This window comes from Magnolia sinica, chromosome 6, assembly GCF_029962835.1.
Source record: "Magnolia sinica isolate HGM2019 chromosome 6, MsV1, whole genome shotgun sequence".
NCBI lineage: Eukaryota > Viridiplantae > Streptophyta > Magnoliopsida > Magnoliales > Magnoliaceae > Magnolia > Magnolia sinica.
Genome location: NC_080578.1, coordinates 46,145,474 through 46,289,652, shown reverse-complemented (window position 1 = coordinate 46,289,652; position 144,179 = coordinate 46,145,474). Strand labels below are relative to the sequence as shown.

The window sequence follows — 144,179 nt, the reverse complement described above, 5'->3', positions numbered from 1 at the left end:
GGGTGGAATGCTATAAGCCTTACAAAGGGCTACTTGAGTAAAACTAGGACACAGAGATGTGGAGTGTGGGAGAGAGAGTTGTGATGTGTTTCAAACTCTCTCTCCACAGACTCTATATATGAGACTGATGGGTCCCCGATCCTACACTACAACAGAAGACGAATTCTCATCTGATATTCTGTATAAGGGTGTGAAGGAAAGGAAGACTACAGCATTGGTATTCTGATATTCTTATCTGGTATACTTGGCTTCTCAATTAGGTAAGCCATCTAAACCCTTGATCCCTATGTCCTATGCACAGATAGATCCGTGGGCCTATTCTGCATATAGGTTAAGTCTCACACAAAAATCATGGTATTGTGAAACTCAGGTGGACCATACCACATGAATGTAGATTTTTTAACCACATTTTACACTATGATTAGGCCCACCTAAGTTTTGGATCAGCATGATATTTAGGATCAAGGCCTAACCTCATGTGGTGCACTTGATGGACAAGCCACATGAAGCCATCCAGTCATGTTAGCACGCAGTAATGCCGGTTACCGCAAAATAAAATCCTAGTTTAATAAAAAGGTATTTTGTTCTTTTAGGCCCTTTTAGATGACACTAGACAAGTAACCATTTAACTAAGATTTTTTTTTTTCTTTTCGTGTGTTTTTTTACTTAAGTTAATTTGGTAAGCACAATTATTAAAGTAACTCACATTATGGAAGTTATCCATGTAAGATTATTATTATTATTTTCATTTTACTTTTAACTTTCTTACTTTCCCCTCTTCCTCTCTCTTATCTTTGCATGTGATGGATGGTCTATGTCAAAGGAGACCTAATATGTTGGACAGTACATATTAAAGGTGGGGTCCACACAATGGGTGGTCTACATCAAAGGTGGGCCCCACATGATGGATGACTCATATTAATTTGGGCCAATGTAATGAATGGTCCACATCAAAGGTTGGCCTCTAATAATAAATGGCCCACATCCGAAGTGGGCACCTTATGATGGATGATCCATTTCAAAGGTGAGCTCCATATGATGGGTAGCGGATATTGAAGATAGGCCCCACATAATGAACAATTAAAATTAATAGGCGGTCCACATCGATTGTTAGGCCTAATGATGAATGGCCCACATCCAATGGGAGGCTTGCATGATGGACGTGGAATTCGACCTTCTGCAAGAGGTCATGGAGTTTGGCCTTCACATCTTGCAGATTGCTAGAAGGAGAGGGAGACTTGGCCATAATTGCTTCTCTGGCAAAGGCTCTCTTAAACGAAGAGATGATATCGTCTATGAAAGGGAGATCACCTTCATTATTGAAAACAGGAGCACCATCTGTGAATGCAAGTTCTGGAATTGGCGGCAGATGGGAGCTTGGCTTGGTAGTCTTGACCACAGTAGTCTCAACTGTTTCGGTTGGGGTCATCTCTACAACTTCAACCATGGCGGTGTCTTCGGCCTCGATCATGGTTTCTTCGGCCTCGACCGCTGCTTTAGCCATTACTGTGTTAACTATAGCAACCTCAGGCTCAGTTGAAGTAGGGATCTCCTCGATCATTATGGAAGTTTGTCCTATAGGGATAAGCATTAGTAGGAACGGGGGATTCCCGATCAATAGCTGAGGGCGAGGTGTAGCACTCATGCCTTGATTGACCAGTGTGGAAGGACTGCAAGGGATTTGAATCATATACTTCGAATCAATAGGAAGTTTACTGACTTTGGTTTGACTGCTAGTAGGGAGGCGTTTAGCACTGACCGTTGTCTTTGAATCAATGGTCATGATCTCAGTGATTATGAGATTAGGGACCCCTGATGTTTGTTGTTGTTGTTGTGGATGGACCACAACTATTTATTTGTCAATGGCCGTCAATTCTCAAGTAACTACAAAAGGAGTAGAAAGGAAAGAGTTAATTGATGTAAAAGTAGGAAGTTTAATATAGGCAAATATATGAACGATCGATCTCAACCTAAGTCAGATTGGACAGCGTATATGATGGGCCAATTTCTAACGACTTTAGAATTTTTTATTACTATCGCCATCAATCGAGTAGAGGTGGGGAATGGTGGCATATTAGGACAATAAGGGCTGAGATACCTCTCATCGAATGGGAGATCAGGATTATTTAATATCTCAATATCCCACCACCATTTATTCCAACACTTATTAAAATGAGCCTCTTGGTGATGTTTTAAGCCTTCCTCGATTTTTGTGGAGTAGTCAGCAAAAGAGAGACTGGGCCAATACTTGGTTTTGAAGTATGTTTCAAAGGATGATAAGGCCTTGGCCAAAGAAGTACATGACAATCGTCGAGGCTCAATGGATGCTTGTAGCAGTCGATCCTCTATTATTGGAGAAGGTTTAAGAGGATTGGTGCACCGGAAGGAAAGGACTGGCACCTTAGGAGGTGGATTGGGCAAAGCTCCTAAATCTGATATCTTCTTTGGGGGTGGCGAAGGTTGAGGAGCGAATGCAGGAACTTCAGGATTTTCTATTACGACCTCTTAGCTTGCTAGGGTAGCGGCCTCGATCGTTGGAGTTTGAGAAGGAGAAGAAGTGGCAATCGTGTCTTTAGCTTGCTTGTCTTCTTTGGGGTAGGTGCGGCGGTTGGGGGAGCAGCCTCTCTCTTCTTACTCTTCGCCTCTAACTGTGAGGTGAATTGTTTGGCGAGCTCAGTAGTATCTCAGCTACCCAACAACCTGTTGTAATGACACTCCCACCATTCGACAAAGCTATCCATCACCTAAGAAAGGTTAGGATAGCTCGAGGGCTTTCGCCCATTTGTGGAATGAAGAGTGGAGGTATGAGTAGAGGCTCGTGTTGGTCACCATGTGGCGACCGTATGTTGGTTAATTATAAGTTTTGTAAGTGAGAGAGCAAGGGATACACTGGATGAGGCTAAATTGCCAAGCAAACAGTGAATGATAATATTGCTCGAAGCCGGCCTTGGCATTTTTACCTTGTTCGACCGTTCCCCCATACGAAATGTCATGGCCAATAAGGTAACTACCCCATGCTTGGTGCGTCCAACTGGACAATTCTTCATCATCTGGCACAAACCGGCCGATGAGCTAGCCTGGCCCATATTTCTCTACCTCTGAGAAGTGTATGAAAGTCTTGCTTTTCTTGGTTTTATCTATGGAAAGGAGGGTAGTGATGTAGAGCTCGCACAGAAGACTCTCATGGAGGGAATGGAGAATCTGATCACCGAAGGAAGAATAGGGCTTCCCTTAATACATAACATGGCGGAGTAGAGTGGGGCTGAAGTAGGCATAGAACCACATCTGCAGGAGCCACAGTGGTCCTCCTACAAAGTATAGGCCCTTGTCGATTGTCTCATAGATACCCTGGTACAAGTGGCCGAGCACGTGAGGTGCTAGAGCGATCCGGTAGCCCTAGGAAAGTTTCTCGGCCAAGGCAATGTACTCCGTGGTGTCCTGCTAGGCATTCATGCACAGGAGGGAGGCAGATCCAAAGAAGCATGAATGTCACGTGCTCATCTTCGTCAATTGGACTGGTAAGCTTACGATGGGCCTTCGTGAAGTTGATGTAGGCATTGGTGGTCTTGCCGGGGAAGTCTTTACGTTGCTGGGAAACAAAGCTCGGATAAACCGCGATGTCGAAGGGTGGTAACTTAGTCAGAAGCAAGATGTCCATGATGGTTGGGCTCATCAGACCGCAATCGAAGAAAAACAAGTTCGTTAACATGCTCCAAAACACCGACAGGGCAAGAAGAAGAGCCGGATTTGCTTAATACTGTCAGATGGAGAGTTTGATGCATTCATAGATGCCAGACCTTCTTCAGGTTTCCCTATACTGTGATGACACATGAAAGAATCAAGATTCTCAATCTTGAAGAGGTTTCAATCATGTCTTGGGGGTCTTCAATGTATTTGTGGGATCAAGGATGGTTCCAGATCGAATCAGCATAGTTTTCCTAGGGCAAATAGGGAAGAACGGATCCAGTGGCCTAACCTCTTCAGTTGTTATCTCAGTGGAGAATGTTGGGCCCATGCATAGATACTCGTTGCCTAGAGGGCATCCAAATACCGTGTTCTCGACGCACTTGTCACCGAGAATGTCCATCACAACCATGATATCCATCCGATCGAAGGAGGAAGCAGATGAGGAGGAAGCAATCATTATAAATCGGAGGAAGAAGAAGCTTTTCAGAGATGAAAATTGAGATTATGAAAGGAAATGAGGGCGTAAGAATGAGAAGTTTCAAAGCGACGCTTATATCGGTCGATGAGTGACAGCATTTATTAAGCCATCATTACAGTTTTGATAGGACCGTTGGAAAATGCACGTGTCGACATCAGGTTCTTCTGACACCTCGATTAAATGCGACCGACGCTGACACATTGTGAGGAGTCGGTCGAAGGCAGTTATCGCTCAAGCGACACATGTACGCGTTTAATGCGACATTAATGAGGGGTCTTACATCGTTGTCTCCTCCTTGTCAGAGGTATAGTGACGTGGGGGGCATTGTTCGTCTCCACTATGGTCGTACCCTGCAACGACCAATCAGAGGGCTTTATGTGTAATATGTACAGATGCACGTGGTGTGCTCAGAGATCTGCAGAGTACGGAGCAGATTTCTTGATAAGTGGAGCTAGGATGTATCAGGCGGTATTGTGCATCACTAGAACGGTCGAGATGGAAGCAATCGAGCTCAATCGGTTACAGGACAGGTGGCAAAAGGAGAAGTGAAAGAAGCGGAACATGGGAAGCATCCAAAAGCTAAGAAGTAGAGAGCGATTATAGTAACCGTCGAAACATCGAAAGGATCCAAAATAATTGGATCAAAGTTATAAATAGAAGAAAAATGCAACAATGAAAATCGTCTCACACCAACCCAAACTAACCAAATCAATTATCTTTCAAATATTTTGTTGATTTGCATTCCTTAGTGTAATCGTTTACTTTCCACGTTAAGCAAATTACATTCCTTAGCATAATCTTTACTTTCCAAGCTTATTAATTTACATTCCTTAATGTAATCCATAGCATTAACCAAGTAGTTGGTAATTTTAGTTGTGATTTGAGTCTACGCTTGCATGTTAGACTCAAATCATCCATCGAGGAGACATTCTTCAGCCGCTCTTTGTGACCGACTGTAAAAATTTATTTTTCTTTTCATTTAATCTATATTGAAAAGTCCTTTTGTACTGAAGGCAAAGGAGTAACCTATCATCATAGGACAGACTCCACCCTCTAAATATCGCCTGATCCAATTTGTGTCTACCTACCTCAACGGTCGGTGTCATTGTGGTTCATTCAAATTGGAGCTGCAATTACAATTTTGTCACACCTGCATACCCAATGCAGAAAACAACGCTGAACACCAACCACATTGCCACTACGGTGGTCTCATCAATATAACCACGTTGTTGCTGTGGTGTTCAATTCATCACATGGAGATGTTACACAAAATGCCATGATAATCTACAAGCACACCATGCAACATAATCGCATTCAATTAATGCTATGTATGTTAGCCGTGTATGCATTAGGCATCCCTGATGCCAACTTGGCTCCTCTCATAATCACATCCAACCTCAATATACGATTATCATGAGCTGAATATACGTGCAACATCCGCACAACATTGAGCACCAATACCAACAGTCCCTTGGACCAAATATCATCCAAATAGATATACCGTGTACATGCACCGACATACTCCTCTTATGCATATGATTCCACATGATCTTGCAATGCACACCACTCACTTATCATATATGATATATGTATATGAATGTGTGCGTGTAAATACAACATCTATATACATCCTAGGCTGACCAGAAACTACTGTGGCGCCAAATAAGTAAGACAGTGATCCAGTGTGCACTCTCTAAAGGTGGTCAAGGAGGTTATACAAAGTGTTCACACGTTCCATATCACAAGCGTGTGCAATCCACACGTAGTATCAAGCTAACGCTTAGCATAATCACATAGCTATAATTACATATGGAATAATCATAACGGTCGTGCCACCAACACATTAATTAGACTATGAGGATTCAGTGGTCTGCCTCATTGGTCCCATAGTGAGTTAGTGCCATGCCACCAAATAGTGCTAATTATGCTTTCGATAATTTGAGGCACATGAGGGGGCCCTGCGTTGTCCTTAAGTCCACATACATATAGGCATTCACATGTATCCTCATAGTATCCTACCACATTCATGCAACATTATCTCCGTCTATCATCATCACATACATGTACTGTACTACTATAGCAATCGTCGCAAATCCACAAGTGAACCATATCCATATATTGTCGAACGCGACTATGATCACCTGTCCAATACTCCACTTGAATGGGCTGATTAATGGGTCACTACAACCTATACTTTGGCTTATAAGGTGGCCCACTGATCGCTATAATCAGTCCATTCAAGGGCCCATTCATTATCATTTGACAAGTCCTAAGCATTGGCCTCAACAGGACTACCACTAATGGGCTCACAAGGCATGCACTCAAGGTAGACCTAAGGCTAGTGAGCCCACCACTCAATTTCCCTTGTGAACACTTTAGTGGGGTCCACAAGTAGGCCCAATATGGCCCACAAGGTGGGTCCACAATGGCCTCGTGAATGGACAGATTTGGATGGAAATCAAATATTACAGCAGCCGACAGGGTTTTCAACCGTGGCCATTCAAATAAGGCTATTTTATGCGGCATGGGCGAGTCGAGGTTTGAATCTGTCTCATTGATGTGAGACCTATTAGAGATTGTGACCCACCTGATCCGTCTAAATGAATGAACGGGGAAGATACAGAGTGCGTACATCAAGTTGGGCCACAGCAGCGTGGGCATCAACTGTCTCCGGACTGCGTGCTTCAGCACACTGCTTGGGACGGCTAATCCCACCTACAGGCGTCCTTGCCCCTTTTCTGTAATGATTTTTTTATATTTATTTATTATTTCTATAAGTATTTTTTTAGTGCACACGTAGGAATAGATGTGTGCATGAGGTTGTGGGTCCATACATACCACTAAGGTCCATGATTTGTTTGTTTGTTTTTGTTTTTGTTTTTTTTAATAAACATCAAGGTGGGTCCCCACGGCTCCAATGGTGATGCCACTGTCGCCACCGTTTCTAAAAGTGCCACTGTTTCTGAAAGTGTGGTCCACCTGAGCCTTGGACCAGCCTGGTTTGCATTGTTCTCCATCTAAAATGATCTAGGAAAATGGATAGACGGCTTAGATCTAACACATACATCATGGTTTGGCCATGATGGCCCCAAAATTCCTTGGCTAAAAAGAGTGTCTGGGTTGTCCTTCTCTGGACGCACGGTGTCCATGGAGGACACCTTTCCATTATTTATTTATTTTTGTAGTGTGTGAGAGTGTGCGTGAGTTTGACCAACCCAGTTGACCATACTTGGACGGTTTAGATCTGTTCCTAGACATTACAGTGGACCTTGGTCCTGAATAAAGCTGGTATTTATGTTTTCTCTCCATCCAGGTCCTTGTGGCCGTATACTCATGTGTGATGTTTAGTAAACATCATGTTAGGGCCACGGTTAGTGGGTCCACACAAGCTTTAGATCAAACCAACATTTGTGTTTTTCTTCACCCACATGTGTGAACCCATGTGAATGGATTAGATGGCATATATCATCACAATGGGGCCCACTATTATTGGGCCCATCATCATCTATCAATCTAGAGAAAACATACAAGTGAGGGCATGGGGTACTCACCTAGATCTCCTAGATGGATGGTTGGGATGGCAGAAATTGGTGGCAGCCCACCAAGATCACTACTATCTCTCTATCTCTCTTAGTGTAGAAATTATGAAAAAATGCCAGGAGACGGGGAATTTGTAGGGAATTAACTAGGGTAGAGGGTTCGGTTGAGTTAAAGCTAGAACTTTAACCATAGTTAGGTTTTAGGATAGTATTAAGGAACTTAATTGGTAGCTAGGACTTAATCGTGATTAAGAAAGGCATGGGATGTCATGACTTGATAAGGTCATAGATAAGGGGAGGTATGGAGAAGTGAAAGAAGAGTCAACTTTGTTCATACATGAGAGAGAGGTGGTATGGGGTGGTGATGTCACATGGCATGGTAGAGATTTCCTCACACATGTAAGGTAGTGTACATGTGTGAGAAGTAGGTGTGGATTACATGTGTGGACATGAAACATGCGGTGCCATGCGCACATTAAACACAAAGGATTCTTCGCGGTGTATCTCGCCAACTGAGTGCTGCACGAACGTGAAGGTGGTACCTTTGCGGCAGCGGCAACGGGGCGGTTGATATGGATGGGGTGTCGGGGTCTCGAGGTTCGGGTCAATTAAGCACGTACTATGCGGTCGGCCAAGGGCATCAAACATCATTCACACATGTGCAGAAGGGTACAGAAGGGACGAGGTCTTACATGGGCCAAGTATTGTGCTAACAATACTATAGTGAGCAACGGTCCACATTCTTAAAATTTCCTCATGAGATGTGGCTAGGGTCTTCAATCTTGGAAATTTTAGGGGCATGGTCCATCCTTCGTGGGAGGCAATCAATGAATGGTCTAGATCATCGAATCATGGCCCGACTGGCTAGAATTGAATAGCCGCGCATACCCTGCTAAGATGCAAGCCACGGACCATAAAAGATGTGGTAGTATCTGATCTGATTTCTTCCAAAGCAGATTGTGGCACCCGCCACTGGGAGATCCTTACAGCACGACGTGGCTCAAGCTTTGTGGGGCCACCATGATGTATGTGTTTTATCTTGTTGGCGCTCTTTTCTCCAACTTGCTTTCTATCACGGGTGTGAATGCGTAGGCATGTAGAATTGATAAAGCGGCTCGATCTAAACCGTATCAACTTTCAACCCAAGTGTCGAAATAAGCAAATATGCCCAATATAAATGTATATTACCAGATCGGTCATTTACTCAGCTATGCGTAAAAATTTGTAATGATCATGTGATAGTTAGAGGTTGGGATTCTTCCTCCAAAGATAGGTTTCTTTGTGCATTTGGTTTTTTTTTTTTTTTTTTAAAAAAAAAAAACTTTTTTAGAAAACTAGTGTAATCAAATAAAAGGCAAAACTCACAATCGATGACTAGGAACAATTATAAGTAGAAAGGCCATTGGCAAGGGGTACCTCTATATGGACCTTCTAGACTTATTTTGAGGGGATCTGGTTTGACTAGGTGAGTCCACTGGGTTGAGTCAACTGGGCTTGACTAGGCAAGTCGACTAGGTTTGATTATGTGAGTTGATTGGGTTTTGAGTTTTTAAGGTTTAAGGGTGTGGAGTATAGGGTTTTAGGGCTAGGGTTAAGGTGAGCAAGGCAAGTTGGCTAGATTTGATAGGGTTAAGTGGGTTTGACTAAGTCCATCCTGATCAACTTGTCGACCTGGGGTGGGGTGTCTACAAATGCCCCTCTTTGGCAGAGGTTTTGCGCAACCGAATGCTAAAGTGAGTGGACATCCCATGTAACGCCCTGAAATTCGGGGGTCGAGCATAACTCAGCTCCCGAGTTCCAAAACATCACTTATGCAACATATTTAATGATGGATGTATGTTGACTGTATTAGTGCATAAGACATGGAATAGATTAAGCCAAAACACAGATATGATTCAGGGATAAGTGAATAAAGCAAGCGGAAGACTTATCGTAAAATATGTGTACAAGTGTAAACCCCTGAATTACATATACCAGCCAGATCGTATGAAAGTGTTATTTAACAAAGTTATAAGTATCAATTACATTGTTTCAGTTCCCAAAAATAATCCCAGAAATCCCGCACATCAGACCGAGGCTCTCTAGAACCCGTCTGAAAACTGCATATAGGAGAAGGCAGCCTCGTCATCATCCAGCTCCCGCTCTGCCTCAGAAGTCGCATCCACATCTGCAACATCAGACCCTAAGACAGAGTCTGGTGGGTGTTTAACACCGCCCCAGAAACGTGGGAGTGAGTGATCAACTCAGTGGAACAATAAGGCACTGGTTAACATGTTATCAGTTCAATCAAACAGTAATGATAAAGCAAGATAATTAAATAAATCCTAAGTACTCTTGTTAATGCAAGGATGCATGCAATATGATGCGTGCCCTCACGCGTACACCCTCAGCGTCTTCATCTTACGTTACGCATGACATCGCCTCAAAGTGCGCCACATCTACAAAGCACATGCAAATGCGGTGCATGGATATGATTACCAAGTTGTTATTAGTCCATTTCACACAGCAGGATTGGGATGCTAAGATACCTTCCTCATATCACCATCCAAACAGTGATCCATACTAGGGTCGTCAATCCTAGACGTCTCATACGATCATATGTTTGAGGTCGTAGCAAAGGGCTCGTCACCAATCAATGCACGCCTTTCATGCCCTTACTACCACAATTCGGCTCGTCACCTCCCTGCGGTATCCAGGTATGCTCGAGGTCACTACAAAGGGCTCGTCACCAATCAATGTAGGCCGACAGCACGAATATAGTGTCCCATACCACCATAATCGGCTCACGAGTTTAGTTGCTCATTGGTCACTACGGGGAGGCTCATCACCCCAGCGTAGGCCGACAGCTCGACCACGATGTTCCATACCACCATGTCCGGCTCATGAGTCTTAGCGGATCAAGTACCATAGTTAATAGGATGTCACTGGTAAGTTCGGTACCCTAGATTCAAGCAGTAGCGTCCATACATGGTGAACAAACATCGGACAATCGGGTTACTTGACGAACTCAACTAGCACGAGCGCACGTTGAATTGAACGACATAGAGTGCACAAACACTCCGCGTGGCCAAACCACTGCCGCCAACTCTAATACGGCTCGAGTTCGTCTAATACGTCCTACGTGGCGAAAGCACTCTCAACCACGAATATAGGGTCAATTACCGATTTCCTGGACTAAGGCATAGTCCCAAACATCTTACACTACTACAGGTACTCATGTGGAATGTAAAACAGTAATGGAACAACAACTCAAATCATGGTACATACTCATCTGAAGAATATCAACTTAACATAAATGTAAGCATAGGAGATGCTTGAATTTAAATAACTTGGAAAGTAGCTTGCATAAAGGAAATCATGCGCATCAGTAGGAGTATTGAGAATCACTTCTCAACGCCCACAATAAGTGTAAGAAGTTACACTTTAGATCATTCATGCATTTCTACAAACACTTGGCATACATGGAAACAACATACATGACGTATGTTGGAATACATGCATTTAGACAATTCCTTTTACTAAGGAGTCGTCATACATGCATCTAGCATACATACATGACAAATAATCATGGCAAACACAAGTGCGTATTTTATACGTATACGGTACTTTATAAATACACATAGAATACACAAATCTCAATATAGCACATGCATATCAGGAAAGCAACGTAAACACAACATTTGACATGTGAAATCTCATCAATAACAAGAATAAATCACTAACTGGGATTGAAAGCCTTGAAAACCATAACCTATACACTTAAAGTCCGCACCTTAAGCCAAAAAAGAAACACCGACTGATTTAGATGAGTTGTCTTCGTCAACGGCGATAGAATACCCTAAAATAAGGATAGAAATGAGATATAACAACATCAAAAGTAATCTAAGCTCTAACACAGGTTAGGGTTAGGTTAAATTACCCCAAAAGAACTCAGAATCGTCAGAAGAACGATTCAAAGTGAAGGTTCAAAGATGAAGAAGAACAAAGAAGAATCCAAGATGATTCACCAACTTATCTCTCTCACTTTCTCTCTCTCTTCCACTCTCTTTCCAAGCTAGGGTTAGAGAAAATCGTATGGAAAAGAGAGTTAGGGTTTAAGGACTATATATAGGCCTTAGAATGATGGAAATAACCCCAGGGTCAAGGTATACTTAGGTTACAACCAAAGTAAGCCTTTCTCGATCCAACGAAGCACTTCTGGTGGGCCTATAACCACGAAAGGTCGGACTTAAGCTCCTTGACCATGGATCTAGGTCAAGCTGAGTTTTCATACCGACCGGCTCTTCAGATCAGCTGTGGCGGACCACACTCAATTCAACGGTCACGGAATCTCGATCAGGTCCACAAGCACTAGGATATGCCTGGGCCAACCATCCTGATCAGAGGGTGGAATTGGGTCAGAATCCAACGGTCAGATAGCTTAAAATCGTCGCGCAAGCAACACGACTCAAATTTCATAAAAAGCTTAATAAATTCCAACCGTTCTCACACTCTTCACTCCGAGCTCAAGAAAATCGACCCAGAACATCAAATGGACTTGATTTTCGAGGAGATGGTCAAGCCCAACTCGGTGACCGCAACAGCCTAAGATCATCGCCATCGGACTTTCGACGCGCGGTCCAGGTTCGATCCAGATCTTCCAAAAATTCCCCAGAACAACTGGATTTAGCGATGGATCCCAGATTTCAGAGTAACGTAGCGCTCACTAATCTACACGTTTAGAGCCATGCAGATACAATTTAAAGTGATTGATGCGGATTTCACAAGCAATCGAGTAAAGCGCTAATTACCCCAAAAACAACTACTTAAGGAAAGATTAGCACAGAAAAATCCAAGGTCGTTACATCCCACCTTCCCTAATTAGAATTAAGGTGGTCTTAGATTCATTGCTTGCCTTAGTGTATGTGTCAATTGATTGTTCGGAAATGGATAACTTATATATATCACGAGGATTTGGGAAAACATTATAATTGTCCCTGCACTTTTGCGGCATTATGAGCAACCAATCACAACCCTGTTGCACCTGATCGGTACTGGCATCTAAAAGTATACCTGATTGGTACTGGCATCGAAAAGTATCCGGAAAGTAATGCCCTTACACTTTTTGCGGCCTTACAGGGATCTGCCTACTAACTAGATTGAGAATGTCAATTGATTTCCTGATCACCCTAGGAGTACTTACTTTGCTTGATCATCAAAGTGGTTAGCTGCCCTACACTTTTTGTGGCCTTACGGAAACTCACTACACTGACTTAGACTCAATCAGGTTCCCCAAGTATTCCACGACTAGGTATGTGTGGGTGATGCTCTTCCGTGCAATCTAGTTTCAACACTTGGGTTAAAATTTGTCTTTTCCATTTTTTAAAATGGTTTCTTCTAACTAGTACTTAGCATATTATCTGTTCCTGCATTGAGCATTTCGTATGACCGTTTGACACTATAGTTCAGACCGATCATACTTCGTAGGCATACGGATTCGATGGTTCTGGAGAAATCGCGAATCATTGGATCTTTTTTTGACATTGTGTTGGTGCCCACCCAGAGGTATGGAAAACCCCCTACCATCTTGGATGCTTGACGCCTTATTTTGAGACTATTTTTTGATTTTTTGTAGAAGTCACCCAAACCAACTCTTAACACGATTCACATCCTAGATGTGAACACATAACATGTCTAGTATCTTGTATAGGTTGATTCACACACTCACACTCCTTGACATGATCAAATTTGCTTGAATTTGTCACTTGCCTTGTATGATCTACATGGACATGTATTTGTAACATGCTTTAGTATGACTCACATGTGTGCATGCTCCAAAGGTTATATTCATGAAATGTGAAAAATTAGAATCCTTCTTGAAGTTTGTGGAACCGTGAGAAGTTGTGAATGGAATCCGAATGTTCGGATTGCCTGATTTATGGATGCGTGGTTTGTATGAATGACACACCTATATGGGTTGTACCTTGAACTATTGGCCACCTTGAAATGGATTAAATGGAATTGGTTTATAGGATTACTATCTTTGTAAATTATTAGGCCCTTGTTGGCTGCCTTATTGGCTTTTTTTTGGGTGGAACGCCACTTATACTTTGTTGGCTTGCCTTGCTGGCTTTTTTTGGGAGGAACCCGTTTGTAGGATTTATATATTTGTGCTAGTAAGGCCTACTTGTTGCATTAAATTTGGCTACTAGTTATAAAGGTTTATTAAATGAGTTGTTTGTGAATTGGATTAATTAAAGGTTGGAACTAATCATACATTTATGGCACATGGGTTTTATTGGGTGCTTGGTCATTATTGATGCATGTACCTAAAGGTATTTTCGCTAGCGACTAGTGCATTGTATGAACGACCCTTTATTTACTATGAGATTGGTCAACTGTTTGGAATGACCCTATTTCGAACAAGAAACAAATGCATTCAATTTGGGAGATTATCTGATTCAAGCATAACATAGAAAGAGTTCATTAAGAACAATCATCATATTATTAATACTGAGTTCATTTACATCCTCGAGTATCCCTTGATTCCAAGATAGATTATTTAGAAAACACAGAAATTAACAAAGTTCAAATGTCCAAGCCAGATGTCGAATCCGGCAACACTTCGACTCTTGACTTGATCATCTCTTTCAAGAGGAAAGAGGAACATAATACAAATCTGATCAACTGATTTCTCTTCTTGGAGCTTGGATAGAAGAAAACCCGAAGACTTGGTCATTTCAGCAACATGTTAGCTCATTAGCATCATAGACTGCAGGGCAGTTTGGTTGCATGGACCCGCGCAACCGATATGGGTTGTGCGGACCCGCACTAACCACCGACGCTTCTTCACTCCTACCTTCAGTCTTCTTTCTTGCTCTGCTTCTTCTCCAAAATCTTCGATCCGTCCAAATGAAGGGGGAGGGGGTATTTATAGGCCTCCACATGTGCAAAGCCTCGTTTTTGGTGCCATGGGGCCCACCCTTCATTGCTTCAGACCTTTTACAGAGAATAAACCCTGGAAGTCAGTTGAGCGAACCCACGCAACTGATATTTTGGTTGCGCAGTCCTACGCAATCAATATCTCTTGCGCGGACCCGCGCAAATCACCTTAAAAGATACCTTGTTCTTCTTCTTCTTCTAATTTCTTCATACTTTTCAATCTTCTTTTGCTTCAATCCTTTCTTCTCATTTTTATACCTCAACAGATGCCCCCTTGATCCTTTCTTTATTTCCCCAAAAATTAAAGAAAATGATCAATTTTGCCCTTTTAGCAGGGTTTGCGCGGGTCCACGCAACCGGCACCTGTGTACGATTCTCAGCCATGTATAGTATAAATACCCCAAACTCTTCTCATTCTGCACTTTACTTCAACCTGTGGCGAACCTCTGTTCCGCTGTCAGATTTTCCCATGCAACCTATTTTTGTTTGCGCGAACCTTCGCAACAGTCCTCCTGTTCACGCAAGTCTTTTGGCCTTTGCGTTTCTCCGCGCAAATGACTTTGGTTGAGTGAGTCCATGCAACCAGGACTTAGGAAAAGTTTTCTCATCTTTTGAACTTCTTCTTCAAGTACCTTCAAGTCCTTAACCCTTTTTTCATCATGGCCCATTCTCAAGCTTCCTCTTTTAGAAGAAAGAACCGTCCATCCTCTTCTAGACTGAAACAACCTCTTCGTTATTCTTGGAAATATGTGGAGATAAGTGAAGAAACTTTGGATCTCCATAACCCTTTCACTAGTAATCAAACCATTATCCCTATCAATTTACCACATCACTAGTTGATTTTACACAGCGAACCCTTTGACCGACAAAATATCTTTGTCTCAGTGAACGACTGGGTCATGAGAGAGCCAAGAATTCTGACAGGATATTTGGGAGAAAACGAGCTTTGTCAAAGAGCGGGTAGAATTCACAAGATGAGATTTTTATGTCCGCACTATGATACTCAGCAACCTTCCCATTTCCACTACTTCGAAACAGCTCAGCAACTTTTCTTTCTTGAGAAATTGCCCTAGATTACAAGGAGATTCACAGTCACAGGCCTACTATCTATCTGTGATTTTTACAATGCCTGGGCTCGCACTATCATTCGGAGACATAACTGCCATACTGGAGCAGATTACGCTTTCTGACTCAATTATAGCCACATCAGAACACTTTCACGCGGATGCTACTATCCGTAGATGCTTTCTTAATCATTGGTCTCCAACCACCAATTCGTTTCATCTTCCTCTAGGTGAAATGAGCGTCACTTTATGGGATCTATTTTGTATAGCAGGTCTTCCCATCATGGGTGATATCTTTGACGCATATATACACTCCAATGAAGATCTTGCCCTTGTATATGTGGGAGGAGGTATATCCAAAATCTATAGAACTACCCTTGAACTTTTCAGTGCACTGGCCGCCTTCCCTCATCCTAATTACGTCACTTCTCTTGAATGGTTGGCTTACTTTTCTCAAAAATTACGGTATACTCCTTTCCTCTTAACTTCTATTTTCGTAATCCCATTCTTAAACAATTTTGCTGAAGTATTACATCTACATCTTGACAGCTTTGCAGGTCACAACCATTCAGAACTCGAAGACATCCGCAAGAAGATGGAACATTCTACGAAATACAGTCCTTCTTGCGAACTAGCCGCCTTTCTTGCTTACTGGTTAAGCCTAGTGATATTTTCGGATTCTGATCATGCAGACACTATTAGGCCCTCATTTTTTGTGGTCTCAGGAGCAATGGTGGAAGGCCAGAAATATTCGCTAGCTCCTTTAGTTCTGTGTTCTCTCTATCGCGCCTTTGGAGATGTTATTTTTGGTTTGAAAGATCCTGTCCTTGAAGCCTTTCCTGTATGTGCTCCTTGGCATTTCTTTGTAGGCTGGTTAGGAGTATACTTTCCTTAGACATTTGCTAACTCTGGAAGGGCATACTCGAACCCTGATCAACTTCCACTTCAGCATTTTCAATTGAGAGATATGATTAAGGAATTAAGTGGATGGATTTCTAGAAGAATAAAAAGCAATGGTCCCATTGATTTTCACCAATTTCCATTGTTTAGCTATCCCGAAGATGTAGACGCTATTGATGATGATTCTATCTCATTCAGTGAGCGTTCCTTCCTTGTTTCTATCAGATCCAGTACTCTTCTATGGAGAGAAGGTAGCATATTCTGGCACGAACCGTACTACCCTAGTAGGTTTGCTCGCCAGTTTGGCTTTGATCAAGTCGTACTTGAGACTCGTGATATTGTCACAAGAGTGATGAGAAGTTATGGCATTGGGCCGTATAATTGGGCCCTGATATGGAAGCAGCTCTTGATCGTTCAGACTGGATCACATTTCATCATTCCTGGCCATAATTATCCAGTTAGTGCTTCTTACTGCTGGATGCGATGGTGGGTTCACCAATATTACTTGGTAGACAATTATCTTCCAGCAGATCATGCCATATGGATTCCTCCTCCTTGCCTTAGGGATTATCAAAAAGACCAGGGCATCGGCTACTTTGAAGAAACGAACCCTCCCCCCTTTCCAGATCAACTTTGTATGAAGATCTCTTTAGAAAATGCTAATATGAAGTAAAGCTTGCTGATGCCCTTGAAGGATGGATAGCTTTCAGCACTCCTCTGACGAATACTCATGAATTTTCTGCAAAGAATGACGATTCCTTACAGTTTTATCCTCCTCCGCCTTTACAGATATTACAAGATAATCCTCCTTCATCGTCAGAAAGGCAAGACATGGCAGGACATCGTCATCCACCTCAGAAGGACAAACATATTATCATTGAAGACTTGTCCTCTTTAGAAGAATAGATATATTTTAAAACATTTAACTTTAGAGTAAAAGATATCAAACATTGGATATTTTGATCCGACTTGATATAATTGTGATTTTATTTACTTTAGAAGAAACGCATTCGGCATATGGAACTTTGTGATTCATGTCATTATATCAAACAATTGACATATTTTGGCATATTTTAGATGAATATATGACCATACATTCTTACATCATTTCAGTATTTCGTGTTCTTACATATATGTTTATTTACATGTAGCTTCTTTTGATTCCCAATTTATATCATTGCAAATATTGAGGTATTCTATTTTGAGTTAGTTTGCCTCTTCAAAAATTTCCAAATCATGATTCATTTCAAGCATATTCATCTGTGCAATTATTTTGACATGATATTGAATGAAGAATTAAAAAAGCATTAACCTACTACAAATGTCAGTATGGGATTCCCTATATGATTCTCATTTTGATAGGCGGTGCTAAGTTTCAGTTTAGTGAGATGATCACACACAAGTTAAGCTCTTGAGTAGTGGAGCCCATGCAGTTTTTTAGACTCTTGAGTAGTGGAGTCGGGTCTCACGTGATGGTCTCTGTAACTCTTAGGAGTTCACTAGACTTCTCACAGCCTGGTGAGTTCACAGACCACAATCCATCAGAGGGGCCTAGTGAAGCTACCAGGGCCGTGAACTCGGTTGGAATTACGCATAAGGGTGGCCACAGTAACTCTTTAGAGTTCACGGGGCTCGCAAGGTGACCTTTGGGGTACCAAATCTAGGTCCGCCAGTCCATCAATGAGTAGGTTTAAGCCCTTCCTCATGAATTAATACTGAAATTAAGCAAGAGATCTGGGGGGTCTTACACATGGTTGGCCTATCTATGGACATGGCTAAAGAGCTCACACTACAGCCTGTGTTTTCTTCGTCTGTAAGGTCAAACCCATTCACGGGAGGGCATTTTCCTCCGTTCCCCGTAACACTGTCTGAAAGCTATACAGACAGCATTGGTCTCATGCATGGCTGGCCGTTGAGGACTTTTTGGCCTTTTAGGGTTTTAGTCGCTGGCTCCATCAGCTGCCCACATGGGTATGCATATGATGGCCTTTACAGGCTTTTTGGGGCCACTGACATCTCACTGCTGCTCGAATGGCGAAAATGATAGGCCTTATGCACAGCTGGCCCCTTTTTAGGGCTTAGCTAAGTTGCCTTAAAAGATGATAATAGGTGGCCATCGTTGTTAAGATGATAGTAGGTGGCCATCATTGTTAAGATGATGATAGACATCTCTGACTGAGATTGATACATCACCACTTCCACTAATATCTTCGATAGTATTCATATGTGTGGTTTATAATATATCATCTTGGTGACGATACCAATTTCAATAGAATTTTGAAAAGCTCGCTTGATGATGACGATGGTCACTTTCTTTTCGCAACACTTGTTGGTACACAGTCCTGATGTGCTCACAAATTTATTCTTTATTCATTCATCTGACAGTACATAGTCGTGGTCTTGTTTATTTTGGCCCCCTTTTGATACAGAATCGTTATTCTGATAATATTCTGGATCAAAATCAGTAATATCTTTAGGGACGATATCTTTTGATGAAGCGAGCATTGACCGGTATACTGATACCTTGTCCTTCTTGATCCACGACTCTATATGCTCCATTGGAATACACTTCTTTTATTATATACGGCCCATCTCATTTAGGCTCGAATTTGTCCCCTATTCGATGGGTGACCACTATAGGTCTTTTCAGCATTAGTACCATATCCCCTTTCTTGAAAGAGTGATATTTAACTCATTTATCGAAGGAGGCTTATATCCTTGCTTAATATGATTGCAATCGTTATTGGGCTGCTGGACGTTTCTCATCAAGTAAAACCAGTTCTTTCAGCCTTATTGTTACATTTTCATCATCCGTAATGGACTGATGTACTACCACTCTGAGTGACGCTACTTGTATTTCAATCGGGATTACTGCTTCTACACCATAGACCACTGAGTACGGTGTTGCTTTTGTTGCTGTCTGGTGGGTAGTTCTGTATGCCCATAATGCTTCTTGTAACTTTTCATCCCAATCACGCTTATTCCTTGTCATTGTTTTCTTTAGTATCTTGACCTTCATTTTATTAAACGCCTCTTCTAATCCATCGGTCGGTGGATAGTAAGGTATTGAAAACGAATGACGAATGTCGAATTTCTGACATAGCTTTTCCATGCCTCTGTTTTTCAAGGGAGTGTCATTATCGTAACAATTTTTTTAGGAATACCATGGCGGTATATTATTGCGTGTCGGATGAAATTAACCACATCTTTCTCCTTAACACTGCATAATGCAACTGCTTCTGTCCACTTGGAGAAGTAATCTATCGCTACCAAGATATACTACTTTCCTTTAGACAAAGGTGGATTTATAAGACCAATGACATCAAGTCCCCAGGCCGAGAAGGGCCAAGAGGCGACTGACTAATGCAGGTCTTCTGGAGGAATGTGTATAACATCTTCGTGAATTTGACATTTGTGACACCGTTTCGCATAATCTATCGTGTCTTTAAACATGGTAGGCCAATAATACCCCATTCGATGTATTCTATGGAATAAATTTTTGCTAGCTTGATGTGCTCCACATTCTCTGGAGTGTGCTTCTTACAACATCTGGCTTGCTTCTTGTTCGTCTACGCAACGTAGTAGCATTCCATTGTAAGATTTTCTATATAACACCTCGCTGCATATGACGAATTTGTTTGACCATTGCTTAATTTGCTATCTCTGCACTGGATTTTCTGGCAGGATATCATATTTGAGATAATCTATGAAAGGTTGATGCCAATCTTCTGTCGTTACCTCTAAACATGAAATAGGAAGTGTCTCAACAACTTCATCGATAACCTCTGAAGATGGCAAAAATCTTCTTTCTTCTATAGTTACTTGAAGAGGGCTTCGATTTGGGCAGGACAGAGCTACTGGTAAGCTGGCCAAAGCGTCTGCTCTTATATTGTCAGACCGTGGTATGTGTTTGATTTTGACATGACAGAACTGTCTAGCAACTGCTGTGCTTTTCGACAGTATGGCAAAAGCTCGTGCTTTCTTATCTCGAATTCAGTCGTCAATTGATTTATGACCAATTTAGAATCCCCGAAGATATACAGCGTTTGTATCTTCATTTCCTAAGCAATTTTCATTTTGATGATGAGAACTTTATATTCGGCTTCATTATTTGTACATGCAATTGCTAATGTGAAGGAATAAGGTAACAAGTCACCCTGAGGTGTGATGAAAATAACTCCTGCCCCAGCTCCTGATGCTCTAGAAGCGTCGTCAAAATACATCTGCCATGGGTTTTGCGACTTGGCCAACATAACCTGTTCATCTGGAAAATCATCACTGATGGTTTCACACTCTACTACGGGGTGTGCTGCAAGGAAGTCCGCCACTGCTTGCCCTTTTACCGCTTTTGTCGGCTTATACGTAATAGTATATTCTGAAAGTAACAACATCTATTTGGCCAATCTCCCGGACAACATCAGTCTTGTCATCAAAAACTTTATCGGATCTAGTCTTGAAATCAAAGTTATGTCATGGGAGAGACAATAGTGTCTCAATTTCTATACTGCAAATATCAGCGTTAGACATTCTTTCTCGATTGGAGAGTAGTTGCATTCTGCACCCATCAGAGTTCTGCTTAAATAATAAAGAGCAGTCTCTTTCTCAGATTCATTCATTTATGCTAACAAAGCTCTTAAAGAATTCTTGACTGTAGATATATACAAAATTAGTGGCTTCCCTTTTATCGAAGCTGTCAGTACCGGTGGCTGTTTCAGCAATTCCTTTATTGAGTCAAACGCATTCTAACAGGCTTGGTCCCATACAAACTCTGTACCTTTTTTCATCAAATGGGAAAATGGCTGACATCTCCCTGCCAGATTTGAAATGAAATGACGAATGTACGCCAACTTTTCTTGCAAACTTTTCAATTCTTTTAATGTCTTCGATGGCGGTATATTTTGAATGGCTCTGACTTTCCCTGGATCTATCTTAATGCTCCTATGTCGGATGACAAAATTGAGAAATTTACCTGAGGATACCTCGAATGCACATTTAGCTGGATTCATCTTTAGCTGTTTCTTTCTGAGTCGATGGAAAATCGATGTAAGTGTTCGCGATGTTCCTGATAATTGCCTGACCTGACTACTAAGTCATCAACATAACACTCAACATGCTTGTGCATCATGTCTTAGAAGATATTTTGCATTGCCCTTTGATATGTTGCTTCGGCATTTTTGAGACCGAACGACATAACTTTATAACAATAAATTTCCAGCGACGTTCTGAATGTTGTTGCTTCTTCATCTTTAGGTGTCATTCTAATCTAGTTATATCCTGCATAGCCATCCATGAAGGACATGATAGCATACTGAGTCGTACTGTCAATGAGTAATTCAGTTATCGGGAGAGGAAAATCATCTTTTGGATAGGCTTCGTTCAGATCTCTGAAGTCAACGCACACCCTGACTTGTCCGTTTTTCTTCTTCACGGGGACAATATTCGATATCCACTTGGGATATTTGACCTCTCTGATAAACCTAACTTTTATCAACTTATTGACTTCTTCTTTTATCATGGGAACCAAGTCTGGATGAAATCGCCTTTGCGTTTGTTTAACTGGTCTTTTCTCTTTAGAGATATTTAATAGGTGCATTGCTACGGAAGGCTCTAAACCCGACACTCTGCATATGTCCAAGCAAAGGCGTCTTTATTTTCTTTAAAAAGTTGAACGTATTCCTCAGACTCTTATTTACAAAGACTGGCACTGACAAATGTGTTTCTTGGCTCTTCCTCTGTACCCAGGTTTATCTCTCGCAAACTGTCTATTGTCGGCTGCCCCCCGTCTTCCATTTGCTTTGGGGCCATTTTAGGATGTTCAATTATTTTAGGATCCTCTTCTGATAACTGCTTAGTTGTAACCATGTTTACTGATGACTCTGCCCCTAGTCCTTGAAATTTTCTTCACTTTTTCTTATCGATCCCAATAGGAATTTGAATTCCTCTTCCGTGATTCAAGCCGGTGGGTTCTTCGTAATCAAAGCCCATGTTTCTCATGATTTTCTTGCTTGCCGGACTATATTTTTTGAGATCCGTGTCAACCTACTGCAGTACACATTATTCTTGGTCCCTTCTCCTGCTTTTGCTTCTATTGAGGTGTGAAATTCTATTTATTCTGGGTATTTTGTGTTAGCTTTGACCTGAAATCTTTCTGGAGCGGCCTAGAAGGGCTTATTTCTTTCAACATACAGTAGTGGCACTGTATAATTGGATTGTAAAATTTTCAACTGCTCAGATGATAACAGAGTTAGTGGTGGTTACCCCGGCTGTCTCAGATGTTTTGGCACAAAATAGAATTTCTTTTATTCTTCTGCAGTCCCAGATGATTATGTCGTTTCTGTTTCTTCTTTCATCACTTTTACTTGAATGTCCTTTAGGACTTTGCTTTCATCATCCTTTCTTTCTTCTTTAGCAAACCCTTTATAATAACCGGCATCTGTAAAGAAGGATTCGGCCTCTGTATAGGGCTTTGCATCGTCCATTACTTTATATTGTATCCCACCTTTACAGTATTTGAAGCACTGATGCAGAGTGGAGGATACAATGTTGTACTAATGTATCCATGGCCTTCCTAGGAGAAGATTGTATGTCGTCACTGTGTTTATAATGTGGCATACAACATCAGTAGTCAGCTCTCTTATCTCCAGCGTCACTGTAATTTTACCAAGTGCATGTTGCCCATCTTGATTGAAGCCCTGTATCATCATCCCACTAGAGCGTAGATCAGAACGACGATAGCCTAGCTTACTCAACATCGAGAGTGGTAAGAGTTCACTGTAGACCCGTTATCTATCATAATCTACTTAACCTTCTTCCCACGGATATGGCCTTCTATCATTAGTGGTCTGTAATGCTCTGCCTCGTAGATCAAATCATCGTCGGAGAAGGAAATGACTAGTAGGCATTTTTCTTGCTCATTGTGTTCTTCGTGTTCCATCTCTGCCAGTAGGGTTTCCCTGACATCATGATTGGACAATGCTTGGGCCAAGCTCTGTCGAAATTCCTCTGACAACTTAAGGGCATCATAGACGTTCAATCGAGCCGGTATGCCCTTCAAATGACTTACTACATCATAAGTCACTTTCATTGTCTCACTCTTCTTTTCTTTCTCATCATCATCACTCTGCCTTTCAACGACTTCTTTTCTTATAATCCCTGCTTTCTGCTTCACAGGGCTTGTTATCTTCTTTCCCGATCGCAACATAATCACTGCTACTTTCTTTGTCATCTTACAGATCTCTTTCTCTCATTTCTCGGGCCTTTTCTCAGATCGTGAGCATATTCACCGTCACCATTGTACCCCTTTCTTTTTCTTTTCCAATTACTATTTCACCTCTGTCTATCATTCGTTGTATTATACATTTCAATGTATAATAATTTTAGGTCGGATGTACCACTAGGCGATGATAGTGGCAAAAATCTCTCTCTAGTTCTCGTCGCATCTTCAGGACATTTGGGTTCTGGTAATTCTATCGTACTGGCTTTTAGTAGTTGGTTCATCATAGGAATAACATCTTCTTTATCGAACGCGAACCCCTCGTGAGAATTGAGCATCCTAGGCCTTTTTCCACTGTATCTGTTTCTTGGTTGATTTGATTCTTCTTTCCGTTCTGGCCTCTTATCCCTTCAGTCTCTTGTGTATCTTTGCTTCTCTTTTCACGATCAACAGTATTTACGGCCATCCTACTGGGCGCCCTTCTAGTTGTATCATAGTGAAATGCTGGCATCTTTCAAGTCATCAATTCTAAAGCATGGGCCTTAGTGGGCAGGTCGCGAAAAGTTCTGATATCGGCGCTGGTGAGTCCAAACACGATTCCCGTTTCCATAGAATTCAGACACATCTTGACCTGTTTGTTTTCTTCCGGTTGCTGCCTATACGAGGCTCCCAATGTCTTCCATCTGTCTATAAACTTTTCTAGTAGTTCGCTTTCTCTTTGCCGTACGAAAACCAATTCTATAATACTAACATCTCGTTCTGAAGAGAAGAAATTTGACATAAAGGTGTCCTGCATCTGTTCCCAAGTACGTATCAACCCCGGGGCTAAGCTAGAATACCATCGGAATGCTTTGTTCGTTAGGGATGACCTAAACAATCGCAAACAATATTACGGTATCGTAAAAAAATTCCCCATGCTAGTAATGAAGTGCATTAAGTATTCCTCTAGTGATCCTTCTCCATTAAACTTTTGGAAATCTGGATGTTTGAAGTTGGCTGGAAACGGGATATCTTCTACCTCTCTCGGATATGGCGTTCGGTATCTAAAACGGACAATATTTTCACGCTCTCTCGCTACTCTGACAGCTTCTTCGACGACTTGTCTCACCTCGTCTTATGTCATAGTTCTTGCTACTGGGACAAACCCCAGTGATCCCGCCCCTGTGGTTGAAAGCCTAGGGGTTGGTTTTCTTGTCCATTCATTGTGCCCATCATCGGGGGAACCGCTATCTGGGCTACATTGTGCGCGAGAGTCGCTAAGGCCTCTCTGAGGTTTCTGCACTCTTCCATTAGTGCTCTTTGTGCTTCTGTCATCTCATTCATGAGATCCTCTGTAGTGGGCATATTATCCTAATTTGTCCCAGCCATATGTACTGCAACTTCTCCACTCTTTGACGAAGCTATAGTTGGAGTGGGGCAGGAATATGTCAACGTAATAAGACTTACGAAGAGAGGAGAGGATGGAGTTTCATTCGATTGGGGCAACATAGACCTTGGTAAACTTGCTAATAATGCCTTACCTTTCTGTTCTTTCGTCCATCTAACCCTTGGGGTGATTAGAGCTGGGAAGTCGCGTGACGTTAACTGCGGAACTATCTGCCCGGGATATATCGTAGGAGGAGCGAGTTCAGGATTCCTCCTAGCTGCATTACGCGTTATTGGCCCTCTAACTCTCGGCGAAGGCGGATTCATTCTGGTATTCCGTGTTCTCATCCTACGAGACATCACAACAATCTAGTCATTATCTCCTTCCAATGATTGAGGCGAAGCAGATACAACCATAGCTATTAGTCGAGTCAGGTTGTTTTCGCTCATAGGTAGTCGAGTTATGTATTCTGGGGGTTAGTTTGGTGCATATTCTATCGTGAATCCGGTCGGAGTGAAACAGAAGCTCACTTTTCTTGTAGAAATTGCCATTAATTGTAATTTGTAGTTGGATTCAGAAACCTTCAATCATAAAATATAACTATCGTTAGTGTTTGAATAATCAAATAATTTATCTTAGAGATGAAGGGGAGGATGTTTCCATTAAGAGTCATCATTTTGGCGTCAGAAAGATGCCTAACTATGATGAAAGTTCTATAACTATCTCAATGTTAACATTAAATAAGATAAAGGTCTCTAGCAGAATTGCCATTTTGTTTCGAACAAGAAACAAATACATTTTATTTGGGAGATTATCTTATTCAAGCATAACGGAGAAAGAGTTCATTAAGAACAATCATCATATTATTAATACTGAGTTCATTTACATCCTCGAGTATCTCTTGATTCCAAGATAGATTATTTATAAAACATAGAAATTAACAAAGTTCAAATGTCCAAGCCAGATGTCGAATCCGGCAGCACTTCGACTCTTGACTTGATCATCTCTTTCAAGAGGAAAGAGGAACATAATGCAAATCTAATCAACTGATTTCTCTTCTTGGAACTTGGACAGAAGAAAATCCAAAGACTTGGTCATTTCAGCAGTATGTTAGCTCATTAGCATCATAGACTGCAGGGCAGTCTGGTTGCACGGACCCACGCAAACCATCGGCGCTTCTTCACTCCTACCTTTGGTCTTCTTTCTTGCTCTGTTTCTTCTCCAAAATCTTCGATCCATCCAAATGAAGGGGGAGGGGGTATTTATAGCCCTCCACATGTGCGAAGCCTCGTTTTTGGTGCCATGGGGCCCACCCTTCATTGCTTCGGACCTTTTACAGAGAATAAACCCTGAAAGTTAGTTGAGCGAACCTGCGCAACTAATATTTTGGTTGCGCGGTCCCGCACAATCAATATCTCTTACGCCAACCCGCGCAAACCACCTTAAAGATACCTTGTTCTTCATCTTTTTCTAATTTCTTCCTACTTTTCAATCTTCTTTTGCTTCAATCCTTTCTTCTCATTTTTATGCCTCAACAGACCCAATCTCTTACATTTGATCCAACTGGCGAAAAGACCCTAATGTGATGAATTTGCTCCGGCTGGATGTGCATCCCTAATTCAATGAACATTTTCATGCATTTATGCATTTAAATAAGATGCATTGTAAACTGTGATTGTTTTTTCTTAAAACTATAGTTGATTGATATGTCGTGTGTGCAATCTTTGGGGGATTTCTCATTGAGCTTACCACTCATGCGTTAATATTTCACCCATACAGATGATGTAAGGGTAAATGGGGGTAGTGACTTCTATGAAGAGGTGTTGTTAGAGGGAGGAGAGCAGCCTGCTAGCATGGCTAAGATATATGAGCTTAACTAATAGGGTGCTAGCTATTCTTTTTGGACAGTTTGTATCTTATAATTTAGTTCATTTTGGATTGTAAAACCCTTACTGAGGGTATTCTTTTTTATGGTATATATTTTGGATGGTAGCCCTTTATTTTCCTGCATGGTACTTTACTCATCTTTGATACCCACCATACATATGTGCACTACTCTGATTTATGCGACACTAACATGATTGTGTGAACCCGTGGGAAGAGTACCCACATATGGTGTTTCATAGTGTGACACTCAGGTTTCCATAGTGAGAGAAATATACTTGAGCGGTAAAAACTAGGGCATTACAGTTATCCTTCAAGTGAGTGTCAGTTTCTTGAATAGGTACTTAAGCAAGTCCATGCAAGCAAGAAGAAGGGATAAGGAACATGATCATGTATTGTTGGAGTCATTGAGTTGCCTAGACCAAGACAAGACATGTCTTCTCAAACAATGAATAACAAGTCATGTAGACGGCGAACTTGCAACTCAGATAGTATATTGCTTGCTCATTCCTTCTTGTTTTGTCACGTTGATCGAGGTTGCAACCAATTGTGTTTGCCATTACAGAGATGTATGATAATAGGGGTCATCCGGGAGTCGGCAGCACTAGAAGTAGTGGATTCATTAGATATCTCTTGATTTTGTCGAAGGTAACTTAGCAATCATCATTCCATTCTTTTGAAAATTTCTTCTAAAGAAGCTTGAATATTGGCTCACATATAGGAGTGAGCTACACAATGAGGCATCAGATGCACTAAATTCTGCCGAGAAAACACTGATTTCTTTTTTCAGTCCTTGGAAGAAGCATCTTGATGGTGGCCTTGTCTTTATTTCGTCAACTTTAATGCCTTCCTCGCTTACTATGAAGTGGAGAAGCTTGTCTCCAATTGCATTGAAAACACATTTTTGTGGGTTAAGGCAAAGCTCAAACTTTATTAACCAGTCAAAAAGCTTCTTCAAGTCTTCAAAGTATCCTTCAATTGTGTGAGATTTGATGATCATATTGTCCATGTAGACCTCTATTTCCTTGTTCTTCATGTCATGGAACAAGGTCATCATTTCTTACTGATATTTAACTCCTACGTTCTTTGGACCAAACAACATAACCCTGTAGCAAAATGTTCCCATGGCGTGATAAACGACATCTTCTTGTAGTCTTTTATGAACATCTTGATATGAATTATATCTAAACAAATCATCCATGAATGAGAAGATCTTGTTCCCTGAGGTGTTGTCGACCAAAGTATAGATGTGTGGCAAGGGGAAGTCATCTTTAGGGCTGGCTTTGTTGAGGTTTTGAAAGTCAGTACACATCCAGACCTTACCATCCTTTAGTACTTGCACGATGTTGGTGTTCCATTCAAGATAATTGGCGACTACCAAGAATCTCGTGTTGTATTGTTTATTAACATCTTCTCTAACTTTCAGGGCCCATTCTGGCTTCATTCTTCTCAGCTTCTGCTTGATCAACTTCATTTCTGGTTTCGTCGGCAGACGATGTACGATGAGTTCTTCATTGAGCCCTAACATATATTTGTATTTGACATGAATTTGGACAACCTTGGAGTCAGGAAGTCTATCATTTTCTGCCTGTATTCTAGAGAGAAGGATTTCCCAATGTGAACTTCCCTAGGTTTACAATCTCGAAGTCATGTATGATCATATTAGCCTTAGTTTCAAACTTTTTATGGAGATCATCTAGCTTGGAAGCTAGGACATCATCTTCCATATCCTAGACTTCATCCAGACCCATGAGTTTGAAATCTAACTTGATATCGAAAGCGTACGAGTCATCTTCTATCTTAGGTGTTATGATTGATGAACTCGACACATTATTGCATGTTGGTTTTGAAAGGTTTTTCGCTATTTTAATTTTTTGAGAAGTCAAAATATTTGATGTTTTTGGATTTTGAAAGTTTTTTATTTTTGTAAATTTTAGTTTTCAAGGGACCCTGAGCAGGCTAGCATCGCAAATCATGATTGATTCTAACCTGCCTCAAGGTGTCAAATGCTACTTACGTTGGTACTTTTTTTAAGCTGACGCCCTTGGATGGCTCGTCAGCCACTTCGATAGTTATGGGGATAATAGACTAGTTGGATCCCCATGCTCCTTCCCCTAGAGAGACGGAGGCTGGTGGAATAGGCAGAGCGTCATGGTCTAGCCCAATTACCATGATCTTTGTTAGACTAGGTTCCAAATCTGAGTCAGACTAAGTTCCCCCAAGATCACTACCATACATTAGAGCTCCTCTGGCTCCTGGACCCTTATTGAGGGGGCAGGCTATGCCCCTAGTTGAATTATGCTGAGTCGAGCATGTTGTGCCCTTGGCTAATGATTACTAGAGGGGGCAGGTCGTGCCCTTGGTTGAATGATACTGAGTCGGGCAAGTTGTGCCCTTAGTTGATGTGTGTGAGGATAGGAATGAGGGCTTCTTGGCTAGCTCCTAGATCAAGTGGGTTTTGCCCAAGGCCTTGCTCTTGTTGGGGCATCTTCTCCACCTTGGGTTCATCCCCTTGCGCCCCCAAGATTTTCTCCCATCGGATGGGAGGCCATGTTGTTGACCAACCCAGGAATAGGATGGTGCACCCTCCCACGATCACTGGTCCCCTTGATAGGTTGTTTTAGATGGACCTCACGTCCTCGCATATAACTTTACGCTTTATGAATTGAATTAGAATGCACCTGAACCTTTTCCAGCAAGGCCTCCACTCCTTGTATGAAGGCCAATATCCCAGTTCACATTTTCACACATTGGAGAGCGGCTCGATTACTATTGCTTTGTGATGGTTCTTTGTTTAGTTCTAAAGGGCCAATCGCTCAATTGATGGGAAGACATGCTTTATAATCATGGGAGAAGGATTGGTAATCATGTTCACCATCTCAAATTCAAAGTTATGATAAGGAATGTCTTCCTCTGAGTGTTAAATATCAATGACTGTGATATCCGGCTCAAGCGCAGTATAGTTGGTTGAGATGATGAATTTCGGCTCAACTAGAATAGAGATCGCCTTGTTGTCCAAAATGTACTTGACTCTTTGATGGAGGGTGGAAGGAATAGCCCAGACCTTATAGAACTAGGGCCTTCCTAGCAACAGATTAAAGGAAGCAGATATGTCCAAGTTTTGAAATGTTACGGTAGAAAGGTCGGGACCAATTTGTACTTCAACATTTACCTCTCCCTCGACCATCCTCTTTGAATTGTCGAAGGCTCTCACATTCATGTGGTTGGGTTGGAACAAAGATGGGTCGATCCCTATACTAGTTGCAGTTCTTAATGGGCACACATTCAAGCTTGAACCATTATCGATGAGGACTAAAGGAATTTGCAAGTCCTTACGTCGCATGGCTATGTTTGATGAACATTTATGCTTGCGTCCTTTTGGCGATAGCTCCTCATCAACGAACGTGATGGTTCGGGGAGCAAGTAGTTGCCCAATCATGAGGGCACCCATTTCAGGTGGAGTGTCTAAAGAGATGTGAGCATCACTCAAAGCCTTGGGTGAACATTTCCTGGTGTACACATGATTTACAAATTAGCTCCCATAGAGATATATGTGCAGGAATTGACTTGAGCTGCATTGACCCAAGGCTTGATAGAGAGCCTTTAAGATATCCTTAGTTTGCACTATCTTTTCAGACACACTATCCATTGGGGTTCATGTTTTATACTTTGGTACATTCAAGGTAGTGTCAAGGGACCGCATTATAGGAGGGAGCAATCTTCCCTTTCAAAACCATTGGCGCTTTGGGAGCTGGTGGCAGGGTTATTGAAGAGGTGGAGGCTTGTGGGTTCTCACATGGACCTGCTGCTTGTTAAGACCACCCTATCACTGATGTTGACAAGTCATGGCTTTGTGGTATCGAATTAGCCATTATAGGAGTGGGAGGCCTAATTGGGATGAATATTGGTTCAATGAAGCATCTCCTTGCTACTGTTAGTTGTTGCTTGGAGGGTTTCCTAGCATGGGCTAGCTCATGTGGCAGGAGGAGTGTTCCCCATGGGCCCTTCGGCTTAGGGTTTGAGCGACTCCTTGTAAGATGACTGGCTCAACTATAAAGAAGGCACCTTTAAGAACTATATGCTCCCAATCTGGGTTGTTGTAATATACCCCTTGCCTGGCCGGTGGGAGTGACGAGGGGTGTTGAAAAAAGCTCCCTCCATGACTATTAGTTCATCTTCGGGAGGGGGTACAGATGCCCCTTGCAAGATTATTAGTTCGTCTGTCAGGCCATATGTGATGGTGTGAATGGACTGTATAGGAAAGAAGAACTATTTGAGGTGTTCTTGTATTCCTCTTCGATGTTATCGATGGCAAGGCCATTTGATGAGCTAGAGCCTGTTTAATGCTGTGATAGGGATTTTTTAGGATATTTGCTGGAGCAGTACTTTCAGGTGCCGAAATGATGATTTTTTAGTCGTCGATCAAATTTTAGACTGCATGCCTCAAGGAAAAGCAACGATCTATCGTATGACCACGTCCTTGATAGTAAGCACAGTAATCATTCATGTTATAGTTTGGTGGCAAAAGATTTAGGGGGAGGCCTAGGTTGTAGAGGGGCAAGAAGTTGTTTCGGCACTAACATGGCTAGGATTTGGCTGTACATTTGTGTCAGCGGGGTAACCTTCATGGGTTCCCTTGCCATTGTCAGCCTATTTTGGTATGGGTAATGAACATTGCTCCTAGGTTGTTGTTGTTGCTATTGTGGTTGCGGGATTTTTTGTGGTGGTGGAGGATTTGGTTAATATCTCTATTGAACTTGTTAAGCATGGTAACGTTGAAATTGTTGGTGTCCCTTTTAGAGAGTGTAATAATTGCCTTGAGCAGTGGCAACAATATTGTTGATTTTTGTTAAGCGTTGGGCGAAAAAATTTTCATTACGGTTCCCATACCTTATGGGTCTTCCTTCAACCTTGTTCCATTTCTCTAGGGTGGCCTGATGAGACTAAGGGGAGATCGTCCAAGCCCTTATTCCGACTTTAACTTGTTCCCCAGTATGGATGAGTTAGGTGAAGTTTATGTAAGGGTACGAGATTAGGTACCCAAAGATACTCAGGCTTTCCGAGTAGACTATCATGGAGATCTGCTCCTTGTCGTCGATGGGGGTTCTCATTCTAGCGTTCATGGCTTGGTAATGTCTAATATAAGCAGACAATGTTTCATCGCTTCACTGCCTTAGGGTTGTCCAGTCTACTCTCTAGGGCGCCATGTTGAGATTGTATGTAAACCGATCAACAAAGGCCTGGGAAAGTTATTCATAGGTCCCTGGTGTGGTGACAATCTAAGGATGTGTACTAGTCTAAAGCATCACCCTTCAGAGATTTTTAGAATAGACGAATGGGGGCACTATTGTTCCTTGTTATGGCATTGAGTTCTCTGCAGAAAGCTTTGAGGTGGCTATTGAGCAGTCACTGCCATCACATCTCTTGAACTTGGGCACCTCAAAATTATGAGGTACCCATGCATTTGGGAAGGGACATAAGTCCCTGAATTTTGTCGAGGGTAGATATACCCCTTGTGTTTTTTAAGCTCATTTTTTCATGGCTTGGAGCTGCTCCTGCAATTCGTCCATTTCTATTCTACTCATTTAAAGGATCGACGTCCTTCGCGACAGGGTGTGCTCTGCTTCTTCAGCATAGTGGTCGATGTATTCATCCATATGGCTCCCATGAGGGGGAGCTGGATAGAAATTGACTGTATTCCCAGTTGCAAAAATTATTAACATTGAAAAGTGCTCCCAGTTGGGGAAGGCAGAGAAGCTAGAACGTGGTTCCCATTCTGGGTATTCGTCATGGCCTGCTGATTGAAATAGGCTCAGAATTGACCCCCATTGAGGGTATTTACAAACACCCGCCTTTGGCTTCCGTTAAGGGAAGTTGCTACTGTTTGAAATTGATTAAGAATCCCAGTTGTGGGATTGGTCATTTGCGGGAGGGTATTGAAAGAAGGGCCCTGAGGTTGAGAGTTTTGCTTCTCAGTGCCATAGATTTTGTATGGACTTCGACAGCTATGGTTGAATTGAACTTGATGCTGGATGGAAGGTAAGTGCTGGAGGTTGTTGCTACTACGAGGGGCCATCTTGGTTGTGAAAACGCTTAAATATTACATATTTATCCTCTCAATTACATTAGCTTTCCTGGTATTTAAGTACTAAATTCATTCAATATCATATGTTTTCTACGTGAGAGGTAATTCGGAGGCCTAAATGAACACATGCTTAAAATGATAAATTAAAGCTCAAAAGAATTATCAACAAAGAATTGGAGATTTGGAGGTCATTATTGAAGCTTTCAAGTGTCAAAAATCCAATAAAATCAAGTATAAAGGATGGAGGAAAGGCTAAAAAAATCACGAAATGCAATAACAGAAATAATAGACTATTCGGTCCCACCTGAGGTTGGTTTAGTCTAAACGAAAGTGCACAGAACAGTCTAGTAAGAAATTATGATTTTGAGATATAATTTGGATCGACACTTAGATCTGACCGAAGGTGCATTCGGTGCCACCGAAAGAGAGTTTGGTCTGACATGAGAAAGACAAAGACTTCAGATGAAATCTGAATTAATTTAGTTGTAACTGAGAAACCTAGTTGGTGTGACTGAAGTGATGTTCGGTGCGACCGAAGGCTACTATCAGTGCGATCGAAGTGTAACAAAAGTGTATAAATTTAAAGTCAATTCCAAGTCAATACGGATTTTTCTTATTTGAAGGGATGTTTTAAGCTTTTTAAGGTATGAATTAGAGCTTGGGAGAAAGACATAGGGGTGGTTGAGCTTCTATAGAGTCATCCTTCTTCTTCGATCCTTCGGTTCTAATCCGTCATTTAGTTTTTCTTGTATTTTTCTTCTAAGATATTAGCCATGCTAGGCTAATCTCTTATCTAAGGCTAAGTGATGAAGAATGTAGTTCAATTATAATATTTAGTTTATTTGATTTAGTAACATTGGTTTGAATGATGGTAGATTGAATTGGTTTGGATTTACTTTAAAGTCTTTAAGTTGTTTATTTTTGAATTTGTTGTGCACTATGGGTATAATGAATGCTTTGATTTAACAATTGTTTAGCCTTAATAAGAGAATGATTCAATCTATATAATTGATTTATCTATTATTGCTTAAGGGTGCTTTAGACGCTTTTGATTCCCTATAATTGAGATCCAAGTACTTCATCAGAGAATTGTCTAATTGAAATCATATTCTTATTGGTGTTGGTGATCAGTTTAATAGAATTTTTCTCTATTTGGATAGGATAGGACTTCGATTCCAATTGAGTTACAAATTGAATCAATGAATGAGATATTATGATTGTTATGAGTGGATTCTTGGATCCTTACTCTTTTATTTATTATTTAAAAACCCTTTAACTTATTCGCTAAATTAAAAACTCAAACATTCTTTACCTTTATATTAGTCCTAAGTTGTATTCCCCATTCCCTGAGGATTCGACCTCGGTCTCGCCAAGTTATTACTGCATCACAGCCCTCTACTTGGGGTCGTCAACCCTTAGGTTCGATTAGGTTTCTGGCCATGGTGGCTTGAGCTTACTGAATTGAAGGAACATTTCTTGTATGGCTTTGGCTCCTTGTGCTAGCTCTTAAAGGCAAGTAGTTGACACTACTGTTGAAGGTTGTGATTTTTGATGAAGTTATGTCCTTCAGTTTTGTCGAGGGTAGATCTTCTCCTTATTGTTTTTTAAGTTAGTTTTGCATGCTTGGATTTTCTCCATAAGTCGTCCATTTCTGTTCAGCTCGTTTGAAGAATCGACGACCTTCGCGATAAGGCATGGTATGCTTCTTTGGCATAGTGGTCGATGTCTTCGACCTTATGGCTCTCGTGAGGGGGAGTTGACTAAAAATTGATTATGCTCGGTTACGAAAATTGTTGAAATTAAAAAGCGCTCTTGGTCGGGGCAGGTAGAGAAGTGTTCATAACCCCAAGTGTAGGGTCACGATGTAGTAATAATCTCGGTGAGACCGAGGTCGAATCCACAGGGACTAATCTCGTATGTATTCTGAAAGCAACTAGAAGAAGAACTAGGAGAAGATGAAAACCTAAATCTGGAAGTATAGAGAGTAATTGTGAGAGATTTAATGAAAAACTTAAGAAATTCAAAGGTGGGAAACTAGGGTTTCTGAGGATCCACTTGTAGAGATCAGGGAGATCTATGCTTGATTCAAGGACACAACTGGAATCAAAGTCCCATCTTATCCAATTGGAAGATATCTCAGTAAAATCAAATCTGAACTTCCTTTGACCTAATTCTCAATGGATAAGAGGTGTGAGAACTGGAAGTGATTCCATCACAAAATCATGCCTAGGAGACAAGGCAAACAACAGAATTTACCAATCCTATAACCAATCTGGGAGAATTGTGAAAGTTAGGGAGGATTCCATCACCCAACCATGCCCATGGAATGATGGTAAACAATAGGATTTTCTAATTTCACAATCTCAATACATGAAAAGAACATACTCAAAGCTATCACAGATTCATTGTAATTTGAGTCACAACAAACCATTAAAAACTGAAAGTATTCCTTATAATCAACGTAGAATCAAAGAGAGTTCAATATAAACATGAATCAAAGCAATAGAAACATCCCATCATGCTACAAGCTTCACCTCTTAGCCCTAGCTAAGAGGTTTAGCCAACCATAGACATGATTGAACTAGAATCTCTTAAGAAAAGCATAAAAACAACTAAGGAAAAGGAAGAAAAATTCTTGGCAACAGCTTCTCTACACTTTTGCTCCACTCCCTAAACCCTAAATGATGCCTAAAGATGCCTTAGGGACCCCTATTTATAGTTTTAGACCTTAGACTTTCGCACTGAGTAGAAATTTTCAGAAACCGTCCCAAATTTACGCAATCCTTGCAAAAATTGTGCAACCCTCGATTGGTCGTGGGCTGTCCTCGATCGGTCGAGGGTCTCCTTCGACTGGTCGAGCAATACGAAGATTTAGAAGTTTTACACGCTGGAGTTTGAGTCAAGACACCTTCGACCGGTCGAGTAGAATCCAAGACGGATCGCGCGTAGCTAGGACTGATCAAGCCGGAGCCAGGACTAGTCGAGAATCACCGAATTTCACTTCAAAACTCCGATTTTCTTCATTTTGACCTGGTTTTCTTAGATCATCAGTATGTGCATTCTTTATTCTTGGTTTTATCAAATCTACTCTTATCTTTGGTGATTCTTTATCAGATTCAAGTTTTATCAAAATCACCGAATTTCACTTAAAAACTCCGATTTTCATCATTTTGACCTGGTTTTCTTAGATCATCAGTATGTGCATTCTTTATTCTTAGTTTTATCAGATCCACTCTTGTCTTTGGTGATTTTTGAGTGTTAAATCCATGCTTTTAACATCATTTTCAATCCAAGCTCTTAAATTCACCTTGCAACACAAACATGATTAAAATAGAACATTAAGCATTATCATGTTCATAAAACCAAGTAATAGATGGGGTCCAACATGTAATATTTGATCCTCAACACAATCCCCAACCAGCATTTTGCTAGTCCCGAGCAAAGTATGTGAAAAAATGAACTTTAATGCACAATATTCAACCCTTTATCAGAAAATAATCTGTTGTGTAATCAAGTATGAATGAGTAGACTTAAGATGAGAAAATGAGATTTTAAAGACCTAGAGTCGAATCACATAAGCAATCAATCAAATAAGTTCTATATCTATTAGGTCATAGCATAGTTCGCATATGTTCCAACTCCACAGGCAAGTGGCAAGCTTTCCCACAGACAAGTCTAAAGGGAGACATTCCAATAGGGGTTTTAAATGCAGTACGGTAAGCTCATAAAGCATCGGTCAATCGGATTGACCAATCCTTACTATCAGGGTTAACCGTTTTCTCGAAGATGTATTAAATTTTTCTATTGAAAATCTCAGGTTGCCCACTTGTTTGTGAGTAATATGGAGTACTCACCTTGTGAGAAATGCCATATTTCTTCATTAAGTTCTCAAATGGCCTATTACAAAAATGTAAGCCCCCATCACTAATGATGGCTCGAGGTGTTCCAAACCGGAAAAGGATGTTCTCTTTTAAAAACTTAATGACCATTTAATGGTCATGTTCTGACACGGAATCGCTTTTACCCATTTAGTGAAATATTCTATTGCTAGTAAAATGTATAAATTCTTAAAGGATTTGGGGAATTATCCCATGAAATTAATGCCCCAGCAATCAAATGCTTCTATGATGAGAATGAGGTTTAAAGGCATCATATTTCGACAAGACAATGCTCTCAATTTCTGACAATGCTCACAAGCTTTGCAAAACTCATGAGTGTCCCTGAACATAGTGGGCTAGTAAAAGCCACACTGTAGAATCTTGGTCGTGGTCTTTTTAACAGAAAAGTGACCACCATAGGCCTAAGAGTGACATAAGGAGATGACACTTTGGTGTTCATTATCTGGCATGCATCTCCTTAAGATTTGGTCTGGGCAATATTTAAACAAATACGGATCATCTCAAAAGAACTTAGGAACCTCGGTAAAGAATTTTTTCTTATCTTGCGCAGTGTAATGTGTCAGCATGAAACCTGTGGTAAGATAATTAGCAATATTAGCAAACCAAGGTGAATGGGAGACTTTGAACAATTGTTCGTCATGGAACATGTCATTTATGTGTTGTCTCAAGAAAATCAGAGAGATCAAGGTGGGAAAGATGGTCAGCCACTACATTTTCTACTCCCTTTTTATCTTTTATTTCCAAATCAAATTCCTAGAGTAGGAGGATCCATCTTATCAGGCGGAGCTTAACATCATTCTTAGAAAGAAGATACTGGAGTGTCGTATGATCTGTGTAGATGACGATCTTGGATCCAATCAAGTAGGACCTAAATTTATCCAAAGCGAACACTATGGCTAAGAGTTCATTTTTCATAGTAGAGTAGTTCACTTAGGCAGGACTTAGAGTTCTAATTGCATAATGAATAATGTAGGGCTTCTTTTCTTTTCTCTGACCTAAAACCACCCCAAGAGCATAGTCAGACACGTTGCACATAAGTTCAAAAGGAAGGCTCCAGTCGGGTGGCTGCATGATAGGTGCAGTGGCTAACATGCCCTTGAGCTTAGTAAAAGCTTCATAGCATTGCTCGGTCCACTCATATACTACATCCTTTTGAAGTAAATTACATAGAGGATGAGAGAGATGACTAAAGTCCTTTATGAATCTCTTGTAAAAATCGACGTGTCCTAGGAATGATCGCACGTCTCGTATGCTCTGAGGTGGAGGTTGGGTAGAGATAAGATCAATTTTATCCTTACTACCTCGATTCCTTTGGACGAGATGAACAATTCCCTTATGAACTATGAAATGGTACTTCTCCCAATTTAGTACCAAGTTCTTTTCCTCACATCTTTTCAACACACATTTAAGATTTTCTAAGGAATCACTAAAAAACGGACCAAAGACAGAGAAGTCATCCATGAAGACCTCTAGATATTTCCTCACCATGTCAGAAAAATACTCATCATGCATTGCTGAAAAGTGGCGGGGGCATTACACAGTCTGAATGGCATCCTTCGGTAAGTAAAGGTGCCAAAAGGACATGTGAACATGGTCTTTTCCTAATCTTCAGGGGCTATCTCTATCTGGTTATAGCCTAAATAACTGTCAAGGAAGCAATAGTAAGAGTGACCAGCTAGCCTTTTCAAGATTTGATCAATGAAGGGCAAAGGGAAGTGGTCCTTCAAAGTGACAGTAATCAACTTCATGTAGTCAATGCACATTCTTCAACCAGTAGTGATTCTAGTTGGCACGAGTTCATTATTGGCATTGGCTATGATGGTGATTCCGGACTTCTTGGGAACTACCTGAGTTGGACTCACCCATTGGCTATCGGATATAGAGTATATGATACCCACATCCAATAGTTTAAGAACTTCGGCCTTAACCACTTCCTTCATGTTTCGATTAGTCTACGTCGTGGTTGTCGAGAGGTCTTTGCATTATCATCTAGATAAAAGTGGTGAGTACAAATCGAAGGGTCAATTCCTTTGAGGTTCGCAATCGACCATCCAAGGGCTCCCTTGCGCTCAATGAGAGTAGAGATGAGCATACTCTCTTATTCTTGTCAAGGTGGAAAGAAATTACCACCGGGTATGTCTCATCTTGACCTAAATAGCATATTTCAAATCAGAGGGAAAAGGTTTTAGGTCAAGCTTCGGTGTCTTGAGGGTAGATGATAGAGGCATTACATAAGTTTGGGGCAATTCTTCAAATTGTGGCCTCCACCGGTTAACTTCAAGTATTAACACAGTATCAAGTATGGCACCCGTCTCCCTAATCATATCATCACCTAAATCATGGGAGTGGGCCAAGCACGTCTCTAGAGGGTTAGAGGATAAGGTCATCAAAGTTCTATCCTCTATGAAAGAATCAATCAAGTTAACATCATGGGTATCATCATCATCTTCTACCTATTTTTCCATACTAAAAAATTTATTTAACTCCAATGTCACATTTCCAAAAGATAAATTTATGACTCCATTCCTATAATTAATGATTGCATTTTATATGACAAAGAATGGATGACCAAGAATGACAGGAATTTGAGTGCTCATGTCCACAATGGGTTGAGTATCCAAGATGATAAAATCTACCAGGTAGTAGAATCTGTCAACCTGGACCAACACATCCTTAATTATCCCCTTTGGTACATGAACTGAGCGATCGGCAAGTTGTAATGTGGTCCAGGTGGGTTTTAATTCACCTAAATCCAATTGCTCCTAGATCGAGTATGAGATCAGATTTACGCTTGCTCCTAAGTCAAGAAGTGTGTGCTCAATGTAGTAATTCCCAATTACACAAGCGACGATTGGGCTACCGGGATTTTGTGGCACATCTTGCTTTAGGATGGCACTCACTTTTTTGTCAAAATTTTTTTTCTTTTTGGTACTTTGCCACCTCTTAGTCGTGCATAGGTCTTTCAAAAATTTGGCATATGAAGGAATTTATTTTACAGCATCAAGTAGAGGAATATTGACCTTCACTTGTTTCAACACCTCTAGAATGTCCTGAGAGTTAGAGAGAGGTTTTGGTGCAATCGGTTTGCCTTGAAGTTTCAGTTTTAATTCTTGTAGAGCAATACTTGGTCTATCATCATTGTCCTCTTTCGGTTCTTTAGGCTTTTCAGCCCTAACTGGAATAGTTTTGTCAATGGTCTTCCCACTCCTAAGTGTGGTGATAGATTTAGCTTGCTCCATCTAATTTGAAGAGCTTGGATCACTTATTTCGTATTGCGTTTTGGGATTGGGGAGAGGTTGAGCAGGAAGCATCCCCTTCTCTATAACCGTAACACGTGAATCCATCTTTTGTATATATTTTGTAAGTTCTCGTATTGCTTGAGGAAGATCTTGAGTTTGTGTGGAATTTTGAACCGGCTCTTCTTGAGGTTTCACTTAATTTGGAATTTGATTAAACAAACCTTGAGGAGTAGCAGTTTGTCCATTCATCCAACTGAAGTTTGTATGATTTCTCCAACTAGGATTGTATGTATTGGAGGTAGGTCCATTGAAAGGTTTTTGGTAATTATTCCCAGCATTAGATTGCTCATTCAACACCTCTTGAAAAGTAGGTATTGTTGGACAATTTTAAATTGTGTGAACGTTACAAGCACAAATACCACAAACTGTTTCCTTAACTTTATCATTCTTTAGTTCTATGGCCTCAAATTTCCTTATGAGATTAGACACTTTAGCATTGATATCATCATCCTCTATCAGAAGGTATCATCCGCCCCTCTCCTTTGATTGAGTGAGCCTAGAAGTGGTGCTTGATTTTGGGTAAGTGTCCCATGATTGTGTGTTTTTAGCAAGTCTATTCGAGTAGTCCCACACATCATCGACATTTTTATTCATTAATTCTCCATTGCACATTGTCTCAACCAATTAGCACATGGAAGATGTCAGTACATCATAGAAAAAGTGTGTAATACGCCACGTTTCAAAACCATGTTGTGAGCATGAACTAACAAGATCCTTGAACTACTCCCAACATTGGAAGAATGTTTCATCCTCATTTTAGGCAAAGTTCATAATTGACTTTCTAAGGGTGTTTGTTTTATGATGTGGAAAAAATTTCTTTATGAACTCCCTTATCATATCATTCCATGTGATAATAGATCTGGGACATAGTGAATGTAACCACGTCTTAGCTTTCTCTTTCAAAGAAAAGGGAAAGAGTTTCAGTCTGACCATGTCCTTAAACACGTTTAGAAACTATAAAGTGGCTATGATCTCATTAAACTCTTTCAAGTGCAAATATGGACTTTTAGATTCAAGTCCATGGAATTTTGGAAGGAATTGGATCACCTCTGGCTTAATATCCATGTGTCCCGTATTTTCTGAAAAAACCATGCATGAGGGCGTGTTCACCCCCGCCAGTTGTAATAATCTCGCAAAGTACGAGGCGGGGGTGCTTAATGCACCTCATTCAAATCCTGGACTTCCTCAACTAGGTTGAGGTTGTCTTCTCGATTGATTTGCAGCCATCACTTCAATTAACTCTGAGGATCTCAAGTGGTGTCTAATCCTATGATGGATAGATAACGCCTCAACCAATCCTCCTTCACTCAAAAGACGTCGAGTGTTATCACGAGCCCACTTGGGCATGAAACGCTCTCAACCCTCAATTTCAGATTCTAACCTAAATCTAAAAGAGAGAAAGAAAATAGAAATCTAGAAATAGAAAGAGAGAGAATTAGAAAGAAGTTACCAAATTAGAAGTTCCTAAATTAAGATTGTAAGGCCAATATCTTAATCCGTACCATTCTGTAGACTTCGGCGATCCTTCCCAACGAATTCTGACAACCTGCAACCTATAATCGACGTTTGCGCGTGACCCTAAGTCGTATCCCGTAGATCTGAGTCGGCTTAATCCGAGACTTGTACTATTGCGACCGCACCATCGTCGCAGTTCCAACGCCGCGTCTTGCACACCGATTCGATACCCTGGCCAGGAGATATGGGCCCACGTTTATCTCGAGGAAAACACCGCGCGTTGCAAAACCTAAGAGAATCTCTATAACTCATCCCATCAATCAATCAATCAATCAAAGTATACAACTCATGCTTTCTTTCTCCTCAAGACAAGCAACCTACCCTAAGTCAACTCTTAAGTTAAGTACACCTATCACTCACATCCATCACTCACACCCATCACCACTCTCTTACAACCACCCTTTCTCTCTCTCTTTCTCTTCACAAATTCTAAGCAACAAAGAAGTGCACGTCCAAGCTCTTTCAAGGAGAGAAAAGTGTGTATGTGGCCCCACTTCCCATCCCAAGATCCATCATCGTAGCCCTTCAATTCTCATCACCTTCTATTAAAGTGAGACACAGGAAGATTGGCGTTCCATCCGACTAAGAAGATCAAACGGTGGGTGCTTCATAGGCCTAGATTTAATGCTTTGATGATGGGCCAAATGAGGCCTACCGATTGGTGGTATGGATCTCACTTTGGACCCTAGATGTGGCCAATGGCCCACCTTGATTCTCATGATCATTCCATGATGGGGCCATTCTCCATGGACCCCATCATGATGTTTATTTCCGTTGTATGAATAGGATCATCTAGACCTTACATTTTAGTGGAGAAAGGATCTCCACCGTTGATTTTGATCGGTGGGCTCACATGTAATGGGATCCACTTGATGTATGTTGTGATGTATAGAAGGGAGGGCCCATAGTGCCGGGGTCCTTCCATCACTCTCTCTCTCTCTCTCTCTCTCTCTCTCTCTCCCTCTTTCCCTTGTTGATGGCCTATGATGTATGCAATTTATCCATGTCATCCACCTTCATGGAACCCACTTGATGGACGTGTTGGATTTACACCGTCCAGGCCATGTGGGCCCTATCTTAATGGTGATGGAAAACACGAATATCAGATTGATCCAAATCAAGTGGGCCATCCATGTGGGACCCACCTTGATGAAATAATTCACGTCGTCCATCCAGTGTCCCTGGACGCTGGACGTGCTTCAGTGAAGCGTGAACAGACAGTGGGATGCACTACCAGCGTCTGTATATGAAAAACAAAAGAAAAATATCAGCTTGATTTAAGCTTTTTGGGTGGGCCACTCATGCAGGCCCCACCTTGATGTATGAGTCTAATCCACATTGTCCATCCCATTCTCCAGTTCATTTTAGGCGCTGAGCCAAAATATGAGGTCAATCCGATTAGCTGGGGGGGCATATCATAGAAAACAGTAGTTTTTACCTTTAAAATTTGTTACGGCCCATTCTGATGTTTCTAATACACCAAAACACATCGAATATTGGGCTCATTTAGACTGTCTTGAGCCATAAGATCCAATGGGTGGGATGGATTCTCCTGATGCGGGCCCCACCTAGGAAAAACCTTAGAAAAATAATATATATATATATATACATGCAGCAGGCGCTACTACTGCTGACGTCCACAGGACGTGCAACAGCATCCTGCTGCGCTGTGGCATGAATGGACAAGGACCGTGGGTCCCAGCCGCTTGCCCCATGCAGTATGTGTTTTATCTGTGCCTGCCCCCCTGCACGTGTGCTGCGTCCATGCAGCGTGGGACCCACATGATGTATTTGTTTTATCTACACCGTCCACTGTTTAGACGGTGGGGCTCATCTTGATGCATACCGCCCAACCATTTTGAGATATCATTTTATGGTATGAGGTAAAGAATGAGTCAGATTTAAAGTTCAAGTGGACCCCACCATTGAAATAATGGACAGTGACATCCACCGTTCAAACTTCTAAGGGCCATAGTAGTTTTCAATTAAGCCGATATTTGTCTTCACTTCATCTATCACTATGTTAACTTATGAATTGGTTGGATCTCAAATACATCATGGCGGGCCACTCCGTGATGTGTCCAGCCATTGATCAGGTGGACCACACTGCAGAGAATAGTGGAGGATTGAACGTCTATCATTGAAACCCATTAGGGTCACAGAAGTTCTAGATTAATAGGGAATTTGTTTTCCCTCTTAATCCAGGTCTTTAAGACCTTATGATTAGATTGGGTGGAAAATAAACTTTATGGTGGGCCCTGTGATTTGTTTAACAGTGAGAATTATTATCTCCACTACTATTTGTGGTATGGTCCAAATGATCATTTGATCCTTCAATATGATTCCTTTTTTGGGGATGTATGAGGCCCACCTTGATAGATATATATATATATATATATATATATATATATATATATATATATATATATATATATATAAGGCCCATGTGATGAGGCCCATCTGGATGTATTTGAGGCCCATGGGTCGAGGCCCAATAGGATGTACATAAGGTCTTCCACCATGGTTTATGTAATGATGTTTATGATAGGCTATGCCTTGGGAGCAATGATGGTTTGACGTCCACATTGTAAGAATAATGTTGGTTAAATATCCGCATCTCCTTAGGGCCCATTGATAGGCCCATACTTGTTGTGTGTAGGCCGTCTAGGCCCATCTTCATTGTGAAGATAGTTCATCACTTTATAACATGGTTAGTATAATTCCATGACTCATGCCATATGCATCATATGTATACTCGATATGAATAGTGACTGATCATAGCATATGTCATTGGGTAGATTATTTATGGGACTCACTGATAGGAGTTACCCACATGAGCGCGTGATATATGCAGGATTGCTACATGACTGGATAGCGTGATTCATGCATCTCGCATTTGTGTGTCGTGATCATTGTACGCCCTAGCGACATCAGGGTCGTGGCCTCCACAAGCACATCATGGATGGCTGTATCGAATACTGAAAATACTTGGTTCTAACACTGTAGGCACTTAGGATGTCCTTGGGTGAAAGTTCCAGAACCTTTTTAGTACTAGGAGATGCTTTAAAATTTAGACCGAGTGGATACACGAGCGCAGGAGTGCCGAATACTAGTTGGCCGCATCTCTCACTATGTCGTGGTCATTTAGAAGGGGGTGTGTCCTTATCCGCCCGAGTGAAGGGGTTGTAAGCTAGGCTAAGTTTGACCAGCTCCAAATGAGTCCGCTATCAATGAGTTGGGTAGGTATTGGCAGACTACTAGTCAGGCAGATAGTGTGGTCTATTCCACTTACTGGGCTATGCGGCTAGGGAGGCGAGAGTCAATGTGAAGTGTATTAGACCCCGGTGATATCCCAGAGGGAAACTTTACTGATATGTGTACTTGATGAGGACTGGCATGCTTGCTTTGCATCTCACATATGACATTTGGCTACATAAGCCTCGCATTGTATGGCCTTGGTATGTCCGATAACATTCATGCCTTGCATCACATAGCTTTGGTACAGCTGATAGCATCATGGACTTACCCACATACTTTCGTATTACTCTAATACTGCATACTTGGCACTCTCCTTGTGCACACACTTACACCACCCTCTAAGCTTTTGTAAGCTTATGCACCACCGTTGCATGCAGGTGACGTTAGATCGCAGCAGCGCTAAGACATGCGTGCATCGGTTTATTTTGGAGCCTTTTGATCACTTTGTATTTTTCTTTCCACTTTGTACTTAAAGTTTTTGATATAGTGGATATGTGGTGATGTTGTTTTGTGACTTGGTTATGCTTGTGGTTATGCTCCATTACGAAAAAAATTCATATTGAAAATCCTCATTGTAGGATCCCAAGATCAGAATCTGGCATGTGAGTGTCGAGATCCGAGAATGGGGTACTACGGAGGCTTTCAGTGCCGGATTCGGTATCGAAAATTTTGTGAGCCCGTTTTCTGAGTTGGGGGCGTGACATACATGAAGGAAACTGTAACTATAGATAAGGTAATTGAGAAAAAAATAAATTAGGAAAGTAAACTAGTTTCTTAAAAGGAAAGTTTGTAAAAACAGAAAATAGAAAGTTTCTTTTAAAAAACGATTCTAAAATCAAATTAGGCAAGTTTCTAAACCTAGAATTAAAAAGTCAGTTAGTTTCAAAAAAAAATTCCTAGAATTAGAAAGTTTCTAAAAAACAGAAAACAAACCCTAATCTGAAAAATATATAATAGAAAAACCCTAATCTTAACCTAATTCTAAAACTAACTAATCTCGCAACCGTTAATCCCCAACAATGGCGCCAAAAACTTGTTCACAACCCCAAGTGTAGGGTCGCGATGTAGTAATTGTAAGACCCCGTCCATTCTGTACAATTTTCTATGCCTATATGCACGATGATCGACGTCCTTACCCAAACCTGGACTGGCCGTGCATAGTACACACCCGACTAACCGGAACTCTAAGGCTTTGTAACGCCCCGTGTTTTCAAGACCCGAGTATAGACTCGTTTCCCAAAAACACGAGTGTTAACCTTAAAGGATGGTCAAATTCACGTGTATATATATATATATATATATATATATTATCAGAGTAAGCAGATGTGCGTAGAGTGAATAAATCAACATAAGGAAAATTTCATTATCATTCAATTATACAAACAGCCCATAATGACTTATACAACCCAATGTCTCAACATTAACAATTACAAGATTTACATACATAAGAACTAACAGAAAGCATATAAATGTAAGCCGCATGACCACGCAGCTCCTCTTAGCAACACGGCCGTGCGTCCATGGCACCTGCACAACTCCTCATCAAGTTTGATCATATACATCATCTGGGCCACCTGTTCTACCTGTACGGTTGTATATTTGATGGATGAGTGGCCAGCTCAATGTGAATTCCCCTCAAGATTACACACCATCACATTAGGTAAGCATAGTTATAAAACAACAAAGCAATCAAAACAATACATGATGCAATCTTTTTAGATGCATGGATGCATGAATGCACATCGGCCTAGGGATGCACATCCAGCCGGACTTGGGCTCGTCACCCATGCAAATCATCGACCTGGGAAAATCATCCAGTCGGATAGGAGTCGATAGTCGGTGGTCTGGGAGCTAGCGAAACGATACCTCGAAGATCCTAAGGGCATGTGCTACAGCATCTAGATTAGCCACCCGTCATCGCCAACATGCTATGGATGCATGATTAGCCAAACCGTTATTAGTCCAGTTACAACCAGCCAATTTAGGTTAGCTCAAGGTCACTACGGGGAGCTCAGAGCCCAGCGTAGGCCGACAGCTCGGGCATAGTGTCTCATTACCACCATCCCCGGCTCATGAGGCTACCACCTTAGGATGTTTAATGGAAAACCGTCGACCAGTGGTCAATCATATTACAACATATGGGGCTTTCCATCGCATGGTTGCATAGTATAAGGAAAAACACAAGGATAAGGACACATACGGCGATATCAAAGCAAGACGCATAAGGCAAATATCAAAATAAGCCACATAGGATGAGTATTAAAATCATGCGATAAAAGACCATCCTTGAAAACCGTTGGACACAACAACCCTGGATGGTAGGCCCACATCACTGGTTAATTTAAACCACCATTCAATAACCACTAAGCCGAAGGTCCATTACTATCACAACCAGTCGGGTTACATCCCAAGTATGGGTGTACACATATAGGTGGGGGTTTCCCACTGGTGTACCAATTCAAGTTCCATAAGCAATCCACAAGTAATCCATGAACAAATATATGAACATTAAGCAGGCAATATAGTAATTCAATTTCCACCAGCTAACACATGTGATTGTAAGAGAGAGAGATATCAAATATAAATTTAAATAAAAACTATAACTTAAGCTAATGAGAAGATGGAAAGCTCAAGGGGAAGAATCATCACCTTATACTTCGAATCGCCTTCTAGTGTCGCTAAGTACTTGCGCCCTTAGAATTTGTACCCTACCACAAATCATGAACCCGTACAATTAGGTCCAAGTTCTATGCATTACCTAGGTTTAAGATCATGGCCTAGGGTTTTAGTTATTTATCTTTAGGGTTTTGATGTAGAATTAGGGTTTAATTCTAGGTTATTATTCTAAGTTTTGATTACGGAATTTGAACCCCATTTTGTGTGGCCATGAATGATATTATTAAAGGGAATAATGAATGAATAAAAGTAATCGAATAAATTGGTTATTAATTTTTTTAGGAATTTTAACAATAACTACTATCATAGTAAATTATCTAACCGTAACCCACAATGAATAATAGTCCTAATAATTCCAAAACAATTATTAATATTAACAATATTCCTAATATTAGCTAACATAACACTAACAATCATTTTGATGAAGATAATTAGTATGTTCTATCGTCAATGTTAATATTTTAAGGACGGCAAAATAAAATGCTAATATTTTAATAATGATAATTCTTATATTAAATAACTAATATCAATACAAATAATTTACTAACGGTTATTCATTTCTAATAATAGCAATTCTAATGAGGATAGAGATGGTAACAATGTTAATTGATGTATGCAATGTTAACCACGGAATCGTCATTAACATTAACAATGGATTTGACATTAACTATCATGATAATAATAGTCAATATGATGGTAATAAATAGCATGATCTATAACTAATATCTAATAATTAACACCAATATAAATAACATGTAAATGGCTAATCATAATAAATCAAATACTTAGGGGAGCAAAGATGACTTACATAAGTTGACTCAGTAGCAACCCAACACCTTTTTGTCTCTATCTTCTTCCTTTCTTTTCTTTGTTTCCTTCCTTTCCCTACCCTGTTCTTAAAATCAGATAGGTTTTGGGTCCTCCCAAATGCATGACTCAAACCAAGACAGCTAGACTCAGTGCGGCTAGAATGCACCGCGGCCCCAACTCTCCCCTTCTTCACTATCTTCTTCCTCTACCTTCTCCCTCCTTCTCTCTGCTCTCCTTCTCTCCCTAGCCTTTCACAGGGTCTGGAGTGGACAGGACTTGCACCCAACTCAGCAGTGCAGCAGCTTGCAACACCCCAGCATTTCAAGTCTTCTTTCTTTCTCTCCCTTTTTCCCTTTTCTCTACCTGCTGAAAAATGTCCAGCAACGGACTCAGGAGAACCCGACCTGACTCGGGCTCGCAGCTCGGCAGAGCCAGACTCGGCCCGGTTCGAGTTGAGTCGGTGTAGTAATGCACCCTCTCTCTCACTCTCCCTATTTTCTTTCTTTCTCATCTGCTAGCTGTCCAGCAGTGCTAACTGCGGATAGGGCTTGAGCAACGGGTCGAGTTGAGATGGTGCGGTGCATCAGCCGCACCACTCCATCTTCCTCTTTCTCCTTTCTTCCATCTTCCTCTTTCTCCTTTCTTCCATCTTCTCTCTTTCTTTTCCAGTCAGAAATGTCCCATTGAGGACGCCAATCCGGCCAGATTCGACTCGGTTTGGGTTGCCGGGTGCGGTGGATCGATGAGGAAGAAGATGACACCATTAATGGCGGATATCGAATGGAGGCTTCTTCCTCCGATCTGACAGCATGGGATGGTTCATATGAACCCTAGGGAGCTTATGGATAAGCTCATTTGTAGCTTTAGGATGATTTGGGTGGTGGGTTCGATGGTGGAAGGGAAACGGTCATTTTTCGCTCGAGCTACAGTAAGAGGTGGAGAGCAGCTGCGGCTACTCGATCCTCTTCATTTATGGAAAAACCCTAGCTCTCTAGGGCCATTGGATGAGAACTGGATGGCCCGGATTGAATACAGCTGTTCAGTTTTCTCAAAACCATGGGAGGGATAGGCGTTGGTTTTGCATAGAAAACCTAGCACGTGATTAGCGCGTGAATGGTTTGGGTACGTCCAAAATAGGGGCATGTGATTGGAGGAGAGGCCCTCACATGGATCGCCAGCATGAAAGAAAATCGGGCTTTCCATTTTTTTGGGAAAGAAAAGAAACACAAATGGCTCTCTTGCGCTGGAAATTGCAACCCTGCATGAGAGCTTAAAGGTGAGTGACCAGCAGGGTTGTGGTCAAAATCTCACCCTCTACAAGATGAACGGATTGGATCATGGAATCGGGTCCACCCTCATGGGCCATGATCATAGACACGGACGGTTGTCCGTCCGCTGTTGAAAACCGGAGGGAGAGAGAGACTTTCTATTTTAAGAGAAAGCTCGGTCAGAGGAGCTTTGAATACTCTGCTAGTACAGTGCACAGCGAGTGCATCCTCTGTGGTGCACATGCGATGCAGGTTTGGGGTACACCGTGATGATTGTGATAGATCCACACCATTCACTAGGTTCATTTACATATGAAAGGCTATGATCTCGAGAATGGGTCTGACCTAACTCTTAAGTGGGCCATACACCTAACTTCTACTCCCAACAGTGGGTTTCTGACAATCTAATGGTTGGATCATCTCGAAATTAAACATCGATGGTCAAAAGGATTCTAATGATCCTAAGGTGTGTTCGGGTGTATTATAGGGGTCGATCTGTAACTTAGCTAGGCCACCCTTTAATCAACGTGGGACTGTGTTCACGTTGAACCAGGAATTCATTTACGTGAATCGATAAAATCGCATGCACGGCTAGGAAAAAAATCAGGTGGGGCCCACAGTGATGTTTGTTAAGAAATCCACTCCGTCCACCAGCTTTAAAAATCATGTTTGGCCTAGGGTCAAAATATAAAGAAGATTGTAATCCAAGGTGGGCCACACATTTGCAAGAACGAGTGAGTGAAATTCACACGTCAAAACCTATGCGAAGCAAGAGAGGCTGCTGTATGTATGAGTCTTCATTTATAATTTACAAATTTCCCCTTTTTTCATGGTTATACCATCTATCACATGTAACTCCCAACTGCACCATTTAAATAATACGAAACTTCACCGTTGTTTGTTATTTTTCATGCTCTTTCATTTACTGCAGTTTGGGTTCCGATCTCTCTAGAATGTCCAAGATGCTTTTTCGATGGCTAAGTCTTTCCCAAATTCAAAATAACATTTGTACATATTTAATTGACGAGCAACTCGATAGTATAAACTTAAATCCGAAGATCTTCATAATGACTACTTTACCCTAATATTCAGATGGCCCATTTGGCGGATCCAAACCTGATGGATAGCCAAATGACTTGTTAAAAATAAAGAAACTTTACTATTAGTACTTTGACCATGTATATAGGTGGATGTACGATCAATTTTGTAAATAGATGGACATAAAACAAGTTTCTGTAGTGATTAAGGGTAGGACATGTATACCGTTAGATTTGAGTGACTTATTCACATGTATAAATTCCTCGGATTATAATTCTAATGCTGGGTTAAGCATATTCCTATGGGGTGAACAAGATGAACAGATTAGAATCTCGATTTGATAAACGTACATACGGATGCAGAGGTCAAGTAGTTGATTTAGTATGATCTAAGGCCTGAAATTCGACGTGTACGGTTAATTTTTGGTAATTAGGCATGGTATAAAATTTTGCATTAAACGAATAGTGAAAACCACGTGATCTAGAATCAAGTGGCCTAGGCAATGGCATTTTCGTAATTATTACTGATATGAGGGTTTTGTGAAATCTAATGGCTCCACATAGTTTTAGGCGTGCTTCTAAGCAATGCTTAGAAAAGAATGTATATCTAGATTGTTATGGATAGGGAGTTATTTGTCAATTCCTTTAAGCGAAGACACGTAGTTAGATCTCATGACAGAGAGTATTACCTTGAAGTCTACGGACAGATGGCTTGATCTATGAAAGAAGATCATTCCCAATGGTTCAATTTTTGTTGGAGAATGGATGTAGGTATAGGATAGCTAAGTTGGTGTCGTACACATGCACGTATCAAGTTAAACTTCATGGTAACACTCGAGGACTTTCAATACTCGGGTATTGAAAAGTTCGGGGTGTTACAGGCTTTGAAACTGATTTCATATCGACCGCCCCATCGCCACGATCGTGTAGGTACCACCGATACGTGCGAAGAATCGTTAGTGTATCATGTGCGCATGGCGCCATGTACTCTATTCCACACATGTGCACAATACATGCCATGCACACATGTACATGCCACACATGGGTGAGAGAATTTTTACCCATATATGTGATGTCACCCTCCCATGTCATCCGTCTCTCATGTGCTCTCCATACCATACCCTATACATGACATCATCACACCATGCTATCCCATGCCCCTTTAATCCACCATTAATTCTTAATCATGCACAATTTCCCATAATCCTAGCCTAAGCTAACATTAATCATATTAACCTAACCTAACTACATTTTTATCCATTTCTCTACAAATAGTCCTCCATCCCTTAGCATTTTCACCATTTTCTACAATAAGGAGAGAGAGAGAGAGAGAGAGAGAGAGAGAGAGAGAGAGAGAGAGAGAGGAGTGATCTTAGTGGGCCATCAACTCCATCAATCCCATCCCTTCCATCTATCTCAACCATCCATCTAATTCATCAAGGTGAGTACACCCCCTTCACTCTTATGGTTTGTTTTATTTTTGATTATTTGGATGATTAATAATGGTGATGATTTGATGATAATGATGTGATCAATGGTGTGGACGCATAGGAGAATACATATAAAAAGATAATAGTGGTGATGATATGATGATAATGATGTGATTAATGGTGTGGATGTATAGGAGAAAATATACAAAAAAAAAAACTTGTTATAGACTTCATGTGGGACCCATTAATAGTGGGTCCCACTAGAATTTTGTACGCCACCCAAGCCGTCCAAAGTGTGGCCCATTGGGCTAGCTACACACACATACACACATGTACACATGTGCACACCACACCAAAAAAAAAGAGTAGTAAATAAATAAATAAATAAAATTACAAAGAGTGGACGTTGCTTGTTTAAAGGGTAAGGGGCAGTGGGACCACAACAGGCCCCACCCATGATGTATGTATTTAATCTACACCGTCCATTCAATTTTCCAGCTCATGTTAGCCCTTGACACGAAAAATGAAGCCATTTAAAATCTCTGGTAGGCCACACCATCAAAAAAATTGTTTTAATAGTGATAAACTATTAGAGCCCGCTATGATGTTTCTATACACTGAAACATATTTAATATTGGACTTGTTAAACCTGTCACGAGCCTGGGAATCCAATTGATGGATTATATCATCCTCATGTGGGCCCCACCTATGAAAAACCATCGAAAAATAAAAATAAAATAAAAAATAAAAAATAACAGCAACAGCTCTGGACACTGTTGCTGCCAACGTCTGCTACTTGGAACGGGCAGGGACAATGGGCCCCACCACAGGCCCCACCATGATGCATGTCAACCATCTACACCGTGTATTTGATGGGTCCCCTTTAAAAATGGGACACCCGCAAAAATCAGTCGTACACGAAACTCAGGTGGCCCACACCATCAAATATATATATATATATATATATATATATATATGAAGTTGGAAAATCCGCAAGATTTGTGAGTCTGATCATGAGGTATGTCTTATATCCAAACCGTTCATCCATTTGGCGAGCTCGTCTTAAGGTTTGAGAAGAAAAATAAGACAGATTTAACTATCAAGTAGTCCACACTACAAAAAGCAGTGAGGTATTGAACGTCTGCCATTGAAACCCTTTTTGGGTTATAGAAGTTTTGGACCAATATGAAATTTGTTTTTCCTCTTAATTCAGGTCTTTGTGACCTTATGAACAGATTGGATGGAAAAATAAACGTTATGGAGGGCCCTGTGAATTGTTTAACAGTGAAATCATTATCTCCACTGCTATTTGTGGTATGGTCCAGATAATCTTTGGATATGATTCATTTTTTTTTTTGGATAATGCTCTAAATGATCTCTAAAAATAGATAAATGGTGTAGATATAATAAATACATCACTTTAGGACCCATGTAACTTTGATCTCCCTGACCCCTCAACCAAGTGGGACACACATAATGGATGGGCTGGATTCATAATCCACATCTCTGTGGGCCCAACAAAAGATTATGAATATTTAATGGAGGGTAACACTCTCAACTTGTGTGTGGTATGGCCCACTTTGATGTAGGTGTTATGCCATTTAATCCACCATGGCTATGGTATGATGTATATTTAAGATCCTCATCGTTTATCTATTTTATCAACCCTTTTGATGGTATGTTACCAAGAATCAGGCCCATCCAATGATTAGACAGCCGTACGTTCTGAAATAATACAAATTGAACTCTCATCACTGAAATTTTGTTATGGGCCATCCTGAGGATGTATTAGATATTCAACCCATCCAGCCCATGTACTGGGTCCCCTTTAGGCCATTGTCCCAAAGATTAGTCAATCCAACTTGAAATATGGACCATACAATACAAGGCTGTGAGAATGAATGCTTAACCATTGAATCCAACCTAAGACCACCATGGTGTATCTATTTAATCCATGCGGACCATCCACTTCCTCATATCATTTTAGGATTTGGACTAAAATCAAAGCAGACCTAAGTCTTAAGTGGGTTACACACAACTTGACCTCATGGGAAAGCCCTACGAGCTCTACCACATAGAACCCATTGTAAATTCCATTGATGTGTGGCCCAAGAATGTTAAGGCCTATTTTGAGCGAATGTCATGTGGGCCCATCAGTGGTAGCCTTTGTTGGGCCAACCATTGGCCCTCTTCGGCAAGAGTTTGTGATCTCCATGTGTTGAATGTATGCTATCTTGAATCATGTGAAATTGTGTTGTGTGTATAGCCCTTCACCACTTGGTATGTGATATAGGTTGTATTGTGTTGTTGCCCTAGATTACCTAATTATATAACGAGTGCACAGCCCTTCACCACTTGGCACTTTGGTTAGAGTATGGCCCTAAGTAGTAGGATCATATGACATGTGTTTAAACCCATAAACATGTTCAATTATAACAAATATGTAGCTCTAGTGGTGTGAGGATGTGATATATGTGTTTGGCTCCTTAATCACGTGGGCATGTGACGTATGTATGGCCACCTAATCATATGCAATTGTGGAGTATATGTAGTCGTCTAACCATATGATTGCGAAATGCACACAAGGCCAACCAACTACATGATGTTAGGTGGCATTGGTGATCACCCAATGATATGACCACGTGCTTATGGGCATAGCCATGGTCACCTAAATCATGAACAATTCGGTTGTACGTGCAGATTTTCTTAGTCATGAGAATTATGATATAGGTTGAATTATACAACTTGATAATGGAGTGGTCCTCAATTCAGTGTCATGCGATACAAGCCTTACATTATGCTCATAGGTGAAGCAGATGCGGGGACCACTAAACTATATCTGATGTGATGAAAGCTAGTTCTTGGCCTCTTGATCATGTGACACCGAATCTGAGTTATTCTCCGTATGAAGTATAGGGCGGTCATAGTTTAAGAGTTAGTATAACGTAGTGTAATCAGGTATGGTGGGTATGCTTGTGATTGTGCCTTGGATGCTTTAAGATGCGGTCACTAGACCATGATACTAATTATATGTCTACTTAACCAAGTGAAATTATGGCATCGACAACCTGACCATGTGCAAGCTTAATAAAGCGGTTGCCCATAGACGTATGAGTTATGATGTAGTAAAAATAAGTAACCATGTGACCTTAAATCTTTTATTATGGCAAGTAGAGTGACTTTTGTGTGGCCACTCAATCATATGGACTTTTGATAATGGAGTGTCTATAAGACCATGTAAGCATATGAGAATTGTGTGATTACTCAGACTCATGGACTATGTTGATGGTGTAACCTCTTGGGTATGTGAACTTAGGACGCGTGTCAGATTGATTATGGACCCTACCTTAATGTAAGCATTGCATATTTCACCATTTATCCATTAGGCTAGCTAATTCCAGAACATGATTCCAAAATGACCTAGATCTAATTCTTAAATAAGTCAGATGATATGAAATAGTGTTAATTGAACGTATAACTTTTGAACACTTATGAACCCACTCAATGTACGTATTTTATCTGCACTGTTCAATTGTTTTGCCAACTAAACAATTCGATCATGGAGTCCGCTGACGTGTGCCTTGTGCATCTGAACTGTTCTTCCTTGTACTACCTTAATATATGTGAGTTACCTATACCATCTACTTGTTGGGACCCACCGTAATATTTGTGTGTGGACCCATCTGCTTGCAGGACCACTTGGAAGTAGGACCTACTGCATTGTATGAGACAAACCCACACCATCCAACCATGACTAACTCTTATGTGTATATTATATACCCAAGTCATTCAACTTAGGGCTCACTGTATCTTATGAGGTTTACCTGTGCCTTCCAAACCATTATAGAACTACTATGATAATTATTTGCAAATCCAACCTACTAACAACCCACTTGAAGGTGAAACCCACTACATTATATGAGTTTCACCAGCACCATCCATCCTATGGCTCATTTACTACATGTTATATCTATGCCTTTCATCTCATAACCACTTGGTGCATGTACTTTACATCACCACCACTCATTAACCATAAGGCCTAGTTAGGGTATAACCATGTGGTCCCAATAGAAGAAAATGATGTTGGGCCAAAGCCACTAATGGAATATCTATCTTGCGAAGGATAAGGTGTAATTCTGAATACAATTAATGCTCGTGATTATAATAGCTATGGATGATATTAGTGATGTTAGTGATTATGGCTAATAGAAGTATGTGATTTAATATCTTGATTAATGTTGTTCTACTTCCTAGCATACTAAATTCATCTACTTAACCATGTTGATATTGATGATACTCATGCACCATGGAATGATGGTATGTGCAAGTGTACTTCATTACATTTGTTCACGTGTAAGATATGTCCTCTTCAGTTTAGTCACATAACCATAGATTGATATAGTTAATAGTGACACATGATGATTATATGTCATTTTTGGTTTAAAGGTTAAACAGACCCTAAACTCATGGCATTATATGCATACCACATTCCCTTGAACGTATGCCTTATCATAATTGCTTGAATTCATGCATAATCATGACGTACATGATGATCGAAATACCACAGTCGTGCCATATAAGATGAGTTGGATCTTGACGACGAAATGTACATCTATGATGATGACTTGGGTTATCCCTGAAAATGAGCAGGACACCGGAAGTGTGAAAATAGTAGGGGATGATGTGCCCCTTCGGTTGAAAGTCCCTAAACCCCGATGCTAGCTAGGGATACCTCACCGTCGGGCCGAGTGGATACATGGGCCATAGATTTAACTCCCACTGACGAGGTTAGGTTAAGAAGGGGTGGGTCTAACCTGCTTAAGGGCTGAGGTGCAAACAGGGACTGGTCTGACCCGTCAGCGAGGAGAAGCGCAAACGAGGTCCACTACTAGTATACCAAATGGAGGTTATAACCCCATTGGTGGGTAGTGATGTCGATTGTTAGTGTCTGGTGCATGGGTGTCGACCACGGTGTTTTTTTGAGATATACAATTATGATATAGCATGATAATATGATGATGATGATGTGATTACTGATGCGTGTAATACGGTTATGACTGTGGTATAAGAGAAATGAAAATATGACTTGGTGATGCTGGTAGCATTGACTCGGAGTATTAGTATGATGCATATGCATGCATTGGCATTGACATCATACCTTACGTACTACACGCCGTTCACCATACATGATTTCGTCATGGCATATTTATTTTACTTGCATGTAGGACACACTGCATACACGTGTATACTCACTAGACTTTTTACCTAAGCTTCTTATTTCCCAATTTTTTCAGGGCAGGAGTAGCTTGAAAGACAGCTTTCTCAATACATTGTATTTATTTTTCAATTTGGCAATGTTGACGTTGTGTACCTTTTGAAAAGCATTGTACTCGTAACCATCCAGATTTATAATGGAGAGTGTTGCTTAGTATTTTGATCATGGATCTTCATGCTCGGGTATTATTATAAGTATATAAAAAAATTCAGTCAAAAAAATCTTCCTTGTGGTGTGCCGAACTCGGGACTTGGTATATGGAAGTCAAGTGCCGGATTCGGGGCATTACGGAAGCTGTCCGTTCCTAGATTTGGGGCGTGACAGTAATAATCTCGATGAGACCAAGGTCGAATCCACAGGGACTAATCTCGTGTGTATTCGGAAGAAGAACTAAAAGAAGATGAAAACCTAAATCTTGAAGTATAGAGAGTAATTGTGAGAGATTTAATGAAAAACTTAAGAAATTCAAAGGTGGGAAACTAGGGTTTCCGAGAATCTACTTGTAGAGATCAGGGAGATCTATGCTTGATTCAAGGACACAACTGAGATCAAAGTCTCATCTTATCCAATTAGAAGATATCTCAGTAAAATCAAATCTGAATTTCCTTTGACCTAATTCTCAATGGATGAGAGGTGTGAGAACTGGAAGTGATTCTATCACAAAACCATGCCTAGGAGACAACGTAAACAACAGAATTTACCATTCCCATAACTAATCTGGGAGAATTGTGAAAGTTAGGGAGGATTCCATCACCCAACTATGCCCATGAGACGATGGTAAACAACATGATTTCCTAATTTCACAATCTCGATACATGAAAAGAATATACTCAAAGTTATCACAGATTCATTACAATTTGAGTCACAACAAACCATTAAAAACTGAAAGTATTCCTTATAATCAAACTAGAATCAAAGAGAGTTCAATATAAACATGAATCAAAGCAATAGAAACATCCCATCACGCTACAAGCTTCACCTCTTAGCCCTAGCTAAGAGGTTTAGCCAACCATAGACATGATTGAACTAGAATCTTTTACAAAAAGCATAAAAATAACTAAGGAAAAGGAAGAAAAACTCTTGGTGACGGCTTCTCCACGCTTTTGCTCCACTCCATAAACCCTAGATGATGCCTAGAGATGCCTTAGGGACCCCTATTTATAGTTTTAGGCCTTAGACTTAGAAATTTTCGAAAACCGTCTCAAATTTACGTAGTTCGCACAAAAATTGTGTAACCCTCGACTAATCGTGGGACGTCCTCGACCGATCGTGGCCCATCCTCGACCGGTCGAGGGTCTCCTTTGACTGGTCGAGTAATACAAAGATTTAGAAGTTTTATATGCTGGAGTTCGAGTCGAGACACCTTCGACCGATCGAGCAGAGTCCAGGATGGGTCGTGCGTAGCAAGGATTAGTTGAGCCGAAGCCAGGACTAGTCGAGAATCATCGAATTTCACTTCAAAACTCCGATTTTCTTCATTTTTGACATGGTTTTCTTGGATCTTCAGTACGTGCATTCTTCATTCTTGGTTTTATTAGACACTCTTGTCTTTGGTGATTCTTGAGCGTAAAATCCATGCTTTTAACATCCTTTTCAATCCAAGCTCTTAAATTTACCTTGCAATACAAACATGATTAAAATAGAACATTAAGCATTATCATGTTCATAAAACCAAGTAATAGATGGGGTCCAACATGCAATATTTAACCCTCAACAAGAAGCTAGAACATAACCCCATTCTAGGGATTCATTATGGCCCACTGATTGAAATGGGCTCAGAATTGACCCCTGCCGAGGGTATCTGCCAAGACATGCATGTGGCTTTCGTTAGGGGAAGTTATTATTATTTGAAATTGATTCGGAATTCCAATTGTGGGATTGGTCGTTTGCGGGAAGGTATTGAAAGAACGGCCCTAAGCTTGGGGGTTGTGCTTGTCGGTGCCGTAGATCTTAAACAGACTCCGATGGCTATGGTTAAATTGAACTTAGTGCTGGAAGTCGAGTGTTGGAGGTTTTTTTTTGCTATGAGGGGCCAACTTGGTTACTAGCCACGACAGCTTGAGCTTGCTTGAACTGAAGGAACATTCCTTACATGGCTTTGACTCATTGTGCTAGCTCTTAAAGGTAGGTAGCTTGCATTACTTATGTGGGTTGTGATTGTCGAGGATGGTCCTATAGTAGGTTGAGAGTGGAGAAGATGTGAGTTTCTTCTTGTTGGTTCGCCACGGTGGTTCTAGATCACGTGCAGATTGGATTGTGGAAGAAAGTATGTTCAAGGACATTAAGCCTGAGTGGGCGTAATGGCGTCGATTATTTTTGAGATTTTGTTTTGTTTTGTTTTTTCTCTACTTTTGTATTTTTCTAAGGGTTGAGATCGATGTTAAATGTAGGTATACAAGAGCTGTTAATCCTCAATGGTTCGAGAAATTCTATTTTTCAAGTTGGGTCATGACTAGTGGGAGTAGAAAATCCCTAGTGGAGTCACCATTCCGTGGATGTTGGATCCGATGTGAAGGCGATTGTGGGTTGTGCTCGCTTGTGCTTTTTGTTGGAAGGTGATTAAAGAGTGGAGGGTATTATATTTAACTGGAGTTGCCATTAATCTGTTACTCTGGTTTTATGGTCGACTTGATCTCATAGAAAAGTTAGGAGGGAGAATTCGAAAAATCTCTATCCTAAAATGACTCCTTAATCTGTGACTGGAAACTTGGGTAAAGGACCATGATTATAATGAGAGAAGGTGTTAGCCACCTTCTATGCTCGTACGCATCTACGGCCTTTACTTCACAAGATTAAATGAACTATTGAGGATCAAAGTTAGCTCTTATATACTACGGATGTGCAAGTTTGTATAATGTCGTGTTAACGGACCATCGCCACCAAGTAGTAGCCCGGGTTAGATAAATCTACCCCGACTCACTCACTTGTCGAAGAAAAAATATGATTGGTCAAATCGAGCTTTTAATGCACAAGATCCGATAATTTAGCAAGTCGCAGAGCATACATTCGATCTAACTATGTGAAATATAATATATGAACTATTGTACTGATGATGAGTAGGGAGGTTGAGAACAGAATTGATGTTGCCTAATGTTTAATGCAATTTGAATGAAACTAATTGGGATGAATGGTAGTTTCACAAGGATCAGATTGAGCGGCTTAGGATTAGGGCTTGGTTTGCTCAGGATTGAGCGGCGCAAGATGATAAATTTAGCTCAAATGAGGGGCAGCGAAGTCACTTTGCACTTTCACGCGATTGTAGCCCACTTTGAAGCTACCTCACATGCTTTGCACCCTCTCCTACCATGGTAGGAGAGCTGCCATGTGGTAGGCGATGCCCTGGGTGTCGTTGGCCTTGTGGCATGCTCCCTGCTTTGACAGGGAGGACACTAGCAAGGGTTGTAGACCCATGGACCTTCCACATTTATTTTGAGGGGGGTTTGGTTCGACAAGGTGAGTCCATTGGGTTGAGCTGACTGGGTTTGACTAGGTGATTTGATTGAGTTTGAGATTTTAGAGTTTTAGGGTGTTAAGTATAGGGTTTTAGGGCCATGGGTTTAGGTTTTAGGGTTAAGATGAGCAGGGTGAATTGGCTAGATCTGACAAGGTTAACTAAGTTTGAACGAGTCCATCTTGATTAGATTATTGGCCCAAGGTGAGTGTCTACAGAGTGATAAGCTAAATTAGAACTTAAATGATCACGGTCCTATAACTTAACGCTATAGAAAATTTACTTCTACTCGTAAAGTACTATAGCGGAAGCCGTTAGGCAGTATTTATGTAAAACTAGGCTAGGCTAGGCTATATTTAGAAAGTTAAATGGAAGATAATCTAAAAGGTAGATTAATGTGTTTGGTGTAAGGCCTCAAGCTTTTCTTAGAGTGCTATTTATATAGGCTTCTTGGAGGCGGTAGCCTTACATAGTCTTCAATATCATGAATGATATGGAGGATTGGTTGTGAAAATCTCATTGATTCTTCCACATCAGAATAGCCTATCATGTGCGGCCATGTATACAAGAGATATACCCTCACATGTGTCAGTCATAAACTCCCACATTGGAAAGTTGGTGGAGTCCTTAAGTCACTTAGCTTTGACATCCGTAGAGAGTTGCCTTTGGTAGAATTCTAGCATTTAGTGCTATATAGGATTTTGACATTCAATGATGAGAGGGAGACTTGCTTTACCGAGACTTTTGCTTGAGAGTATTTTTAACAGAATTCTAGCAATTAATGCTCTCTCATGTGTACGTCTCTAATTCCTCATCATAAAGTTGATCTATACCAGGCATGGTACGACTCCCACGTGGCAACTTTTGAATCATTTGATTTGGCTGCATTGTATAAATAATGATATAGGGCATGAATAAAATTCTATCCATTACTTAGCACATAGTGCCGACACGTGGCGACATCTCATTGATCAAAGCCAAGCTAAATATGAGTGTAAACACTGAGGAAGGTTTCAATGGTGGTTGTCATAGGTGAGTGGCCAGATAAAACCCATACATCATGTTAGGCCCCATCAACGGTAGACTGAGTAACTCAGCATGCTTTTATAGTACTGAGTAAACTTTGTTGGACAAACCTCGACTGCAATGGTTTATCCACGCTGTCCATCTGTACCAGCTCATTTTAGGGGTTAATCCTAAAATTGAAGCATATCCAAAGCTTAAGTGGACCACACCATAAGAAACAACAGTAATAATGATTTCCACTATTGAAACCTTCCTTAGCGCTCACTTATTTGTCATCTAGGTTGTTTATAAGGTCACACAAACATGGATGAACGGAAAACACAAATATGAGCTTGAACCAAAAACTTCGGTGGCTTCTGAGATTTTTTCAATGGTATATGTTCAATTCACACTATTTCTTGTGGTGTGGTCCACTTTGACTTTGAATACGCCTCATTTTTAAGCTCAAGCCCTACAATTATTGGTAAAATGTATGAAGAGATGTATAAAATTTATATATCATGGTGAGCTCAACTGCAGAGCTTACTCCGTCTATCCATTTTAGCAGAAAATTTTAAGGCTTGAGACAAAAAAGACATCATATCCAAACCTCGAGTGAACCACACCATACCAAACAATATAAATTGAACATCTAGGGTTGAAAATTTCCTGGGGGACACTAAAGTTTTGGATCAAGCTGATAGTTATGTTTTCCCTTCATACATGTCTACGTGATATTATGAACAGGTTAGATAACAAATAAACATTAACGTTAGCCATAGGAAGGTTTCAACAGCGGAAATCATTATTTCCACTGTTTCCATGGTGGGCCCACTTGAGCTTTGGATAGGCTTTAGTTTTGGGCTCAACTCACAAAATGAGCTGGCAAAATGGATTGACAGCGTGGATAAACCACATACATTGATGGTGGGCCAAAAGAATGTGACCAGTACGATAAAAACATACTGAATTACTCAGTACGCAATCGTATTGCCGTTTCTGACCATTAGGTCAGATATTCATGTTATTGATCTGATGGATCAAGGATACTCGGAAATGGATTGGCTGGCATAGGCTTTGGCAGGAAGTTCCTGCGCTGGGAAGCAGCCACCGTGATATATGTGTGAAATCCATCCTGCACATCCGTTTTTTCAGTTCATTTAAGGATAAAAGATATAAAATGAGGCCGATCGAAAAATCAAGGAAACCACGCCATAAGAAAAAGTGAGGAAATAAATGCCTACCATTGAAACTTTCCTGAGGTCCACTTTAATGATCATATGCAATCGTTTATATAAGGTCAGTCCTACTAGGACGAACTGAAAACACAAAAAAATTATCCTGTCACAAAACTTCCGTGGCCACTTGAACGTTTCAATGGTACTCATTCAATATCACTGTTTACTCTTGTGTGGCCCACTTGAGTTTTTGTTCCCTCTTACTTTCGGTCTCATGTCCTAAAATGAGCTGGAAAAACGGAATCTCAGGGTGGATTTCTCACAAATATCACAGTGCAGTAAGCAATCCGTGTCCAAAAAACTCTCCACGCACTGTCTCATTTTTTGCTTAAACGGTTTTCATTCGATGTGTCGTTTATGATAGTTCAATGAGGAGTTTCTCTTTAGGGAATCCCCATCAAGAGCGAGGTCCATCATACCAACGGTCTCGATTACGGAACCACAGGCCCAGCTTGTCCAAACGTAACGATCGAGGACACTGCGTGTATCCTCGTGGAGTGTGGAGAGTGATAAAATTCCTCTATAAGCGACGCGACGCGACTTTTACAGGTGAGACAAAGCTGCTGGCCTGCTACAGCCGCTGCCGCGCGGAGGCAAGAGAAGAGGAGAAAAAGGAGATTGAAGTAGCAAATGCAAGAAGCATGTGAAGGTATGCATGCATCTATACACGTATTCTCTTATTTCGTCCATGTACATGTATTCATCGCGTTCTTTGAAGGTGAGGCCGACTCTGACCGTCGCGCAATGAACCAGGCATGGTTCGTTTCTGCTTCACCGTACACGTGGTAATACGAGTGGCCTCTCTGCGGGGATGACTCGTGATAGAGAAAGAGTCGAAATTGAACGGTCTTGATTCGAGAAGGGTATATTCTGTTAATCAGATGCTGGTATTTTTTCAATCAGAGTGATTTGCATGCCACGAGTCATCCATGGCAGCGCCCATTAGATTCACCATAGCAGGGCCCGCCGATCGGACGGTTCAGATTCACCTGTCATAGGGATTCTATAGAGTGGCAACGGACCTGCTCCTCATGATTTGGAAGCAGTGCTGTATAAGTACTGCAACTGATTGGCTGAAAGAGGAAGTGAGTATCTGGATTCCCAAAATTGTGATGGATTTTTGGTGTGCATTGATTTTCTGGGAGTTATTTGATCCTCTGGCTGCATAAGATGCTTGATACACAGGCACTTAGAAATTGTACATGTTGCATACATGAACGCAGGTTAAAAACCGACTAAATTGTGCAATTCACTATCTCTGAGTTATAGACCCACAATCACATTGGTTGAACAATCCTAACCTCTGATTCATGGACACTTGTTTGTTGAAACAGGACTGTTGAATGTTTTTCATTTTTAACCGTCCACCAATCCGCCCGGTCAGGTAATCAAATAACGTAATTTTTGGTTCATGATACATCTAAACTGGAACACATAATTTGGGCAGTTTAATTTGAATTACTTTTATGCCACTTATGAAATTTATAAGTAATCTCGAAGTGTCTGTGCATCATCTATAACACTGCCAGAGTATCAGAGTTCTCTTCCTGCTCCAATTAAGATCTTGAAGTTATACTCAAGAACGAGCTAATGTTGTTTGCAAATCTCTGTTAATTTGTAATTGCGTGGAGTTATTGCTGCAAATTGCTAATTTGACTTCTAACTGTATTGGGTAAGATGTAAGGTTGTGTATGGGGAAACACTTCTTTGGATGTGTTAGAACGCACCCAATAGAGTCTTTTAGGCCCTGTTTGATAGATGCCTAAACACGAGTTCATCTCATTTTAGTTAACAGTAATTATGCATTAGAGATCTTGATCTCTAATGCATAATTGCTGTTAACATGAACTCATTATGTATTTCGGATTAAGATCTCTAATTCATAATTACTATTAACTAAAATGAGATAAACTCATTTTTACGCGTCTACCAAACAGAAACCTTAGGAATGAAAGCTGACCAATTATCTATTTCTTTTCTTCACCTATTTTTAATATTTAATATTAATATTTTCTAGGACTCAATATTTTAGTGTTATTAGGGTTTATTTACTTAGTTGTTAAGATAGCATTACTTGCGTTAGATTGCTTGTTATTATGCTGAAACTGTTATTAGCAAGTTGGTTCGGTGTTTAAGGGAGGTTAGAGTTGGGTAGGGTTATATGATTTTTATCAAAATCGTAGATGTTGTATCATGTATGGTGTATTGGGGCAGCATTGAAACATAATTAGCATTTTGGAGGCTGATACCCTAGAAGAGACTAGACACATGAAATGGACTGGGTTCGTTTAAATTGAAGGGCTCGTAGGTGTTGTATGGAGCCCTGTGATCACTTGAATATTTGTTTAAATGGTAGTCAATAGCCAATATGGTGCAAAGAAGCAATGGTTTGCATCAACCATAATAGAATTTACCTTGTTGGATAATATGTAATCAAATTAGTTCATGATAGAGGGGAACTTCGATTAGAGTTGAAGGGCCTGAAAGGAGGATGAGGGGAAGTCTTGAAAAGCCTTGAATCGAGGTGGTAAGCGGGGACACAAAGGCCAGTAGACTTGTTGAGGTGATAAGGCTATGATGATGATGATGATGACTTGGATGTGTGGATTGCGCCACGTATGTGATAAGCAACAAGAGATGTTTTCAAATTATTAGCAGCTCGGCGATGGATGTTTTCAGTAGGGTGAAGCTTTGTAATGGAATGGTCCTCTTGTAGTAACTCTGTTGTGGGTTTCAATTTCTCCCTTTTGTTTGGTTTGTAGCTTTGTTTGCTACCTCGGCACCTTCCTTTAATAAAATATTGTTACCTTAAAAAAATGATGATGATGATAATGATGACAATTAAAATAAATATGAGCAAATGAACATTGGATGAACATTCAAAATATGGTACCTTTGAGCACTTGAAAAATTGACTCAAAATAAGATGCAGGTTACGTAATGCTCTCTCTTTTAACTCCCCACTATTAGTATCTTCACTTTAAGCTTATGCAATTGAAAAGCTAATATGGTCCCCATTGATCATCATGGCTCCCACCCACACACACAAAGAAAAAAAGTAAATCAGAAATCTGCTTCAAGTGCATCTTTTAGCAACTTAGTGAAAGCTTGGAGATCTCTTGCTCTTGGAGAGAAGCAACTAGGTCAGATGATTTCCTTACTAACCAGGATTTTCGAGTTACTTATCCCCTTTTGTAATGAGCTTATAAGCCTTGATATATTCCCATCATCTCCCGTCCCTATTTGAAGAAGATAAAAGGGGTTGTTTGTATTAAAGATTGTGATTTTGCTTTTAGTCATGAGTATGGGTCTTACCGGATCCCAATTTTATCCACAGAAATAAACTTGCAGGTTAAGCATAACCAATAATTTGTGTTATTGGTATTGTTACATGTATTGCTGGCTGGGATTTGGAAAGCATCCAGAAATGTATTGATTTGGCCGGAAACATGTATCGATATCGCAGATACCTTGAAATGTATCGTTGACTGAGGTAAACATTGGGGAAACACAGGGAAAATGGTGGAGTTTTTCAATGATACTTCAAGAGATGCTAAAATGAACATATTTGCATATTTAGGAAAACACACACACACACACATTTGCATATTTAGGAATTAAATAATAAGTTTCCTTTTAATGGGGCCCTAAAAACATGTAACGCTAACTCAGGGAAACATTGGAGAATTATGGAGAAAATGGCGGAAATTTTCAATGATACTTTAGGAGATTCTAAAGTGCACATATTTGCATATTTAAGAATCAGATAATAGCAAAAAGAAAGAAGAAAAAAAGATTCACATTTGCATATTTAGGAATTAAATAATAAGTTTCTCTCTAATGGGGGCCTAAAAGCATGCTTCGCCGACTCAGGGAAACATTGGGGAAACATGGGGAAAATGGTGGATCCATCTTTCCATCCATGCATGCGTCGATCCATCCATGCGTGCACATACATACATACATACATACAACATGCATGATCCATCCATTCATCTATCTTTCCAACCATCCATGCCTCCTAACACGCACACACACAAGACATCCATCCATCCATATTCCATGCGTGCCTCAACACACACAATCCATCCATCCATCCATCCATCCATCCATCCTTGCATGCATACTTACATCCAAGCATGCATGCATACCTATACACACACACACACACACAAACATGCATTTCATCATACAACCATGCACCCATAAAAGAAAATTTGTAGTGGAAATATTTTTAATAAACAGATTTTGGCGATATTATTAAAATATCGCCAATACATTGGTGATATAAGCGGCACCCATAATTTACACAGTTGAAAACATTGGCGATACTCAGAGATGTATCGCTGATACCTGGAATTTCTGATACCACCAATGCTATTGGTATCACTGTGTTGGAGGTACAGATAATATTGGGAATATTATCAATAATATCAGGAATACTTGGAACAATGGGTATAATTTCCATTTATCACTTCCAATTCATGAGGGGCTACAAGAATATTACTTCCAATTCATGAGGGGCTACAAGAATCGGAGACGAAAGAAGCATCTAACCCATGGTTTTAAGATTTGGACAAATTTGATGCGGCTTGTTTGAGTCGAATAAGGCTTGGTTTGACCTGATCCAGTTCAACACCACGTGTCACCCCTAACTCAGGCAAGTTGGGTTGATTCAGCCCCAACTCGGGCAATTTGCTACTCGACTCAATGAGTCAGGTTGAGTTGCTGAGTCTGTAAACCATGATTCAACTATTGAATTTTGCTTGTGGAACTGTATTAGTTTGTGTTATTACCCACTGTTCTTGTCATTTAGACATTGTTTTGTATGGATCTAATTTTAAAAAGGACCCAACTGATTGTCCTCAATATTTGTGATCCGTCCCTAATGCTGCATAAGAGAGAATTTTAAGAATTTGGAAAAAATGGAAGTAAAGTTACTCTTCACATGTTATGTAATCTATGCATGGCAAATTTGGATACATTCTTACTTTAGTATCTGCTCTAGACAACCCACAATGCACTCAAGTAGCTGTGACACTGTATAAAATATGCCTCCAGTGTTTGTCCCATGGCCTAAGCTGTACATTTTCATATGGTGCAACTGACTGCATGAAAATTTATAAATTTCAAAACATTCGCATATGCACATTTGATAGTGTCCACAATCTGCATTAACCTTGTTGCAAGGAATGTTTTACAGTGTTGTAAGATAAGCTTGCAATGAGTACAGAAGGTGCGGACCACAACTGCCTCGGATGGGCAGCAAGAGATGCATCTGGAATCCTATCACCATACAAATTCAGCCGCAGGTATATATGAACTGATACATTTAGAAATATTCTTTAGATTTCATTTCTGCATTTATTGCCCAGTGTATATCTGAGCCTATGGTGTCTGAAGTGGAAGTTGTAATGAATAGTGAAAGTAACATCAAGACCAAATTCTGAGATCATTTATGAGTGGACCTAGGCTCTGATGCATTTCTTTATGAGAGGCTGATTTTTGCAAGCAGAACCACGGCTTTCGTACTGGGCTAAAGCCATGGTTCTGCTATAGGGTACTGATGGGGACATCTCACGCACACGCGCACGCACGCCGCCCCACCCACGCACGTATGCATGGAGTAGGAGGGCCCCACCGTCGATCTGGCTCGATGACGACGTCCAGGGAGGGCCTTCTAGCTAGAAGACAAGTTTTGGTTCAAAAAGTGGGCTCGATAGTCAAGAAAACTCCATCTTATTGTTATTATTTAGAACATCGTGAATGCTTTAGATTTCTTTGTTTGGTTTTTATTTTAGTTTACTTCATCGCCAAGTAACAAGTTGCACACATGGTGTGAGTTTTTGAGGTATAGGGTTTTCCCTATAAATAGGCACTCCTTGTAGTTCTTTTGATTCATTCAAGCTTAATAAAAATTTCTGCTTTATTTTTCTGCTCTCCTAGTGAGTTGTGGAAGAATTCAAAAGTGGGTGCGAAGCCCTCCCTTTTCGAAGGGCTAACTACGTGGTGTGAAGCCACATCTATCCCCATCCGTCGCTACCCTCTTCCATTCATATATTTCATATTCTATCATCATTATTGCTTTGAATTTCCTAGCTTTTGCAGTTATTTATTCCCCTATAGCTAGTTTCCAGAATATGGACCTGTAGGAGGGCTGAAACTTCGGCGGAGTACTACGCCTCGACCTTACGTCGGATCGTTGTCAAACTTAGAGGGATTGGAGGTCTCCCCTAGCCGACCAAGACCTAGGTATCACTTTGGGGAGGCGGGCTTCCATCACACGTGCAGCCAGCCCACCCGCGCACGTGCGTTAGCCTCAGGTCACCATTTGCGCGTAGGAGCTTTCTCCGAGTTTGGTTTTCCTCTAGTTTTTCCCTTTTCATTCCTATTTCCTAAACCCTAGCCTTAGTTTGCATTAGCCTTAATTTATTTGCCCTTTTTTTCTCCCTAGGGTTCCTTGAATTGAGATTGGGGAATGCTTTGGATTAGGGACTGTTTGCTATGCATGAGTGGTTGATTTCTATTTCCCTTTGAGATCGTTTGGCTTATAATTTTTATTATTCCAACCCTAACCTGTGTAGGCCTGGACCCGCATAGATTCCCCTTAATTGAATGTTTGGACTTTCATGTGGGATATGGAATTCGTGTAGTTATTTCTTAACTAATGTGATCTTAAGCTTGAATTCTTGCACATCATATTTAAATTTCATGTCCTACATCAAATTTAGTATCAAAGCTTAGGATTCTTATAGGGGAACACATTATTTGTTTAGGGTTAGTTTGTTTGAGTCTGTCATGCATCTAGTCCATCACATGTAGCTTTTAGGAGTCCATAGTCCCTTATTTTATTAACTATATTGCTGGAGTAACATTGCATAGTCCCCTCAGATAGAGTCTCATAGGATCATTTAGTCCCATATAGTCGTCATAGAAAGTCCTTAGGTGAAGTGAGCAAGTTGTACACCCACACGTACGGGTCATGGTTTTGACTAACACCCTACGCTAAACATGGAACAACTGCTAGAGTCACTAAACAAGCTATCCCATCAGATCGAGTCTTGGGGTAAGTACTTGGAACGAAGCATAAATCAACATCTTGACCAAATAGAGGCCTCCCTTAGGACAAACCTCACCATTAGGGAAGATGGTCAATCTCAGACAGCTGGCCAGGAGGATAGACCAATGAATGGACGTGGCCAAGGAATCTGTCATGGGTGTGCACCTGTACCCCCACCCAATGAGGGACATCAAGACCATTATTTTGAGAGGTACAACATGTGCGGCCTCGTGGCCAGAGAGAGTGCACCAGAGGCTAGTGTAAAGTTACCTACTGAGGCCATTCCGGTAGTGCATGAGTTTCATGATGTCTTTCCTGATGATCTACCGGATGAGTCTCCCCCTAGGAGGGATATAGAGCACACCAGAACATTGGACACCGTAATACCTACAGCCGAGTTTGCGTTTAATAGTTCTATCAATAGGTCCACAGGTCTCAGTCTTTTTGAAGTCGTTACTGGTTATAAACCTGGGAAACCTATTGATCTTGTCCCTATGTCATTGTCCCATAGGCCGTCAGAGCCTACAGAGTCTTTTGCGCATCACGTTCATTCATGGCATCAAGAAATTAGGTAGAAGACATAACTAGTAATGAACATTACTTACTTTCTACAGGCCAACATAAATGTTTCAAGGAATTTAATGTAAGAGACTCTGTGATGATACGCATCATCAGGACAGAGCAATACCCTCAGCGAGCTGTTCGAAAATTACACGCGCATAACGCTGGACCATTCAAAATTATAAAACGAAAAGGTCTCAATGCGTATGTGGCAAATCTTCCACCCTCCATGGGAATTAGTTCCACATTCAATGTGGAGGATTTAGTTGCATTTCAAGGGGCCATTGATGCATTGTCCAGCCTTTCGCCTAACCATCTTGATTCTCCAGACCTTTCCCTTGATCTATGGCCCCCTCCCGACCCATTTTCCTAGCCTCTGCGTCCCATACCTACCGTCTTGACCCATTCTCCTAGCCTCTACCTCCCATACCTATTCTTCCCGACCTTTCTTCCCAGCATCTACCTCCCATACCTAACATTCACACACTTAGAGAGGAAATAGAGGATAGCCTGGACCATCAGATAGTTTTAACATCGGACAGCGGATTTCAGAAGTACCTAGTTAAATGGAAGTCACGCCCAGCTTCAGATGGCACGTGACTCACTGTGGAGGAGCTTCAAAGACTTGATCTTGACATCCTGGAGCGGTTCAGGAGTTTTATTTCGTCAGTGGCGAAATCTTCGCAGCTGAGGAGAATTGATGGGAACATCTCGTGCACACACGCACGCCGCCCCACCTACGCACGTACGCATGGAGTAAGAGGGCCCCACCATCGATCTGGCTCTATGACGACGTACAAGGAGGGCCTCCTAGCTAGAAGACAACTTTTGGTTCAAAAAGTGGGCCCGATAGTCAAGAAAAGCCCATCATGAGATCTCATGATCATGGCCCACTCGTCGGATTGATTTCATATTTTAGGTTTTGCTTTTTATTATTATTTAGAACATCATAAACGCTTTAGATTTCTTTGTTTGGTTTTTATTTTAGTTTACTTCGTCGCCAAGTAATAGGCTGCGCACATGGTGCGAGTTTTTGGGGTATAGGGTTTTCCCTATAAATAGGCACCCCTTGTAGTTCTTTTGATTCATTCAAGCTTAATAAAAATTCCTGCTTTATTTTTCTGCTCTCTTAGTGAGTTGTGGAAGAATTTTAAAGTGGCTGCGAAGCCCTCCCTTTTCGAGGGGCTAACTACGTGGTGTGAAGCCACATCTATCCCCATCCGTCCCTACCCTCTCCCATCCATATATCTCATCTTCTATCATTATTATTGCTTTGAATTTCCTAGCTTTTGCAGCTATTCATTTCGTTACAGCCAGTTTCCAGAATATAGACCTGTAGGAGGGCTGAAACTTTGGTGAAACACTACGCCTTGACCTTACGTCTGATCGTCTTCAAACTTGGAGGGATTGGATGTCTCTCCTAGCAGACCAAGGCCTAGGTATCACTTTGGGGAGGCGGGCTTCCATCACACGTGTGGCCAGCTCACCCGCACACGTGCGTCAGCCCCGGGTCACCATCTGCGCACAGGAGTTTTCTCCGGGTCAGGTTTTCCTCTTTTCATTCATATTTCCTAAACCCTAGCCTTAGTTTGCATTAGTCCTAATTTATTTGCTTTGCCCTTTTTTTTTTCACCCTAGGATTCCTTGAATTGAGATCAAGGTGTCCCATATCGGTATCGGTTGGCGTAACGGTGCCCTCCGAAACCGATACGGATACGGGGGCGTAACGGGGAATCCCATGGATTAGGGACTGTTCGCTATGCATGAGTGGTTGATTTCTATTTTCCTTTGAGATCGTTTAGCCTATAATTTTTATTGTTCCAGCCCTAGCCTATGTAGGCCTGGACCCGCATAGATTCTCCTTAATTGAATGTTTGGACTTTCATGTGGGATATGGAATTTGTGCAGTTGTTTCTGAACTAATGTGATCTTAAGCTTGAATTCATGCACATCATATTTGAATTTCATGTCCTACATCAAATTTGGTATCAAAGCTTAGGGTTCTTATAGGGGAATACATTATTTGTTTAGGGTTAGTTTGTTTGAGTCCGTCATGCATCTAGTCCATAACATGTAGCTTTTAGGAGTCCATAGTCCCTTATTTTATTAACTATATTGCTGGAGTAACATTGCATAGTCCCCTCATATAGAGTCTCATAAGATCATTTAGTCCCATATAGTCGTCATAGAAAGTCCTTAGGTGGAGTTAGCAATTTGTACACCCACACGTACGGGTCATGGTTTTGGCTAGCACCCTACACTAAACATGGAACAACTGCTAGAGTCACTAAATAAGCTATCTCAGTAGATCGAGTCTTGGGGTAAGTGCTTGGAAAGAAGCATAAATCAACGCCTTGACCAAATAGAGGCCTCCATCAGGACAAACCTCACAATTAGGGAAGATGGCCAATCTCAGGTAGGTGGCCAGGAGGATAGACCAATGAATGTACGTGGCCAAGGAATCAGTCATGGGTGTGCACCTGTACCCCTACCCCATGAGTGACATCAAGACCATTATTTTGAGGGGTACATGTGCGGCCTCATGGCTAGAGAGAGTGCACTAGAGGCTAGTGTAAAGTTACCTACTGAGGCTATTCTGGTAGTGGATGAGTTTCATGATGTCTTTCTTGATGATCTACCGGATGAGTCTCCCCCTAGGAGGGATATAGAGGACACCGTAATACCTACAGCCGAGTTTGCGTTTAATAGTTCTGTCAATAGGTTCACATGTCTCAGTCTTTATGAAGTCGTTACTGGTTATAAACCTGGGAAACCTATTGATCTTGTCTCTATGTCACTATCCCATAGGCCGTCAGAGCCTACAGAGTCTTTTGCGCATCACGTTCATTCATGGCATCAAGCAATCTGACAGAAGACCATGACTAGTAATGAACATTACTCACTTTCTGCAGACCAACATAAATGTTTTAAGGAATTCAATATAAGAGACTGTGATGATCCGCATCAGGCCAAAGCGATACCCTCAGGGAGCCGTTTGGAAAGTACACGTGCATAGCACTGGACCATTCAAAATTATAAAACGAAACGGTCTCCATGCGTATGTGGCAAATCTTCCACCCTCCATGGGAATTAGTTTCACATTCAATGTGGAGGATCTAGTTGCATTTCAAGGGGCCATTGATGCATTGTCCAGCCTTTGCCTAACTATCTTGATTCCCCAGACCTTTCCCTTGATCCATGGCCCCCTCCCGACCCATTTTCCCAGCCTCTATATCCCATACCTACCCGTCCCGACCCATTTTCCCAGCCTCTACCTCCCATACCTATTCTTCCCGTCCTTTCTTCCCGTTCTTTCTTTCTTCCCAATCTTTCTTCTCATACCTAACTTTCACACACCAAGAGAGGAAATAGAGGATAGCCTGGACCATCAGATAGTTTCAACGTCGAATAACGAATTTCAGAAGTACTTGGTTAAATGGAAGTCACGCCCAGCCTCAGACAACACGTGGCTCACTGCGGAGGAGCTTCAAAGACTTGATTTTAACGTCCTAGAGCGGTTCAGGAGTTTTATTTTGCCAGTGGCAAAATCTTCGCAGCTGAGGAGAATTGATGGGGACATCTCGCACACACGCGCACGCACGCCGCCCCACCTACGCACGTACGCACAGAGTAGGAGGGCCCCACCATCGATCTGGCTCGATGACGACGTCCAGGGAGGGTATCCTACCTAGAAGACGAAGTTTGGTTCAAAAGATTGGGCGCGATAGTCAAGAAAAGCCCATCATGGGATCTCATGATCGTGGCCCACTCGTCGGATTGATTTCATATTTTAGGTTTTGCTTATTGTTATTATTTAGAACATCGTGAACATTTTAGATTTCTTTGTTTAGTTTTTATTTTACTTTACTTCATCGCCAAGTAATAAGTTGCGGACATGATGCGAGTTTTTAAGGTTTAGGGTTTTTCTTATAAATAGGCATCCCTTTTAGTTCTTTTGGATTCATTCAAGCTTAATAAAAATTCTTGCTTTATTTGTCTGCTCTCTTAGTGAGTTGTGGAAGAATTTAAAAGTGCATGTAAAGCCCTCCCTTTTTGAAGTGCTAACTACGTGGTGTGAAGCCACATCTACCCCCATTCGTCCCTACCCTCTCACATCCATATATCTCATCTTCTATCATCATTATTGTTTTGAATTTTTTAGCTTTTGCAGCTATTCATTTCCCTACAGCTAGTTTTCAGAATCTGTACCTGTAGGAGGGCTGAAACTTTGGTGAAACACTACGCCTTGACCTTACGTCTGATCGTCTTCAAACTTGGAGGGATTGGATGTCTCTCCTAGCAGACCAAGGCCTAGGTATCACTTTGGGGAGGCGGGCTTCCATCACACGTGTGGCCAGCTCACCCGCACACGTGCGTCAGCCCCGGGTCACCATCTGCGCACAGGAGTTTTCTCCGGGTCAGGTTTTCCTCTTTTCATTCATATTTCCTAAACCCTAGCCTTAGTTTGCATTAGTCCTAATTTATTTGCTTTGCCCTTTTTTTTTTCACCCTAGGATTCCTTGAATTGAGATCAAGGTGTCCCATATCGGTATCGGTTGGCGTAACGGTGCCCTCCGAAACCGATACGGATACGGGGGCGTAACGGCGATACGGAGGCGTAACGGCCCGTGACGGCGCATTTTTTTTTTTTTTTTGCCAAAAAAATATGAAAAAATATTGATTAAATTCGGAATATTCTAAGCATTCCAAATATGCATTCATTTATAAATTGGAACATGTTTATGGTGGTGTAACGGTCCACTCTTTGGTGAGAAGTTGTATCAGACTGTCTGATTAATTTTTTAACCAGGTAACTTGAATTTGACTACAAAATTCATATATTTAATTTTTTTTAAATATATAATTTATATACTTAACAACTTGTTATTATTTCTCCCAATAGTTCTTTAAAAAAAAATGAAATTAAATTCAGGTAGATGACGTTACCAATTTGGGGCTGATTTGGAGGACCAATCTATTCTCCAAATCAGCCTCAAATTCATGTCATTTATTGTCATTATCCTACTTATAAATTGGTGGACATTTATTGAATAGTGAATCATAAAAAATAAAAAATAAAAATCAGAAGGCCCTATTTTAAAAAATAAAAACTCACAAATTAATTATTAAAACTATTTAAGTAATTTGATTTTGGCATTGTGAGTTAGCAATTGCAGTCCATAATTTAATTGTCAAATTTTAAGTTAATATATGTCTCGTGTACAATTTTTTAAGGCTTGAATTAGGAGGGACTTAGATGTAAAGTGCAACACACGTGTCAAAGTTTTTTGGGCCCCACCCGTGATGAATGTGTTATATCCATAACTTCCATTCATTTTGCCAAATAATTTTAGGGCATGAGCCCAAAAATGAGGCACATCCAAAGCTCAGGTGGACTGTACCATAAAAAACAACAATAATTAAATGTTCACTGTTAAAAATTTATTGAGGGCTAGAAAAGTTTTAGATCAAGCTAACATGTGTGTTTGCCCTTCATCCACGTCAATGTGACCCAATTAATAGGTTAGATTGAAAATAAACATTACAGTGGACTTTAAGAAAATTTTAATAGTGAGCATTCTATAACCATTTTTTCCTATGGTGTGGTCCACCTAAGATTTGGATATTACTAATTTTTTGAATCCTGACTTAAAATGATGTGGCAAAATGGATGGACGATATGGATAGAAAATATACATCATAGTGGGCCCACTCGGGTCTGATCACATTGGATGGAAAATAAACGTTACCGTGCGTGTACGAATTATTTAACGTGGAAATCATTATCTTTGTTGCGATTTTTGGTGTGGTCCAGATGATCTCTGGATATAAGTCATTTTTTGGGTGGTGCTTTAAAATGATCTCTGAAAATAGACGAACGGTGTAGATGTAATAAATACATCACTGTGGAGCCCATATAACTTTGATCTCCTTTGAACCGTTCGTACAACTCGGAGCTCGAGGAGTGTCAGCGCTCGTCTTTCCGTGACACGTACCTACAGCAGTATTAAAAAAAAAATGGGGAGAGAGAGAAACGAAAAGAATAAAAGAGGGAAAGAAGAGAAAAGAAAAAAAGAGGGAAAGGGGGAGAGGAGATTGAGAGAGAGAGAGAGAGTGAGAGAGAGAGAGAGAGGAAGAAGAAGAAGAAGAAGAAGAGGAAGAAGCAGCTGCAGCCGCAGCAGGGCGCAGCCGCAGCCGCAACTGCTCGAGAAGAAGAAGAAGAAGAAGAAGAAGAAACAGAAGGAGAAGAAGAAAAGAAACGAAAAAAAGGTGAGTTTTTTTTTTTTGTTTTTTGTTTTTTTTTTTTTTAAGGGTCCGTCACAGCTGTTACGGGTCCGTAACGGCCGTTATGGCCCGTAACGGCCGTATCGCGTAACGGGTCCCACCGTTACCGTTACGTATCGGCCGTTACGGCCGATACGTAACCGATTTGGGATACCCTGATTGAGATTGGGGAATCCCTTGGATTAGGGATTGTTTGCTATGCATGAGTGGTTGATTTCTATTTCCCTTTGAGATCGTTTGACTTATAATTTTTATTGTTCCAGCCCTAGCCTGTGTAGGCCTGGACCCGCATAGATTCCCCTTAATTGAATGTTTGGACTTTCACGTGGGATATGGAATTTGTGTAGTTGTTTCTGAACTAATGTGATCTTAAGCTTGAATTCTTGCACATCATATTTGAATTTCATATCCTGCATCAGGTACTTCAGAATTTAGTGTTATATTATGTAAGTTGAGTCTAGGCAAATGGAACTGCTATAAACATATTTCAGCTTTCCTCTTGGGCCGCCCAGCCTCAGACAACACGTGGCTCACTGCGGAGGAGCTTCAAAGACTTGATCCTGACATCCTGGAGTGGTTCAGGAGTTTTATTTTGTCAGTGGCGAAATCTTCGCAGCTGAGGAGAATTGATGGGGACATCTCGCGCACACACGCACGCTGCCCCACCTACGCACATACGCATGGAGTAGGAGGGCCCCACCATTGAGCTGGCTCAATGACGACGTCCAGGGAGGGCCTCGTAGTTAGAAGACAAGTTTTAGTTTAAAAAGTGGGGCCCGATAGTCAAGAAAAGCCCATCATGGGATCTCATGATTGTGGCCCACTATTCGGATTGATTTTATATTTTAGGTTTTGCATATGATTATTATTTAAAATATCGTGAACGCTTTAGATTTCTTTGTTTGGTTTTTATTTTAGTTTACTTCATCGCCTAAGTAATAGGTTACGCGCATGGTGCGAGTTTTTGGGTATAGAGTTTTCCCTATAAATAGGCATCCCTTATAGTTCTTTTGATTCATTCAAACTTAATAAAAATTCCTGCTTTATTTTTCTGCTCTCTTAATGAGTTGTGGAAGAATTTAAAAGTGGGTGTGAAGCCCTTCCTTTTCGAAGGGCTAACTACGTGGTGTGAAGCCACATCTATCCCCATCCGTCCATACCATCTTCCATCCATATATCTCATATTCTATCATTATTATTGCTTTGAATTTCTCAGCTTTTGCAGCTATTCATTCCCCTATATCCAGTTTCTAGAATCTGGACCTACAGGAGGGCTGAAACTTTGGTGGAGCACTACGCCTCGACCTTACGTCAGATTGTCGTCAATCTTGAAGGGATTGGAGGTCTCCCTTAGCCGACCAAGGCCTAGGTGTCACTTTGGGGAGACGGGCTTCCATCACACGTGCGGCCAGCCAACCCACGCACGTGTGTCAACCCCGGGTCACCATCTACGCAGAGGAGTTTTCTCCGGGTCAGGTTTTCCTCTTTTCATTCCTATTTCCTAAACCCTAGCCTTAGTTTGCATTAATCCTAATTTATTTGTCTTTTTTTTTTTCACCCTAGGGTTCCTTGAATTGAGATCGGGGAATCCCTTAGATTAGGAACTGTTTGCTATGCATAAGTGGTTGATTTCTATTTCCCTTTGAGATCGTTTGGCTAATAATTTTTATTGTTCTAGCCCTAGCTTGTGTAGGCCTGGACCCGCATAGATTCCCCTTAATTGAATGTTTGGACTTTCATGTGGGATATGGAATTCGTGTACTTGTTTCTGAACTAATGTGATCTTAAGCTTGAATTCTTGCACATCATATTTGAATTTCATGTCCTGCATCAGGTACTTCAGAATTTAGTTTTTTATTATGTAAGTTGAGTCTAGGCAAATGGAACTGCTACAAACATATTTCAGCTTTCCTCTTGGGCCAAAGCCAAATACAGCCTGTTTTTGGGACCCTATAATTGAAAGAATCGAAAAGGTTGGCTAGATGAAAGTGGTGGTATCGTTCTTTAGCAGCTCTTATCAAGGCTGCTATGTCCAATTTTTTGGTCTATTTATTTTATTCAAGATACCCTTGGTAGTGGATTGAGCATCTTCAAAGGAACTTCTTGTGGGAGGGGAGAGAGTAAGGTCAAAAAATTCATCTTATTAATTGGAAGGAGGTTCAAAAGCCTCTTCATGGAGGGGATCTTGGAATCTGAAATATTAGAGAGAGGAATTGGGCACTTTTGAGCAAATCATATGGTGGTTTAAGGAAGAACCAGATGCTTTGCGGTAAAGTGTGGTCATTGGGAAATATTTCTTCCAAGGGTAAGAAATTTTATTAAAGAAAGAAAGAAGGAAAAAAAAAAAAAGCGATAGGCAGCTGAACAAAGGCTGAATAAGCAAAGCTGTGTAGACAACCGGTGAAAGACGTTACTTGGATATCATATCAACAATATTCAAATTAGCTTCCCTAGATCCCAGCTTTGGCCAGATCATTTGCCATAGCGTTTGCCTTTTTGAGGGTGTGTGAGAAAGAGACTTACTTTCCCTTGCAAAACTTTTTAGCTTTTCTGATCATATTTGCAAGCTTCCAAGGGTGGTTTCTAGTTCCAGCCTTAAGAGATGGCATTCCTCCCATCACCTTCAACAATTGAAGGAAACAAATTATAACTTGAAATGATTTTTATGGCCTTGAGAAGGGCAACAGCTTCCACGAAATTGATTCCGATCCATGTAGAACGGATGAATTATATGAAGAATCCACAAATTGACGTTCTTCTCCCAATTATCCGATTCAATCGACTTTCTTCCCCAGTGGCGTTATTGGCCTTGAGATTCCAAAATCTACAAATCAGAGCCAACGCTATAAGAGGACAATTACCAATAATGATGAAGACGACGATTGCCAATGATGGCGAGTTGATGGCGATGGCACTATGATGGTGCTGATAATAATGTATCCCATAACTGTAACGATGGCTACAACGATCACCACCGTTACCTTTACGATACAAGATGTAACAGCCGTTACGACCTCCATAACTCCCATCATGGTCTCTCTTTTTATTGAAAAAATCCAAAAAACTTGTATCGGCCCCGTAATGGATTGTTACGACCTTTACAAGGGGTTGAAACGGCCGCTGGGGTTGAAACGGCCGTTATGGTCATTTTTCTGTAACATGTAATGGTTACCATTGTTACCTTTACGTAATAGCCTTTACGACTCCATAACAACTGTTACAACACACCATGGCTGACAATGTTGGACTTTGGCAAACATGGCTGTTGAGGGGGATGAAAGAGTGAGGGGTGATTGGATTCAAGTTAGGAGGAAAGGGAAATCAACAGGAGTGGTGGAAGCAGGTCGTAAGAACCGTGCGTTATTGAAACTCTCAACCCTGTATGTTGGGAACTTCCTAGAGGAGTGGTCGAAAGGGCATCTTCTCCAGGTTTTTGTAGGGCTGAGAAGGTGCAAGAGGTGGTCATCTGACAAATGAAAGGGTTTGTAGTCATTCACGAGTTCGCTTTTATAAGGATGGAGAAGGTCAACAAGGTGACTTTTGCGATTGCTGAATGGGAGTCGATTTGGGGAAGAGATTGATGGTGTAGAGGGTGAAATATGGCCCTTAGGTGGTGAACTAGACTCCATCTCGGGGGTGGGGGGTGGGTGTGGGGTGTGTGTTGGGGATTAGAGCTAGGAGATCCAAATCTTTCCAGGATATGGTTGTGAAACATACTCAACGGTGAGAAGGATACAAGAGAGTTTGAGGGAGGAAAGTGTTGTAGTCCAACGGACAAAAGATGAGTGTGGAAAGGGGTAAATGATGGCTTAGTGATGCAGGACATGCGATTTAAATATGATATGCAAGATTTCAGGCTTAGATCATACCAATTTAGAAACAATTACACAAATTCCACATCCCATATGAAAATCCAAACATTCAATTAAAGGGGAATCTATGTGAGTCCAGCCCTACACAGGCTAGGACTGGACCAATAAAAATTATAAGCCAAACGATCTCAAAGGGAATTAGAAATCAACCACTCATGCATAGCAAAGAGTCCCTAATTCAAGGGATTCCCTAATCTCAATTCAAGGAACCCTAGGGTGAAAAAAATGGCAAATAAATTAGGGCTAAAGCAAACTAAGGCTAGGGTTTAGGAAATAGGAATAAAAAGAGGAAAACCTGACCCAGAGAAAGCTCCTGCGTGTAGATGGTGGTCCGGGGCTGACGCACGTGCACGGGTGGGCTGGTCGCATGTATGACGGAAGCCTGCCTCCCCAAAGTGACACCTAAGCCTTGGTCGGTTAGGGGAGACCTCTAATCCCTCCAAGTTTGACGACGATCCGACATAAGGTCAAGGCGTAGTGCTCCGCCAAAGTTTCAGCCCTCCTACAGGTCCAGATTCTGGAAGCTGGCTGTAGGGGAATGAATAGCTGCAAAAGCTAGGAAATTCAAAGCAATAATGATGATAGAAGATGAGATATATGGATGGGAGAGGGTAGGGATGAATGGGGATAGATGTGGCTTCACATCACGTAGTTTAGCCATTCGAAAAGGGAGGAATTCGCACCCACTTTTGAATTTTTCACAACTCACTAAGAAAGCAGAAAAATAAAGCAGGAATTTTATTAAGCTTGAATGAATGAAAAGAACTACAAGGGGTGCCTATTTATAGGAAAAAACCTATACCTCAAAAACTCACACTATGTGCGCAACTTATTAGTTGGCGATGAAGTAAATTAAAATAAAAACTAAACAAAGAAATCTAAAACATTCACGATGTTCTAAATAATAACAATAAGCAAAACCTAAAATATGAAATCAATCTGACGAGTGGGCCACGATCATGAGATCTTATAATAGGCTTTTCTTTACTATCGTGCCCACTTTTTTGAACCAAAACTTATCTTCTTGCTAGGAGGCCCTCCCTGGATGTCATCATCAAGCCAGATCGATGGTGGGATCCTTCTGCGCACGTACGTGTGTAGGGGTGGTGGGGTGCGTGCGTGCGTGTGCACGATGTCCTCATCAACTCTTCCCGGCTGCGAAGATTTCGCCACTGGCGAAATAAAACTCCTGAACCGCTCCAGGATGTCAGGATCAAGTCTCTGAAGCTCCTCCTTAGTGACCCACGTGCTGTCTGAAGTTGGGCGTGACTTCCATTTAACTAGGTACTTCTAAAACCCGCCGTCCGATGTTGAAACTATTTCATGGTCCAAGATATCCTCTATTTCCTCTCTGGGTGTATGAAGGTTAAGTATGGGAGGTAGAGACTAGGATGAAAGGTCGGGAAAAAGCCATGGATCAAGGAGTAAATCTGGGGAATGAGGATGGGTGGGCGAAGGGCCGGACAAAGTATCAGTGGGTCCCTGAAAAGCAAGTAGATCCTCCACATTAAATGTGGAACTAGTTCTCATGGAAGGTGGAAGATCTACCTCATACGCATTGAGACCGTTTCGCTTCATAATTTTGAAAGGTCCAGTGCTACGCGCGTGTAACTTACGAACGGCTCCTGGAGGGTACCGCTCAGGCCTGATGCGAACCATCACAGAGTCCTCAATATTGAACTCTTTGAAACATCTATGTTGGTCTGTAGAAAATTTGTAATGTTCATTACTAGTAGTGATCTTTGCTTGATTTCTTAATGCAATGAATGTATGTGATACGCAAAAGACTCTGCAGATTCTGATAACCTATAGGACAATGACATGGGTATAAGATCAATAGGCTTCCTAGGCTTGTAACCAGTAACGACTTCAAAAGGACTTAGACCTGTGGACCTATTTACAGAACTATTGTATGTAAACTCGGCTATGGGTAGTACGGTGTCCCATGTCCTGGTATGCTCCCCCACTAAACATCGAAGTAAACTCCCTAGGCTCCTATTAACCACCTCAGTCTGGCCATCGGTCTGAGGGTGGTAGGCAGAAGAAAATTGGAGCCTAGTATTCATCATGTGCCATAGTGTCTTCCAAAAGTAACTCATGAATCGCACGTCACGGTCAGACACTATGGTTTTTGGTAACCCATGTAGTTTGACGACCTCACTAAAGAATAGCTTGGCAACATGAGATGTGTCGAAGGTCTTAGAATAAGGAATGAAGTGGGCTATTTTAGAGAAACGGTCCACGACAACAAATATGGAATCATGTTTCCGAATAGTTTTGGGAAGTCCAAGCACGAAGTCTATACTAATGTCCTGCTAAGGGATGAATGAGACTGGCAAAGGTGTATATAATTATGTATTCTGTTTCTTTTGCTTTGCTAGTTGACAAGTACGACATTGCCCTATAATTTTGGCCACGTCTCACTTGAAGCTTGGCCAATAAAACCTATCCTCCACTAGGGCAATGGTCTTGTCTCGACCGAAGTGACCCGCAACCCCTCTTGAATGTAACTCAAAGACAAGAAAATCGCGGAGGGAGGTGCGTGGTATGCACAAGCGGTCACTCCTAAACAAATATCCGTCTAAAATCAAATACTCACTGCTAGCTCCTGACGAACTCTCTAACAACGACGCATACACAACTTCGAAATCTGGACACTCAGAATACTCTTCTTTGATGCATTCAAGGCCCGTAACTTCAACACTCATGGAGTTGAGTAATGCGACCCGACTACTCAATGCGTCGGTGGGTTTATTCTCTACACCGGCCTTGTGCTTAAGTACAAAAGTGTACTCTTGAAGGAATTGAACCCACTTGGCATGCCTAGGGTTTAATTTCTTCTGAGAGTTCAGATATCTTAAGGCTTTATGATCTGAGAATAAGACGAATTCTTGCGACAATAGGTGATGACGCCAATGGCGCAGAGATTGCACTACTGCATAGAATTCCTTGTCATAGGTGGAATATCTTTGTTTTGCCTCATTCAGTTTCTCACTAAAAAAGGCGGCAGGGTGCCCTTCCTGACTAAGCACTCCTCCTATGCTAACTCCTGATGCGTCACATGTGACTTCAAAAGCTTTTGAAAAATTTGGAAGTTGCGTAACTGGAGCTTTGGTCATCTTGACCTTTATCTCATTGAAGGCCTTCGAGGCGGCCTTTGTCCATTGAAACTCTCATTTTTTTATGCAATCTGTGATGGGAGCCATAATGGAACTGAAACCTTCAATGAACCGCCTATAGAAGGTGGCTAAGCCGTGAAAGCTGCGTACCTCATGAATATTGCGAGGTTTAGGCCAATTGACCATAGCCTTGACCTTCTCGAGATCCGCCGATACGCCTTTAGCTGACACAATAAAACTTAAGAAGATCACACTATTAGACAAAAACACACACTTCTTTAGGTTGGCGTACAACTTCTCGGCCCTAAGGATCCCACAAACCTACCTTAAATGGTTGAGGTGTTGCTTCTTGATCATACTACAAATCAAGATATCATCAAAGTATATGACCAGGGATTTCCCCATGAAGTTCCTCAACACTTGGGTCATCACACGCATGAAAGTGCTTGACGCATTAGTTAACCTAAAAGGCATAACTAGCCAAGCCACTCGTTTAACCCATCCTTTGTCTTGAATGCCGTCTTCCACTCATCACCAGGGCGTATACGGATTTGGTGATAACCACTCTTGAGGTCAATTCTTGAGAAGATAGTAGCATTGGCCATCATATCCAACATGTCATCAAGACGCGGTATGTGAAACCGATATTTGACTGTGATTTTGTTGATGGCCCTACTATCAATACATATCCTCCATGTGCCATCCTTCTTAGGTATAAGAAGGGTGGACACGACACACGGGCTCATGCTTTCTAGAATAAAACCCTTCTTTAGGAGCTCATCAATCTGCCCCTTCAACTCAGCATGCTCCTTTGGGTTCATTTTGTAATGCGGGAGGTTTGGTAGAGTCGTCCTAGGGATTAAATCGATGGCATGTTGTATATCCCTTATAGGGGGAAGCTCATTCAGTAGATCATCAGGGAAGACATAACGAAACTCATGTACTACCGAAATGGCTTCGGTAGGTAACTCTACGCTAGCCTCTGGTACACTCTCCCTAGCCACAAGGGCGTATACCATCGCGTCCGCCTCCGTCTCTCGCTCAAAGTCTTTGGTATTCAGAATATGGAGCGGTTTGAACTTGGACTTCGATTCCTTTGCTTCTTTCAAGCCACTCATACTACTCTGTGTGGTAGACTCCTTTCCAGTCGTACTCTTGGGTGGTAGAGGGTTTAGCTTGACCTTCTTGTCCTCAAACCAGAATGTACACACATTTGAATGACCAAATATGGTGACATCCTTGTCGTAGAGCCATGGTCTGCTCAGAATAATATGGCCAACGTCCATGGGAACAACATTACACCAAAGCGTGTCTTTATAAGATCCAAACTGAATAGGAACAAGACAACAGTGTGATACTAGAATGAAGGTTTCGTTAACCCAGGAAACTCTATAGGGTTGAGGATGAGCTTCCAGCTTTAAGCCCAAACGGCTCACAGTGCTAGTCGATCCCACGTTGGCACAACTACCACTATCTACGATCAATTTACAACTCTTTTCTTCACATTTTGTATAAGTGTAAAAGATCGTGTTGCGATGCCAGTCATCAGTGTTCTTGGCTTGAGCCAAAGCGCAACACACAGTTGCGAGGGTCGCAGACTCTTGCGCTCTCTCTTCTTCATCACTAGATGTCTTTACAAGCTCATATTCTTCCTCTTTGCCATCATTCTTTGGGGGCATTACTTCTACCTGCCCATCAATAAAGAATACTTTGGTGCCTTCTCTCTTGCTGCACTGGTGAGCAAAATGACCAAACCCCTGACACCTAAAACACCTAGTGGCTCCACTTCCCCGTGAACTAGACCTGGCAATTTTTTTACCCTTATCATCCTTGGACCTATGCTGTAAATTGTTGGAAGGTTTGTTTTGATATCCAGTCTTAGGTTTAGCCCCAGAGGCATTGGCCTTAGCACTAGAATCACGAAAATCAAACCACCTTCCCATAGACCCTTTGAGATATTGCTCGACGTCCAACACTACTTGATACAACTGTTCGATAGTGTCTATGCCTTTGGCGAACAATTCTCTCCTAATGTCAGGACGAAGGCCCGTTTTAAAACGAGTAAGGGTGAGTACGGGGTCCTCATTAACCTCACAGCAGGTCAAGTACTCTTCGAATTTCTCAATATAGTTAGCAACACTCATGGAACCTTGTCGAAGAGACTGCCAATCCTCAATCAACCGCAGACGATAAGAGAAAGGGAGATACTTCTCTTTCAGTGTTTCTTTCATCTCTCCCCAATGGACTATTGGGAGTTCCCTCGCTCTTTCTTTTTTTTGCTCAACTGTCGCCCAGAACCTCTTTGCTTGACCCACAAGCTTCATCTTGGTGAATCGGACTCGTCGAACATCCAACATATCATACCACTCAAATAGTGGTCCATACCCGCCAGCCAATCTAGAAAGGCTTTAAAGTCCAAGTGGCCATAAAATGTAGGGACATCTACCTTAACTCCCTTGAGGAGTTGTGCATCTGGGTCATATTGATCATGATGTCCCTCACGGGGTGGGTGCACAGGTACACGCCCATGACTAGTTCCGTAGCCGCCTCCATTCCTTGGTCTAATCTCCCGACCAACTGCCTGAGATTGAGCATCCTCCCTAGTGGTGGGGTTTGCCCTGAAGGAGGCCTTTATTTCTTCAAGGCATTTATCTATACGTTGTTCCAAGTGCTTATTCAAGAACTCAACTTGCTGGGCTAACTTGGCCACTGTTTCTTGCAGTTGCTCCATGTTTAGTGTGGGTTGCAAACTGAAACCATGAACCGTACATATGGGCATACACTGACTTGCTCAACCTAAGGACTTGCTACGACAACTATATGCATCTAAAAACTAAATGACCCTACGAGACTCTATATGAAGGAGACTACACACCGTTACTAAAATTTAGCTACATATATCAGGGACTACGGTTTTCTAGCAGCTATAAATGATGGATTGGATGCATGAAGGACTCAAACAAACTACACCCTAAATATATGGTGAATTCCCCTACAAGAACCCTAGGCTTTGATACCAAATTTGATGCAGCACATGAGATTTAAATATGATATGCAAGATTTCAGGCTTAGATTATACCAATTCAAAAACAATTACACAAATTCTACATCCCACATGAAAATCCAAACATTCAATTAAAGGGGAATCTATGCAGGTCTAGCCCTACACAGGCTAGGACTAGACTAATAAAAATTATAAGCTAAGCGATCTCAAAGGGAAATAAAAATCAACCACTCATGCATAGTAAATAGTCCCTAATCGAAGGGATTCCTCAATCTCAATTCAAGGAACCCTAGGGTGAAAAAAAAGGCAAATAAATTAGGGGTAATGCAAACTAAGGCTAAGGTTCAGGAAATAGGAATGAAAAGAAGAAAACTAGAGGAAAACTTGACCCGGAGAAAGCTCCTGCGCGCAGATGGTGACCTGGGGCTAACGCACGTGCGCGGGTGGGCTGGCCGCACGTATGATGGAAGCCCGCCTCCCCAAAGTGACACCTAGGCCTTGGCCGGATGGGGGAGACCTCCAATCTCTCCAAGTTTGGGGACGATCCGACGTAAGGTCGAGGCGTAGTGCTCTGCCAATGTTTCAGCCCTCCTACAGGTCCATATTCTGGAAACTGGCTATAGGGGAATGAATAGCTGCAAAAGCTAGGAAATTCAAAGCAATAATGATGATAGAAGATGAGATATATGGATGGGAGAGGGTAGGGACGGATGGGGATAGATGTGGCTTCACACCACGTAGTTTAGCCCTTCGAAAAGGGAGGGCTTCGCACCCACTTTTGAATTCTTCCACAACTCACTAAGAGAGCAGAAAAATAAAGCAGGAATTTTTATTAAGCTTGAATGAATGAAAAGAACTACAAGGGGTGCCTATTTATAGGAAAAAACCTATACCCCAAAAACTCGCACTATGTGCGCAACCTATTACTTGGCGATGAAGTAAACTAAAATAAAAACCAAACAAAGAAATCTAAAGCGTTCACGATGTTCTAAATAATAACAATAAGCAAAACCTAAAATATGAAATCAATCTGACGAGTGGGCCACGATCATGAGATCCCATGATGGGCTTTTCTTGACTATCGGGCCCACTTTTTTGAACCAAAACTTGTCTTCTAGCTAGGAGGCCCTCCCTGGACGTCGTCATCGAGCCAGATCGATGGTGGGGTCCTCCTTCTGTGTACGTACGTGCATAGGGGTGGTGGTGTGCGTGCGTGTGTAGGTGGCGTGCAGGCGTGCGTGTACACGATGTCCTCATCACCTAGTGGTAAGAGTCCACCTGAAGGTATTTGAAAGCGCATGAAGGGTTCTCCGATGGAACTTGGTGGTGAAGGAGCAAGCTGGGGCTTTGACTGCAGAGGAAGGAGAATGGCTTGCACAAAGTTGTGGCTTAGAGGAAGACAATTGGGTTCTTAAGCACTTAAGTGAGGTGGAGGTGTGTATTTCTCTCTGGACACTGCATCATCCTCACTAGCAACATCTTTAAAGATGACATGGTTTCATTAATTTGTAAGTTGGAAGAATGGTTAGCATTCAGGTGGGAAGATATTTGGTTTCAAGTATGAGATCTCCCATTGGAATTATGAATCTGGATGTTTTCTCAGCAATGGGTTACTGTCTTAAGGAAGTGATTGGCATTGATCCTTTGATGGAAGGCTGTGACGAGCTCTCAGGTCCCATGAATATACACAAAGAAGAAGTAGTCGTAGGTGTTGGACCTGGTGGTCATTGCTATTTGGAGATGTGAAGTTATACGTGCGGGGTGGTTCGAGAAAGCAAAGAAGGCAAACGGGGGGGGGGTTTGAATCAAAGAAGGGGATCGGAAGCAAAGATGTTTTGGATGAGGATGAAGGAGTACAACTTTGGTGGTCTGGTTGACCACCGCGAAGGCCCTAGGATACAATGGTTGGAGCGCAGGGGGTAGGTTTGGAGGTGACGGATCGACATATGCCTTGTGTACGGATGGCTGCCTGAGATAGAGAAAACACAGTGGAGGGAGCAAACATTTATCAAGCACTAGTGGTTGGTGTTGTCCCCGCTCTCTCGAGTGAGACATGTGTCCCAACTAATGTCAATGGCAAAGAAAAGGGGACAGCGAAGTCAGTCATGTGTAGCAGGATCGTGATGAGTGTTGAGTTTAACAAGGAAAGCGTGTCACGTGTTATGCTTGCTAACTGAGATGGCAACATGTTCCAATCTATTACAAATGACCTCATTCGTGCGTAGTTGTTTCAATGCGAAACTCAATTTGTGTAGGTGAGGCTATGAATAGGGACACGTGTGAGACTTGATCCCCATTATTAGTAATTGGTGTCAAGTCTTGGCCCCTTGTTAGTCTCCTTGATTTGGAGATTAGTTGCGGCGATTTGTGGAATCACCACAAGCATATTTTAGAGCCTGCACTTCCTAATTCAGTTCCACCCAAGTTCAGAGAAAATAGATTTAAGAGGAGGAGCTCCATAATGGGAGCATTTATTCTTCAGCAAGGGGCAGGGGTCCACTACAAGTGGAAGGTCAAGAAAGTGGGTTTGGTTGTCGCGATTATATGTCTGTAGCCTTGAAAAGGCAAGTCATGCTTCTTGATGATGATTTGCTGACAGAAGCGTTGGATATTCAACCTCTGCAAGCATTCCTAGGCAATGACAAGAAATCTAGGAGTAGTAAGAACTTAGTGCAAAGTGAGAATGCATCACCTTCTCAAGGGATGGTAGCCACATATCCATGGCTAAGGGTATGCGGTGGATCAAGAAGGCAATAGGGCATGTTGGTAAGATGGTTAGGGTTTCTTTTTTAGGGAGTATGAGGAAGACTCCATAGCCCTATTTCAGTTTGTGGAAAAAAAGGGAAAACAAAAAGCTCAGGTAATTAATCAATCAAGTTTCAAAGTAGGAAAGTGGAGAGAATTGAAAAATCTTGTCATCTTCTATTAACTATGAGGTGGGTGCTTCTCCTATAGGTGGGGAAAAGGGTAAAGGAGATAGGGTGGGTTGTTGATGAGGACAGTTAGCTGAAATGTGAAGGGGCTAGGCTTTCCCCTAAAAAAGGCTCCAGATTAGGGATGTGTGCAAGTGACATATAGTTCAGATCTTAGCCTTGTAAGAAACAAAACTATAGCTGATGAATCAAAGTGGCGTCGATGCGGTTTGGGGAGGTAGGATTGAGGATTGGGTGTCTCTTGACGTAGCAGGGACAACGAGAGGTATAGTGGTGATTTAGGATACCTATGTTTGGGTTTGGGAAGAATTGTGGTGTTGTTAGTTTTTTGTACTTAAGGGATTTGGCTTCAGGTTACAGATTTGTTTTGACCGTAGTGTACAGTCCGAATTCTTTAGGCCAACGTGCTCAATTGTGGGAAGAGTTGGACTTGATTCATCATAGATGGTGGCTACCTTGGTGCTTGGGGGGTGATTTTAATGTCACCGGGTTCTCTTTTAAGAAGTCGAATGGTGGTTGCATTACTCTCGAAGCATGAGGGAATTCTCAAATTGGGTTAATAGAAACAAGCTTGTGCATACCCGAATGGGGGATGTTAAGTTTACTTGGTCTAATGGGCAAGAAAGGATCATTAAGCCCAAGCTTGATAGATTTTTGGTCTCCTCCAAGTGGGTGGAAAACTTTCTTCTGGTGCAGCCAAGGTCTTCCATAACAATAACGGTAGCCGTAACAACCACTAGTGTTTCCTTTATGATATGGGCCATAACAGCCATTATGGCCCCCATAACAACTGTTATGTTCTCTTTTTTATTGAAAAAAGAAAACTGAAAATCTATATCTTTTACATAACGGACTACTATGGGGCCATTACAGCCTTTATGGGAGCATAACGGGCCTTTAAGGGGGGGCATAACGGGCCTTTATGGGTCATTTTTTTTTCATAACGACCATTATGACCTCATAACATGTAACGATTGCCACTATTACCTTTACGACCCTGTAACGGCCATTAGGACACCATGAATGCATCTCAGAGGCCTCCCGAGGCCCATTTCTGATTGTTGCCTGATTTTGCTGGAAGTTGAAGAGAATGATTGGAGTTTGCAACCGTTTAAATTTGAGCTTTTTTTGTTAGAAGTGGAGGGTTTCCAAATTTGGTAAAGAACTAGTGGTCATCCTTCATGTTGGAGGGTTGTGTGGGGCTTTTTTTTTTTTTTTTTTAAAAAAAATAAAATAAAATTCAGAAATAGAAACTTCTTAAAGGAAAGACTAACCTATGGAAGAGAGTTGTATTAGGGAACCAGGAGGTAGTCGGAATCCATTCTACGTGACATCCAAGCTTTCAATATTAAAGAGGGGGTGGAGCTATTAGATGAGGAGAAAGCTATGAGAGAAAAGCTTTGTTTAGATTACAAAGCTGGTTGAGGTGGAAATTAAATGGTGACAGTGGTCAAGAACTGCATATCATAAAGAGGGGGATACAAATACGATATGCTTTCATGATATTGTGAGTGCCAAGGCCAGGAACAACAAGATTCACAGTGTGGTGGTGGATGGGGTTAAGGTGGAGGAAAACTCTAAGGTGTGAAACGATGTTGTTTGGTTGTACAAGGACCTCTTATTAGGTGAATGGTGGGTGTGGTTGAGGCCCAATAATATAGGATTTAATATTATTCTAGAAGAAGAGATTGCATTTGATGGGGACATCAGAGGACCTACTCGGGTCTACCAGAGACGAAGGTGACCACCTACATTAGCGTAACTTTCTTTGTGGATGGGAGACGAGTTCTAGATGGGGCTCGTTGGGTCATTTTGAAGACCCCACATGCATTAGATGTGCATCAGGAAGACCCCACTTTTGGGATGATGCATGTGGGCTTCTTAGGAAACTATTTTAGTCATAAGATTTTTATTTTATGCCGATCCGATAGTTGGATCTTGTCGATTAGGCCATCGGGCCACCAAATCTTCCAGATCTAGGCCCCTTGGACTCTGATCTTACTTTATGTTTTTTGTTATTTTTAGGATTTATTTGATGGATGAGATTGATAATAAGTGTTTTAGTTTTCTTATTTTGGATGATGGGCCATTTCACTTAAGTGAGTGTCATAGTTGTAATTATTCTGAATTTTTAATCATAAAAGCACGAGGGTCCAACCCTAGTGGAGTTACTGAGAAGAAGAAAAAGGAGAGAAGCTTTCTTGTGTGAAGGAATTTTCCTCCTTGTGTTTTAGGGTTTGTGAGAAGCTCTCCCTTCCAATTGAATTGTGGAAGGGTAGAAGCTTGTTTGGTAGTGGATTCCCTAAGGTACATTCTTCATCTTTCTCTTCTTCAAAAGCTATTCTTCTTCATCTCGTCTTCCTCATTTCCCTTCAATTACAACCTCCTAAACCCATCAAAATCCTACTCAATCCTTCCTCTCTTTCTTCCCCTTTACCTAGCCATGTGTGGACTCGCATGTGCACACCCACGCACGCACGTGCGTCTGTACAGGCAGCCACGTGTGGGCCCCCATTTAGGGTTAACCCTCTTTGATTTCCCTCCAAAACTACTAAATCCTATATCATTTAAATCCCTAAAAACCCCATTCCTAAATTTCCATCCATGAATACAAAACCCTAATGAAAATCTGATTTTTTTTTTTGTGAAACTTTCCCCAAACCAGAATTTTGCTTGTATCATTGTCTATCTACATGGTTGTTGCACTACCCATGCTAGATTGGAAATCCCTACTTCTAAGTGGGACCATCTTGAATTATTTTATATTTCAGGCGCGTATGTGATAACTGATAACTTAGGATCTTCGTGTTATAAATATGGATTTCCGAATCTATTATGCCGATATGCTTGATTTTACATGTTGATTGCTGAAATTAATGTGTAATTGATCTCTCATCTTGCATCCTTGGATAGTGTCCATCATCCTACATCAACATTTCTATAGAAGAAATTGGTTTCTGACGAGGAAATCAAGGCGGCGATGGACACTCTAGGTAGAGACAAGGTGTTTGGGCCGGGCGGTTTTCCCGTGGGTTTCTTCCAAGTGTTCTAGGAAATAGGTAAAGATGATTTGATAACTTTCATTGCTGACACACATGGCTTTCGTGGGAGTTGGATGCATTATTCATTGCTTTAATTCCAAAAGGGGGTTGAGTGGGATTTTAGGCCTATTAGCCTGGTTGGAGGGCCTTACAAGATTCTCACTTAAATTTTCACTTCAAGGTTTCACACGATTCTTGCACCCATCATATCCAATGTTCAAAGTGCGTTTGTAGCTAGAAGGCAAATTTTGAACAACACCTTAATTGCTCAAGAATGGATCAACTCACACCATAGGGAAGGTAATAAGGGCATTATCTGTAAACTTAGATATTGAAAAAGCATACAATTATGTGGATTGGGATTTCCTGAATTAGATGTTGGCTTGGATGGGATGCGAGCAGAGATGAAGAAGGTGGATCCTAGAATGCATTTAGTAGGCCAAGTTTGATTTTGGTGAATGGGTATCTGAAAGGTTTCTTTAAGATATCTAAACGGCTCTAACAAGGGAATCTGTTGTCATCCTTTTTGGTTGTGGCAGTTATGAAAGCTCTGAGATGGATGTTGGATAAAGGGTTGTTGGTGAGCGATGGGCCTAATAAGTGGGTTTAAGGTGGACATATCAATGTTAAAAATATTCCATTTTCAATTCGCCGATGATACTCTCCTTTTTTGTGACGTGGAAGAAGCCGAGGTGGACAATATGAGGAAGATTATCCGGTGTTTTGAAGCGAGGCATCGGGTGTGAAAGTGGACATTCTAAAAAATGAAATGTTAGGTGTTTGTACTTCAAAGGATGAGGTGGAGAAGCTTGCGGGGGTTTTTGGTTGTAGGACCGGGTCATTTCCTTTGTCATACCTCGGTCTTCCTTTTTGTATTGGCAAGCTAGTGAAGCACTTGTTGGATAACATTATAGAAAGAGTTGAAAGAAAGTTGTTGAGGTGAAAATGTTGGCATCTTTCATTGGGAGGAAGATCAATGCTAATCAAGACAACATTCGAATTTACTGCTTTGCTTCAAGTCCCTATTTAAATTTCTGAAGTATGTGTTGGACAGGTTGGAGAAGGCAAGGCGTGATTTCTTATGTCAGGGAGCAGAAGAGAAGCATAAGTTCCATCAGCTGAAATAGGAAGAGATGTGTAAGCCATATGGGGAAGTTGGAGACTATGAACTCAATGCTACCAAGTAAATGGTTTTGGAGATTTGGTATGGAAGAGGGTTGTTTGTGGAGAGTGGTGATTGTAAGAAAGTATTGTGTAAAGGATGGATGGTGGATGAAAGATTCATCTCTTTATAGGGCCCCAACGTTGTGGAAGACGTCAATTTGGTTGGGAAATAGGCTCGAGGGAACTGGAATCTCTTTATGTAATGGCAAAAGGATTTGGTTTTGGTAGGATGTTTGGATGGGTGTGAGGATGCTCCGTGAAGATTTCTCGAGGTTAGCCTGTTTAGCTCTGGAAGCAAACATCCCCATTGCTTGATGCTTTTCAATTTCTAGCAATGAAGTGTTGTAGTCTCCTATATGTAGGAGGAATTTGTCAGAAGGGGAAGTAGTTGAGTTCATTAACTTGCTTGAGCAACATCTAGATATTAGTCCTCCTCTGGCTGTTACAGATCATTGATGTGGAATAAAGAGAAGTCGGGTTGGTTTTCAGTTAGTTCCTTCTATAGATTGCTCATTGGTGATATCTTTAGGAGGGGAACACCCCCCCTCCTCAATAATCTTCGGAAGAGGAAGATGGTGATTACCAATGTCTGCATAATGTGTATGCAAAGTGAGGAGTCGGTTGATCATCCTTATATTCCTTGCCCATTTACTAGAGAGTTTTGGGAGAGGTTTGTGGTGGCGTTTGGAGTGTCGTGGGTGATGCTAGGTTTGATCGAGGGCCTCATTCTTACTTGGCACAGGGATGGGATCGGAAAGAGAGGTAGGATGCTTTGTCGACTGGCCTTATTGGCTGACATTTGGGCCTTATGGGGAAAGAGGAACCAATGGTTCTTTTGTAATTGGACTGGGCTGGATTGCGAGGTCTTTGGGAGGGCAAAATTGGATGAAATGGATTGGGCCTCAAATACTTAGGCTCTTGTTGAGCGTCCCCTTTCATCTTTATCTTAGGCTATCTTGTAGTTTTTGTGAGGGTGCTTTTGGTGTTTCTCTTTAATAAAATCATTATGTTTCCAACATGCACACGTGAAGAGGCAGCACCTCTTCCCAATTTTGTTGCATTATAGAAAAGGAATTACGTTTTTTTTTTTTTTTTAAATTTTTAATTTTTAATTTTATTATCTTCTGTCAACTTTTGCCCAATGCAACACCAAATCAAAAGCATTTTGGACTACCATTCCTACATTATTCACCTTCCTAATGAACGCATTTTCTTTTAAACCAAACAGTCCATAGCAAATATAGCAGAGTATTCTCCTGATTTCTTCCCAAGCTGGAGAATACCACCCGCAATCAGATCTATTACTTAGTAAAGACCCGCAAGATATTGAATTTGGCAACAACTGTAATCCATATCTCTTTGGACATGGCACAGTTCAGAAGGACATGATTGGCCTATTCCTCCCTGCAACAACTCATCCCATGAGGGTTAAATGTAAGACCTGAGGCCTCGAAATCTGGTTCGTACACTGGATAGCCATTGACTGTAGGTCCATTGGCCCCGAGAATATTTTGACTTGATCATAATGTTGTTCTGTTATCGAGCCGCAAGCTGCATTTTAACCCGAAGTCCAAATTTTAATATATGGACTTAAAATTAAACAATCTAAGAAATGACAACTATGTCCTTATTTTATCAAAAGGTAGGCCATCATCGAGTTTTCAAAATTCGTTGGGTCCAAGAGCCTAACCATTGTGACCATAGTCGAGTTACGAAATTACTGGCGAAAACGACATGTCAATATGACACCTGGATTGTAAGTTATGAATAGATATGCATATGTATATTTTGATAAAATAACTCAAATGACCTTGATTTTTTTTAAAATTCTTGGAATGCTTTATTACAAATCACTTAAATAACATTTTTCTATTGTTACCATAAGCTTAAACTTCTCAAATACACAAAAGCCAATTTTAAAACCATTTTCAAGCCATAAACATAAAAATCCTCTTTCAACAACCCATTTCCAGCACTCTCTTCCTTGTGTCATGGGAAGCCTAAAGTGAGTATAGAGACAAAACAAAAAAAGAGTAGTTTAAGTTTGAAGTTGAGAAGAAGAAGAAGAAGAAAAGGAAGTAGAAGTTGAATTTGAAATCCAATTCTCTGATTGTTACAGGTGAGTGCATAGATTAGGAGCACGCATATATGTGCGTTAGATTACTTGAAAGCCCTATAAAAGAATAGATTTTCTAGTCCATGGTTGTTGAGAGAGAGAGAGAGAGAGAGAGAGAGAGAGAGAGAGAGCCTTGAATTGCCCCACTAATGGATATGATGCTGGATTTTTTGATTTAGCTAGTTAGACTATGGATGGAAGATTGGATGATAGAGACGAACTTGAAAAAAAGGGTCACGGGAGAAGCTATGCAAGATCAACCCATCATGGCCCCATCTCCACCATCAATTAAACCATCCATGTGGCCCACACCCAAGGGATTCATATGCTTTAGTTTTGTTTAAATTCATGAGAATTTCCATCGGTTTCCATCATTGTCCTGTACAAAGTCCGTCCGCTACCTGTTTGACAAAACGTTTGAAAGAGTTATCCTTCCTCCTTTTGGTGTAGCCAACTCTTGAGAAAATGCATGCTTGTCGCATGAAGTCTTATAGTGGAATGAATCTCGGGTTGGATTTAGATTGGCTAAATCATGTGCATATCATATGCATGGTTCATAGTTGTTGTATCATTGTATGATTGAGAGTGAATGATTCATATCATGATATGGTGATCATAGTGGGTTGTGTTGCGACACACGATGTGTCTATGATTAGTATGTGAACCGTCTAGTTACAGGATGCATTACATGAGACCCCTATGAGGAACTTAAATTCATAAGGAGACCACATGAGGAAGGTCATCCTATGCGTGCCTTGAAAAACATGATATATTGTGATTGTGTGTGGACTTATGCATACGGTGATTGTAAATGCGATGAAACAAACTTTTTATGACTTGAGTTGGACACCAAACTGGAAATGTGTAATTTAAAAAGACATGATTAAAAGGCCCCTGGGTGAAAGTCTCTAAACCCCGATTGGTACCATTGGGAGCAACCAACACCTAGACCGGGTGGAAGAACAGAGCGTTGGAATGCCGAAATACCAAAGTAAGCGGCAACTCCCATTGACGCGTGTCGATTGGTTGAGAGTTTTGACTTGACCTGCTTATGGACAAGCAAAAATAGGTTGTATGTGACGAGCTTGTAAATTGTCTACTATTGTTTTGCCAGGCGACTTATGACTTCTTGCTATTAGGCAGATCATGAGGTTCAACACAAGTGGGTTGGACTAGTTCGGCCCATGAATTATGTAGTCCCACCTCTGTAGTTGACCACGGTGGAAAAGCCTGTGCAAGTGGGTAACAATTATATGCGAGTCCCACCTCTATTTTAGACCTTGGTGATCCAATTGAGAAATGTGGAAAGTTGTGGAAACGTTGAAAGAGTATGTATGTTACAAGTGGGTAGAAGTCTCACCTCTGTAACGGAAAATGATTTGGAACATGAAAAGTGGCATAATGCATTGTCTCTTTATTTTATTGTTATTGGCCCAGTAGGCCTGTGCATGATATGAGCATGACATGAAACATGCATTTTCACTGCACACACGCACTCACTGGGCTTAGCAGCTCAAGGTTTCCTTTCTATTTTTTTTTTTTTTAAAATTTTATTTTACAAGTTAGAGTAGGGAGCTGCAGGAGTAGAGGTTACAGACTCTAATTGTCCTTTTTGTTTTGTACATATCAGTGTGTGTGTGTGTGTGTATTTATATATATATATATATATATATATATATATTTTTTTTTGTAGTACCCTGTATATGTACATTAGGTATAGTAAATATGACATGGTTTATGTTTTGGTTTTGCCTTGATGTGCTCAGTTGTACACCGTAACACATGTTGAATATAATGAAAATTTGAGAAATGATATGTGTTTGTCGTCTTTACTTTCAAAAATCCTCTTTGTGAAGCCCCGCTTATGGGACTTAGTATGCGATAGTTGGAAGCCCCAAAATCGGAATTCTACGGGGGCTGTCAACCAAAATTTGGTGTATAGTAATCACAGATTACCGACACTAGATTTAGGGACGTGACATTAAAGCCTTTGCTTGGCTTGCTACAGCTAACAAGATTCAACGTCGGACAACTTAAAGAAGTGCAACATGTCCTTTCCCAACATGTTTGTCTGAGAATTTTTATGAAAGCATTGCATTTGCTTCTCTTCCATGGAAGTTCCATTTTCCCAGAATGTATCCTAATTTTTTGTCTATTAACCACTTGTTCTTTCATTGCTTGTTTGCCAAAGTGGTATGGGTTTCCCTTTGTTCTCAGTTGGGGGTGTCATGGACTTTTAACAACTCTATCAGTGATACTATTGGAATGGCTTGGTGGTCCTTTCAAAGGCCACACAGAGGATTGTGGAAGATGTCTGTCTTTGGAATCCTACGGGTGTATGGAAAGAGAGGAATGGTATAATCTTGAGGGCAAACCTTCATCCTTTGAGAGAATTAAAGGGTGGGACCTTTGGTAGTTCCCCGCTATTTTTGGGCTGCTTTGCCTTTTTGGCTTACCTTATGTCACTGGGTGACAGGGTCAACTACCACAGGCTGGATGTTCTTGCTGTTTGCTTTTTCTTTCTCTAATAAAATCGCTTTTTCTCAGAAAAAAAAGATGAAGGGTCCTGATTTTTTAAGTGCTTTTACTTTTGGCGTTATTAGGCATGTTTAATTGCTTGTTTTGAAGAGAAGAAGAAGAAGAAAAGAAAAAAAGAAAGAAAAAAACTCTTCCTGGAAAATTGTATTCATTACCTTCTTGAATGAAGGGGCGAATCTTGAGCCACTCTATGGGGATTTCATCCTTGGATATTGATCTGGCGAGTTGCATCTGTCTTTGTTTGTTATCTTTCAAAAAAGAAAAAAGAAAAAAAAATCTTGGTGTGAGGCTTCAATCCGATTATTTACTTTTTTTTTCCCTTCTTTTTATTATCTACTATTCATGTAGCTTCAGGCTGTATATTCTCTTTATACTGATCTCATTTAGCTTGTATTTGATTATTTAACAAGATGTTTGGCACTTCCAATTCTGGACATGTTGTTGCTATCCTTTTACATGAACCACTCATAACTACCGCAAGCTATACCTTTTATCCTATTGACCTGATCTCATTCATAAATGTAGCCATTTAGAGTATCTGGGTATCTGTCAACTATAGCCTTCATCTTTATCTTTCTAAGGGAACAACTTTAATGTGCACAGTGTGCATGGAGAGGTGGCATGCACTTCCACCATTTGAAGAAGGTAGGCAAGAATCTAGCAAGCATCTCAAAACAAGAATTTATATAACCCATTTTGAAACTCATGTTATAGTTCCTGCCCACCATTATTGGATGGTGGGAGATATGCATACACCAATTGTTGATGAACACTGTGCACACAAACTTTTCCCCTTCTATAATCAAGCATTAAATTGTGGTTTTGTTTTTTTTCAGTAGCTCTAAAGAATCTGAATGGATAGTTCTGTACCTAGACTTTTTTTTCCCCGTTCAATAAAATATCATCTCCCTTTAGCTTGTAAGGGCAGGAATATCTTTGGATTTGTCTAGATAAAGTTGTTACTGATAGAAGAATATAACATATCTATGATGTTTTATGCCCAAATCTTGAAACTCCATGATTTGAAAGGATTTTATTGACGACCAGAATTACACAATTTATTTATCGAAATAGTCATGGAGCTTTCACAGATAGTTCTTTAGTTTTAAATATATTTTAATGTGTCTTTTTATGATGGTCCTGTGCATTAACTCTGGGCTATGAAATCTTGCACTTATTTGGTGGTATCTAGCAGTCTCATAGAATTAAAGTGCCTTTTGTGATTCTCCATTTACTGGCTTGAGAAAAATCATGTAGGGTTCTTGGATGTGATGATGTGTCACTGAAAATAACGCACTGCGGAGTTTGTTATGCTGATGTCATTTGGACAAGGAATCAACATGGAGACTCGAAATATCCTTTGGTGCCTGGGTATGTTCCTGTAAATATCATATCAGGAAGTGTGTTATATGTGGAACTTAAATCTTTCAAAAAAGAAAAAAAAAAAAGTGGAACACGAATGATTAGCTATTTTATTATTATTATTATTATTATTATTATTATTATTATTATTTTACTGCAATGGACTCATGTCGTCGTGTCTTTATTTGGTGTTTTATTTATCAGGCATGAGATCGTGGGTATTGTCAAAGAGGTTGGTTCCAATGTTAACCGCTTCAAAATCGGTGACCATGTTGGTGTTGGAACATATGTCAATTCATGTAGGGAGTGTGAATACTGTAATGATAGCCTGGAAACTTATTGCACAAAGTTTCCAACTTTTACTTTCAATGCTCTTGATGTGGATGGCACGATCACAAAAGGGGGATATTCCAGTCATATTGTAATTCATGAGAGGCAAGTCATTTCCATTGCTGAGATAAGTTTTGCATTTGTTATGTCTTTTTCTTTCACTTGAATTCCTTTATTAGAACGATATTATTGTATCTACAAGTAGCAATGTCCAAATATAGTTTTTATTTTTTGCTGAATGTCAAGACATTGTTTAGAAACCCGTGGGATGGTCACAATCTGACAGCTGGCCTGTCATTTTTCAGCAATACCCCATCTAAATTGACAGGAATAAGTATTTGGGCCCAATATTTATTCCTCTTAGTTTTGTGGGGTAAGTCCTGAAAAACCACAGTTCTACCAACATGGCTGTACAGCCTATTGTCAGAGCCTGTCTATTCTCACGGCATACATACAACTAGGGTTTCCAAACAAGCCTGAACTAGGAAGGCTTCAACATTCAAAATTTTAATACTTGTATAGCATGAAGACCCATCACCAACTGAAATGCCTATTGAAGTAGGTTGAGAATGAAGTGCGAATCTTCCATCAGAACTCTTATTTTTCTGTTTTAACATTGGAATCTTTGGTATAAGGTAATCATGAAACTTTGACCAATGTACCTTGCAGCTCGTACGATTTGTTGACCATAATTCATGAACTTGGTCACCACAGAGCATCTTTAAGGTTATTCATCTTTCCTTAGAAAAGCCATGTTATTTAGACTGAAATCTTTTGAAGATGTACAAGAGATATATGGATCATTTCATAGGATGTTCTTTACGGGCAAGTAATTACTCTGCATTTTTCAGCTCTCCCACAATTTTTGTTTATTGATCTATGGGTACTGACGCAGGGATGAACGTGATGAGGATAACTACTCTGAATCCACAGGGCTTCTCTGGACTCCTCACAGAGACTTCTCGAATCCATGAGGAAAGAAAGCAGAAAATAGAAATAAATTCTAATAAATTCGAAATTGATTAATTGATGAATAAAAACGAGTTCACAACCCTTTAAATAGGGGTACCAAGCAATGGGAAAGAAATCAGAATCAAACTACAACTCAAACTCCTAGAATCTGTGACTTACTATAAATAGTAAACTTACTATTTATAGACGGTCGTGATGTCTACTAGTGCGCAAGGTTTTCGGCCAAAAATAGTAAGTGTCCTATTTGGCTTCACCAAACCGTTCTCCTAATTATTCTAAGCTCTTTTCACGTTGGGCGCAACTCCTAAAGCCCGATGGATGAAGAGTTATAATCAAACTAAAACTTACTATTTATAGTAAAAACGAAATTAAAACAGGGAAACGACCGTCGATCTAGGGGTTTTTTGCAATTCCGGGCTGCGCAACCCGGCGTAGCGGGTTGGTTGGCTAAAGTAGCTCGTTCTACCCCAAAATCATATATTTTACGTCAGATAACTCATTCCGGATTGCGAGATACGCCCGATCTAAGGTCCGACGGTCCGGATCACTTCTATTGTCGACTAGGCCTTTTCTGATCCATCTTGGCCATGAAACTGTCCGCGACCCGCTCTACATCAGTCCCCTCCACTTCAAAAGAACTCGTCCTCGAGTTCTCATCCTGCTCTGGTTCATGATACTCGGTCAGATCCGCGACGTTGAAAGTCCGTGAGATCGCCATGTCATCTGGAAGATCAACAACATAAGCGTTGTCATTGATCTTTCGAATGATTGGGACGGGTTCAATCTTCTTATTTTTCAACTTGTTGTACGTCCCAGTTGGAAATCTTTCTTTGCGCAGATGGACCATAACGCGGTCGCCCACCTCGAACACTTTTTGTCACCGATGCTTGTCTGCTTGTTCCTTGTACTTCTCGTTCAAGGCATGTAGTTTAGTTTGCACTTCTACATGGATGTCCATGATCTTGTCTGCCATATGTTCTGCTGCAATGCTCGTGCCTGGGTGCTTGGGCAGAGGGACCAAGTCAAGTGTGTGGCGAAGCACTCGTCCATAGATAATCTGGACCGGTGATCTCCCTGTCGAGCGGTTCACCATGTTGTTGAATGCAAACTCTGCTTGAGACAAGGCCAAATCCCACTGCTTTGGTTTTTCTCCTGAAATACAGCGAAGGAGGTTTCCCAACGTGCGATTCACAACTTCAGTCTGCCCATCAGTCTGTGGGTGGTAAGCACTGCTGAATTGAAGTCGTGTATCGAATCGATTCCATAAAGTCCGCCAAAAGTGGCTAATGAACTTCGTGTCACGATCAGAAATAATGGTCTTGGGGACCCCGTGTAACCGTACCTCCCTGAAAAATAAATTCGCCACGTGTGTTGCATCGAGGGTCTTCTTGCATGAGATAAAGTACACCATCTTGGAGAAACGATTTACCACCACGAACACCGAATCCATGCCGCATTGTATTCGTAGGAGACTAAGCATGAAGTCCATTGATAAATCCTCCCAAGGACCGTCAGGCACAGGTAACGGGGTGTAGAGGCCCGTATTCTGAGATTGCCCCTTGGAGGTCTGACAAACACGACAACGTTGTATGACTTTTCCCACATCGCATACTAATTGCGGCCAGTAATACCGCTCTTCCACAAGAGCTCGCTTCTTGTCTCGCCCCAGGTGTCCACCGAGGCCACCTCCATGTAGCTCCTGAATAATCTGCTCTCTCAGAGAACTTTGGGAGATGCACAATCGATTCCCTTTGAAGAGAATCGTTCTGTATATGAAGGTCACTGGGGTGACCTTCTTGGCACTTCATCTAAGAATCTTTGAAGTCCTCATCATCGGCATATAGCTCCTTGAGACAGTCGAAGCCGACCACCTCGTTGCTCATCGTAACAAGTAGTAATGCACAACGGCTAAGTGCATCAGCCACCTTGGTCTGCTGCCTTGACTTGTGCTTCAGAACGAACGTGAATTCCTATAAAAACGCAACCCATCTAGCATGCACACGATTCACGTTAGTCTGACTATTAATAAACTTTAATGCTTGATGGTCAGTGTAAAAAACAAACTCTCTTTGAATCAGATAATGCCGCCAATGTCGCAGCACCTGAACAACTGCGTACAACTCAAACTCATAAGTCGACCACTTCTTTTGGGCTTCGCTGAGCTTCTCGCTATAGAAGGCTACCGGCTTACCTTCCTGTGATAATACTCCAATTCCGACGTATGAAGCGTCACACTCAACCTCAAACAATTTGTCAAAATTAGGAAGCACCAAGACCGGTATTGTAGACAAACGATGTTTGATCTCATGAAAGCTCTCGTCAGCTTTATCGGTCCACTGGAACAGTCCTTTTTTCATGCAATCTGTTATAAGCGTGACTATGGTGCTAAAATCTCGCACAAATCGACGATAGAAAGTCGTCAACCCGTGAAAACTCCTCACCTCATGAATGTTTGTCGGGATCGGTCATTCCCTAATAGCTCGCACCTTTTCATCGTCCACACGAATGCCTGTGGACGTTACAACAAATCCTAGAAACAACAGGCTGTCAGTTAAAAACTACACTTCTTCAAGTTGAGGTACAACTCGCTAATTTGTAGGACCTGCAGCACCTGCCTGAGATGTTTCTTGTGCTCCGCCTCATCCTGGCTATATATCAATATGTCATCAAAATATATTACCACAAATCAGCCAGTGAATGGTTTTAGAATTTGATTCATCAAACGCATAAAAGTACTTGGTGCGTTCGATAGGCCGAAGGGCATGACCAGCCACTCATACAACCCTTCCTTGATCTTGAATGCCGTTTTCCACTCATCACCAGGTCGAATAGGAATCTGATGGTACCCGCTCCTTAGATCTAGTTTAGAGAACACCTTGGCCCCTTCTAACATATCGAGCATGTCGTCCAACCGTGATATTGGGAACCGATATTTGATGGTAATTTTGTTGATTACCCAGCTGTCGACACACATGCGCCAGCTTCCATCTTTTTTTGGCGTTAATAATGCTAGTACGACACATGGGCTCATGCTCTCTCTCAAGAGACCCTTACGGATCAATTCCTCCCCTTGCCCTTGAAGTATCTCACACTCCTTCGGACTCATCCGATAATGAGAGCGGTTGGGTAGGCTAGCCCCAGGGACGAGGTGTATGTGATGTTGGATATCCCTCATGGGGGGCAATCCATCAGGTAAATCCTCAGGCCAGACTTCTTTGAATTCGTTTAGCAACAGTCTTGAACTTGGAGGGATGTTTAAGGGTTCCTCTTCCTCGCCCTTCACCACTACGGCGTATACCTTGCGGTTTCCTTGGATTCCTTCATGAAATCCCAAATGGTCAAGAGGGAACTCCCCTCCACTTTAGAGGCTTCAGGGTGGTTCTCTAGTGTCATAGGAGTGAGGATTATTTTTTGACTATCCTTGAAAATACGTAGACATTATCCAGTCCCCGATGGGTCGCATCATAGTCCGACTACCAGGGTCGACCGAGTAATATATGACAAGCTTACATATCGACCACATCACAAAGTATTTGATCCTTATAATTTTTACTAATTGAAAACGAGATAGTGCATTGTTCAGTTACCTTGGTCTCATTCACCTTTTTTATCCAGTCAATTGAGTACGGGGAATGATGTTTCATCGTTGGTAGCCGCAGCTTGTCCACCATCACTCTCGAGACGATGTTCTCGCTACTACCACTGTCTATGATTACATCACAGACCTTTCCGTTGACGGTGCACCGAGTACGAAATATATTGTCGTTGTCGATGTAATTCCTTTCGTGGGGCATACAGTAATCGCCTCACAACTAGAAATTCGCCACGATCCTCGCCCGTCACTTCATCGCCACTTGCTATTTCTTCAGTGGTTTATTCATGTTCAACAAAGCGATTGTCTTCTTCTGCGGCCTCATCTTCAGTGCCTCTTTCGTTTATAGTCAAGTGTGCTGCGGGACGTTGAGGACAAGTGTTTGATAAGTGGCCTGGTTGGCCACAGCAGTAACAATTGTTCGACCTTGGCCGAGCATAAGGATTTGGAATCCTATTCGGACCCGCTGTTGTGGGTGCTGCACGTTGAGGTCTGGATGAGCCGCTCCCCGTATCATGGTTGCGGTTGTAGGAAGTTGAAGTACTGGGTCTTTTCTTCGTGGCAGTACTGGATCCTGCGTAGGACCCGTCATGGGGAGTCGACTTGAAGGATATGGACGAGCAGGAGCTCTTGCAAGTTGTGTTTCTGCCTTACCCACCAATTAAACTGCTTCATCTACGGTCCCAGCTGCTTCATCTACGGTCCCGACTGGGTACATCTGAACTCGGTCCTGAATTGTCGGTCGCAACCCACCTATAAATCGTGCCACCTTCTGTGACTTAGATTCTGACAAATCGTTTCATGTAGCCAACCGTTGGAATTCTTCATTGTAATCTGTGACTGTTCGATTTGCTTGTCTGCAATTTTGATATTGCTGGAATAATATCTGCTCATAATCACTGAGGAGAAATCGTGATAAAAGAAGACGTCTCATCCGTGGCCATGATGAGATGGGCGCCTTGTTCTGGCAGGCTTGTGAGAGTTGTAATTGTTCCCACCATGCAAAAGCACCAGATTTTAATTTAAACGCTACTAATTTTACCCTTTTTATGATCTGGCACGTCCATGTAATCAAAATATCTCTCTACTTCGGCTAGCCAATCGAGAAAATCTTCTATACATAATAAACCGTTAAAACTAGGAAGTTCAGCCTTACTTCAATAGTCTCTTTCAGCACGATCTAGATGATCACCTCCATGGATTGGTCGATGAGCAAAACCCTCATTAAGGCCCTCGTTGCTAGAACTTGAATCATCTGGTTTAGCCCTATGGTTTGCCACTGGTAGTGCTCTACGAAAATCAGGGTTGCGTCATACAGCAACCATGGGTGGTGGAGCCACCATGGGTGGGGGAGCGCCGCCTAGGGCTCGGGGCGGAAGTAGCGCATCGGCAAGACGGTCGAGAGTTGCCTGTAGCCCTTGCATGGTCAACTAACTCTCCCGGTGGAAAGCTTCCATTCTTTTCGAAAGATAACGAATCCCTGGATCATCGTCCACAGGATTTTGATTCATACCTTCATTGTTTGCCATCGGCCCGAAGGGAATCCTCGCTCTGATACCAATTGACGCAGGGATGAACGTGATGAGGATAAGTACTCCGAATCCACGGGGTTTCTCTGGACTCCTCACAGAGACTTCTCGAATCCACGAGGAAAGAAAGCAGAAAATAGAAATAAATTCTAATAAATTCGAAATTGATTAATTGATGAATAAAAACGAGTTCACAACCCTTTAAATAGGGGTACCAAGCAATGGGAAAGAAATCAGAATCAAACTACAACTCAAACTCCTAGAATCCGCGACTTACTATAAATAGTAAACTTACTATTTATAAACGGTCGTGATGTCTACTAGTGCGCAAGGTTTTCGGCCAAAAATAGTAAGTGTCCTATTTGGCTTCACCAAACCGTTCTCCTAATTATTCTAAGCTCTTTTCACGTTGGGCGCAACTCCTAAAGCCCGATGGATGAAGAGTTATAATCAAACTAAAACTTACTATTTATAGTAAAAACGAAATTAAAACAGGGAAACAACCGTCGATCTAGGGGTTTTTTCGCAATTCCGGGCTGCGCAACCCGGCGTAGCGGGGTTGGTTGGCTAAAGTAGCTCGTTCTACCCCAAAATCATATATTTTACGTCAGATAACTCATTCCGGATTGCGAGATACGCCCGATCTAAGGTCCGATAGTCCTGATCACTTCTGTCGTTGACCGGGCCTTTTCTGATCCATCTTGGCCATGAAACTGTCCGCGACCCGCTCTACATCAGGTACCTCCCACATCATATGGAAGATTGTGTTTGTGTTGATATAAAGATGGCACAGATGACAGAAGAATATCCCATTGACATCCTTATGACTTTGGAACCTCATATGTTGTTCTGCGATTATAATTCATAAAATTTCAGAACTTGTACCATGTCATTAGTAGCATGTGTCTAACCCAATGTATTTTCCATAGCTTTAATGATACCTGTGGCTACACTCTCAACTTGATGGTGGCTGGTTAGTCATTCTCTAATTTGGAAGAAGACTTATTAAGCCCATGTAGGTTTGGCTAAACACAATTACTTGGCATTTGGTAAAGCCACAGATGCTAAGATAGGAGCAGGACATCGGGTCCAATTAGTACAAATGTATTTGAAAAGTAGTGTGCCTTACAAAGGAAACCTTTTTCCTAAAATAAGGAACAATCCTTTAGCGAAGGAGAGACATGTTTGCTGATGGAAAGAGCATGGAACGTGTTTCCATTTCTTGACATGGGTTGCATGCTGTTCTTTGAAAATAAGATTACCCATGCTATTACCAGGAAATTTTACTATGGAAATTTTACGAAAGGACCATTTATAGACACCCCACCTTCTATACACAGTCAAGATCATTGGTTCCAACCAATCCCCAACAAGATGGTCTTACGCTCGTTGTGAGTTATTCAATAATTAAGCTTGGCCCCTAAACTTGAACCCGCTTCCTAATAAACCCCCTTAGTTATGGAAAAAGTAATTCCTCGTTCTAGGGCAAGAATTTAAATAGTCATTTTAGAGCATGGCTCGTGACTGAAACCGATGGGACTCAATTGATTCATATGTTCCGGTCCCGTATTGGTTTTGTGATTTGTTTTGTTGTGAACTAAAACTGATATGACTTGGATGATACCGAGTCTTATTGGAAGATACCTCAAAACTTTCCAGATGGTGGTTTTTTTTTTTTTTCCTTCTTCTCTAAGAAATATGGGTCTATGGCATGTGGAAATTCAATTTCTATGTCCTAGAGAACACCCCTTGTTCCTGACTCCACTTTGTGGTCCTAATTACTCCAACCCCCCTCATCCCAACTTCCAAAATCCCTTATCCTAATGTTACTTATCAACTATCCTATGAGCCCAAAATTAGCTAGGTCGCAGACACAATGAAGGACTGAGAGGAGAGGAAGGATCGTGCGGTGTAAGGGCAAGGGACCGTGGACGATCTAGAGGCCGATCGATAGTAAGAAATTGTGAGCGATCTTTTCATCAACCGATTGCACCTGACAAGCTCATTGTTAGCTTGGAGAAAGGATGTAGAAGGTCCGAGTGGCAATGGCATGGGGTCGCGAAACGATGGGAAAATGTAGAGGGGAAATTGGAGAATGGCTTTTGAGAATAAGGAGGTTGGAATGAGTAGAAGTAGGGGGGATAAGGTTGAGTGGCTTGAAGTGGAGAAGCGAGAAGAGGGGGGGGGAGTAAGGTGGGTCTTTCTAAGATCAGTTGGTTGGTAGAGGGGTTAGGGAAGGAGGAAATCAAGGAAGCAGTAGGTTGGGGTGGTTGGGTGAAAGAAATGCTTCAGAAAGGGGTTTAAGGAGTGGTGGTGCAAGGGGAGGGAGGGGCAAGTAAATAACATGGGAAGGTCCTAAGCATGGTGTGTCGTAAAGGCCGTTACGTAAAGGTAACGATGGCAACTGTTACACGTTACAGGGTCATAACAGTTGTAACAGTCGTTATGCAAAAAATGACCTATAACCATCATTAATGGCCCATTACACCCCCTGTAAAGGCCATAACAACCTCGAAATGGTCTATTACGAGGTAGGTACAGGTTTTTCAGATTTTTTTTTTTTTCAATGTTACAGGGCAAATACAGGTTTCTCGGTTTTTTTTTTTTCAATTATAAATAAAAAAAGAGACTTATAGCCGTTGCAGGGGCCATAACAGTCGTTACGACCTGTATCGTAAAGGTAACGATGGTGGCCGTTACGGCCACCGTTACCATTATGGAATACCTTGGTCTTAAGACGAGAAGGGATAAATTGAAGGAGGAGAAGAGAAGAAACTGTGATGGGTGTGGCACTACTGGGATCAAAACCAGCCAATGGTTACCATTAACCACTAGATGATCAAAGGGGCTACTTAGTCTTTTCATTGGTGTTTGGTGGCGTTGGTGAGGGAAGGTGCTATAGTGAGATCAGTCTGTGGCTCAACGGTAACTGTGGCATAAAGGTGATTGATAGGGTGTTAAACTCTCTGAGTATCTTGGAAATGCATATCTCCTTGTGGCCGGAGATGGAGGTGGATCTGGTGTTTTTGCTAGGGAATTTTTTCAAAGGTGATGTTGTTAGAGGTTTGTGGAGGTGGGAATAGTGGTCGCTCTTATGTGTTAAGGAGGGATGGTTTCTGGTTAGAAGCTTGTTGTTGGAGCTTTGGGTGAAGGATGTTGGTTGAAGTGAGGGCTTGCCGGGGAGAGATGGTGGCGATTGATCCTCTTACGGAATACCATGCAGAGCTCAGGGCGGCCAAATTTCACATTCGAGGACGGAAGATGTTGTCGGCTTCGGGGATGGTCACTGTAGTAGTTGGTGAGCTGCATATTCCGGTGCATATCTACAAAGAACCAGAGCAAGATGGGCTTCCGTAAAAAAACTTGGCTAAAGGTCAGGCGAAGAGTAGTGCATTGGGAAGGATGGTGATGGAGCATGGGCTTCGTGCTTCGGCAAACCATTAGATGGGTATACTTTGACAAACCACCAAATGGGTATTTTTATTATTATTGTTGTTATGGGGGATCAATGCCGTGAGATGTGGCAGCGGGAGATTTAATCCCTCCTTTCTCATCGATAGAGGGGGCCAGGGGGAGTGAGGGAGCATCAGGGGCTGTAATGGGGGTTAGATACATGCGTCGCCTAACATCTACATGGGGTGGGTGGCGTCATTGGAGGTGAGCACGTGTCTCGATGCAATTGATTTTTTTTCGGGGGGTGGGGGGGGGGGGGGATATATATGAAATTGCATAGAATGGGATACCACGACTACGTGCGGAAGCTTGACAGAGCTAAAGAATGATGGGTTCACCTCTAACCTTTACAACCCTATATAAGGATACTCGTGTACACTCCCGTCAGAGGCTCCCTCAAGAGACTTTAGTTGGTTTTCTATCGGTTAACCAACAACCTCGATCCTAGTCCAAGGACCCACGTTTACTCCTGCCGGAGGCTCCCTCAGAGACTAACATGTACACACCCGTGTCCGATGGCCTACACAAGAACTTTGATTTAGGTCTTATACAAGAACCTAGTCGAGTTTGGCAATTCAAACTCTTGCACTCAATCCTACATAAGGAAGGAGCGTACATGGATTCTTACACGTGATAACTTATCGAATTGAGCTCCTTTTGTAGCACCTCCTTGGGTTGCTCGATCAATACTCTCTCGTGCTTCAATCAACTCCCCTTTGCTCCACCGATCATGATGTCGATGTGTCACCAATGCTTCAACTCCAGAATCAAACACCTTGCATGCGATACTCCGATGTAATGGCCAAGGTGATGGGAGGTAGGGTGAATCTTCTACAACGAATGAAAAGTTGTAAAGCCTAGGGGATCCATTTAGAAGGGTTTTCTAAAGGATTTAGACAAAGATATATATGTAGAGGTTAGGTCTAAATTCTAGAGAGTGCTGGAGATTGAATTCATCTTCAACATTGAGGTTGGAATCCTTATTAGAGTGATAAAGCTCAAGAAGATGAATTAAATCTCATGGAATATGAGGCTTATGATGTGGGATATGATTGAGGATTCACTTAAGCTTCCTATTTACCAAAAACCCTCTCAAATGCCCAAAGACTAGATCTCATATATAAGGGAATCAAGTTCCAACGGTCAAAAAACGGGTAGAAACAGCTAGTCTTTGGTCACATCGAATGTAGGTTCGGTCAAATAGAATCTAGGCAGGAAAGTCGTTGGACAGACTTGGGCACTTTCGGTCGCATTAAAAGTGGTCTTTGGTGAGACCAAAGGTGGCACTCGGTTGTAGCCAAATTACCCAGAATTCCGCCCTAGCACGTTGTCCTGTTTTAGCCATTTTTGGTGGGACCGAAGGTTGTTGAAATTGAGCAGTTTTTCCAACATGGGACCTCTAAAGCCAATCTAAGGATGGTCAATTTAGGCTCTTATGGCTTAAGGGATGATCAATAAAAGGTTTCCCTATTAGGTTTTAGATCATTTAGATGTTTGGATTGTTTTAGGTTAAGGGTTAGGGTTACCAAGGCACCGCATTTACATGTTCTTTGCTCCTTGATGTTCAACACTCACTTGTGTCTTCGGTCTTCAGCTTCCAAGGGCTCAACTAACTACATGACACAAAGACTCACATGATTGACAAATAAGGTGCATAAATCAGTGCACTAACAATCTTCCCCTTTGTCAATTACGTGATAAAAACCTAACCTAAACCATGTCATGGTGCAAACCAACGATATACCAAAATAACATAATATTACATGTCCAAGATTATAATGATATGTAAATTTAAATACAAGACCCGAGACATGTAACACTAGAAATGCTCCCCCGTACTTGCTCCCCCTATCTCATCAATTCCTGCAACAACAAACAAACCCTGCAAAACAGAATTCATTGTTTTAGTGGGACTTGATCTCTCTCCCTTTTTGTCAGTATTTGACAAAGAGTTTGTTTCAATAAATATACCAAGAAAAACATAGCATAGAACAACTCTATAAGTCACAGATTTACCAATTATAAGGCACATACTAACAGGGGTTTAAAAGGCGCATGTGATCATTAAAAATATGGAGCATGCTAATTATGGTCATTCAAAAAACATGTCGATTAAATTAGTATAGACCAATGCTAGTCTTAAGCTAAAAACATGTGATATTGAAATTCAGCAACTTTAAAGCTTAAACTATCAAACTAAATGAGGCTTAATCCTCAGATTTATCACTTAAGCATAATATGAGGCTAGAATCCTCAAATTTACCTATATGCTCACTATGAGGCTGAAATCCTCAAATTTTCAATTAGGTTCATAATTGAGGCTAAAATCCTCAGATTTATCAATTGAGCCCAAAGGGACCTTCTGAGCTCACCTTCTTGGGGTGTTATGGTCTCCCAAATCTCTAGGGAGGGATACTGTGGTGTAGGCTGTTTAGACATATAAGTGACTAAGGTTTTCAATACTAGATGAGTCTTCTAAAGCGGATTGAAACTCCTCCATATCATCCCATGTTGTTGCCATAGCCTTGCCTTAAGATCTTGTTTTGCTAGGGCAATCGGGGGCAAGATGTCTATAACCGTAACATTGGACTGACTTAGGTTGTTTTGTAGATTTTTCCCTTTCGTTTCTCAACCGTCTTGTCCCTTTTGTCACAACTCTTCCCTCTACTCAATTTGAGGAATTTCTTAAAATTTCTTTTGAATTCCTCATTTTTATCCTCATCATCACTATCACTTTCAGATTTAACTGTCTTAAGCCTATGTGAATGCCTATGAGATGTTTTGAGGACGATAAGTTTCTTTACTCTAGAGAAGGTCTTAAAGTGTAGTTCATATGTTTATAAGGAACCTAAGAGTTCTTCTACTTTCATTTCATGTATGTTTCTACACTCTTCTATTGAGGCTATCTTGGGAATGAACTTATTCGATAAGGATCTAAGTATTTTCCTACATATACGCCATTCTGGAATCTTCTCCTAAACTCCACATGAAGTTGCAAATATCATTTAACTTTAAATAAAACTCCATAAAACATTCAGACTCATCCATTCTAATGTTTTCGAATTGGATCATTAAGGGCTGAAGCTTCGATCTTTTTACCATGCTAGTTCCCTCATGGGAGACTTCCAATATATCCCTCACTTCCCTTCCCTTCCCGTTTCATATGTGCATATATGTTTAAATTCATCGGGAGATACTGCATAGTAAATAGCATTGAGAGCTTTGGCATCATAGGTATACCACTCTCTCATCGGTACTCTATTTGGATTTATCTTTGTAAGCACTAATGGTTCTACCATCAACCATGACTTGTTCCATGGGCGTTGTCCATCCTTGTTCGGCAATAGCTTAAACTATAGGGTCAAGGGATCTTAGAAAGACCATTATCCTAGCCTTCCAATCGACGTAGTTAGACTTGTCAAAATATGACGGTCGTATGACGGCACACCCCTCTTAGGTAGACATCATTCTTAAGCCCCTTGGATCAACTTAAGGCGGTTAAACCCTTCAAGACCTGCCCTCTCTAATACCAATTGAAATTGTGTGGAATAAGATACCATGACTACGTGTAGAAGCTTTGCAGAGCTAAGGAATGATGGCTGCTGGGGGCTGATTAGGACAAATTAAAATTTTAGCCAATTAAATCCAATTACCTATTTAAACTAATATGCAAATTAAACTAAGGCAATTAACTCTAAGTCTTCCAAGCCAATAGAGAGTCCAATCACACAAACTACAAAAGATGTAGCAATTAAGCAACTAGTTTATAAACATGATAGTGTATATGTGTGTGGGATGTGCTGCCTATTAACTCCTAGCATTCATCTAATCATGCATACATATAATTAAACATTCATCAGATAAGCATAATTACACAGGTACTTAAATAGTATCCCAAACACAAGCATGTATAGTTCGGTTTTCCTACTCTACCCCCGACGGACACACTAAACCCATGAATGTATCGGATTTTACTATCAAAGGTTTTAAATAATGTTCACCTTTAACCTTTACAGCCCTACATAAGGACCCTAACGTACACTCCCGTCAGAGGCTTCCGTAAGTGACTTTAGTTGGTTTTCTATCAGCTAACCAAAAACCTTGGTTCTAATCCAAGGACCTATGTTTACTCCCTCCGAAGGCTTCCTCAAATACTAACATATACACGCCCGTGTCTGGTGGTATACACAAGAACTTTGATTAGGTCCTGCACGAACCTAGTCGAGTTTGGTAATTTAAACTCGTACACTCAATACTACACAAGGAAAGAGTGTACATGGACTCTTACATATGACAACTTGTCGAATTGAGCCCCTTTTGTAGTGCCTTCTTGGGTTGCTCGATCGATGCTCTCCTGTGCTTCAATCAGTTCTCTTTTGCTCCCCCGATCATGATGTTGATGCGTTGCCAATGCTTCGGCTCATGATCAAACACCTTGCATGCGATACTCTGATGTGGTGGCCAAGGTGATGGGAGGTAAGGTGAATCTCCTACAACTAATGGGAAGTTGTAAAGCCTAGGGGATTCACCTAGAATGTTCTTCTAGAAGATTTAGATACGGATATACATATACAGGTTGGGTCTAAATTCTAGAGAATGGTGGAGATTGAGTTCATCTTCAACATTGAGGTTGGAATCCTCATTCAAGTTGTTCCGTATCCATTACGTTACAGCCATAAAGGCCGATACATATAGGTAACGACCATAACTGTTATGCGATACAAGGGGAAAATGTGCAGCTAGTTTTCTGAGATCGTAGCAACTATTATAGGGGCCATATAGGCCATTACGGGGCATAACACCGTTACCCCTGTAACGGTCGAAAAACGGTCATCTTTTTATCTATTTAAATTCATTTTCTCCTCATTTTTTCACTTTTCTTATTCCAAAAACTTTCATAGATTATTCCACAATATATTTTGACCACTTTTACTACATTTTTTAGGATTAAAACTGTAGATTGAAGCGATTTGAATGAATAGAAATTTCGATGGCCATTTTTTCAAAAAATAAAAAGTGGTTTTATGCATTTTTTCAAATTTCTAGTTCTAATGCTTGATTGTGATGTGTAAATATTAGAAACACATACCCATGTTCACAAATTCACCCGACAACCAGATACAACACTGTCACCAGAGAGTGGACCGTTATGCTATCATAAAGATGTTCAAAATAAAAAAAATCAATATATATTTGGAATATTTACATTCTTCTGGATTTTCTAAATATTTTTTAGAACTTTTCAGGAATATATTTTTTCAACCGTTACAGGGGAGTAACGGTCGTTACGCCACCATATCGGCCAATACGGCCAATACCCGTATCAATAACGATGGTGACCGTTACGAACATCATTACCGATACGGAATACCTTGTCATCATTAGAGTGGTAAAGCTCAAGAAGATGAATCAAATCTCATGGAATATGAGGCCTAAGATACGGGATATGATTGGGGATTCACCTAAGCTTCATATGCACCAAAAACTCTCTCAAATGGCCAAAAACCAGATCTCATATATAAGGGAATCGAGTTCCAATGGTCGAAAAATGGGCAGAAACGGCTAGTCCTCGGTCGCATCGAATGTAAGTTCGGTTGCACCGTATTTAGTTTCGATCACACCGAATTTAGACAGGAAAGCCTTTGAACAAACTTGGGTACTTTCAGTCGCACCAAAGGTGGTCTTCGATCGCACCGAAAGTGGTCTTCGGTGAGACCGAAGGTGGCACTCGGTTGCAGCCGAATTACTCAGAATTCTACCTCAGCACGCTGTCTTGTTTTAGCCGTTTATGGTGGGACCAAAGGTTGCTGAAATTGAGCAGTTTTTCCAACAACACGGGACCTATAAAGCCAATCTAAGAATGGTCAATTTAGGCTCCTATGGCTTAAGGGATGATCAATAAAATGTTTAGCTATTAGGTTTTAGGTTATCTAGAGGTTTAGGTTGTTTTGGGTTAAGGGTTAGGGTCATCAAGGCATTGCGTTTACTTGTTCTTTCCTCCTTGATGCTCCACATTCACTTGTGTCTTCAGTCTTTAGCTTCCAAGGGGTTCAACCGACTAAACGACACAAAGACTCACATGATTGAAAAAAAAGGTGCATAAATCAATGCACTAACATTATTTAAGGCTAGGGTGGTACGTGGCTCCATTTTGGATGGGGGAGATTGAGATGCCGATAACTGTAGCTCTGCCTCTTTGGAGGATGAGGAGATATTGACATGCAGTGATCATGATTGCTTCGAAGCAGTGTTTATGGATATCCACATATCGTCTTCCGCACGCGTGGCTCGTGCAACTTTTACTTCACATAAGTTAGGGTTGTCATTTGTGGAGAGGGATTATTGCTCAACATGAGAGATGGTAATTTATTCTTCCCCCACGTGTGGCCCTGAGGCAACAAGCAGTTCTATTTCTTTTCCATAGCCTCTATTTGGGTGTGGATAGTCGGCTCTATTGGTGGCAGATGAGATTCTTTAGGAGGAGACACCCCGACTTAGTTTTCTTGCTCAACTGGATGGAGTCTTATTGATAGGTGGAGTGGAGACGGTTCATACCTAGCATAATCAAGTTATCCATGATGGTAGAAGTGATTTTGAGCTTCTTCTAGTTGGTGCACCTGAAGTAGGGTTATCAATAGGCCGGGCTTGGGGTTGACTTCGACTCGGATTTTGAATTGTTTGGGCTTGGCCTATTCAAAATTTTGATTTTGCCAAGCTCGAGCCCAACCCATTGACAACCCTAGCCTAAAGATAGGTTGGTAGTGGCGATGGAGGTCTCGTCAAGGGATATTGTAATTCTAACTAAGATATGAGAGGCATGTGTTCTATCTACTGGGGTTAAGGGGCGAGGTTGGAGGGGATCATGTTCCAGTGTCTCAAGGCATGAAATGGGCCAAGGAAGCTTTGGTGAAAATCAGAGACTATTGGAGGTTGACTTTTGGGGACAAGGAAGATTATGTGGCTCTATTCCAGACATTCCGAGAAAAGTTGTTCAAAAAGAGAAGGAAGCGCTATGGCGAGTAAGTTAATTTCACCTAGAGGTCTCAGGGAGTTGAAAGCCCTTGAAAGCTTGGTGAATTATAGTGTTGTGTCAAGTTCGAAGGGTGGGGTTGTGGGGAGAGGGGTAAGAGTGTTTGTCTAGGAAGTTCATTAGTTGGAATGTGAGGGGAATGGGTTGTCCCCCAAAAGGGGCTTAGATAAGGGAAATTTGTAGGAAATATAAGGCTCAGGTGATTCTTGCTCAAGAAACAAAAATGAGCAGTATGGTCCAAAGTGTGGTGAATGACATTTGGTGAGGATCATCGAAGGAATGGGCAATTAAGGACATTATGGGAGCAACAAGTGGCATTTAGTCTAGAATTCTACATTATGGTTCGACAAAGGATTAAAATGTGGTATTTCGAGACAAGGTGTCAGGGTTCAAATGGGTTGTTCTGCGGTATATGGCCCGAACTCCCTTGATCTTAGGGACTCCCTAGTTGGAGTTGGATTCGGTTGGGGGCTTTCGTGGTGTGTGGGAGGACACTTTAATGTTCTCAAATTCTCTTTCGAGAAGTCTTCAAGTGGGAAATTCATGTGAAGTATGGTTGTGTTTTTGATGCGGTCTGAAGGGGGTGGTAAGATTTAAATGGTCGAATGTTGGAGCTCAGCCTGTCCTTTTGAAGTTAGATTGTTTTCTTGTGTCAAGCAGTTAGATTGATAAATGTCCCTTCTCTAGTTATGATGGTCTACCTAAGCCATATCCGACCATTGCCCAATCATTCTCGAAGTGGAGATGTATAGTTAGGGCCCACAACCATTTATATTTGAATTAGCTTGGCTTGAGGTGGATGGTTTTAGGGATTGAGTGAAGGGTTGGTGGGAATCTTTTCATATTATGGGGCAGTTGGGTTTTATGCTCTTTCAAAACTTTCGTCTTTTAAAAGGTAAGATCTCGATTGAAGGATGAAATTTTCGTGAAAGAGGTTGTTATGGAAGTGTTCTGGATGAGATTCAAGCGCTCGATATTAAAGAAGGGACCATATTACTAGAGGATGCATGAGGTCGAAGGGATAACCTCAAGGTCGATTATAATAATCTCTTGAAGAGGAAATCAAGTCGAAAAGTGGTCAAGAGCAACATGGCTAAAGGAGGGGGATAAAAACACTACATTCTTTCATGGGGTTGCTAGTGCAAGAGCATGCTAATGCGGACATCTAAGCACCATACCAGAGGAGGGTTGAGCCAGTCTCCCTATGGCTAGACGACTATTATATAGGGCCCACTTGGCCCAATTCACATTCCTAGCCATGTTGAAGACCCCATGTCCATGTTCATGCATCTTTGAGGACCCCACACTAGGAAGATGTACGTAGGCTACATATAAGAGCTTGATGGACACATTCGTTGGATCGAGTCGACATGATGATCGGACCGTTGGATTTCAACCGTGGACCATTTTGACGGTTGGATCATCATCATCAGACATCTTGATCATGGACCCCTATGGGCCGCAAAATAGTTCAATTTTTTAGTTTGTCTACATGTTTCGTTATTTTTAGTATGACTCATATTTGTGTTGAGATTAGGGAGTTAGAAACAACTTTTAATTCTTTAAACGTCTTTATGTTGAGAATCTTATCTAAGATTGCCTTTTTGTAAAAGGTCTTTTCTGACACTATAAAGGGTTAGACATCCCCACCCTAGCCATTATGCATGTTATGAATAAAATAGATTTTTCTCTTTTGCTTTGAGATTAAGCAAATAAATAAATAAAATAAAAATCATCCTGTGATTGGATTGGTGGTGCAAAACCACGGGGAGCGATTCCCTTGTTATCTTTTCTACTTTTCTCTCTTCTCGACAAGGTATTATCTTCCTTCTCTTTTCTTCTCTTTCTACTTTGCCCAATCTCTCTCTTCTTTTATCATTCTTTTGTGTCCCTAAAACCCACATCCAATCAAACCTTGACTCATCTAAATCCCTACCCAACCAAAACCTAGCTCATCTACCCCAAACCCAAACCCGTGTCCATATGGCCATACAGACTCACGTGTGGGGCTGTCCGTACAACCATATGGACACACATGTGGGGTTGTCCATACGGATGATTCCCTTCCCCCTTGTCCCTCTTGCTTTGTCACCTTCATTCCCCTCTATTCATTGTCCATTATTTCAATCCTAACTTAAAAACCCTAACTTAGATTCTAAAATCCCAAACCCTAATTTCCAGAACTCTCAATTTTTCCAAACCCAAATCTCCAAAATCTGAATATCCCTTTACTAAATAATAAATCCATAATTCCCACAACCTGAAACCCATATTCCCAATTCTAAAAATCCCAAGTCTTCAAACCCTTAGCCCAAAAAATCCAACCCGAAACCTCCCAAAACCTCAACCCTAATATTCCAACCTTAATTTTCTCTAAGCCTAGATACACCAAACCCATCTCCCACATTCATTGGCCTTTAAACCGCCCTAACATGTCAAAACTCATACAAGACACATGATTTCCATTAAATTCATATTTAACCCCATGCTAGCATGGGGGTTCTATCTCCCATAGGTCTTGGTTAATCAGTAATTTATGAGATTCGCATTGTGAGACTATCATAGGCTTGAATTTAGACATGTCATGAATTTAAAAGTTCTAAATTTATGGTAAATTAGCTTTATTTTGTTGTTCCATTGCTCTAGTTAATCTGTCTTTTAATTTCATGGCATCATATTAGGTTAGATCATTCTGTCCTGCATCACATGCGATAATAGAATTGAAAGTGTCGTGGTGGACAGGGTTCATGAAGAAGGGAAAATGGATGTTTGTGTTGCTATAGTGTCCTATTATAAGGATTTACTACTTGGCCATGAAATTCTTAAACTAAGGTTAGATAACATGGGTTATGAGGTGTTGTCTGATGAAGAGGTGGCATCATTGGAAAGGGCTATTTCGGAGGAGGTTAAAAAAGTAATTTAGGAGTTGGGTAGATACAAAGCACCGAAACATGATGGGTTTTCTATTGCCTTCTTCCAAATCTTTTGGGAAATGTTAAAAAAGGATATGATGGGTTCCATTAGTGAGTTTTTGAAATTGCAAGCTATTGTCGAAGTTGGGTGCTTCATTATCTAAAAGATTTTCGTCCAATCAGTCTTATTGGCACCCCATACAAGATCCTTGCAAAGGTTCTCGCTTCTAGGTTTCAGGCTGTTTTGGGTTGAATTATCTCTAAGATGCAAGAGCTTTTAGGGAAGGGAGGCAAATTTTGGATGGCTCGTTGATTGCTAATGAAGTCATCAACTCGTGCTATAGGGAGGGAATAGGCAGAGCGGTTTGCAAGTTTGACTAGGAGAAAACTTATGATCATATAGATTGGGCTTTTCAAGATTATATGTTGTGTTGGATGGGGTGTGGGGTTAAATGGAGAAACTGGATTCAAGAGTGTGTGGGCTTGGCCAAGATCTCAATTCTAGTTAACAGCTCGCCCATAGGCTTCTTCAAGTCGCCTAGAGTCTTAAGTCAAGGGATCCTCTCTCCCCATTTCTTCGTAGTGGTGGCAGAGGCTTTGAGCAAAATGCTATCTAAAGGGGTCAATGAAGGCCTCTTTTGTGGCTTCAAGGTTGATGGGGGGAGCTACAATTGTCTCAACTTCAATTCGTAATGATTTGATTTATTCTATGAGTCGGATGTCACCTAGGTAGATAATCTTTGGAAGGCTATTTTCTGTTTTGAATTGGTGCTGGGTTTATTAGTGAACCTCCAAAAGTATGAAGTGTTGGGAAAAGGTCTGCCTGGAGAGGAAGTGTGCTCTTTTGCCCAAGTGTTTGGTTGTAGGGTAGGGTCATTCTCATCTACTTGGGTCTCCCATTGTGCATTGGGAAGGCAAAAAGGATTTGTGGGACTCGATGATCGAAAGATTTGAAAGGAAGTTATTCGTCTGGAGGAATAGGTATTTGTCCTCAAGGGGTAGAATCGTCTTAATCAAGGCATTATCGAACATCCCATTATATTTCATGTCTCTCTTGAAATGTTTGAAAGGGCTGCTCAACAAATTCAAGAAGCTTAGAAGGGATTTTCTATAGCAAGGTGTGGAGACCAAGAAAAAAAAAATCATCTTATGAAGTGTGCTGACGTTTGTAAGGGAGTGTGGGGATTCGCAATTTGGGTTTAACAACGAGGCTTTGTTGGGGAAATGGATTTGGAGATTTGGGTTGGGGTTATGGAAGGATGTAGTAGTTAGAAAGTATTGAGTGGATTGGGGAGGTGGTGGTCCAAAAGTACCTCTTTGTATAGGGCTTTGAGAGTTTGGAAATCTATTTTGAGGTTAAAAGATGTGGTCCTTGGAGGGGTGGGTGATGGTTTGAGGGTGAGATTTTGGAAGGATGAGTAGCTAGGTGATCGGAAATTGCAAGACCAATATCCAAGACTAGCTTAAGTGGCCGTAAGGGCTTGGTATTGTTTCCCATGTGGGGTGTGGCTAACAGTGGGGTGTATGTACTAACGTGCTAACCAACAACAAAAAAAAAATGGTCATGGATTTCGATATATCAGTTAATCGTTGCTTTTCACACCATGAAGCTTGTGGGGATTGGACTCCTTTGCGTAGAAGGGATCTCCATGAGGGATGAATTTGAAGAACTGTTGGCTCTTTTAAACCAGAGGGCCAATTCAGTAAGTGGTTAGAGAAGTCGAGAAAATTTTCGGTGAAATCTCTCCACTCTATCGCTCTAGCAGAGGTGATCAAGCGCATACTTTTTTCCTTTGGTCTTATTGTGCCCCCTCAAAGGTGGCGGCTTTTGCTTGGCTAGTGGGTTGGAATAGGGTGTTGATGATTGATACTTTGAGGAAGAGGGGTCTTATCATTATCAATGCTTTCCCTTTGTGTTGGCAAGATGAGTCAGCGGGTCATCTCTTTATGCATTGTCCGTTTTTAGGTGTGGGAAAGGTTCCTCAGGTTCTTTGGTGTTTCATGATAATTTGGGTAGAGAGGTATGGAGGTTGTCTCTTCTATCTGGGCTGTGGGCTTTATGGAAGGAAAGAAATAACAGATGCTTTCGTGACATTCACAGTAATCCAAAGGTGAGTTTTCTAAAGTAGAGGCTTGTAGTTAAGCGGGTTGTAGTGCAGACAGCGTTCTTTGTATGCTTTTTTTTTTTTCATCTTTTGTATTCTTTCAGGTTTGCCGTTCTCATTAATAAATTGTAATCCAAATAAATAAAAAAAAGAGGAAGAAAGAAATCAGTGCAATCCGTTCCAAGCATCAAGATCCAATCGGATTATCAAAAACTGCACAGAGACCACTCTGGTTGCAATTTCAAGAAAATTACCCAACTACCAACCTCCATGTCTCCCAAACTCGATTGAATTTTCAGCCCAAACCAGAGTCATTTGATAACCTACTGAGTTATGGTCAGCCTCATCCCAACTAATTGGGTCAGTTACATGAATCCTGTTCCACCATTCCCCTGTATCAAGTGAGGAAAACATCGTGGAAGACAAATTCTTTTGATAGCTTCCATTCTAGTAGACAGCTTGACTTATTTCCCCTTTTTATTCCATTTGCCAAGGGGTGTATGTATTTACTAGAGTTCTACCAAGGTCTGTTTGGTTTTCTAATTACAACAGTAAATGGCTGTAATTGTATGGTGACATCACTTACATTTGACTGGAATGATGATTTTGCTGAATTGTTTGTTTCACCCAGAAATCACTGTAAAAATAGTGGTTTTATGGTGCGAAAATTTAATGATTACAATTTACTTACCTACTTCCTTTAGAAGTGTATTTGACTCTCGACTTACGAGCCATTTTTGTTTAAACAAACACCCGGAGATGATAATGATGGCTCATTTACTTTGCATTTCATAGGAAATTGGTAAACAAAACAAGCCCTAACTATATATTCGTAAGGAAAGTAGATTGCACTGAATGTGCCATTCCCGCTTTCAATGTCATTCTGGTCTGTTCATCAGGTCTGCTGCAATGCGTGAAACAAATGAATGGGTCAAAAAAATTGGTCATCTTAGTCTTCCATCTATAAATGAACACTCTGGTCCACCTGATGAGTTGGCCAGTCTGATTTTGGTATAGAACATCTATTTATGTGGCACCAAGATCTGGCTTGGGCTTGCACATGTGGACCAGGTTGGAGTATGTGGTGGCATATGTTGCATACACCTGAGGGATTAGCTAACCTCTATCGAAAAATGGTACATGCTGTGAAGTTTTGCATCTAATAGCTTCTGAATCCACAGATACTGCTATGTGATACCTGACAGCTACCCATTAGCTTCTGCTGCACCATTGCTATGTGCGGGAATTACAGTGTATTCCCCCATGATGCGCCACAAGATGAACCAACCTGGTAAATCTCTTGGAGTGATTGGTCTTGGTGGCCTCGGTCATATGGCTGTGAAGTTTGGAAAGGCTTTTGGTTTAAATGTAACTGTTTTCAGTACAAGTGAATCTAAGAAAGAGGAGGCGCTGAAACTATTGGGAGCAGACAAATTCGTGATCTCCTCTGATCAGCAGCAGATGGAGGTATTGAATTCAAAACTTTTGGGTCAGGAATGCTTTAAACTGGTTCACTGTTTACTTCCTTTACAAAGTCTTATGATTTCAAATCTGGAATGGGGCTGTTTGGATTTGGGCAAAGTTGTGTGCTTATAAGCAGTCAAAGCAATCACATGTATCCATGGTTTGTCAACCCCCTCACATATGGGAACCAATGCATTTTCAGACAACTAATCATTGATATATGACTGTTAGACCATGGATTAAGTCTCTAGTGGAGGGGTGGAACTACTTGTCAATGAAACTTTATGGGTACCAGTGCACATGCAGATCACACTTGTCTAGGCGCATGTGTGACATGTCACAACATCTGCGACTGTCCAAGTTAAAGCATCCAGCAAGTGCATATATGCTACCATCTATCTTCAAGTACTAAAAATGTGGCACATGTCACATGTGCACATGCTTATGTGTAAATGTGCCAGCAACCAATCTTTTGAGTTCCCTACACCTACCACAATCTATCTTGTCCATGATTTACGGTGCTTGACAAACAAGGAATGGAACAACTAATCAGCAAGAGCGTGCCCATGACCAGTTACCCTGACAGCATGCCATGGATTCCTAGTTGTGACACAACTTTACCCGAATCCAAGCAGGCCCTTTATGACATTGCATGGTTAAAATATATTTGAAGTACTAGAATTCTCTGTTATTGTAAGCCCCCATTTTTTATTTTATCAACTGCCGAAAGTTACAGAATGCAGCTGCACTTGAAAGCTATTGCATGTTGGTAATCGGCAAATAAGGTTGATGCTACCATAAAAAGGATTTTTCTTGAACCAGTAATCCGATAATGGTTGGTCCTTTGATCTGTCACTTCAAAGCTATTGCATTTTGGTAATCCTACAATTATGAAATTCAGTAGGAATTTTGTCAATTGCTGCAGTGCATATGAGTTGTTTGGATATTGGTGATCTTTCAATATTCTCATAGCAACATCAGTATAACTTGGCCAACTTTTCAGGAATCACGGCTGTTTTGATCTTTTCTTTTAACTCTTTCCTACTTTTTCTTTAGACGGTTTTCCTTGAATAGTTTTCCTCACTGCTGGCTCTTGCTGTGGTGCCACATGTTTCTCTTGCAGGGCGCAGTAAAATCACTCAACTTTATAATTGACACTGCATCCGGCGATCACCCACTGGATCAATACATGCCACTCCTGAAGACTGGTGGGATTCTAGCCCTGGTGGGCTTTCCAAGTGAAATTCGACTCAGTCCTGCTAACCTCAATCTGGGTACTCTTTGACATTATTTGCTTCTAGTTCTTGTTGTCAAACTCATCCCTCTCCTGAGGATAGCTACTTGCAAGTGTACATCTGCAGGCACCCAACACAAGAGCCTGCACATGTGAGTATGGCATATGTATGCGGGATCTAGGTTATTCATAAGCAGGCTCCTTGGTGTATTTGGCATAGCCCAAAGGTCACGTTGGACCACTCTTCAAGTGGGCCACACATGTACAATGAAATGAATGGTTAGAGAAGAATAACCAATCATCCACATTTAACATAGATGTATGGCCTAATTTTGTGGTAGAAACATTCAGCATGTGGCCCACCTGCTGAATGGTCCACATACCTTGCACATGGTCTAGCACCTGCAAGCAGCAATCATTCCTTCTCATTGCACCGTGACTACTGTTACAAGGTTCTCACGATGGTTATCCATGTTACTTTCTGCAGGTATGAAAACCATTTCTGGGAGTATAACTGGTGGTACTAAAGAGACACAGGAAATGATAGATTTCTGCGCTGCTCATAAAATTTACCCAGAAATAGAAGTCATTGGGATTCAGTACATAAACGAAGCTCTCCAAAGGCTGATAAACAAGGATGTGAAGTACCGCTTTGTGATAGATATCGAGAACTCTTTGAAGTGAAATTGTAATACTGGGCAGAAGGATGGGTGCTTGGAGCTTCTCTTCCTTACGTTTGAAATAAAAATCTGATAACGTTGTGGTTATGTATTTTGTATTTGTAATTTGTACAAAGCTCAAGTGGTGGTATTCGGATTTTAATGTTGAAATTTGAAACCATGCGCTAAGATGCTCAAAATACAAAATATGAAGGTTTGGTGGTATCTATTTATTATTATTATTATTATTATTATTATAAATAATCTAATGGCTTTCATTTTCCATGCTCTCTCCCTCAATTTCTTCGATAGGTGATCATTTTCCATGAGCTCTCTTTTATTCTTGACTATAAAACAGGAAAGAAAGAAAGAAAGGGAAGGGGTTCTTGCTCTGCCTTTCTATGTTATCACTTGCTTTTATGGAAAGTATTTGCTTCTCAGTCTTCTGATGTATTTTGTCCATGGATGGAGGCTCTGGTAGACGTCCAAAAATGAGTTCCATCTCATTTTAGTTAACAGTAATTATGTATTAGAGATCTTTATCTCCAATACCTAATTACTGTCAGCCATAATGATATGAGCTCATTATGTATTAAAGATCAATATCTCTAATACATAATCACTATTAAGGAAAATGAGAAGAGGAAAAAACCCATTTTCAGGCATCTACCAAACAGGGCTAAAGCATTTGAATAGAAGCAGACATCACATGATTTGTAGTGTTTGGGGGCCTACTCCAAGAAAAAAAAGGAAAAACAAAAGATCGGTCTCATGATTCTAGTGTTTTAAAAAAGGGTTAAAGTGGGATGGGCTGGTCCAACCCATACATGGTTCGACGGAGAAATGAGGACCATGGGTGGGGCCAGGTAAGCTTGTTATCCAAATTGGGCTGCGCCTGTCTTTGGATAGGCCTCAAGGTCCAACTTGATAATCTGGGCCAACGTAGCACTATTGCTAGTCTATAAATGGTTTGGGTAGCCTTCACGTGCTATAAAGGCAGGCCCTGCCCAGCCGGACTTTAGCATGAACATTTCAATCTATGTCTATGCTTGACTTTTGTGGGCCACAAAAATTATGGTTCATGCTCGGGGTTTATGAGCAAGACCCAAAATTATGGGCTCGGCTCAGACCTAACTTGGAGCCATGGGCTAGGCTTGCACATGATTTCATAAGCCTGGGAAAACTCTGGCCCGAGCATGGGTTTTGATTGTCAGGCTAGCAAGCCCTGTCTCAAAACAGTCAGCATCTGATTTGGGTGCATCTTAAAAAGGAAAATGATACTATGTTGGACGGCTGCAGCAAAATTGGGCCATGAGTGGACCTTATCATTATTAGATTGAGAATGGACATTGCTAATAAGGGAGCCATTTGATGGTCTCCAACAAAGTTTCAATTCCTAATCTTATATAAAATTCTTTTTTACTACCATAACCATACACATCCAGTGAGAGTTTCATCTGGCTGGCGTGATCATCTTCTTGGCTAGTGCCTTCCCAGTGGACCTTTTTGTAGTTTATGAACACAATGACTTAAGACTCAAATGTCCATTTGGGTTAGATTGACTTGAAGACTGGATCAAGTTTTAACTTGGCTCGATATTCAATAATTAAATTTAAAATCTGTAGGCACTGGGGAACTCACTCGTGAGAGTGATTTGGTCTTGAATGTTGGTCGCTCACATTTTCACAAGTTAGCAAGCTTTTTTTTTTTGTTTTTTAAATTATAATAATTATTATTATTATTATTTTTAATCACACGCACTCACATACGCGGCGCTCAAACCCATGACCTCGTATTGAAACTCTTGTTATTCCACCACTCAGCCATAGGGTCGCAGGCAAGTCAGCAAGCTCAGTACTTTCTTAGGCAAAAATTTAAAAAAAATAAAAAATACTGGCTGTCCGGATGTCAGTGCAGGCAAGGACGCTTTTCTGCAACAAATCCGTATTTGAGAGAGCTGAACCCTGCGTGATGTAATTTCAGTTTTTTCAAACCACCCAAGTAGTTGGGTAGAGTGGATGGTCAATAGTTTTAAAACCCAGTGAATCAGACTCCAAAGTTGGCTGTATTAACTAAACTGGACAACATTCCGAGCCAAGTCATCAGGATACAGTGTACAGGGCCCAGAATTCAGCCCATCCATAATTCGGGTGGACTACACAATTGGATAAGGCAATGCTCACCCTCCAAGCAGTTTTCCTTGGCGTGGCCTAAAAGAATCATGGATGGCCTTATTTTCTGGCTCTGTGCCTAGCATGTACACATCCAATGACGTGAGTGGATTTCACATACACATCAGTGGGTGCATTAATAAAAATCCTTTTTTAATATTTCAGCTATTAAAAAAAAAAAAAAAATTAAAGGGACACCACCCTTATGGAGCCCACCATAAAATTATGTAAAATCCGCTTTTGATCATTAGATGTGTAATTCTACATTAGGTCTAGGGCCAAAAAATTAGGCTAACCTATTATTCAGGTGGGCCACACCAAAGGAAATAGTTGGGAGAGAGACATCCACTATAAGCCATTAGACCGCACCAAAAGTTAGGCAGAGGAAATTGAAACCACAACCTATAACAAATGTTGAGAACCTTAACCAGTGAACCACAATTGTCTTGCTACTGTTTTTTTTTCATAAAAATATACGAGTACACCACTTGTAACTTTATTAATTAGGAAAATGGTTGTACATATATTTAAGGTGGGCTCAAAAAAAAAAGAAAAGAAAAAAAGAAAAAAACAACGTAGAAGAAGAATCGGGCTTCACCTATCATATACCTCCATTATACAACACTACACAAACCATACTCAAATACCATAGACAAGACAACAACTGGTATCATCCATCTAACACGGCCACAATCATCAATAACCCCTTCTGAAGCAATATGGAAGAGCTCAAAAGCCAACATCCTAGCTTGTGTGACAGGATAGCCACATCTAAACGCACTACAACCTTAGCATGAAAAGCATCTGATCGCTGACAGGATAAAATTGCCTTCCAAACTAAGAGTTGCTCTCACTTATAATTTCACATCTACCTTAAAGCATTACAAGCAACGGGTCAAGAAGAAGAATGAAACCACCCTCCGGAGATGAAATTAACCTTTGGGGGGGAAAGGTTCAACGAAACTTCATAAGGAAGGTTAGCACGAACGGTTAGAAAGCGTCAAGAGAGTTGATTGGCTTCTGAATCGTGACCCCTATGAAGGGTGGTTCGACTTTATTACTCCTTCTCTAGAAGGGTAATTGGGCGTGGGCTGTTTCTTCCGTCTCTTATCAACACCTCCTTGCAAAGCGTGTCCAGCTTTATCAATTAGATCACCAGACGGCAGATGGTCTGCGGCCACCAGCGGGATGGCTGCGATCTAGTGGCAGAGTTGCTATGAATCGGATGTACTCCAAGGGATGTTCAGGACTTCGAGGCATCATGCAACAGGACACATTGGGCTGCTGCCAGTTCCATGGCTCGTGGAGGTGATCATCCCTAAGTTCTTGTACTCAATTGATCAAGAAGAAGTTTGAAAATCATGTTAATCTAAATCACAAGACATGTTTAATCTACTTTCTCTGAATAGTAATAGAATTTTTGATTGTTAGTATTATAATCATTGAAAGATATTCAAAATTGAGTCTGGAGAATTTTATCCACTTCAAAAGAAGAAAAAAACCAGTTAAAAAACTTATATATGGTGAAACAACTGGAAAAGCTTGATAAAGAATAAATTTTTTTTTTTTTTTTTTTTAAAAAGAAAAAAAAAGAAGAAGAAGAAGAACCGAACGAATACAAATGACCGTCGATATAAAATCAAAAACTAGAAAAAGAAGAAAAATGGGATAAGTTTAGAATCAGTACTTGAATTTTCAACTAATCTTGAAGTGATAGGCATGGCTAACATTATGAAAAAATAGTATTTTTATGCGAAGTAAGTTAATTTATACCGAGCAAATGGGAAAACTTGGTATATGAACTTATGCTCTGAGTTAAATGATAAAGAACCTATTTGATTGATCGTTTATGTGATTCGGATCTAAATTTTCAAAATCTCACTTTTCTCACTTTCTTTCTACTCATTTATACTTGATTGCACAAAAGATTGTTTTCTGAAAGAGGTTTTGAACATTGAGAATTAAAGATTATTTCACGCATGTTTTACTCGGGACTAGCAAAATGCTGGTTAGGGGAGTGTGTTGAGACTCAAATATTGTATATCTTTTTCCTTTTATATCTTGATTTTATGAACATGATACTACTTAATGTTATATTTTATGCATGTTTGTGTTGTAATGTGAATTTGAAAGCTTAGATTGAAAAGAATGCTAAAAGCATGAATTTAATACTCAAGAATCATCGAGGCAAAGGATGAATCTTAGAAGACCAAGAATAGAGAATTCTCATGCTAAATATCCAAGGAAACCAAGTACAAATGATGGTGAAAAGATTGGTAAAAACACAAGTTAAACTACAGAAAAACAGGACAGTTCGGTGCCACTTAAGTGAACTTCGGTGCCACCGAAAGTGCACAAAATAGTCCAGCAAGAAAACAACTTAATTCGGTGCTACCTAAGCTTAATTTGGTGCCACCATAAGCCAATTTTAGTGCCACATAAGTACTCTGCACATACAATTTCATATGCGATAAAATTTCAGATACGACTTCGGTGCCACTAAAGCCAACTTTGGTGCTACCGAAATCACACAGAGTTGTAACGCAGGACTGATGCGGATTGCATAATTTTTTGTGAAAATTCAAAGTTGGTGTATAAGAGGGGGATTCACAATTATAAATAGGAGTCCTTAGGACGTTCTTAGGCATCTTCTAGGGTCTAAAGAGTGGAGCAAAAGGGTGGAACCGCCGTCCAAGAGCTTTTTTCTTCTTCCTTAGTTGGGTTTTATGCTTTGTTTGAGAGACTTTAGTTCAATCATGTCTATGGTTAGCTAAACCTCTTGGCTAGGGCTAAGAGGTGAAGCTTGTAGCGTAATTAGGATGTTTGTTTTGCTTTGATTCATGTTTTGTTGAATTCTCTTGGATTCTAGTTTGATTATAAGGAATATTTTTAATTTTTAATCGTTTTTTGTGACAAATTACAATAGATCTACGATAGCTTTGAATATCTTCTTTTCCTATTTGAGATTGTGGGATCAGTTAATCCTGTTGTTCACCATTGTCCCTTGGGCATGGTAGGGTGATAGAATTCCTCTCATAATTCTCCTCTATTAATGATTAGATCCATTAGAAGTTCAGAGATTCAATCATCTCTTCTTTTTTTTCCAATTGGATAGGATCGGACTCTTATTCCAATTGGATTTCCTAAATCAAGTAAGGTGGCATCCTGATTACTACAAGTGAATCGTTAACACCGTAGTTACTACCTTTAAATTGATTGTTTAACCTTATTCACAATTACTCTCTTTAATTATCCAGATTTAGTTTTAGTTTTTCATTTAGTTCTAGTTCTGGTTAAATTCAGAAAACACACAAGTTCAATCCTTGTGGATTCGACCTCAGTCTCACTGAGATTATTACTACACTTGGGGTTGTGAACAAGTTTTCGGCGCCGTTGCCGAGGACTAACGGCTATATTTTTTTGAAATTAATTAGTTTTAGAATTAGGTAAAGATTAGGACTAACTTTTGTTTTGTTTTGTTTTTAGGTAAGGATTTTTTTTTTTTAGAAACTAACATTGTTTTCTGTTTTATAGGGTCCTAACATAGAACTCCGATCCGGTAACATTCTTCTAACTTCTTCCCTCTACTTGCTTTCCATACTTGCTGTAGGAATTAGAAAATAGAATTAAAATTTAGTGTGGTTCATGCCCTCGCGGGTAAAGAACCATACTCTGAGATCTTTGAGAAAAGGAATTTTAGTTGAAAAATCGATTGACAAGTTAGAAAATCCTCAAATATTTTTGAAATATCATATGAGAGCATGGCTCAACAACATCGGATTGATGAAGGCCCTGTGCATCACACACCACCTATTAGGACGGTGCGTGATAAGAATGAAGTGCATCGAGTTCCCCCGGTTCGAACTTTTACGAGATTATTTACAACGGGTGAGAACAAGTTCACCTTCTTGCATAATTCTTCCAATCAATACAGGAAACGTGAACTTCAAACCTAAGATAATTCAATTACTTCCTAATTTCCATGGACTTGATTCAGAAAATCCATATATGCATTTTAAAGAATTTGAAGAGATTATTACAACCATACATTTTAATGATGTTCTTCCTGATACAATTAGCCTTAAATTATTTCCATTCTCTCTAAAAGAAAAAGCCAAATCATGGTTTTCATTCACTAAGGCCTAGATCCATTAACACATGGTCAAATATGAGCCAGGAGTTCCTTAAAAAGTTCTTCCCGGCTCATAAAACCAACGCTCTTAGACGAGAAATAATGAACTTCTCCTAGAAAAATAACGGGACCTTCTTTGAATGTTGGGAACAGTTCTCGGCTGCCCACACAATGGTTACGAAACTTGGCGGACAATTGATCTTTTTTATGACGGACTCAGTCCAAACATACCCCAATTCGTACAGATGATTTGTAATGGCGAGTTCATGGATAAGAAACTAGAAGATGGGATTACTTTGACATGCTAGCTGAAAACGCTCAATCATGGGACACATCAAACCAAGCTAGCACTCTCAAGGAAATGCCAAGAGAGAGAGGAATACATGTACTTAAGGAGGATGATATTGATGTATAATTGGCAATTCTCACTAGAAAAATTGAAGATTTGGAATCTATGAAGGAATCAACTCAGCCCAAAGCAGTCATCGAAACCATATATGGAATTTGTGAGAGCGATGTACACCTAATTAAAGATTGTCTTACAATCCCAGCTTTTCAAGAGGTGTTTCACGTTCAAGCAGATACTATAGACACATATCAACGACCACTTAGTGCACCAAATTCTGGCATGCACACTCCTGATAAGTGGAACATTAATTGGGGAAATGAACCAACTACAAATGTAACTAATTATCTACAAGGGCCATTTAGTGGACTTTCACTAAGGAGAACCCTTGAAGATACATTAGATGCATTTAGGCAAGAGCAACTGCAGGCTATGAATGAGTGTAGAATTTTGGTTGCAATACTTGAGACACAACTGAATGTTAGGGAGACTGGGATCTTTCTGGCCCAACCGCAACCTAACCCAACAAGACAATGTGAGATATATGATCTCAACTCTTCAACTCAACATCTAGAATATGTTAAGACCATCACTACCTTGAAAAGTGGAAACAAAATTAACATAGAGATTCCAAGGAAGGTTGAGAAACCTAAGGAATCCAAAAATTCAAAGGATCATGGTGAATCTATCAATGCTTCATATGACAATGAACCATTGCAGGGATACAAACTCGTGGCCCCATTTCCCTAACGTCTCATCACATCAAAAAGGCTAAGTGAGAACCAAAATGTTCTAGAGGTTTTTCAACAAGTCAAGATCAACACCTCCTTATTGGATGAAATTAAACAATTCCATCTTACGCCAAATTCCATAAAGATCTGTGTGCGATAAAGCAGAAGCTAAACGTACATAAAGAAGTGTTTTTAACTGAACAGGTGAGAATCATAATCAATCAAAACACTCCCTCAAAATATAAGGATCCTGGAAGTCCTACAATCTCATGTGTGATTCCAAACTTCAAGGTTGATAATGCACTTTTAGACCTTAGGGCAAGTGTTAATTTGATACCATACTCGATATATGAACTGTTAGGCTTTGGTGAGTTGAAACTTACTAAAACAACATTACAACTAGCCGGTCGTTTGACTAGAATACCGAGAGGTAAGATAGAAGATGTGTTGGTCCAAGTCGATAGATTCTACTACCCAGTAGATTTCATCGTCTTAGACACACATTCAGCTTCAAATATGGGCACTCAAATTCCGATCATATTAGATTGGCCATTCTTGGCCATTACCAATGCCATCATAAATTGCTAGAATGGAGTAATGAAAATATCTTTCGGGAATATGACAATAGAATTCACTGTGTTTTATTTGCACAAGCCACAAGAGGATGAGGACTTGACCCATGAGATGAATTTCACAGATACATTTGAAGATGATGAGTTTCTTTTAACTGAATCTCTTGAATCTCTGGATGTCTGCCTGACACACTTTGCAGATTCAAATGATCATATTAACTAGGAAGTTGATGCCACTCCTTCCACTAACACTAAAATCTTACCATTACAAGTGGAGAAGATAGATTCTGAACCGGAGCCTACAACTTCGGATTTTAAAAGGACCACAACGAACAACCCTTTTGTTATTCAATTGTTTATGGTCTCTCATTCACCTAAGCCTACTAATATTGAGAAATTATCTTTTGTAGGTGAATCATATATTCTCTAGAAACCTCCAAATTTCTATTGCGAACATGATACTGAGGTCCATAAATTTCTTTGGACATTCATGCTCCAGGATATCCAAGACTATTGCAAAAAAGGCATTTGGATGATCTTGTTGAGAAACCTTCTAAGGAATTTATCAAGATACTGGCCAGAAGAGGAACCTTGCTGCATGATTGAGTAGAGTGACTTTCCCTTGCTTTCTTAGTTTAGGATTAGAATTTACTGCTTTCATAGGATTTAGAACTAGGATAGTTTGTTTTCAGTTTGTTTCGTCGTTGTGCTAACATATCTTCGCATTAAGAACTTTGGAAAAACTGCAACTCGCCTTCTTCAGGTATTATCCTCCCATCACTACTCCTTTCTTTTCATTGCCTCATATGCAATGCATGCTCACATCTTTTACATTGAGGACAATGTAGATTTTAGGTGTAGATTAGATAAACTAATCAGTATTTTCTTAGTTTATGAGCAAAAATTGCATAAATTTTTTTATTTTTCAAGTAAAAACCTATTTGGAAAACGATAATTTGTGGACTTAAGAATGCCTTGAGTATGATGATAAGGTAGAAAGTGAATTTTGCATTGTTGGAGTTTGATCAACGAAGTAACCTATGACCTAAGTTCTTGTACTCAATTGAGAAGAAGTTTGAATATCATGTTAATCTAAATCATAAGACACGTTCAATCTGCTTTCTATGAATAATACTAGAATTTTTTATTGTTAGTATTATGATTATTGAATCATATTGAGAATCGAGTTTGGAGAATTTTATCCACCTTAAAAGAAGAAAAGAACCAGTTAAAAAATAGGATATTAACAAAAAGGTCATATATGGTGAAACAACTGAATAGGCTTGATAAAGAATGAAAAATCTGAAAAGTTGAAAAAAAAGAACTGAACGAAAATGACCATCGATATAAAATCAAAAACTGGAAAAAGTAGGAAAATGGGATAAGTTCGGAATCAGTACTTAAATTTTCAACCAATCTTGAAGTGATGGGCATGGCTAACTTTATGAAAAAAATAGTATTTTTATGAGAAGTAAGTTGATTTATGCTGAGCACATGGGAAAACTTGGTATATGAACTTATGCTATGAGTTAAATGATAAAGAACCTATTTGATTGATTGTTTATGTGATTCAGCCTTAGATTTTCAAAATCTCACTTTTCTCACTTTCATTCTACTCATTCATACTTGATTGCACAAAGATTGTTTTCTGAAAGAGGTTTTGAACATCGAGAATTGAGGATTATTTCACGCATGTTTTGATTGGGACTAACAAAATGCTGGTTGGGGAGTGTGTTGAGAATCAAATATTGCATATTTTCTCCCATTTATATCTTGGTTTTATGAACATGATACTGCTTAATATTATATTTTATGCATGTTTGTGTTGCAAGATGAATCTAAAAGCTTGGATTAAAAAGAATGCTAAAACATAGATTTAATACTCAAGAATCACCGAGGCAAAGGATGGATCTTAGGAGACCAAGAATGGAGAATTTTAATGTCAAACATCTAAGGAAACCAAGTATAAAGGATGAAGAAAAGATTGGCAAAAATACAAGTTAAACAGTAGAAAAACAGGACAGTTCGGTGCCACCTAAGCTAACTTCGGTGCCACCGAAAGTGCACAAAACAGTCCAGTAAGAAAATAACTTAATTTGGTGCCACCGAAGCCAACTTTGGTGCCACCTAAGTCAATTTATGTGCCACCTAAGTACTCTACACATACAATTTCAGATGTGATAAAATTTTAGATATGATTTCGGTGCCACCAAAGCCAACTTCGGTGCTACCGAAATCGTGCAGAGTTGTAATGCAGGGCCAAATAGATTGCATAATTTATGGCGGTTTGCAAAAATTTCAAGTCGGTACATAAGAGGGGGATTCACAACTATAAATAGGAGTCCCTAGGACATTCCTAGGCATCTTTTAAGCTTTAAAGAGTGGAGCAAAAGGGTAGAGTCACCGTCCAAGAGCTTCCTTTTTCCTTACTTAGTTGGTTTTTATGCTTTGTTTGAGAGACTTTAGTTCAATCATGTCTACGGTTGGCTAAACCTCTTAGCTAGGGCTAAGAGGTGAAGCTTGTATCATGATTAGGATGTTTGCTTTGCTTTGATTCATGTTTTGTTAAATTCTCTTGAATTCTAGTTTGTATAAGGATTATTTTTAGTTTTTATTGGTTTGTTGTGACAAATTATAATAGATCTTCGATAGCTTTGAATATCTTCTTTTCTTATTTGAGATATGGGATTGGTTAATTCTGTTGTTCACCATCATCCCTTGGGCATGGTAGGGTGATAGAATTTCTCCCATAATTCTCCTCTATTGATGATTAGATCCATGAGAAGTTCAGAGATTCAATTATTTCTCTCTTTTTCCAATTAGATAGGATAAGACTCTAATTCCAATTGGATTTTCTTAATCAAGCAAGGTAGCATCTTGATTGCTACAAGTGGATCCTTGGCACCCTAGTTACCACCTTTAAATTGATTGTTTAACCTTATTCACAATTACTCTCTTCAATTATTCAAATTTAGCTTTAGTTCTTCATCTAGCTCTAGTTCTAGTTAAATTCAAAAGACAAACAAGTTCAGTCCCTATGGCTTCAACCTCAGTCTCACCAAGATTATTACTACATCGCGACCTTGCACTTGGGGTTGTGAACAGAAAGCAAGATTCATTTGGAAAGTTCTTCAAATGAAGAAAGAAGTGGAGAAATTTTTCGAATCATTGTTCCCTTAGTCTATGATGCATCAGCTGATGGGTGCCATAAGTAGGGGAATAAGAAAGTGGTTTATAAATTAAGAAGTTGAGTGAAGGAAAGTACTCCCAAAGCCATAGTTGAAGGAGCCACAAGGAATGAGGAACAAGAAAATGGTTTAGAAATCAAGATGTTGAGTGAAGGAAAATACTCCCAAAGCCATAGTTGAAGGAGCCACAAGGGAGCCCACAGTGGTGAAGATATTTTGTCACTAAACGATGAAGAGTGTGATAAAGGTGGGATAGAACGAATGGATCAAGGGCCAGATGTCGGCCGGAGGCTAATAGCTTAGCTAGCTAACTATATTCCTCAATCATTTGGCTAGCTGGGACGCAAAATACAAAGCGACATAACCATATCAATAAGAAAGAACAATGCTCATGATGGGTGATGGGGCCCTGTCCTATTTCTTCCTGAATGAAGTTACTGTAAGCGACATTGGCCCGATGATTATTAAAGAAGAAGGTGATTGGAGATTTGAAGCTCTACAAAGTCACCTAAGCACAGGAGGCCAATAAGTCCACAAATATCTAGAATAGTCGGGCTCATGAATCCAAGAGAAAAGTGGAAGTAGTTAGTAGAGGATCCCTAGAAGCATACGACAACTGCCAGAACATAAGGATTCATAAGCTGAATGCAATTAAAAATTTTGATAATTTTCCATTGCTCTCCAAAAGCAAATTCTACACAATCCAACCAAGAGATCCAATCTAAAGTTGGAAAAAGGCCACAAGCGATGGTGAGACCCAAAGAAACTCCATTGCAACTAGTTTAGAAAAGAAGCCCACAAGAGGAGTTTTTCTTCTAAATACAATGGAAAGGAGGAGAGGGAAGAAAAGTCTTCAATTGGGGAGGGAGAAAAGGTTGGACCAAGTAGATACTGATCTTTCAATCCCTCTTCATAACCATAGAAAATATCTAGAAGGATGAAGTTGGCCAAATTATCAATAGCAGGGCCGAGGACCTTCGGGGCGGAATCTTCATTACTACAAACCAAGCTCAGAAGGTGAGGTTTTAGTAGAAGAAGCAATGGAGAGGAGATTCGAAAGTAAAGATCAAAAGAGAAGTAGGAGGTGATTACGGTGAAACATATAGTGTAAAAGCAAAACCTATTATTTCAATTTGCACCTGCATTAAAATTGGCAATAATGTAAAGAGAATTTCAATGCTCGCAATAACTTGCATTACGACCGAGCGTGAACCCCACGCTGACATTTGTCGAGGAATTAAGCATTCATTAAAAAAAAAAAAAAACCTTAATATAAATGTCCCATCTCATCTCTCGATGCAGAGGGACATGGGGGCATTGTTTTCACTCATTTTCGGTGCTCTAATGTGGACCAATTGGAAGATGCTACATGGAGACTACGTGTTTGGCATAGGCAAGATTTGTACTCGCACTCGAAGAGATATGAGTCTGATCTTCCTTTGGTATTACACATTCTCTTATTAATGTGGTGGTACGGACTCTTATTAGGCCCTTTAAGGGAATGAATCACTGCATGCCTCATGGCCATGTCTAAAAGTGCCTAGTAAATGAAGTAACATAACCGACACATTTATAAAGACCCGGTGAGTGAGAATACCCTATCTCACAACTGGATATGATCTCCTCTACAAGGCTATCTCTTACATTCCTTCTAAAATAGGAGATTTCCCCAAAGACGTTAGGAGAGCCAGTAGTGATTCAAAAAATTCTGAAGATCGAGAGGTCAAACCAATATTCAAGCCAACCCGAATACGATCCCTGATCCGAGCCATAAAAGATTGGCTGAACCTACATCAGGTCCCGTTTTACATGATGATCGTGATTAAGAGAATATGAGATTTGATATGTCCAAATGATAGATCAGTATCAAATGATAGACCCCTTCAACACTCCAAACCATCACCTCTTAGGGTGGTTAGATGAAGGAGGTGCTTTGATATGGACAGTCTAACACCTCGAAGTAGACAAGGTGGGCCACCAAGAGACATTGAGTGGCCAAGTTCAATAGAGATCAGCTCGAGGGGTTCTTGAATTTTGGCCTTGTTATCTTCATTAGAAGAACTTCGGTGATTCCACACTAGGTCTTTAGTGGGCCACGAAGATTTCTAAAAAGGATCATATAGGGGAGAATGTCCGAGAAGCCAGCAAGTTTGGAGTCCTTTCTTTCCTAAGTAGGTCCTGATTTGTTAAGGAAAGAGTTATGTATTCGGAAAGCTCGTCCCACATGCATGAAGAATCCAAGACCCAGAAGTCCAACAAGGGGCTCTCACTATCTTAAGAAAGCTATAAAAGGAGCACACAAAGAAGAGCTCATGGCTCCACACCAAACACATCTATATACTTTTACGCATCTACTTTACGTACATGCCGATATTACTTTTCTTAGCATAGCTTTTTTTTTTTTGTTAGCTTGTTAGTACACCCCACTGTCAGTTCATACTTCACTGTTAGCCACCCCCACTTGGGAATCGATACCATGACCTCGGTGTTGAACCGAGGTATCTTTCACTCAGTCTACCACTTGAGCCATGGATCAGGTGTTTCTCTTAGCATAGCTTATTACTGCCCAGTGGCTCTTGTTGTAGCATGTTTATCTTATGAGTAGTTTAAATGTCTACAACCTTAAGTTGTTAGATCAAAATGGCCATATGAGTTTTGATTTAGTTGTTCATACCCGTCTCGATTGTCTATTCCAATAGTTACATCAGGTATTTATATTTATTTTCGTTAGTAAGTCGTAACAGGGCCAATCTTATTAATAAATTCTATCATGTTTATTCTAGCCTCTCCCATTTTTAATTGTTATTCTTTCCATCTGATTGAGAAGTACCACGTAAAGTACTGGTGTAACAGAAAGTCCTTATATCAGATAGTCAATCCCGTATCAACGGGAATTGGTTGCAACGTTGTCCGAGGCTCGAGGATTACATGGCGAGACTACCAGCAGCGGCCTACCTGCTGGTCGGTGCTCATGGCCCAATAATGATGTATGTGTTCAACCCAAGCCGTCCATTTATTTTTTCAGCTTATTGCATGGCATGATCCAAAAATGAGTTAGATCCAAATCTCAGGTAGACCATGCCACACGAAACAATGCAGGGATACCCAACATTAAAAATTTTCTTTGACGCTACAAAATTTTTGGGATAAAGCTGTTATTTGTGTTTTCCTTTCATCTATGTCTGTCTGACATAATCAATAGGTTGGATGGCGAATAAACATCATAGTGGGCCTTAGGAAGTTTTTAACGGTGGACGTTCAATCATCACTGTTTTCTGGTGGCCCATTTTTGGGCTCATGGGATAAATTGGGTTGGAAAAGTGTATGGACCACTTAGATTAAATACATATATCATTTTTGGGCCCACAAGAGCACTGACTAGTAGCAATATTGCTACTAGGTGTCTGCATACAACCCACGTCCAGGTCCAGAGTCACCGTGGGGTTTGCTGGAGGTGGACCCACCTTGAAGTGTATTTGAAATCCAATCTTACCATAAGGTTTGTGATATTAATTACAATGCAGGGGATACCCACCATCCAAGCTGTTTACTTGGTGTGGCCCATATGAATCATTTAAGGGCCTAATATTTGGTCCCCCATTTATAAATTTTCATGAGGAAGATATGATTGGAGTCTTCATCCAAATTTTATTGTCTGTCCACCTTACAAGGCGTGGCCCTAGGGCCGGGCAAAGCCAATGCTGAAAAGCCTGGCCCACATTAGAATCCTCCAATTATTAAGTGGATTGCTATTATAGCCTGGCGTGGAATTTCACCACCAATGGCTGCTTGAACCCTTGACCAGGTGTTGAAACTCGTAAGAGTCTACCACCAGAGCAAGAGTAACACTTGTGAGTCCCATTCAAAGTACATATTTAATTTAAAAGCACTTTGATTGTAGGATATGTTTCTAAGATCAAAACCATTTAGATGATGGGATTCCTTGGCTGATGGAGAGAGTACTTTAGACATTGCCTGTACAACATCCTGTTCATTTCCAAAATCAATTCTCCACTGACGAGTGGACCAACCTGACATTTGCACGGGATCATCCACGCTGCCAAACCGGCAGCCCATTTGATGGATGGCTTGGATAATGTACCCTTGTACCATTTCTGGCACATGTAGGGCCGTGAAGATTGTTTGTCTTAGCAAGTTCTTGCCATCATACACCTGTCAAATAATTTTCCAGCCTGTTAGTGAAATCATACATGGAGCTCTTTCCCAAATGGGGATGCCACAAGTTAAACAGCTGTGATCTTCGCAGGTAGGCCCCCAACCAGCCACACATTGCAAATTGCCTATGCGTCTCATGCCACGCCTAGAACTACATCAAAATCATTGTCACACACAACACTTGAATGGGCATGCATCAGGGCACCCACACGCATTTGAAATCAGCAAACCTCGAAATGCTATTAAAACTACAGAAATAGAAGGTCCGCAAACTACATATACAAAAATGTCTTCTTCTTCTTCTTCTTCTCATTCTTTTTTTTTTTTTTTAAAGAAAAAAAAATTTGCCGTGGGGAACAAAACCATGATGACTTCAAACCTCAGCTAAGAGAATAAAACCTGTTGAAAAAAAAAAAGAAAAAAAAAAGGTGAATTTCACAATTGTGGGCGAGGCCATTGACTGCAAAGAGAAGACTGGTTGAACTAGAAAGACTGTGTTGGAGCAACGGTAGCATCAGTTGCAGGGCTTTCATCTTTGGCTTCTGGGAGGCCCATCACCTTTGCTCCTGTGTAAAGGCCCAAATTGGGAGATTTCTTGGGGTTCAGTGGTAGAAGGGTCATTGCCAACCAGTCTTTTGTAAATTGTTAAAGCCTGTGCCATCATGCTGGTAGGATTGGCAGCAGTACCAGGGAGCAACTGCGTCGTGCCCTGCAAAGAGACACAAAAGGGGAAGGAAAAAAAAAAAAGAAAAAAAGATTGATATCAGCCTTGTAACCCATATTGAATGCTTCTAACGTGAATTAGGTTTCTGGCACATCAGTTATTAATCACCTCCTTAGCAATGTTACGGAATGCTTGCATGTATTTCTCGGGGATCCTTTAACTTGCTGCCTGCAAGAATTTGCCAAAACCTTGACATCTATTGCAATTGAAAGTGCACTGCAAAGAGAGACAAAAGGGGAAGGAAAAAAGAAGAAGATTGATATCAGCCTTATAACACATGTTGAATGCTTCAAATTGGGTTTGTGGCCCATAAGTTATTAATCACCTCCTTAGCAATGTTACCAAATGCTTGGATGTATTGCTCGGCGAGTAAAAAACTTGCTGCCTGCAAGAATTTGCCAAAACCTTGAGCTCTATTGCAATTGAAAAAGAAAACTGGCCTGTCACTAAAAATTAGAAATGATGTTATAATATGAGAATGGTGTCCTAAATTTCCAAAATATTGAATCTATTTTTTTGGTTTGAGTTTGCCATCGCAAGTGCTATCAAACCTGCAGCCATAATGCTACTATTAGCCGAAATTCTCATGGGTAATGTTCGCATTCGGTTGGCTGCACCATGCAATGGACTTATATGTCGGTCCACAGTGGATCATGTCATATGACCCACATCTAACCCCCACATCAGGTGACACCCAACGTGAAAATGGCACAATCCTGAAATCAAACTGATCCAACCATCAGTTAGGCCACACCACATGCATTTTGAGGTTTTTGTGTAGCTGTCATTTTATTTTATTTTTCTATGTTGTGGTCGATCAGCCTGATTTTTAGGAGTGCCCCACTTGATGATTGTATCTGCCTGTTGGACAGGCGAGGCATACATAATGGCCACACAACAGCTCGATTGTATGGTAATTAGTGTACACTTCGTCTGTGTTTGAACATTCCTCATTCTCATATTTAGCATACACTTTGCCTCTGTTTGAACATTCCCTATTCTCATAAAGGTCTATTTGAATTAGAAACATGCAAAAAACACAATAAAATTATAGGAAAAAAAGATAATTTGAGCATCATTAAAAAACAACAACAATATCCTCCAAGGCTATGTTAATTGTTACGGAGTATGTGGTCCAAGTATCTAGCATGAAAGGTATAGGTCATTTCCTCAAACCCAAATTCTCAGGATACCAGTACGGCACGGTTGGTTACAGCGCGCGCGCACGCACACACACACATATAATCATGTTAAAATACTCGTACAACAATATCACAAATTGAATTTGTTAGCCAATTGGTAGTGTACACTTAAAATTCTCATGCTATCAGCTCTAGAATTCAAAATAACCATGGATCTAAATATCAAGTCTCAAAGAAGGCTTATGCTTAACCCCTATCCAAGTATAAAAGTACCCAATCAGGAACTCCAGCTGTTTTGAAGAAAATCTAGTATTACAGCTCCAAAGAGATCACTCCTAATTTTGCCAATAGATAGCAGGAAACAGCAGAAAGTTCTCAAGCCCGTGTCTTTCTAGTCCCACAAACATTACATCTGAAAGAGCTACTCAGGAAATAATCACACAATACTATTGGAACACGTCAGCAAAATTCAGTGGTAGACCAGGTGCGTTTCAACATTGAGGTCTTGGGTTTGAGTCTGGCTCTTTACCTATAAGTGATGAATGTTAAAAATAATTGAATCTGGATGTACAATATCATGGAAAGCAGGATTTAGGTAGCCGGACCCGATTAGTTGGGATGAGGCTACAACATATTCTTGACAACTTCAATCAAGGAAATATAGAAACAACTTAAATGAGAGATTGAGCTGCTTTTGTACATTAAGGAGGGGCGCCCTAAATATCAAAGGATTGTGGAACAAGGCCACTTAGTCATTGCCACAACAAATCACATAATCTAGTGATCAATCTGATTAAAATCATTGGACAACTGATTGAAATCATTGGACAACCAATGATTTGAGTCAATGTACTGGTGCTGTACACTTACAAGTAGATCAGCCTGATTTTCATTCCACATGATATCTCATCTGTGGTTTGCACTGTGGATACCCACTTTGGATTGACTTTATATTGAAAATTCAAACTTAAATTGATGAAATTTTAGGTGAATTTGAAAAATATATGGAAAAATGTGGCACACAAATCCATTGGATAGTCCAAATCGATTTTTGGAACAGACGCCTCTGGCAGGTGACTAAAATTTGCTCTCCTGTATGTGGACAAGTAAATTTTACTTGCCCGATTCTGCGCGGTAGGAACTGCAAACTTCAGGACACGATATCCCCCTCATCTAGATCAGATTTTGAATGTCATGGGTCAATCATGTAATACTCAAAAAGATCTATGTAGTGGTGGCAATTCTTCTTAGATCAGATGTGTATAATTTGAAATATGACCCGAGCTCATGGACGGCATCCTGCTGCCAAAACTGCGCTGGGCCATAAATTAAACCTTCCAGCCCAAATTTCTTCAAGGGTCGGG

At 40.8% G+C, this 144,179-nt stretch overlaps 1 protein-coding gene and 1 long non-coding RNA gene across 2 annotated transcripts; both read left to right on the top strand.

Moving 5' to 3' along the window:
• The first annotated feature begins 68,509 nt into the window (after positions 1 to 68,509).
• LOC131248729 (probable cinnamyl alcohol dehydrogenase 1) lies at positions 68,510 to 125,858 on the top strand. Its single transcript, XM_058249145.1, has 6 exons — positions 68,510 to 68,610; positions 100,249 to 100,362; positions 100,558 to 100,788; positions 123,458 to 123,743; positions 124,864 to 125,014; positions 125,462 to 125,858. Exons 1-6 carry the CDS (start codon positions 68,522 to 68,524, stop codon positions 125,656 to 125,658), a joined length of 1,068 nt encoding a protein of 355 aa, XP_058105128.1. The 5' UTR covers positions 68,510 to 68,521; the 3' UTR covers positions 125,659 to 125,858.
• On the top strand, positions 68,617 to 79,553 carry LOC131248730 (uncharacterized). Its single transcript, XR_009172376.1, has 2 exons — positions 68,617 to 68,858; positions 79,039 to 79,553. It is a non-coding gene; the product is annotated as an uncharacterized LOC131248730 (long non-coding RNA).
• Positions 125,859 to 144,179: the final 18,321 nt, after the last annotated feature.

Bases quoted from the DNA above. Each gene is read 5' to 3' on its own strand.
- LOC131248729 (XM_058249145.1), top strand. From the start codon at position 68,522: ATGAGTACAGAAGGTGCGGACCACAACTGCCTCGGATGGGCAGCAAGA. The intron at 100,363-100,557 runs GTATGTTCCTGT...TTTATTTATCAG, and splicing joins AAATATCCTTTGGTGCCTGG to GCATGAGATCGTGGGTATTG. The intron at 100,789-123,457 runs GCAAGTCATTTC...CTGAATCCACAG, and splicing joins CATATTGTAATTCATGAGAG to ATACTGCTATGTGATACCTG.